This window comes from Oreochromis niloticus, linkage group LG18 (assembly GCF_001858045.2).
Source record: "Oreochromis niloticus isolate F11D_XX linkage group LG18, O_niloticus_UMD_NMBU, whole genome shotgun sequence".
In the NCBI taxonomy this organism is placed as follows: Eukaryota; Metazoa; Chordata; class Actinopteri; order Cichliformes; family Cichlidae; genus Oreochromis; species Oreochromis niloticus.
The window spans coordinates 34,466,728-34,606,183 of NC_031982.2; the positions used below are offsets into that span (position 1 = coordinate 34,466,728).

A 139,456-nucleotide genomic window follows, 5' to 3' on the forward strand; every position below is an offset into this window, starting at 1 on the left:
ACAAATCTTATTTATTAATGCATAAATAATTCCTAAACACACATACAATTCTGCAAATGCACTTTATGATTAATATGAAACAACTGGTATCAATAATTATTCTTATTTAAACCTTACTGCCATAAAGGACCATTGAATTAAATATTAATGAGAGATGTCACACCCATGCACACAATACTGATGCAGTAGCCACCACTTCAAATGATGACTTTGAAGTTAAGATGAAAGAACAGGGAGAAAAAAGTGGACAGCAAACTATATTTGATTTCAGTGGATGAATCTAGCTCTACTAACCCTCTCGAGCATGGTGTTTCCCTCAGGCAACAAACCAAATGATATATTTTTGATTAATATATCAACAAGCCCCCCCAAGCTCTCAATAAGTTTGGTGGATTATATTTTTTTTCTCAAAAAAACATTCAAATTCATATCATACAGGGCTAACAGTAACATGAAAGTCTTGGATAGCTGTAGGGAATTCAGGACTATTCAACCTGAGGATAGCAACTGCGTAATAAATAAATACAAATATAAACTGTAGGTCTTGTTGGCAGCTCACCTGTCTCACTTCCAGAAGAATAGATGATATTTTGTCATCAGGTTCTGCCTGATCCTTTCTTATAGTTGGAAATATTCACTCACATATTGATCCTATAAACCTGCAGTTATTTATTGACTTAAACAGCTGGGACAAACAAACTAAGGGCATAATTACACTAGAATTAAACTTATTAAAATTATGATAAGATGTAGATATTACCCCAATTTCTTTTGTAAATATGCAGTACATTTAGGTGTGCGAACCATATATGCAACATAAACCCTAGTTAATTCCCCAGTGTTAGGCTCCATTAACAAGTGAGTCTCTGCAAATCAAGCATGAGAGCTGTGCTTTGCATTCGTCAGTGTTATGGACCAGTGTTGATGCTGAAGTGTGGAATAAGCCTGGCAGCCCGTCACGCAAACTGGCCAAATTTTATTTTGCTTTATTCTTTTCATGCGTGCAGTGATCGGGTCGAAAGTGGACTGGCAGAAGTCGTGTACACACCTTCTTTCAGCTGCATTGACTTGGGAGAGATGCATAGTCTGTGATCGCAGAAGCACAGAAGTCTGAGGAAGCTGGCAGGAACATGGCGGGCTGTTTGTCAGCGTACGCATCAGTGGTCAACTCCATCTCTGGATGGAATTTTTTGTGGATTTTTCTTCCTGTTTGCATTAGCTTTAGTAACTGCATTGTGTGACGTGCCTATCCATTTCCACCAAAGTAACTGTCCATTCTGTTCAGCTATAAAAGTCATCAGTAGCAAATTGGCTGGTGGGTTAAACTCGGATGGGTTTTATTGCAGCAGGTTTTCAATTCTTAAGCAGAAAAACATAACAATGGATCATTTATATGTACTTTCAGCATTTCTGTTTAATCTAGATGTTTGAATTTAATTACATTTTTGCAAGTCCGGAGTTTGTTTTGTCTCCAGAGGATCCTTCTGCTTCCTGAGAAAAAAGGGGGATTAAGTAACTAAGCCGAGCAATTCAGGGAAGTGTATTTTCTGACAAAACTGAGTGATCCTGTCCTCTACAGCTCCAGTCAAAAAAAGTGCACCAAGTTTGACAACACGTCACTTTATCTAAGTAAGTAAAATAAACCTTTATGCTTGCGTCTTACTGCTGGGATAGCAGACACTACGTGTTTAAATGTGGACCCAAGGTTTTCACCTTGCGGCTGTGGTAACTTTACATAACATGTGTCAGGCAGAGGCAGAGGACAAAGTGCAGAACTCTGGCTTTGCAACAAACTCACAGGGGCTGAAGCTTATCGCACATCGATCCTGTTAACATGCTTCCAGCCATGATGGCAACACAGCTACACTGGCTTATTGTAAATGCACTGTACGGATGCAGCTGCGTAAACATGCTTAACCACTATCTGTAATTCATCAGTCCAGTGTGAGACATCCCTTCATCGATTGCGGTTTGATTGCAGCTCTGCAGCTTCGCTCAGAGTCTACTCAACTATAAATCCATCTAAATTCTCATCTTGTTATGGAAGCGAGAGAGAGAAAAAGGCACGGTAGAAGACAGAGGGAGAGGGGGTGTAGGGCAAAAAGACAGGCCAAGCCACTCTGGTGTGGGAGTTGGAAGATTTGAAAATTATCTAATAAGAGAAGGATATGGAGAAAGAAAACAAAAAGGCCAATTTGAGATTGAGAATGTAAGTGCAGTGAAACCGCCAATTTGGCAGTTGGACTTACACAGGGCTCGTGTTGATTTTTGTGTACGTGGGTATACATTTGGAGTGTGAAACCAAAAAACCAGTCAGCCTGTGGGGCTGAATCCATTTGAAATGACCTTGAGTGCCCCCGTAGTCAGCCAGACAGTGTCCTGCACCAACCAGATTCAGCTTCCCTCTTCATATCTGCTAGCTGAGAGAGTAAGAGGTGAGAGAGGAGAAGTAACGGAGAGAGAGAGAGGGAGAGATGGAGTGGGTCTGTCTGTCCAGTGCTTATAAAAGTCCATTATGGTGCGCTTCTATCAGTTTGGGCTCTCCCAGATGGACCCTGGAGTAAATGGACAGCACCAGAGAGCTATAAGCTCAGATTTGATATACGGCTGAGAAATGGCTCTGTGTGCGTGTGTGTGTGTGTGTGTGTGCGTGTGTGATTTTGTGATTGTACGTGTTCAGGAGAGTGTGTGTTTGGTCAGACCGTCCAACAAAAGCGCCAACGATAGCGACCAGCAAACATTTCTGTGCCACTACTATTTGTGCATTTCACTTAGTTAACACAGCTGTTTTACCATATTACAATAAGTCTCCCAGCCACACACACACACACACACACACACACAAACATACACATGCACACAGCCCTCCCAGCAGGCTTAAATCCCGGCTCAGTCTGACAAAGGAGCCTGTGGCTCTAACTGACTCTGGCCCAATCCCCTACCACTGCCTGCTGCTTTGTATGGCTCAAAACTGCTTTACTGCATGACGCTTATTTATCAACTATATTTACTTCTGTTGTGCTGATGTGTGTGCGTGTGTGTCTCCGGGTGTGTACGTGCCACATCCTGGCCTGCATGGTCTTTGCTGTCATATCGCTCGTGTCTCCCTTTAGATGCAGCCAGAATGTCTCTATGCTGGTGGGTGCCCACCGAGGGATGTGAATGGGATTTCAAGTTCTACACGCTACTTTATTAGCACTTTGAGGCTGAGATGAGATAACGGCCTTGGGCAAAGAGGCAGATGAGAATGGTCAAGAGCCACTTTTTTTCTCTTCTTCTTAGCAGTTGGGTTCCAACTAGGCAAGCAAGTCAAGTGGTTATCCTCAAATGACCAGCAAACCATAGACTTCTGGGAAACTTTTCCGCTTCTGCACATCCAAAAGTAGATACCTGCATTTTACGTTTGATTGACATAAGTTTGGCAAAAGAAACATGATAACAGATATTTATTGAAATTTATTGAAATTGTATTAATTTATTGGCATTTGTTAGCGCACAGTCCAAAGCTAATGCCAAAAAAGCTTCAAGGCTAGCTGTGCTGTTAGCTCTGCTAAGCATGTATCATGCTTAGTTTTTCCACACATAAATGCATGAAATGACTAACAGCTTGCTTTAAAAGCAGGCCGGAACTGCAGGAGCTAATGACCCGTGATTATTTGATCTATCTATTTGTTTCAAATTTTAACTATACGATTAGTGATCTGTTCATTGCCGTGTTTTTGCTCCACAGACGACATTAATGCACAGCCATGCTACAAATAAAATATCACGTCTTAACCTGTGCTCCTAACCAATCAGAGGATTATCGACCCAACTAATGACTACAAGTGATACTGCCGGCTATACGTGGGAAACAGGTTCCCCTGACGATGAAGAGACTGCTAAAATTGTTTAGGGGAAATGTAAGGATAAAAGACGATAAGACTATTTCATGAAGTGTGCAATGACGTGTCCATTAAAGTGCAGTTCAGAACATTAAACAATATTGTGTGGTTGTAAAGGTCAGTACTCAGGGTTTATCTATATTGATTTCTGCTTTCTATTGCAGTGGACTGCGCACTGGTGTCCATCTAAATCCTCTTGTGTGCTGCAGACCTGACGTAGAGAGAGAAAGACAAAAGAGAGAGCGAGGTAGAGAGTGAGAGCGAGAGAGAGCGCGATAACAAGAAAGAGAAAAATAGTCCTCCCTGGTCATCAGCAGTTGGGGAAAAAAGTCTTTTTTTGGACACAGTTCACCTGATTCTCTTTATAATCTTTCTGGTTCCTTCACCCGCTCTTTCCCTCCTTTTCTGCTTATACAGTGTTAAGCAGAAAGTTCAATATCACCAATCAGTCATGAGAATGATATAGCGCTAATGGCTCAGTGGTCACGAGCGAGAGATGCCCCCGCTTAATGGTGCCACTCCACCGGATCTGTCAATTCCATGCTTCTAGTTTGTCGTCTATGTGTAGGCATCCATGTGTTATGATCCATGATCATGTGTGATATTTGTTTACAGCCTCTTGAACTCCACTTCACCCTTTTCTCCTCGCCTCTTCCCTATCCATCAGTGAGCCAGCAGATAGTTTGCTATTTGAACTGGGAGTTTTGTGTAGGTAGCATAATTGGGAATTCAAACTTGAATCCGAGAGTTGAGAGAGTGAAATCCGATATTTGTGCTCTTAGCTGTGAGCTGCTGGCAAAATAGTCTTTGTAACTGGTAAAAAAAAAAAAAGAAGAAGAAGAAGCATGCTGATCATACACTGTAAACATTGAGCACATCATTGCAGATCAGTAGGCGTGAAAGGCCCTTTTTATTGAGAATTTTCCATGTTTTTGTGCTTAGGCGCTCAGGTTAGAGGACTCGTTTGCTTGCCTTTTAATTTTGGTTACGGAAGAGTAGGAGGGTCTTTGGAAGTTTTTGTTTATTGTTTTGGTCACCGCTCATCTCCGACAAGCTCACAGGGGGCCAAAGCTCATCTCACATCGATCCTTTAACACGCTTCTAAATTCTGATCTTGTTATAGAACCGAGAGAGAAAAAGGCCACAGACAGAGGAGAGGGGGTGGAGGGCAAAAAGACAGACCGTGAACCTCTGGTGTGGGAGTTGGAAGATTTGAAAATTATCTAGTAAGAGAAAAACATGAAGAAAGAAAAAAAACATGGTCATTTGAAATGTATGTGCAATGAAACAACTCCAGTTTGGCAGTTTGGACGTAAATGGGGCCTTGTGTTGATTTTTGTGTGTGTGAGTTTATGTGCAGATAAACTGCTGTTCAGTATCTTGGACCTGGCTGGCCCTTCCTTTGGTGTGGTGAAGAGTGGGGAGTCCTGAGTAATTTTGTGTGTAGGTTACCTCTTGGGACGTAGCACATGCAAATGCATTCTGGTTGCACAGCGTTGCATTTTGCCAGTTCTTCATTTACATGAAGCTGAAGTGTAGGCTGCTTCAAGCGAAATAGGGATGTTGGGTCTACTACGCTACACCTCCGTTAACTCGTGAAAAACTCTAAAATCTGTTGTCAATGCAAAAGAGAGGCGCAGCAAAATCATAACTTATTTCTTGCATCAAATGTGTTAAGCGTTCTCATAATGTTGAAGGAAGGTTGAAGCAGCACAGTGGTGCGGTGGTTAGCAATGTCGCCTTAAAGCAAGAAGGTCCTGGCTTCAATTCCAGCCTGGGGGCCTTTCTATGTGGAGTTTGCATGTGGGGCTCTCAGGTTTCCTCCCACAGTCCAAAGAGATGCATGGGGTTCGCTTAATTGGTGAGTCTAAGTGAGCGTGAATGGATGTTTGTCTCGATGTGTTAGCCCTGCGACAGATTGGTGATTTCTTCAGGGTGTACTCTGCCTCTTGGCCCATGACAGCTGGGACAGCCACCCACCTCCGGATAAGAATTGGATAAGCAGAAGAAGATGGATGAAGAAAGTTTGTAAGCGAGTCGCTATATTCATTTAGTTTCGAAGTCCGGGAGCAGACAGCCCGCGAGAGGCATGCACCCAATCATAAGAAGAAGGAGAGGGACAGCAACTGTCAACCATCTATCATCACTTTCTAATGGCTTGTCCATCATGTGTCCAGTGCTGGGAAGCACAGCAACACTTTCAGCACCCCAGTGGAAACGCACCACGACTGTCTTGTTCACTCACTGGTTCACAAACTCGGTGACTCCTTCAACTTTGCCATGTGTCATTAAAATTCCATAGTCTCCACCATATCTGCTCACTGTTCTACACACAGTGTTGGGAAGGTTATTTTTAAAATGTATTCCATTACAGATTACAGAATACATGCCCCAAAATGTAGTTTGTAACGTATTCCGTTAAGTTACTCTATGTGAGTAATGTATTGTGAATACTTCGGATTACTTGATATATTGTGATGCTTTTTACAACTACATGAATGTACTATTGCTTTGTGATTTATTACTGTTAATGAAGGCTGCATAACTTCAGTGTACAGTTTCTGTGAAGAACTATACACTCAAGTAAGGTGATAAAGATTTTGAGACCTTACTCTTGTGTACTGCTTCACTGACCTCAAGCACTTATGTGGGCTTAATTTGCTCTGGACCAGGATTTCCTGTTGTTCTCAAACTAACTCTACACACATGCGTAAAGTTCAGTTCAAATAAATCTACACTGTCCAGTTAGTGTTATGCATCGAGGCAGATGATTTGGTTGTTTCCCATTGAAGATTATCATAGACCATTCAGTTTCACTCAGGATTTATACCCTAAAGTCGCACTGATGCATGTGGGATGAGAACATATAGGGATGGGTGGCCTTAACAAACACACCTTCTTAACGCACTTTGTTTAACTTGGCCAATTAATGTTGTAGAGTCTTTACCTTACAATATAAAGCACCTTGAGGTGACTGTTTTTGTCATTTGTCACTATATAAACAAAGCTGAATTGAACTGAATGCAAATATGACGGAAGCTTTCTTACCAAAACCGGTGTCAGGTAGTGTAGACATTTTCTTCAACTCTTGCTGAATCTTTTGTCTCCCAGGCTGCAGTTTCAAGGAATCTAACAATGAGTCAAGCTTGAGCTTGAGAGTCAAACTAAAAGAGCAGTGAAAAAGCTACCGTTTGACGCCATATTTCAGCTAATGAATGCTGCTTGTTTAGGAGGATGACTAATGTTAGTGTAGCGGCGATGATGAGTACAGTCAATAAAGCCCAGGACTGTGGCAAAGCAAGCCATAAATTTCTGGGAGCACGATACGCTCGCTCAAGGTCTCACATTTTCCGTGTAAAATATGACTGTAAAACCTGCAGCTAAGTAAGTGGGCGTCTGTACCACGAGCTGACCCGAGAAAGATTGCGTAATGAGAACTCCTTCAAATCCCTGGGCATGCTGGCGTGTACATCTCTGTTTTGTGCTTGATTGTCAAATCTGATGCAATGCTGAAGTGTGATTTTTGTTTTTTAAGAAATGATTTAATTAGATGAAAATGAAATCTGTTAATTGTCTTATTAAATACTTTCCCGGTGCACCATTTGCTCATTTTGGCTTCTTTTAAAGGCAAATGAACAGACCACACATGTGCACAGCAGTTATTTATTTTACCCACGGCTGTAACCTGCAACAGCGCAGACAGCACGCAAACAGGATTATTACTTTTTTTTCCATTGGTTAAAAAAAAATTGGTCTTTTGTTAAATGATCACATTGAGAACAAAGCAGAAAACGAGCAAACGGGGAAAGAGCTTCTTTTCCCCCGCCAAAGAGTTGATTCTCTAAAAGGCCAAATTAAAGGTCTGGTAGCAATGGGCGTTTGAGCAATCATGGCAGAGCCTCAACACACTTCCCAGGCATTCACACTTGCATGTGTGAGTGTGTGCGTGTGTGCCGGATAGGGAGGATATGCTACGTCTCTGTTCTTTCTTGGGTCAACTGCTTGATGGAGGCTAACGTGAGGAAATTTCACTTTTGCTCTCTGTAATCGAATACGCAGACACACAATCACATTCCGTGTAGATAATGTACCTTAGATACGCCACGTGTGTCAGCTCCTTTTCCATAAATGCAGCTGCTGCAAAAAAGATCCCAAGTGGAGAAAAAAAATAAGATCTGTGAAAGAAAAGATTGTTTCCCCCGCTGAGGGAGTTGATTAAGACTTGCACTGGTGAAACTAAGCCTAAAAATCCATTTGAACCAGACAGAACGGCCTGCACGCATGCCTCCACGTTTCTACCAGCTGAGATGAAACTGACTTAGATATGTTGTGTGATTTCACTAACTCTGAGAGACCGACTTAATGCCATTTCCAGAAATGCTCACCGCTTATGTGAGATGTTCACATATTTGTTAGATCAAGTCCCTCTGGTGCATTTTATATGTGTGTGTGGAGTCTCATCTCCAAGCCAGAACTTTTATTTACTTGGTTTGCTGCGCTGAACCATGAACATTATCAGCATGCATTCAAAAGAAGATATACTTTTTTTTTTTTATTTCATGTTTTCCCCTCCTAATGTTCCCCTCTAATGAGCCAGTCCAAATTTGCTTCCTCCTGATTTTCGGAGATTATACACTAGATTTGACAGTCTGTTATCTGTTACCGCGCGGCGTGTGCTAAAACGTCTCGTCATGTTCTTTAAATTTCCTGCTACAAGCACTAAGCCAAGGAAATGTAGGCGTTTGTACTTTTATTTTGCCAGAGTCGTGTTTTGGATGTACTTAAGCTTTCCTGTATTTTTTTTTACTTTTCCTGAACATAAAAGTGAAATGTGGATGGTGATGAGCGCTTATTTATGACAGCTTTTAAATTCAGGTTTGATTTGCCCATGCAACCCATGGAGCCCTCATATATTTTGAGCTGTACCATGTAATCACAAGGAAGTTAAGTAAGACTAAAATGAAAAAAAAAAAATGTCTGTTATTTTTTTCAGACCCGTATGATGACGACCTGAAGGTGAAGACCCAAAGACCACGATCAGCTGACCAGCCAGGTGTGTTTCAGGCACAAACAGGTGAGTATTATGAGTGTGCAATGGTGTCCAGAGCCTGGAACGAAAGAAGACAACCTGACCTTTACAGGCTGTATGTCCCACTGAAATAGTCAGTTTTCTATAAATACTTATGTAAGGTGTACCTTTTTCTTTTCGGTGAAGAAACCTAGGGCAGCTGCCACCTTTAATCATTCACAGTAGTAATATACCTGTAGCTTTTTTGCCCCCCCCCCCCCACCCCCCCCACCCCACACCCCCTACCCCACACCCCCCTCCCCTATCCCCCTCCGCGTCCATGTGCGCGCGAACGGACCTTGCGCGTGAACGGACTTTGCGCGTGAACGGACTTGCGAGTTCAGAGATCATATGTTTACATGTGTTTAATAGCGTTTTATTTAATGAAACCATTATGTGTTTTAATTAAACTCTTTTTTAAAGGATTGTATAGGTCTCAGAGTTCTGTTATTTAGACATAGATGATTTAATTTAACTAGTTTAGTGGTATTTTTCTTTAGGGCTCTGAAACACACAGAGGCTAATAGTTTTTAAACAGAAAGTTTTTCCACCTTCTAAAAACACATATTCACACACAGCATTTAATTTAACTAGTTTTAGGGGTATTTTGCTTTTTTCTTTAGGGCTCTGAAACACACAGAGGCTAATAGTTTTTAAACAGAAAGTTTTTTCCACCTTCTAAAAACACATATTCACACACAGAGGTTAATAGTTTCAAACAGAAGGCATTCCTTTAGAAATGGGATTCTTAATTCTGCAACATTTAGACAGAGGGGGGTTACAGTTAGACCCCCTACAGTCAGCAGAAGAGGCCATCCTTATCAACAGCATCTCAATTGTACTGCCATAGTTTTCAATACAAACAGTCTCCTTTATCTTATGGCAGAGGTCCGGCTGTGCTAGGTCCATCGGAGCCACTATAGCTTTTATCATGCCATTACACTTTGTACTGACCATCCTCCAAACAGGCATCACCTTTGTTTACACCTTTATCTCTACATCTCAGAGGCCAGCTGAAACCAAGCCCCACACCTATATAAAAATGCCCTAAGCAGCCACACTAACCCTTTACATCGGTCATTGAGAGCATAACACTTTCGTTCATCAGCACGAGCATTTTGCTTTTCTTTACCGCTCTGAAACACACAGAGGCTAATAGTTTTCAAACAGTGTCACAAATAACATGTATTCCTTTAGAAATAAACTATGATACTTCTAAAAACAAACAAACACATATTCTTTCCTCATCACTAGCCAATTCACCATTTTATTTAAATATCTGAATTTTCGGAATAATGATCCAAGCGGGACACAGAGGCTGCTAGTTTAACGCACCAGAATGCAAATATAAATAAATGCATGACTATCCTGAGAGCTAGCTGCAGCGACACCTTTCTTTCAGACGGATGCCTGGATGTGCGTTGGAGCCGACTTTGCTACCCGCACACAGCGTTTCTGACCTACGGGCGCTGCTTATACAACAGAGAAAAGCAACAATACAGCGTGTTTCTCTGCTCCAAGACATCGGCGGGCCTTTCACACGGTAAGCATGTCTGTTATACCCAGCGCATAAATGTCTGTATGTCAGTGCTGATTATACAAACCCTGTTTAAAATGTGACACATATGTTGTCCGAAAACAAATCCTCTAAATTTGCAAAGTTACTGATTTAAAAATATATTTTCGAATTTTTAGTTGCATGTCAAACACACGATAGACTCTTGAGCGTATTTATTTATATAGCTACATTCACAACGGTACAACCATGCTAAATAAAAGATGCCCAAGCACCAAAGCACTCTAATGCAAGCCTCTAAACTACATGTTGATAAGTGCATGAAGTTAACCTCTACAGCTGAAAACAGTTTGTACCCGCACTCTGAGGGTCTACTGAATTGTTTTTAATATTGCGCTTTTTCACGAACTGCAGATGATGAATTCCTCTTTATTGGACATAATGTCCTTAAGCTATTGTTGCTCATACTTACAGAGTTCCCTAGCTACTTCTTTTCTATGTCAGTAAACTTTTCGAAAAGGAAGGCGTTGTAGATTTAAAGAAACATCCTAATTGAAGCAAAGGCAAAAATTGGAATGAATTTTATGTGACTGTTCATAAAGCCAACAACAAGTGAAAATCCAAAACCGACTCCAATGCTTTGTATTAATGATCTCCCCCTCTCTCTCTCTCTCTCTCTCTCTCTCTGGGTGTGTGTGTGTGTGTGTGTGTGTGTGTGTGCGTGTGTGAGTGTGTGTGTGTATGTGTGAGTGTGAGTGTGTGTGCCCTCACAGAAGGAAGGTCACAGCAGGAGCTTTTTCAAACGCGTTTCCAATCATCTTTACAAGAAGTGTAGCTCATACAATGGTATTATTGTATTATTTGCGATACTTTATAAATATGAAACTCTAAAGATTTGGAGTTCATGCAAATTGTGAAACAAGAATCTAAATATTTGTGTCACAGTGATTTCTATAAAAACATGTTGTTTATGGGGATAATGTAACAAATCTTTTGTGGCCCTATTAATGATCACTGGTAATTGAAGAGGAAGCTGAACCCAGGCTCTGGACATTTTCATGACAAGCGACAGCGCAGACATCTGCTAATGAGAGAACACTGTGATATGAAGCATCGTTAAAGTGTCACTTCAGTAATGTTTTTAATAGATGACTTTAAAACACTAAACTCTAATTTCTGTGGTTTATTTTAAGCTTACAGAATATAACATGTGGTAAGACGATGAGTTTTACTTCTCACAGGTCGTGTTATGTGTATCTATTTATCATGTATGCTACTTTGCTCTGTGGACTGTAAAATGTTTCATTGTGTTCATGAAATAAACCAGACTTTCACCGTCTGAATCTTTTACTGTTTTTTCTGCTTTTGTTCACTACAAGTTTGACAAACCTACAGACATCCAGAGTTAACTCACAACAATGTGGAGCAGTCTCAGTGTTTTAGCTGCTTTATACCCTAAACACAACCAACTGAGAGAAACGCCTGTAGTCCTCACTTTGGTCATTTTGAACGTTGAAGGAGATTTGCTCCATAGACACCTTATACTAGTGTTCTATTTAAATTCAGATTCCTTTTATAGTTTGCAGTTTCTTTACTAACACATTTGTAGATAAGTTTATTGCTGAACCACACAGCTAGCAGTCTCACTCACTCTCTAGGTTTTGAAGTTTGTGGTGGTGGTGTGTGTAATGGTTTAGTCTATCAAACCTTACCCTTTTTCTCCCCAGTATCACAACAGTATGACTCCCAAAGTACGGATCAGTAAACAACCAATGATTCTAAAGCCAGAACAGAAAGATACAGTTGGAAGATGCATGATTGCATTTTTATGACGCATAGTAAAACTACCCCCTCTTCTTCTCTGTGTTGTTGTTGTTTCTTGTGTGTGTGTGTGTGTGTGTGTGTGTGTGTGTGTGTGTGCCTTAGAAGTCAAATAATACATTAGCCACACTTAAAAAAACAAAAAACATCTGAATTTCATTTAGAACTGAGATTCTAACTTGTAAGCAGAAATCTTATGCTCAGCCACAAACATGTTTCCCCACTTTCACAATGCTGAGGTGTCAAATCCACAACCCCCAACAAATGGTTTGTTACACGCGGGTGTGAAGGGCATGCTTTACTTACACAGCCTTACACACAGTAGATTTATAAAGTTTTTGGGGACAATGGTTTAGCCATAGATGTAACTACTACTTTTGATAAAACCACTCCACCTGTTTATTTCTTAAGAAATTAAGCTCTTATTTATACATGTCTACACAATAATAGACACCGTGTGCTCTGTGACATTATAGTCTTCTACTTCAGCGTTCATTGGTTTGCATTTAAACTCCCAACCTTTCAGGTTGTTATGAACGACTTATATTTCTAACATTTTGTGATATAAAAGTGAACCATGTGGGTTTTTTTAATTTTCTGTGTGAGGAATGACTTAAGACACAGTTATTTAAACAATTCTAAATGAAAGTGTGATGGTCATAGTACTTTATGTGGGCCAAATATGTTAAGGATAATGTTTATCAATGTAAAATTGCAAAGAACCTTTGAATAGATTATAACATTTTGTAAACAGTTACCTCAGAACCTGTACTGTCAGCCCTATGTATGTAAGGTAAACTTTCCACAGTACTTACACTTAAGTAACTAAACACATAAAGTCACCCTTTACCAATAATCCACTGCTCCTTGAAAAAAGTAGCACAAACAGACAACTGACTCAGCAATGATGAGTGAGCTACCCTGAGGCCGAGACTCAAGCAGAAGAAAATTAAAAGTTTTAGGTTTTTGCGGCTCGAAAATTAAAGAAAGTATGTTTAATAATTCAACAAGACCTACACTTTCAACACACGTACATTCAAATTTTGGATCAGACTAACATCGATGTTGTTCAATAGTTTTTATCCGTTCAAAAAAGTCATTTTACGGCTTTAATGTTTCCAGCTGATAAGGAGAATGAGTGCATTTCATCAAATGGGCGTCCAAAGGCTTTAAACATCCGCTTTGTCTGTAAAGACAGTATCAAACTACAGAGCATTGTTTTACTAAAATTCAACATTTTCAGATGAAAATTTGGCTGCTTTTTCACTGTAACACCCCCTCATGCCATTTTTAGGATATTCTCGGTGATCCCATTTTTATCATATTTATGCTTTTGGGACTGAGGGTATCTAATACGTACGTCGTCACAGTGTATTGTACTACCAACTGTGAGGGCTCTGCTTTTGCTTTGAGCAGACTGTTTTTATTTTGTCTCCTGAGTGTGTGTTTTTCAAACGAGATCCTCCTCCTCAGTTTGATTTTGTTACCACAAACTTTGTGTAAAGTTCACAACAGAGGTAAAGAGATTTAAACACCCCAGTTTGAGGAGGCAGGGGTTGGACCAGCTGCACAGGGCAGGTGAAACAGAGAGTGTCAGGGGAGATGTGCAACAGAAGCAGAGGGAACATTTTACAAGATGATAAATGCCACATTTAGGTGATTAAGGATTTGTTGACAAGATTAAAAGACACGGCAGTCAGAGTTCAACAACATTACAGTTTGATTAAATAAAAAGTTTTAAACTACACAAGGTTCATTTTCTCCTCTGATAGTAATCATATTAAACATGTCAAGAAAGAAAGAGTACAAAGAAAAATAGTAAATGTGTGTCTAATTCAACTCTTCCTGTGAACCTTATATGGTGAACCTTATATGGCGATGGCCAGAGGGGCCGATGGCGCGATATGGCAGCCAAGCCTCTGTCAGCCTCCCCAGGGCATCTGTGGCTACAACAGTAGCTTGCCGCCACCTGTGTGTGAATGTGAGACTGAATGAATAGTGGCATTGTAAAGCAATTTGGGTGCCTTGAAAAGCGCTATATGAAACCCAATCCATTATTATTATTATTATCATCCCTTAATATGTTCGGTGTTACAAACTTGAAGAATCAGAGAAAAGATCATCAGACATTAATCTAATCACTTTTCAGCCTTCATTCATTCATATTGAAAAGTTGGAAATCTTCCCTGCTAGACCATAGTGTAGCGTTTAACACCGTTGGCCATAACATTTTATTACTGCTATTATTAAATGGAGAGGCCTCTTCACACACTGAGGTTAATTATGAAGCTCCACAGGCTTCTGTGCAAAGACCAGTTCTGTTTACATTATACGTGCTTTAGAAGACATAGCGTACATTTTCACTGCTATGCATATGATACCCACTTTTATTGGTTAAACTGCCGGGATGTCTTAGACACATAATGAGCTTTAATTTCTGCTTCTAAGTTCAGATAAAACTGAGGTTATCGTAACGGGGAGTAAAAATCTTAGAAACACTGGCTAACAAAATCCTTACTCTGGACGGCATTGCCTCGAGTAGTCTGTTGTAGTCATTTGACGCATTATAAGTAAAATTGAAACATACAATCCCATAGCACCACATCAACATTTATTTATATACAAAAATAAAATGCTTTTTTACAGAAAAGAATTGTAACTTCATATTTTATCAACGATTACGCGGGTACATAGGGTAAGTCCTCATCATTATCCCATAGCGGTTCCGGTAATCTCTCAGGACCTTGGAAGGGTGGCCATGCCCAGTCTACCTCATCAATGTCGGGAGAGTCGCCGAAATACAAAAAATCTTCCTCGTTGTCAGTGTCCATAGTCCACAGTTGTGGTGGTGAAGGGGTGGGCTCCACTCTGATACTGGTGAATACGGTGCGTCTTCACTCCAATCTTCAAATGCAGGGTTGGTGGATGGCTCTTCAGAGAGTAAAGATTGCCCAGCATCCCTGATAGTACCAAGTACCAAGTATGTACCAGGTTCAGCCACTTTGATGGTTGATTGAACAGAAGGGCTGGAAGATGCCATTTTCATGGAGAATTTCAAGCCCAACAGATGAAAATTAGCGCTCTTTTCCAAAGCTGCAACTGCTAGAGAGACAAGGTGGCCAACTCTACGGTTTTTGAAAATTGTTGCCACTCCTACCCACACCCTTTAAGATCAACCCACTTCCAGATCACGCCCCCTCCCGTTATTTTAAAAAGAACACCGCCGTCTCAATCCTTCAAACCTTTTTAGCTCAAAAACAGAGAGAAGGATGGCCTCTACAGCCCTGCGCCACACTGAGGAGGAGGAAAGTTCTGCGGCCGAGGGCACGATAGTACCCGACACGCCCGGTTACTATCGCCCCTTGGAGAAGCAGCCGCAGCAAGCCGATGAGCTTGACGGTTGGGCATCTTCTTTTTTCATCGATACCGTGAAAACCGCGGTGTATCATCTAGTAAACCTAGTAATCAACAGGTACCTCACTGACGAATGCAACGGCTGTAAGTCCGATCAACCCCGCCAGAAACAACACGAGTGTGTGCAAGTCTTGGAGGATGACTTTTACGCTGAAAATTATCACAGCATCAGAAAAAGACTCCTCACCCCACGTTTCATTCCATCTATTCAACGGCTTCTGATTGCTCGCAACATCAAAATGGACGACGTCAAAGTCCGCATGGTGGCGGAAACTCTCTTGCACGAACTGAAATCGGAAAGGAAAGTCTTTGACGCCATAGCCGAGGCATACACCAATCTGGTAGGGTTGGACATGGTGAAAATCAGACAGTTACGGCTGGTCGCAGAGTGTTACAAAGGAGGCTGCTAATGCTTTCTCTGAAAGACTGATTTTTCTTTCTTAAAACGTGTAACCTGCATTTTACCAAACAATGTATCCAACATTTAGTGCATTTTTAAAACATGTACCCGCGTAATCGTTGATAAAATATGAAGTTACAATTCTTTTCTGTAAAAAAGCATTTTTATTTTTGTATATAAATAAAATGTTGATGTGGTGCTATGGGATTGTATGTTTCAATTTTACTTATAATGCGTCAAATGACTACAACAGACTACTCGAGGCAATGCCGTCCAGAGTAAGGATTTTGTTAGCCAGTGTTTCTAAGATTTTTACTCCCCGTTACGATAACCTCAGTTTTATCTGAACTTAGAAGCAGAAAATTAAAGCTCATTATGTGTCTAAGACATCCCGGCAGTTTAACCAATAAAAGTGGGTATCATATGCATAGCAGTGAAAATGTACGCTATGTCTTCTAAAGCACGTATAATGTAAACAGAACTGGTCTTTGCACAGAAGCCTGTGGAGCTTCATAATTAACCTCAGTGTGTGAAGAGGCCTCTCCATTTAATAATAGCAGTAATAAAATGTTATGGCCAACGGTGTTAAACGCTACACTATGGTCTAGCAGGGAAGATTTCCAACTTTTCAATATGAATGAATGAAGGCTGAAAAGTGATTAGATTAATGTCTGATGATCTTTTCTCTGATTCTTCAAGTTTGTAACACCGAACATATTAAGGGATGATAATAATAATAATAATGGATTGGGTTTCATATAGCGCTTTTCAAGGCACCCAAATTGCTTTACAATGCCACTATTCATTCAGTCTCACATTCACACACAGGTGGCGGCAAGCTACTGTTGTAGCCACAGATGCCCTGGGGAGGCTGACAGAGGCTTGGCTGCCATATCGCGCCATCGGCCCCTCTGGCCATCGCCATATAAGGTTCACCATATAAGGTTCACAGGAAGAGTTGAATTAGACACACATTTACTATTTTTCTTTGTACTCTTTCTTTCTTGACATGTTTAATATGATTACTATCAGAGGAGAAAATGAACCTTGTGTAGTTTAAAACTTTTTATTTAATCAAACTGTAATGTTGTTGAACTCTGACTGCCGTGTCTTTTAATCTTGTCAACAAATCCTTAATCACCTAAATGTGGCATTTATCATCTTGTAAAATGTTCCCTCTGCTTCTGTTGCACATCTCCCCTGACACTCTCTGTTTCACCTGCCCTGTGCAGCTGGTCCAACCCCTGCCTCCTCAAACTGGGGTGTTTAAATCTCTTTACCTCTGTTGTGAACTTTACACAAAGTTTGTGGTAACAAAATCAAACTGAGGAGGAGGATCTCGTTTGAAAAACACACACTCACGAGACAAAATAAAAACAGTCTGCTCAAAGCAAAAGCAGAGCCCTCACAGTTGGTAGTACAATACACTGTGACGACGTACGTATTAGATACCCTCAGTCCCAAAAGCATAAATATGATAAAAATGGGATCACCGAGAATATCCTAAAAATGGCATTGAGGGGGTGTTACAGTGAAAAAAGCAGCCAAATTTCATCTGAAAATGTTGAATTTTAGTAAAAACAATGCTCTGTAGTTTGATACTGTCTTTACAGACAAAGCGGATGTTTAAAGCCTTTGGACGCCCATTTGATGAAATGCACTCATTCTCCTTATCAGCTGGAAACATTAAAGCCGTAAAATGACTTTTTTGAACGGATAAAAACTATTGAACAACATCGATGTTAGTCTGATCCAAAATTTGAATGTACGTGTGTTGAAAGTGTAGGTCTTGTTGAATTATTAAACATACTTTCTTTAATTTTTCGAGCCGCAAAAACCTAAAACTTTTAATTTTCTTCTGCTTGAGTCTCGGCCTCAGGGTAGCTCAACTCATCATTGCTGAGTCAGTTGTCTGTTTGTGCTACTTTTTCAAGGAGCAGTGGATTATTGGTAAAGGGTGACTTTATGTGTTTAGTTACTTAAGTGTAAGTACTGTGGAAAGTTTCACCTTACATACATAGGGCTGACAGTACAGGTTCTGAGGTAACTGTTTACAAAATGTTATAATCTATTCAAAGGTTCTTTGCAATTTTACATTGATAAACATTATCCTTAACATATTTGGCCCAGCATAAAGTACTATGACCATCACACTTTCATTTAGAATTGTTTAAATAACTTGTGTCTTAAGTCATTCCGTCACACAGAAAATTAAAAAAACCCACATGGTTCACTTTTATATCACAAAATGTTAGAAATATAAGTCGTTCATAACAACCTGAAAGGCTGGGAGTTTAAAATGCAAACCAATGAACGCTGAAGTAGAAGACTATAATGTCACAGAGCACACGGTGTCTATTATTGTGTAGACATGTATAAATGAGAGCTTAATAAAGATGCTTAATTTCTTAAGAAATAAACAGGTGGAGTGGTCTTTATCAAAAGTAGAAGTTACATCTGTGGCTAAACCATCGTCCCCAAAAACTTTATAAATCTACTGTGTGTAAGGCTGTGTAAGTAAAGCTTGCCCTTCACACCCGCGTGTAACAAACCATTTGTTGGGGGTTGTGGATTTGACACCTCAGCATTGTGAAAGTGGGGAAACACGTTTGTGGCTGAGCATAAGATTTCTGCTTACAACTTAGAATCTCAGTTCTAAATGAAATTCAGTTGTTTTTTGTTTTTTTAAGTGTGGCTAATGTATTATTTGACTTCTAAGGCACACACACACACACACACACACACACACACACACACACACACGAGAACAACAACAACACAGAGAAGAAGAGGGGGTAGTTTTACTATGCGTCATAAAAATGCAATCATGCATCTTCCAACTGTATCTTTCTGTTCTGGCTTTAGAATCATTGATTGTTTACTGATCCGTACTTTGGGAGTCATACTGTTGTGATACTGGGGAGAAAAAGGTAAGGTTTGATAGACTAAACCATTACACACACACAAACTTCAAAACCTAGAGAGTGAGTGAGACTGCTAGCTGTGTGGTTCAGCAATAAACTTATCTACAAATGTGTTAGTAAAGAAACTGCAAACTATAAAAGGAATCTGGATTTAAATAGAACACTAGTGTAAGGTGTCTATGGAACAAATCTCCTTCAACGTTCAAAATGACCAAAGTGAGGACTACAAGCGTTTCTCTCAGTTGGTTGTGTTTAGGGAAAAAGCAGCTAAATACACTGAGACTGCTCCACATTGTTAGTGAGTTAACTCTGGATGTCTGTAGGTTTGTCAAACTTGGAGTGAACAAAAGCAGAAAAAACAGTAAAAGATTCAGACGGTGAAAGTCTGGTTTATTTTATGAACACAATGAAACATTTTACAGTCCACAGAGCAAAGTAGCATACATGATAAATAGATACACATAACACGACCTGTGAGAAGTAAAACTCGTCGTCTTAACACATGTTATATTCTGTAAACTTAAAATAAAGCCCCAGAAATTAGAGTTTAGTGTTTTAAAGACATCTATTAAAAACATTACTGAAGTGACACTTTAACGATGCTTCATATCACAGTGTTCTCTCATTAGTAGATGTCTGCGCTGACGCTTGTCATGAAGATGTCCGGAGCCTGGGTTCAAGCTTCCTCTTCAATCACCATTGATCATTAATAGGGCCACAAAAGATTTGTTACATTATCCCCATAAACAACATGTTTTTATAGAAATCACTGTGACACAAATATTTAGATTCTTGTTTCACAATTTGCATGAACTCCAAATCTTTAGAGTTTCATATTTATAAAGTATCGCAAATAATACAATAATACCATTGTATGAGCTACACTTCTTGTAAAGATGATTGGAAACGCGTTTGAAAAAGCTCCTGCTGTGACCTTCCTTCTGTGAGGGCACACACACTCACACTCACACATACACACACACACTCACACACGCACACACACACACACACACACACACACACACACACCCAGAGAGAGAGAGAGAGAGAGAGAGAGAGGGGGAGATCATTAATACAAAGCATTGGAGTCGGTTTTGGATTTTCACTTGTTGTTGGCTTTATGAACAGTCACATAAAATTCATTCCAATTTTTTGCCTTTGCTTCAATTAGGATGTTTCTTTAAATCTACAACGCCTTCCTTTTCGAAAAGTTTACTGACATAGAAAAGAAGTAGCTAGGGAACTCTGTAAGTATGAGCAACAATAGCTTAAGGACATTATGTCCAATAAAGAGGAATTCATCATCTGCAGTTCGTGAAAAAGCGCAATATTAAAAACAATTCAGTAGACCCTCAGAGTGCGGATACAAACTGTTTTCAGCTGTAGAGGTTAACTTCATGCACTTATCAACATGTAGTTTAGAGGCTTGCATTAGAGTGCTTTGGTGCTTGGGCATCTTTTATTTAGCATGGTTGTACCGTTGTGAATGTAGCTATATAAATAAATACGCTCAAGAGTCTATCGTGTGTTTGACATGCAACTAAAAATTCGAAAATATATTTTTAAATCAGTAACTTTGCAAATTTAGAGGATTTGTTTTCGGACAACATATGTGTCACATTTTAAACAGGGTTTGTATAATCAGCACTGACATACAGACATTTATGCGCTGGGTATAACAGACATGCTTACCGTGTGAAAGGCCCGCCGATGTCTTGGAGCAGAGAAACACGCTGTATTGTTGCTTTTCTCTGTTGTATAAGCAGCGCCCGTAGGTCAGAAACGCTGTGTGCGGGTAGCAAAGTCGGCTCCAACGCACATCCAGGCATCCGTCTGAAAGAAAGGTGTCGCTGCAGCTAGCTCTCAGGATAGTCATGCATTTATTTATATTTGCATTCTGGTGCGTTAAACTAGCAGCCTCTGTGTCCCGCTTGGATCATTATTCCGAAAATTCAGATATTTAAATAAAATGGTGAATTGGCTAGTGATGAGGAAAGAATATGTGTTTGTTTGTTTTTAGAAGTATCATAGTTTATTTCTAAAGGAATACATGTTATTTGTGACACTGTTTGAAAACTATTAGCCTCTGTGTGTTTCAGAGCGGTAAAGAAAAGCAAAATGCTCGTGCTGATGAACGAAAGTGTTATGCTCTCAATGACCGATGTAAAGGGTTAGTGTGGCTGCTTAGGGCATTTTTATATAGGTGTGGGGCTTGGTTTCAGCTGGCCTCTGAGATGTAGAGATAAAGGTGTAAACAAAGGTGATGCCTGTTTGGAGGATGGTCAGTACAAAGTGTAATGGCATGATAAAAGCTATAGTGGCTCCGATGGACCTAGCACAGCCGGACCTCTGCCATAAGATAAAGGAGACTGTTTGTATTGAAAACTATGGCAGTACAATTGAGATGCTGTTGATAAGGATGGCCTCTTCTGCTGACTGTAGGGGGTCTAACTGTAACCCCACTCTGTCTAGCTGATGCAGAATTAAGAATCCCATTTCTAAAGGAATGCCTTCTGTTTGAAACTATTAACCTCTGTGTGTGAATATGTGTTTTTAGAAGGTGGAAAAAACTTTCTGTTTAAAAACTATTAGCCTCTGTGTGTTTCAGAGCCCTAAAGAAAAAAGCAAAATACCCCTAAAACTAGTTAAATTAAATGCTGTGTGTGAATATGTGTTTTTAGAAGGTGGAAAAAAAACTTTCTGTTTGAAACTATTACACCCCTGTGTGTTTCAGACCCCTAAAGAAAAAAGAAAAATACCCCTAAAACTAGTTAAATTAAATGCTGCGTGTGAATATGTGTTTTTAGAAGGTGGAAAAACTTTCTGTTTAAAAACTATTAGCCTCTGTGTGTGTTTCAGAGCCCTAAAGAAAAATACCCCTAAACTAGTTAAATTAAATCATCTATGTCTAAATAACAGAACTCTGAGACCTATACAATCCTTTAAAAAAGAGTTTAATTAAAACACATAATGGTTTCATTAAATAAAACGCTATTAAACACATGTAAACATACGATCTCTGAACTCGCAAGTCCGTTCGCGCGCACATGCACGCGCAAGGTCCGTTCGCGCGCACATGGACGCGGAGGGGGATAGGGGAGGGGGTGTGGGGGTAGGGGTGGGGTGTGGGGGTGTGGGGTGGGGTGGGGAGGGGGGGGGGGGGGGGGGGGGGGCAAAAAAGCTGTAGGTATATTACTACTTCTGTGACTAACAGTCCACTATGTATCTTGCCATCCATCTTATTAACAAAAATATTGTCAAAGTGGCACGATCCATCATTATTCTGCTCGGCTTTAGAATCAATGGATGGAACCCAAAACTAAACATTGTATCAATAAATTCTGAAGTCTTATTATGGTCGTTTGCCTTCAATAGATCAATGTTAAAATCACCACAAAAAAAAGTCACCTTCTCTTTGTGTTTTTCTAATATTACAGAAATTTCTTTGGTAAACTGATCTATACAGGATGCAGGTGTACGATAAATGCAGCTAACTAATATGTTTTTAGATCTTTCAACCTGAATTTCAATGGTTAAACATTCCATCAAGTTATCAATCACAGCGGTCATATTGTTAACACCTTTACATTTAAGATACGAAATAACAAACATAGCAACACCTCCTCCTCTTCTACTCTTCCTTTTTTGCCAAAACATTTCATAGCCCTCTAGTCCATCCTGCAGTTCTCTGTCATCATTCAACCATGTTTCTGAAATTGCTACCACTGCAAACTTATTTTGGAATTGATCGAGATACTCTTTGATTTTAGAAAAATTTCTGTAAAGACTCCATCTGTTAAAGCGGATTAATGAAAAACCTTTTATCTTGGGATCCAACTCTTCCCCATTATAATATTCACACGTCATATCAACATTCTGATAGAGGTGGATATCTGGATCAATACTATTGTCCAACTCATAAAATTTATAATCATGAGATCCAAAATATTCCATTTTTTTCTTTCTTTTTGTTCACACATTTACATGCATAGTTATTTTTCTCACACTTATCAGATATTGTTCATATCACAGTCAGCAACACAATTCTTTTCCACACTTAACTCTGTTTCTTTTGTTTAAATCTCTCAAGATCTGCAATGTCTCTGACAACAATTACTTTAGCTTGTTCTGGTGTCCCATTAGGTCTTATGAATACCTTACAGTTCCTCGTCCAGGTATCTTGGATGTGCCTTTCCTTCTTCAATAGTCTTGCCTGTCGTGCAATTTCAGCATTTCTCTTGGTGAGATGCTCATTCACATATATGCCGGTTCCCTTTAACTTTTTTCCCATCTTTAACAGTTCAACTTTATATTTCCTGTTCACAAATGGTAAATGGCCTGTATTTATATAGCGCTTTATTAGTCCCTAAGGACCCCAAAGCGCTTTACATATCCAGTCATCCACCCATTCACACACTGGTGATGGCAGCTACATTGTAGCCACAGCCACCCTGGGGCGCACTGACAGAGGCGAGGCTGCCGGACACTGGCGCCACCGGGCCCTCTGACCACCACCAGTAGGCAACGGGTGAAGTGTCTTGCCCAAGGACACAACGACCGAGAGACTGTCCAAGCCGGGGCTCGAACCGGCAACCTTCCGATTACAAGGCGAACTCCCAACTCTTGAGCCACGATCACCCACAATCATAGTATGATAGTTGGCATCTTGGTATGTTTTTGTGGAATAGTATGACGTGCAGCTATGTTTTTGCTATCCAAAAGAATGTCTGTCTTTGAAAAACTGAATAACTTGCTGCTCAAGCAAATCCTTTTCAGCTCTTGGTGCATCTTCCCCCTCCTTGTCACCTGCTGCTCCGTGCATAGGTGTAGTGGTTTGTCTTCAGTCCAGAAATAATCACATCTTCCATTCTTGTATACTGCTCCAAATCTTCAACTCTTTTTTCCAGCTCTTCAATCTTCTTATCTTTTTCCTTAATCACAATCTTCAGTTGTCTTACTTCAATTAAGTCCAGTAGTCCTGCTTGCTGTTTCACCACCCTACTCAATTCTTCTGACATGAAGTTAAGAGACTTCTTAACTTCTTCAATATCTTCTGTTAGCCTCTTAGATACTGTCATTATATTAATGCTGCTATCCTGTATATATTGTACTTACTATTGTTTGTTTTAATGTACCTTTTATATTTTACATTTATATTTATTATTGTATTTTTGCACCAAGGGAGTGGCACTCCAATTTCGTTGTACCCTGTACAATGACAATAAAGGCTATTCTATTCTATTCTATTCTATTCTATTCTATTCTATTCTATTCTAGTTGTCATGTTTCTTGATCACCAATTTAAATTCTTAGAAGACAAAATGAATTCCAGGCTCCAGGTAATCCAATAAGCCAGGTGTTACTTGTAGAGCACATGTGATGAAAAAAAGGACCCTAAACTTCAAAATTTGTGGAAATACACACACAAAATGAAGCAGAACTTCTTTGTGAAGATACAAGTCTTAACCAATCTTTTGGATGTTAAGTTCTTTTCGTGATGTTTGTTGGATTGCTAAGAGTAACAAACACAGTTTTCCCAATCAGCAGCCATCTTGGATTTTCATGTGCCTAATCAGACAAAACTAAAGCGTGTCAAAGGTCCACGCAGTCGCACGATTCGGTTTGACGCGATCTCCTCCAAGATTGCGCTGTGCGAGTGCGCCCCCTCCTGGTCATGTCCCACACCTCCTCACATCAGCTCCGGTCGTTGGGTCCAGCACAGAGAAGGTCGTGGCACTGACATCCACCGGTAACAAACAATGAGATGAGTCCAAAACCTGCAAGTCATAATGTTAGCACTGCCGTAATCACCTGAACTCATCATCACACCTGCTCATACCGACGCCCTGTGTCCTTCAGAGCAGTGCATGCTGGGATGCAGAGAGACATTCAGACTAAACACTTTCCATCCATTCAGAGAATGTGACATCACTTCCTGTTGATTAATGCCTGCCCTTTCTAACAGGAAGTGTTCTGCTCCAGTCTGCACTGTACAGGCTGAATGACACAGTCCTGGGCGGGGTCAGAGGCAGGAAGTGGACCGACGTGGTTCAGGAGACTTCCTGGGTCACGTGACACACCTGTCCAACCTCAGGTGCAACCCCGCTGACCCCAAGGACCAGCTGGTGTCAGCCTGCTAATGTGAGGTCCTTCCTGCATCACTGTGACTCCTCCCCTTCAGAGCTTTCAGCACCACCTGGATCAGTTCCAGCTGCAGGTGTCTGACCTGGACTGGCGGCTGGTGTCTGTGCTTAGCCACGGCCCAGAGGACTGCGGGGAGCCGCTGTCCGCAGTAAAGGACTACTCCAGTCTGATCCAGTTCAGTCCAGTCTGATCTGGTTCTGTGTTGCAGCTGGTGAACATGTTTGGTTTTGTCCTGGACTGCCCCCTGATCCAGCATCACCTGCGCCCTCACCTGGTGCGGCTGGTGAAGCTGGTTCTGATGGATCTGGATCAGACCGAGCTGCTGTTCTACCGTCAGAGGAAGGAGGCGGAGACGTTTGGCAGAGTCAGCCCGACCGCCGCTGCCCGACTCAGCTGGACTCAGCAGCTCCACCTCCAAGCCCAGGGCATGTCCTGTTCAGGTGTGCTAACTCAGGTGAGTCCTGGCTGGTCCAGCAGAGGTCTGAGAAGCTCATGGACCTTCTGTAGGACTTCAAAGACACTGTGAGGTCAGAGTGGAGCTGTGAGCTGGATTCAGACGCCGAATTCATCCTCAAACATCCTCACTGAGCTCGAGCTCAGCTGCAGCCTCAAGGTGAGTCAGACCCAGACCGTGCACACCTGTCTGCTGGCCTCTGACTGGCTGGTACTGAAGCTGGGGTCTGAAGTCAGGTGCACCAGGGGGACCTCTCACCTCACCTGTGTGTATAGATGCACACAGAAGCTCCAAAACTCTGAAGCTGCAGGTGTAGGGGGGGGAGTTGAAGTGACATGTGACTTGGTCCTGTTTCAGGTGGTGCGTGGCATCCTGCAGGCGGAGCTTCCTCTGATGCAGGACCAGCTGCACCGCCTGAACCTGACCCTGTTAGAGCTGCAGAGGAACACCTGGAGCGTCACAGGTGACATATCATATCACATGATATCATAGCCACAAAAACATGGTGGAGCGGGTGCATTATTACACCTGTGTGTGTGTGTCCAGGTGTGCAGCTGCAGGTAGAGCTGCTGTTGGACATCCACTCTAGTGTGATGGAGGCCAGAGACAACATGGAAGCCATCGCACACCTCACACAGGTAAGTTTCAACCCTCGGCCTGGACTCTGCCATCATTTCACCTGTCGTCAGGTGTGTGTGTCTTTACAGGGGTGGGTGACAAGAGCTCCTCAGGTTAACTCAGGTGACACAGCACCTGTAGGAGGGGCTTTAGGGCCAGCTTCTGAAGCGCCTTTGTTACCTGTCCCCAGGTGAACAGCAGTCTGTACAGAGCAGACGCCTCCTCCCAGTCCTGGATCAGGTACTTGGACTATGTCGACCGCTGCAGGACGGGTTATTCCAGCTGCTGCGCTGAGCGCTGGGCTTCCTGTCTGATGGCACAAACCCACAGGTAGACTCACCTGGCGGCACTGGGGCTACATTGTTTGCAGTCAGTTCAGTCTGCAGCTTCAGGAAACAGGAAGTGTATTTGAAGGAAGGGTCAGGGGGCCGTCACACCTCATGAGCGCCATCATCAGCGATGGTTACACCGCAGCAAGTCCGCCGCTCAGGATCTCTGTGAGTCACCATGGCAACTTCCAGGTGACCTGATATCACTCTCGCATGCACACCTGTTCTCTCACTTGTCTCTCCCTTTCTGCGCGGCTCACCTGTACTTGCCTCTGCAGGTGTCTCTGCAGCAGAATCCAGAGCTCTCTGTGCTGGAACAGGAGGTGATCACATGACACAGGTGAAAGAAGAGGCGGAGCTTCTGAAGGCGGGGCTCGACACATATTCTCAGCTATGGTGGAGCAACAGAAGGTTGGTGTTTCAGGAGTTCTTTACATACGGCCGACAGCTGGGACCCAAGGAGCCGAAGCCCACTGTGACTCCACCCACCCTGAAGGCCTTCCGGAGACAGGCAAAGGCTCACCTGTCCAGACCTGTTCATTGGCCAGGTGTACAGCCGTGCGTGTCTGTTTCAAATCAAGGCACTGGACAGACTCAGCACACAGGTGAGTCACCTGGAGACTCTCTGCTGTCCATCATCTGCTCACAGGAAGTGAACCCGATTCATTCTGAAGCGCCACATCACACGAATGTAAACGTCTTCTCAGCGTCCAATGATGTCACTAACAGACACGCGCGTCTGAGCCTGCGGCAGGTGTGACTGAAGCAGAACACGCCCCCTAACAGACGAGTCAGTCCGCCAAACCTTTCAAAGTAAAAGCCTGGTCTGTGTGTTTGGTGGCAGTCTGCAGCAGGCAGCTGAGCGAAGGTTCCTCGTCTTCCTCACCCCTCCCCCTCACAGAGACCGTCCTGCTGCTGGAAGCTGCAGACGTGCAGCTGCAGCCCAACATCTGGCTGCACAGCTGAAGGTGAGCTTGTTTGTGTCCATCAGGTAAACAATCTACAGAAAGTCATTCAGGAGAGGAAGAAAGAGCCTCCATCAGCTCATATTGATGGGGTGACATCACTGTTATTGATATCTGATCAGTTACCCTGTAAACTGTAGAGGTCATGTGATCAGCTGTATCCATGGTGTGTCCGTGTGTTTCAGTGTTGATGCGCACACTTGGCCTTCCAGAACTCCACCTGCAGACCTGCTGCTTACCTGTGCAGGTGTTTGATGTTATTGTTGCTGTCTCAGGTGAAAGTGACCCGAGGTCGAGCCAATCAAAGTAAAAGGCCCGTGTTCATCTGTGTGTGCGGCTCTGTGACGAAGGTGAACGTTGAAGCTCGGGCACACCAGGCGCTGGTCAGGTACGATCTCACCTGTGTGCGGTGCTCAGATGAGCGAGCTCCAGCGTATATTTGAACTCTGACCTATGAAGCTGTGGCGTCAGCGTCAAGTGTCACAGCTGCAGCTGTTTCACGGAGGTTTTCACAGATAGGAGTGTGTGATAAGGAGAAAGTTCAGTCCACTGAATAAATCGTTTGGTCCAGAGTACCAGGATCATCATCTTTGATGTTAGTTTATTTTTAAGTCCTTTTCAGGCCGTGGACGTCTGCGGCTTTCAAACCTTCATTTTTACCATCTTTGATCAAACAGGCGTTTTTCATGCAATGAGGCTGATGCGTTTGTTCATTTGTCTGGAATGGCAGCATGTCAGGAAGATACATCTGGATAAACTTTCCATATTTGTTGGATAAATTCTGCCCACGATGGATCGATCTCTTTGAAGCCACGAGCTCAGTTTGGCCTCGTTTCCTTCAGTTTGTTCTCCACATTCAACCACTGATTTAGTTTTTGTTCCTTTGTGAGATTCCCAAATATCTCATTTTGGAGTTAACAGGAATGTTACAAACATCTTTTTCTGGTGCATCAGGTACAGCAAGGACTTCACATATTCTAACATTTAATGTTAAACCAGATGATGATAATAATAATGATAATAGTAGTAGTGCAGATGCCTGGACAGCAATTTTTCAATAGTTAGTGGATCTTGGAGTTTATCTTTTAAATGTTGCTGTGTCATCTGCTGACTTGTGATAATATCTGTGGCTAAAACATTTAATTTCTTTATGTTATTGAACTTTTGAAGATGAATCGCCAACATCTTGGTGACCAATATGAAGCCATATGGAGAAAGAGGAATTCCAGCATTAGCTTTAAAGCTAGGGCTGGGACCATCGGGTACAATGACACAACTGCTAATAATGTGGTACAAACACAAATCACGTTTCTGAATTTAACTCCAAAAGCAAAGTGTTCAAGGACTTTATCAAGGCTGAGTCGAAGGCTTTGTAACAATCCATCGTCTTTATCAGCTTTCTGTATCCAGCACCGCTCTTCTGTCACTGTGAACCGATCCTCCTGTGAAGAAACCTGTGTTTCTGAAATGAGACATGACAGAACTATCTAAAGACGAGCAGTGAAGACATTTGGAGTTTCTTAGGGTCCTCGTTGGGCTTTGGAATTGAGGCGATAAGTCTGGGTCTCATTGTGGGCGGCAGAGTGGAAGTCTGAAACATTCCTGCCAATACTCGATGTAAAAGGCCATTGACATGTTCCCAGAAACGTTTGTAGAAATCTCGTGCCCGGCCTCTGTTAGAAGGACGTCCGATCACTGCATCAGCTTCTGTGGTTGTTATTTGATCTTCACACGTGTCTCTGAAGTCTACTGTAGGAACACGATCGGCCACATGCTTGAAGAAGAAATCAGTCAAGAATCTCGAGCTGTGCAGGTGGCGTTCCTACACCACCAACCATCAGCTGTTTGGACCGGTGCACAGGAACACGTTGTTCTCCTCCTCCTCCTAACTCCAGACCTGATGAGCTCTGTAACTCATCAAGTTTCATACTTTGTGTCTGTCATTGTGAGTGGGCTCAGGTTTATTACAACAATTGGTGTATTTTATATTTTAGAAACGCGCATCTTCACTGCTGTTATTTCTTCACTTATTGATCTCTGGCTGACGTTTTTGACAGTAAATTCAAGTTGGAGCTGAATTTCTAATATTTGCTTGTAGGTTTGATAATGACCTGATAACCTGATGGTCAGTCAGAGTTGGTCTTCCTGCTCCTTACTTTGGGCCACACTGCGCACCTCTCCGTCTTCTTCGACATGTTGTATTTGAGAAGTTCGTGCCGCTTACGTGATCTCGACAACTTTGACAGTTTGGAGGTTCTTTCGTAGTCGTCTCCTCGCGACTTTGGTTCAAGTCGTCAGGATCTTGATTTACGGAGCCGTGACCTGTGAACATGTCAAAGCAGCAGCTCTGACCAATCACATTACAGAAACAGTCTGAGGTCGTCACATGACTTCTTTCATTCTGAGCTTTTTGTATCCAACTTTATTTTGTAACATTACACACTTCCTGCTACACAGAGGGTCAAAGGTCAAACATAAGAGCCCATAAAATCTTCACCCTGGAAATGGACTCCATTATCAGCTGATCCTGGATGGTTAGAGAGTGCTTAGCAACAACCTGTCGCTAGGGAAAAATCTGTACTCCCCAACGCTGACCGCCCAGCCAATCAGGTGATGCCAACCAGCCATGTGACTGCAGCAGCTCCACCCTCAGAATCACCTGTACAGGTGTGACACACACACTCAGACACCACGGGATAAATTAAAGGTTTAATAGATTTTCTCCAAAAGCTGAAACTCTCTCTCTCTCTCTCTCACACACACACACACACACACACACACACACACACACACAGACAGGTGAGGCAGACAGGTGTGTCTGTGCCTCCCACAGAAATCAAAGAGGCACGCTGATGATGAAGATAAACGTGTGATCTAATGATAAGAGTCTCTGTCCTCACTGCGTCTCCATGGCAACAGAAACAAACAATAACTGCAGGTAGCGTCTCTTCCCGCTGCCGGCCCATGGGAGGCTAGCGGCGGTAGACGCCAAAGGCCACCAGGCTGAGGAGGATGGTGACCCCGACCAGCGAGGCGGTGGCGGGGGCGGTGAAGAACTGGCGATACTGGATCTGACAGTACCACAGCACGGAGAGCATGAGCACGAGCAGCGGGACCATCAGGCTGCCCACGTTCAGCGCCACGCGCACCTGGTCTCCCGCCCGCTGGCCCCCTGCCGCCCCCCGCGCCGCGTGCTGCGAGATGTGGCAGTGCAGCACGCAGTTATGGGCGAGGTTCAGCGAGGCGAGCGTCCGCGCGTCGTCCTGCAGCAGCTGGCCCTGATAGATGAGACGCACCTGATGCTCCTGCCCCGCAAAGTAGGTCCTGCAGGGTCAGAGGTCAGAGGTCAGCAAACGGGTCCGGGGGCACAGCCGGGAGGAGGAGCTTCAGGTTTGCCGAAACTCCTCCTCTACTATGCAGTAGTGTAGTGTATGGAGTATTACATGCAGCACTCGTACCTCTTAATGTACCCGACGGTGTCCTGTGGTTGGACCTGCGCCGTCCTCTCTGTGTCGTTGAGGAACTTGAGTCTGACCACCATGTTCCGCTGAGACACCGCGGCCTCTCCGTCTCCTCCTCTGCGCCTCACCCCGTCTCCTCCCACCTGTCCATCCTCCAGTGTGGTGGGAGCCTCTGTCAGGAAGCTGTCGTTCACAGAGGAGGAAGGTGAGGACGAGGACATGGAGAAGGTGGAGGGTGAGGATGGTGGGTAGGGGGACGAGGAGGTGGCGGTGGATGAAAAGGGCGTGTCCTGCTGGGTTTGCCCGGGCCTCTGTAAAGGGGAGGAGCCTGTGAACAGGTGTTCAGGGGGCTCGGATGTGCGGGTGGAGATCCAGGCGAGCAGCAGAACTGTCAGCAGCAGCAGAGTGGCGAACAGCAACGTCACCTCATCGCCGACACCTTCGATCAGCGCCATCGCCGCCAAGGTCAGCACAGCTCACACACCTGTAGGGAGAGGGCAGAGCTTAGCTTCAGGTATATACACACACTTCTTGTTTACCTGAGAACCCCTCACCTGTCCTTTCACTCCAGCATGACTGAAGCTTTTTATGAAATAGGGAAAGAAAGAAAACGCCCCTTTAGGGGCAGGTGTCCCACAGACGGAGCTCCAACGTCACACGACAGTATCGCAGTACTGTGTGGTGATAAATACAATACTGTGAGAGTACTACGAGCAGGTGAGCTCCTCTCTCAGGTCGATAGAGTTACTTCCTAACTCATAGCGAGCTGACGGCTCAGACACACGAGGGAAACCAACGTCCGAACATCTGCAGGACACCTGTAGCTGCCGGAAGCTGAACCTCACAGTGTCGCCTGATGGGAGGTTATCGACGGCTCCCAAACTGGATCCATGTAATCGCCATCAGACGACATCGGACAGGTACGGCGGGTTTTAGTAAAATCACCTTATCTCATTTGATAAAACACAAACTGATCAGCTGTGAGGTCGTGACCTGCAGATGCAGATCATCTGTACGTTTGTCAGAATATGGTAACGATAAAATCCCAGTAAACCTCAAAGTTCCGCCTCTACGTTACACCTGGGCCCAGTAAAGTCCAATCAGAGCAAGCGTCCTGTCCCCGCTCTACACACACACGCACACACACACACACACACGCACACACACACACACACACACACACACACACGCACACGCACACGCACACGCACGCGCACACACACACACACACACACACACCACAGGGTGACCTCTGGGACTCTATCTTGGGGAAACACACTCAGAGGTAAAAGCTCCCCTGGCGGATCGCACGTCACTTCCTGCGTGGCTGTCCAACCAGCGGGATGAAAAGCCCTTACACTTGTCCCCATACAACGCTAACTTCCGGTTTCCTGTGTGCCGTCAGCAGGTATCGATCCATGATTGATCCGGTTGTTAATCAAGTGTATTTTTGACGCCCTCTGCTCAGGTATTTGCTCACCTCTTTCCGCGGCCTCGTCACGTCACCAGTTGTTGGTCGCGTTTCACCGGAAGATCCGGGCATTTGAGCCACCCGGGCTCACCTGGATCAGCTCCGCCAGTCCCGCTAAAGTCCGCGCTAACAGCTACCCGCTGCGCTAAGATACGCGCTAACAGCTCCCGCTCCCAGGGAGCCTCTGACCCACAGTCTGAGTCTGCGCAGAGGCGCGAGGAGAGAGGAGACGACGGTCACTCACGTTCAGTCCAGGAGCTTCATGTCCTCCGCGTTAGCCTGCAGGCTAACAGCTGCATCACTTCCTGCTGCCGCTTCTTCTACTGCTGTGCTCCGCGGCGGACCCAGCGGAGGCTTCTTCTTCTCTATATTGCTTATTGGCGGTTGGCAAACAGCAAAATGGTGCATTACCGCCACCCACTGGTGTGGAGTGTGAACTGAATGTCAAAAATGAATCAAATCCTCCCAAACAAACGAGTCTGCCTTAAAAAACAAAATATGACCTGATCACTTCTCCAGTTCTTACGAAATAAATCAGCCAAGTCCAGTTTCACTTTCATCTCACCGAGCATCATATTTCTGACAATGCACTAAAACATGTCCTATTGTTTCTTCTTCTCTGTTGCAGTCACACTCCCCTGTGCAGTGCTTTCTCATTAAAAACAATGTGCTATTCAAACCAGCATGCCCAAATCTGAGTCAGGATATAGCTGTCTCCTCTCTCCTGTTCCTGTGCTTCTCGTTTCTCCTGTTTTTTCTTTGGTTTCGTAAAACCATCGCCCCCCCAGTGGAGGTTGCGCATGCGTACACCTGCTGGTCGCGATTACCGTAGCGTCTCCTTATGACGTAACCAGACAAAAGAAACAAGCAGAGTGTAACAGTTTCAAATGGTACAGAACAAAAAGTAAAGAAGAAGAAACGTGTTCGAGATCAGATCCAAATAAAGTTTTTAATAAATGAAACAAAACGAAAAGTGACATATTAGACTAAAGCCCTCTGTAACAGCAGATCAGACAGCAGAAGAAGAAAGGGGACCATAATAAATCATTACTGCAGGTTTACAGCTTCCAACAGAGAGTGTGGATTATGTGTACTCGTGGCCAGGAACGACCAGGAACGACAGCTGACACACAGGAAGTCTGACTGGTGCTCAACCGAGCCAGATTATCCAATCAGCATCACCTGTGTGAAGCTGGTGTGTGACAGCCTGAGGTACTGAGAAGGAACCCTGACCATGACCTGCTGCGACTTTTCAAAATAAGAGCATGAAGCTGTTGGTGATTAAGCTTTAGGAGTGCCTGTGTGTGTTTGTGTGTGAGCAGACCAGCAGATTTTACAGCATGAGGTTCACTTCACCCACAGAAACATGTTCAAACACTCTAAATACAAACATATATTAAAATGCATGAATATAATGCACTCATTTTATTTACAGTCACTTTATTAGGTGCACCTGTTCAACTCAGATATCTGACCAGCCAATCACAGGGTAGCAGCAAAGTGATGAAGAGGAGCTGCTGAGGTTCAAATGAAGCGTCAGAATGATGATTTAGGAGACTGGTGTGTCCAGACCCCAGTGAGCGTTTCAGGAGGAGGTGTACCTAATAAAGTGGCTGTGAGTGTAAATTCTGCACAAAGTCCTGTGAAATATGTGAGTTTCAACTTTGTGGGTCCGCTCAATCAATCAGTTGATCGGTCAGTGAACCGATCGATCATCTGCAGTGTTTCCTCTTCAGCATGTTGGGGCTCTGACAGCTGCAGAAACCTGATCAGCTGATTGGTGGCTCATCCTGGGGTGTCCACGTGCACAGCCTGACCTTTCATTGTTAGAGAAGCTGCTGCACGCGCTGTTAGTCTGGATGATGTCATTACCCCAACACTTTCCCTTTAACGTGCTGAACATCCGGGCAGCAGGGGGCAGCAGTGGCGCTCAGGGGCCACTGGCTGTGTTTGTGAGGGCTCCGAAGTCCACCAGAACCCGGACCCCAGCTCAGACCTCTGAGGGTCCCACAGGTGAGGCCCAGTGCACCTGTCCTCACCTCAGGTGGCAGGGTCCTCCGAGTTTACTCCAGAATTAAAGTCACAAGAACTCAAAATAAAGGCTGTTTTTATTCTAAATAACAAACTTTATTAGGACAAACAGCAGAAACACCTCACCCCACCTGCGGCAGGTGCGGAGTCAGATGATGACCTCACTGATCACGGGGACTCCGCTGCTCTTAGCGGGCTCCTCTGCCGCCTCTCAGCCCCCGATCAGCATCGCGCCGGGCGGTGGAGGGAGCCCCTTCGGCTTCCTCCCAGAGCATCCGCTGTGCTCCGCGGGCCCCCGGCCGCATCTCTGCCGGCGGTCCCCGGGCCTCCCGCCTGTTCAGCATCTGGACCCAGAGAGGGCTCGGAGTACGCAGTCGCAGTTGGGTTTGAGTGAAAACGGCGTAAATGTAAAATAGCGTCCGTTAAAGAGTGCGTGTGCGGCGGCTCCAGCGGGGCTGGCTGCCGCTGTGGCCGCTGTCTCTGGTTTCATCCTCCGCCTTTGTCCTCATGTTTTCCCCCGGAGTTCCTCCCCCTGCGGCGCTGGGCGGAGTTTCATACCGGACTAGACGCTCCTTTTGTCGGATTCGTTTCGACCTGACTCCCCGGGGTTTACGGCTGAAAAAACCACACTTCCACGGTCCCGAAAGCAGCCGAACCGGCACGGTGCCGTGCAGTATCACCCCGGCTTTCTGTCCGAACCAGCAGGTAAACGCCAGGTTCCGATTTTAAACGCATTTCTGGGTTTTTCGGCTCGCTCGTCCCCGAGTCGCCACAACATTCATGGCGGCTTTGCAGCGGAGGCTTGTGGGGCAGCTGCAGCCCGTCCCGCCCGCACAAAGCTCTGGTTCTGCGGGTAAAGGGTTCGGGGGGCTCGGGGGTTCTGGTGATCCTGCACCGCGGGTAGACTCGACCTCGACCTTTTTACGTGTCATCATTTTGTCGGATTAAAGCCCTTAAACGCTCCACGTGTGCCGTCCGGAGACTTTCGCTCGGATCTTTTATCCGGTTTCATCCGGTTTGTTCCGGTTTGGTCTCCGCGTCGCTCCGACACGTTTCACCGGGAAACCTTCGCGCTCGGTTCTGCGGTTCGTGCCAGCGGAAGCTACGTGCTGACTCCTGCCGGAGGATGGACGCCATTACCGGGCAGCTGGAAGCTGGCGGCCCGGAGACCTTACCGGGCCCGAGCCCAGCTCCCCGGCCGTCCGGACCCAGAACCCGGGGACCGTCTGCAGAACGGCACCGGGACCTGTGTGTGTGAGAGATCAGCTCCTGTCTGAGAATCGATCATCAGCAATGTCACCAAACACACTGTTTCCGGTTACCTCTGTGGTTACACTGGTGTGGTGATGTCACGTGAGTTTAATGCTCAGCCAGGTGAGAACAGTTGAGGTGCACGTCAGTGTGAGGTCATTCAAACAATGGCTGTGGTGCACACAGGTGGGCACCCTCACAGTGAAGCTGCTGCAAGTGAAACATTCTGATTGGCTATTCTGTGCCCCGTAGCTGCTGCTGTGACTGTGAGTGGGTGTGCACTCTGATCACACCTGTGCAGGTAGCTACAGACCCCTCAATCATCATTTTTGTCCAGTGGCGAAGGATCAAAATTCGCCATGGTGCCACAGACACGTGAACTCCGAAGCACAGCTGCATCTTCAGATGAATCTGACTAAAGGTGAAGGTGCCCAGGTGTGGGGGCGTGGCTTTAGGAACGACCCAAAGTTCATACACAGAGCTCAGTGTGCATTGACGTTTCTATCACTGAAGGTGGCGCTCTGGAGCCTTTCTGCACGTGGAGCATCCTCACTGCGTGTGCAGAATCTCGTTTCTGAGCACGCTCAGATTGATTTCTGTAAATGAAAAGAAGCCTTCAGGAAGTTCACACACTGTTGGGCCGCCATGGTGTGAGCTGCAAGCTGATTGGGCAGTGAGAGGATGAAGGTGTTAAAGTGTGGTGATGGCCAGCTGTCATCCTCTATAAATACACCTGGTACATTCTACACAGTAACAGGTGATGTCACTGACCTTCAACGTGTCACTGTTAGCCTACAGTGGGGCAGCAGGGATCAGGTGACGTGTCAGGTGATCAGGCGACATATTCTGCTCAGTGACTCACGCTCCACTTACTTCTAGCTTCTCACAGGAGAGTGACCTGCCACTGAAAGCAGCCAGCCTCCTCTGAGCTATGGAGAGCCAAACGTGCCAAAACGCTGCGCAGGTCAGCAGGGGGCGCCGTAAAAACATGGTCACATTAAATCCAGCCCCCTTTGGTCCTGCAGCCTTTCTCACCTGACATTGATTTAAAACACCTACATGCTGCTACTGCGCGCTGATTGGTCCTTCAGTGATTTATGACAGGGCGTCCTCTGTCACGGCGCCCGTTTCCAGCAGTCGGGCTGGTTTCACTCGGCTAAAGGATGAGCTCGAGAGCGCCCCCTGTGGAGCCGGAACAGCGCATTGGATCAGGTGTTGTTGGACTCGGTGCTGCCCCACACAGGCAGAAACAGGAAGTACACGAGCCGAGCCGTACTGATGGTCACGTGAGCACTTCCTGCTGCAGTAAACCTGTTTGATTTTGTGTTTCAGAGGGAGGGGCGGAGCCTCCTCCGTCGGTCACTGCAGGATGAACGGCAGCAGCAGCGTCTCCACGGCTCAGAGCACCAGGGTCAAGACTGAACCAGGTAAGTGCCGACCTGCTGTTAGCGCCTGTCAGGTGTTCAGGTACTCGCCTGTCAGTTCATGTAGGCCTGCGTGAACTCTGCTAAAGCAGCGTCCACACAGGAAGTGGCTGGCAGCGACTGCAGGAAGTTGATGACACTTGGAATGAGCGTGAAAGTGCTTCCAGTGAGCGCTCAGATGTGACGGGGGGGGGCAGACCTTGGGTTTGCCTGAAGCTGCATGTTTGCATCTTTACGCCCGTGTGCACCTTCGTCCTCACAGACGACTATTTTGGCAATTTTAGTGAAAACGTACCTGAACATGTTTTTGTGTAACGTTCGGCCGCGGGGCACACGCCCTCACCGGCCCCGCCCTGACCGCTGTCTCCCTGCTCAGATGACTGGAGTAAGGAGGACTGTCTGACTCTGCTGGAGAGGATTCGCACCCTGTTGCCTGACGGAGACGCCATGAAGTATAAAACCACCGAGTCGCACTTTGACTGGGAGAAAGTTTGTTTTGGCGGCTTCACCGGCGAGATGTGTCGCCAGAAGTGGCAGAAAGTCTCGTCTGAGGTACGCTGGCCAAAGGCCACGCCTCTGAGCCGTCGCCGTGTTCATTTAAAGCTCTTCGGTTTAAGGTGTGTCTGAAAGTTCAGCTGACCTGAGTCTGTGTTTCAGGTCAGGAAGTACCGAACGATGACGGAGCTCATCGTGGACGCCATCGAGTTTGTGAAAAACCCATATAAAGGCAAGAAACTGAAGGTGAGGCCCCCTAGAGCCAGAACCTGCTGGGACATGTGCTGGTTCAGACAGACAGACCTGTGACCTCTGACCTCTCTCGTGTGCAGACTCACCCAGATTTCCCGAAGAAGCCTCTGACGCCATACTTTCGCTTCTTCATGGAGAAACGAGCCAAATACGCCAAAATCCATCCAGAGATGAGCAACCTGGACCTCACCAAGATCCTGTCCAAGAAGTACAAGGAGCTGCCCGACAAGAAGAAGGTGCGCTTAGCCGCAGAACCCGAGGTCGCACTTGTGTCCGTGTTCGAGTCCCGAAACACCAAACGCATGTTTGTTTGTCCTCCCGCAGCAAAAGTACATCACAGAGTTCCAGCGTGAGAAAGAAGATTTCGAGAAGAACATGGCTCGATTCAAGTGAGTTCTACTTCCGGTCACATGTAGCAGTGTCAGTCACGGTGTTGGCGCACACATGGCTAATGTCAGCTGATCGCAGGGAGGAGCACCCCGAGCTGATCGAGGAGAGGAAGAAGTCGGACCTGCCGGAGAAACCCAAAACCCCCCAACAGCTGTGGTACAACCACGAGAAGAAGACCTACATGAAGCTGCACCCCGAGGTATGCGCTCAGCACACGCCTGCTACCTGCTAAACACACAAATGCATGTCTTTGTGCCATCGGTGCAGCCGCAGCAGCTCTGCACTGGTTCAATCAGAGGGCTCGACCGCTCTGCGTAAACCACCGTGCAGCAGGTAAAACAAGCAAATGTGTTTCTAAAGGAGATGTCGTTGTGCCATATGTGAAGCAGCCGTCAATGACCGATGACATGCACAGGTGCAGACTTTTAGATGGGCGGAGCGACGGAATCATGCACGCATTCGCACGTTTAGGATTCACACGTTATGTTTGGAGGGAATATTTGACCTTCTTTATTTCCAGTGTTAATATAGATACTGTTTGATTATCCTTGGGTCGAGTGTGTAAAGATAAACACAGAGTGGAGAAAGCAGCCACTGAAACCATCGTGGGGGTTTTAAATCACATGTTTGTCTTTTCTGAGCGGAGGCCACTGCCTTTCTCTGCTCGGAGTTTGAGTAAATGAGTCGCTGCCGTTCAAACAGCGCTATGATCGTTTGCGTTGACTGCTTCTCTTAGCTTCACAGACTGATTCAGGTGCACATAAACACATCGCTGTTGTAAAAACGACCGGCGAAAGGCTCGGTCGATCGGCGATGGTCGATATATTCAACCTTAGGTAACACATCCAACCCACACGCACGAGACATCAAACCGCACGTCCATGAATGAAGTTTTGTGTGATGATGAGAAAAGAGCGCATGAAGACAGGCAGGTGCACAGAGACATGCAGCTTCCTGCCGCTCCGTGCACATCAGCTGGTTCGGTCCCAACAGGAAGGTGAGTCATCACCATAGAAACGTCATGACAGCTGAAACCATCACGTGCTCCTCTCAAGGTTTCAGACAGAGGAGTTCTCCAAGAGTCTTTCAGAGATGGCCCAGCCAATCAGCTGAGCCAAATCCACCTGAAACTCTATGGAAAGACGAAAAGGTCAGAGTTCATAGATGGGCCAGAATCACGCCTGAGCCGTGCAGGCAGCTCGTTTGTCCCTGCAGGAGGCGTCCTGCTCGCAATCGCACAAAACTTCATTTCTGCTTCTCGGCGCTCTGATTTCTCTGCACGTGTTGTCACGGACGTCTGCGGAGAGTTTCACGGCGGTAGCTCATAGACCTGCTGCCGGGTCGAGGCCCGGGGCGTTGTCAGGACCCGTCTCGACGTCCTCACAACTGTGTTTCTGTTTCAGGTGAGTCAGAAGGAGCTGAAGGAGGCTCTGAGGAGACAGTGGTCCCAGCTGTCCGACAAGAGGAGACTGAAGTGGATCAGCAAGGCGCTGGAGCTCCAGAAAGATTACGAGGTACCAGAGAGACGGGAAGCAGGCGCTTAGGCCTCAGCGTTTCACCTGAACCATCGTCACGACACGAGTCCTGGAAGCGAGCCGACACCAGCTCCGGTGTTTGTAACAGCTTCTGGGACGTGTGGGCGATGTGATGATGATCTGGGCTGAAACCGAGAGTAAAGTCTCACGGCTGCACTTCCTGTTTCAGGACAGCATGAGGGTCTACCTGGAAGCTCATCCAGACGTAAACTCGGACGATCATGTCCGCTCCGTCCTCACCAAAGCCGAGAGACAGCTGAAAGACAAGTTCGACGGACGGCCGACCAAACCTCCCCCGTGAGTCTCCGCTGGCATGTTCACGCTAACCCTGCTGCAGTTACAGCCGAGAGGTCGCGTTCCTCAGAAGTTCACTTATGTCCAATTTTTCTTATTTTTAGAAGCTTTGACAAAATAAGACGACATTTATTATTTTATTGGGATGATTTAGACTGAGATTAAAGCTGGAGGATTTCATTACTGTAGAAGAAGAAAGCTCATGTTTGCTGTTACAGTGAAACTGACGCTGAATGAACAGCATTTGTTTGAATAAATGAAATGTTCATCACAGCGTCCTCACAGGCGCGTCCTGTCCTCTCACTTCTGATTGGTTCAGGTGTTATCTAGTCACAGTGTGCATCAGACTCAGCTCACTTTCTGTGGCTCACATCCAAAGCTGTGTAAACGCTACATGTTGGTCAGAGTGACGCCTTCTGTGTCTTTGTCTTATTATCTCACACAGCACAATTCACAGTATAACCAATAAACCGGTTTTGAGAGAAGTCACCTGACCTCCTGACGCCACCTGACGTCAGGTTTGGTCAGGTGAGGTGTATTTTACAGCCACGGTTCCATAAACAATGGGACACAAAAAACAAAAACTCTTCAGTGATTTGTTGATGTCATAAAAATAGTATCTTCCTCACAGTAGAGCAGAGACTCGCTCGTCTGCATTCACTGCATGTGACCTTGAGTATAACATCGCGGTCAGGTTTAGGAGTGTTTGTGGGAATTTGTGACCGTTGTTCCAGAAGAGCATCATGAGGTCAGATGTTGGAGTCCTGTCCTGTGGGGCTGAGGTCAGGACTCTGTGCAGGCCAGTCCAGTTCTTCCACACCAAACTGGCTCGTCCAGGTCTTTAGGACCTGCAGTGGTGTGGGAACAGGAAGGGCCTTTGACTGGACCTAAGGGGCGGAGCCTGACTCCGTCGTCCTGGCAACCACCAAACCCAGACTCACCGTACTGCGCTTTGTCTCGGGTTTGCAGTAACGGGTACTCGCCGTACTGCGTTTTGACTCTGTTTTGCAGTAACGGGTACTCGCTGTACTGTGCGGAGCTGATGGTGAACATGAAGGACGTGCCGAGCACGGAGCGCATGGTGCTGTGCAGCAAACAGTGGAAGATGATGACGCAGAAGGAGAAGGACATGTTCCAGAAACGCTGCGAGCAGGTGAGTGACGGCACCGCTCTGACCTCTGACCTCTGACCTCTCTCTAATCTCAACTTTGTCTCCACAGAAAAAGAAGCAGTATGACATCGACCTGCAGCGCTTCCTGGAGGTAAGACCTCAGAGCGCCTTGAAGAGCGAGAGGAAACGCCCACAGACGGGACAGAGATGGGCGGAGCTGTATTTACACTTTCACCTTCTTAATTGGATTAAACCGGATTGGGGGGGGGTCTAGCTGTGAAAGCGGAGGCTGATTGGCTAACTAGCTAGCTAGAAACTACCAGTTTCATACTACAGATGGTCCTCAGGCACGTTGTAATTGGCTGATTGGCTGTCATGTTTGATCCTGTCCAATGAGGCTCCAGAGCTGCTGCTTAAACTACAGGAAACAGGAAGTAATCTCTGCTTCTTTCTCAGAGTCTTCCAGAGGAGGAACGAGACAGAGTCATGACTGAGGAGAAAATGGGCGGGGCCAAATTGGGTGCAGGCGTGGCCTCAAGCCCCCACAGAGCCAAGTCTCCATCAGTCAAGGTGCGCCTGGCTCTTCTTCTACTGCCTGTTTATTGGGCGCTAATTCTGAACGTCGGTGATGTAACTAACCTGCCGAGCCGGTGCCGTCTGCGACATCACCGGAAACTGTCTGAACACATTTTTTTGTTGTTTAAATAGGAGCGGTGTCGAGAGGCGGAGTCTGAGCCGTGGGTTGCCGCTGGACTGCCGAAAGAAAGACGGGACGGGAAAAAGACGGCAGCAGCAAAGCTTCCAGAGACGCCAAAGACGGCGGCGGAGATGTGGCAGCACAGCGTGATTGGCGACTACCTGGCTAAGTACAGAGTAAGGAGCGCGTGCAGTAAACAGCAGGTAAAAACTCTCCGTACCGTCACTGAGTGTCATGTGACACAACCCACAGAGTGACCGCAGGAAGGCCCAGGCGGCGATGGACACGGCGTGGAACTCGATGGAGAAGAAGGAGAAGATTCCGTGGATCAAGAAGGCGGCAGAAGACCAGAAACGTTACGAGGTTTGGCTCTGATATCCGCCGCCAAACAGGAAGTTTTTTTTCCCCCCTTTCTTTTTAGAGAAAAATGTATCCAAAGAAGAAACAAAGTAACGCGGACAGCACTGCTAACGTACCACGTTACTTTAGCTGTTAGCTCACAGTGTCCTCAATTCAATTCAGTTCAGTTGTATTTATACAGCACCAAATCACAACAAAGGCCCCCCAAGGTGCTTTATACTGTAAGGTAGTCCCTACAATCATACACACACAGAAAAACCCAACAATCAGATGTTTGGTGTAATTGCCGTGGGTTCCTCGCCACGGTAATTATACCCTCCTCCTCTCGTTGTTACAGGGACCGCTGTTCCTCCTCCTGTACCTTCCAGCTCCCTGTCACTGGTTTCCAGTTGCAGTCAGTGCAGCAGCAAGCATGTGAACAACAGCTGCTTGTTGACATGACTCCTGTTTGGTTATGGCTCCTCCCTCTTTGCGCCCTTAGTTAGTGCCCTTCCTCTCTTTGTGTCTGGCTCCTCCCCCTGCTGTGTTTTGTTGTACTGACTGTGGTGTCCTGCAGAGGGAGCTGTTGGAGATGAGGACTCCAGTGGCGGGTCAGCGGAAGCCCAAGTTTGACGGCGAGCCGAAGAAGCCTCCAGTGTGAGTCTGTGCCCCCGATTCAAAAACCTTTATTGAAACGTTGGCGGTCAGCCGCGGTGTCACGGTCGCCTCGCTCTGGGCGCTGCTGTCTCTGTCCAATAGGAGCGGCTACCAGATGTTCTCCCAGGAGCTGCTGACCAATGGCGAGCTGAACCACTTCAGCCTGAAGGAGCGGATGGTGGAGATCGGGAAACGCTGGCAGAAGCTGAGCCAGAGCCAGAAGGACAAGTACAAGAAGCTGGTGGAGGAGCAGCAGGTGGAGTACAAGGCGGAGCTGGAGGCCTGGGTCAAGGTGAGGTGCGATGACTCTGCCTCCGCTGACAAACGAATGAAATATTAGTAAAAGGTTTGAAGTTTGTCGCCCCCTGCTGGTCGTTAACATGCCCGTTTCCCTCCTCAGTCTCTGTCTCCTCAGGACCGCGCCGTCTACAAGGAGATCTCGTCTTCGGTGAGTCCCTCACGCCGCCTCACCTGTGCGTGCGTCACCTGGACGGCAGCGCTAACCTTTGTTTGTTTGTTTAGAAACGTCGCAGCACCGCCAAAGTTCGAAGCAGCCCCGTAGCTAAAGTCCGCGTGACTGCGAAGGGGAAGGCGGGAAGTTCAAGAGCTGCGACACCTGGTGTGGCAGTGAGCAAGAGGGCGATGGCGTACCGAGCCAAGGTAACAACAGCTACTTAGTCAGAAAGGTGGGGGGGGGGCTAGGTTTCACGTGGCGTTTGGGCTGGTCAGCCCCAATGAGGTGGTGAACGACGTCTGTCCGTCTCCCAGCAGGACATGTCTGACTCAGACGACGAGGAGAAGAGCGAGTCGTCGGACTCTGACGAAGACGACGAGACGTCAGGAAGCACAGACAGCGACGACGACGAGGTCAGTCATGTGTTCATGGAGACATGAGTGAACGCCGACTGTGACCACGGTGTTCATCACCAGTCCAGCACAGAGACAATATCCTGTTTTATTTTGAAAGCACATTTTTATATAAATAATAATGATACATGACCTTGTGGGCGGGGCCCTTTCCATCGGCCCGCCCTTTCATGTGTTGCAGGATATAGAACTTCCTGTTTTGTGACCACTTGCTGTTGTTTCTCAGAACGACGATGACGAAGACGACGACGACGAAGACCAGAGCTCCTCGGAGGAATCCAGTGACTCGGACACAGACTAGCTTCACCCTTTCCTCCTCATTGGAGAGGACAGGCTGTGCAGGCCACACCTCCTCACAGACCAATCATCCTGGCAGACCAATGAGAGGATGTTATGCGGCACCGGCCCCTCCCGCCTTCCTCTGAAGAGGGCGGAGCCTTTTGTTACCCGTGTTTGTTTTTTATCGAGTGCGTGTTGGTTTTTAGCAGATGGGCGGAGCAAAGCTCAGGTGGGCTCTCAAGTGTCCTTTTGACAAAATGGTGAAGGCAGGGCAGGGGGCAGGGTTTGTACAGTTTGGCAGGTGGGGGCGCAGTGAGCAGCAGTTCAGGGTTCAGCCACCCACCTGAAATTATTAATAAATGCACTTTTCTCATCTCTGGTGTCGTTTTGTCATGTGACCACAAGATGACCTTTGACCCCCGTCAGTCAGTAAGGACACAGTTTGCATTCATCTCAGCTTTAATAGATTTATAGAATATAAACAAACATCTGTCCATCACCTCACACACAAATAAATAATCTGACCTTTGACCCGAACACTAAGCACTGTCCTTCAGACCTTTGGCACGCTACAGTTCCCATCAGCCCCTGCTCTGTGACCCCCACCCCCCATTTATAAAACAGTCCCGCACATGCATCGCTGTTACCAAAGTTACCACATCTTATAAAAGGGACTGCCCTCCCCATCCAGAAAAAAAACAAGCGAGATCATCCACATGGCGACCAATGAGGTCACAGAACATAGTCCCATTGTCCTCAGTGCTGATAGTCACATGATCATGGATGCCCCCAGGTGAGACGAGACTGCTCAGAAAACAGCAGCATCCTGTCAGCTGACCAATAATCGATCTGATGGTGTTTGTATTGATTAACTGACCTGTTTATTGATAAGGAATCAGTTCTTAAACGCTATGAAAAATGAACAGAGTTTGGTTGGAACTCCTTCTTGTGCAGCTCTTCCGCCTGCTCCAACAGGATGTCACCAGGTAACCACCGACCTCTGACATCAGGCAGGACACACGCACGCTCTGGTGGGACGTCATAGCGTGATGTCCAGCAGCTTCTTGTGCAGGTACTGCTTCACCTCCTCAATGCCATTCAGCTTCTCCAACTCGTGGTACGGCAGCTGAAGAGACAGGAAACAACACGTCACATGACCGTGATGGGAGGAGCTTACAGAACAAGCGTTAAACCCTATCACATTTACAAAAACAGACATTTTATCTCGGAGGAAGCCAGAAGTTTAAACCAACCAATCACAGAGCAGCTCAAACTATCTGGCCAATCAAGGCGGCTGCACACAAACGGGTTCCGGTTCCCTGGCCTATTTTGATGGTATTTGGCGGCAGTGGACGGGGCCAAATGAAAATCAGGATTTATGAAGTTTAATGGCATTAGCCAGCTAGATGAGTCCACTCTGACTGAGGGATTGATGACGTCCAAACGTTCAGCTGGTCTGTCTCTTTGGACACGAGTGAAGACAAAACTAAACCGCAGTGAAGTTTGTGTGGTTACTGAAGCTGGACCGGTTGCTACGTGCTGGTTAGCTACAGAGCTATGGGTAACGCCCCGTCTAAACAAAACGATGACACAAAGGCCAAACTGCAACTTTATTTACATAAACTCATTCACAATGAATCCTTCAGTCATTTTTGTTTTAAACAAACAGCTGTTTCTAACGTTTGTCACTGCACTGCTTCAGTCGTCTGTAACACTTCTTCAAACGAGCAACAAGTTAAACAAACGTGAATTTTGACAAACATGGAAACAAAGTTCAGTCTTATAAAAAAGAAATCCAGAAACTTGTGAACAGAGATGGAAAATATATTATTTAGTTTAATACTGTTCAGTCTTATTGGCTGCAGTCAGTGAGCATGTTTTTGACTGCAGAGCTGCGGCCCACTGCGGGGGAGCAGGACACACCTGAGCAGCATCCCCAATCACGCCTCGCCGGCTTAAAACAGAATAAACTGGGTCCTGTGGTTGATGTGTATAGGCTGTAGCTGAAACGCTGCAGCCGCGTGCAAGTCGACAGCTGCAATAAAGAAGCGTACTGAAAACGTGGGCGGGTCTGTCATGCATTGTTTACAGTGGTGCCCAAACGCAGGACTGGGGCACAGCAGACCCGCCCACATGTTTTCAGTACGCTTCTTTATTGCAGTGGTCGACTCACATGCGGCTGTTTCAGTGTGAGCAGATTCTTTATCAGGATTTCAGTTTGGGGAAGCCATGTGGGACTGTCATCAGGTAAAGTGAACAGAATCACAGCACACCGTGACACTCTGTGTGGTGACGTATCCACACAGAGTCACGGGTAAATGCAAACTCTACCAGCCTGATGGCAGGCAGCCGTTCTGTGCACAGTGTCAGAGACTTATCGAACGTTTGCAGATCATTTCTGATTTCCCACACAGCAGGAAGCTGTGACAAGATGCACCTTTATTAGTCCCACACGTGGGAAACTTTTTGGTCACAGCACAAAGTGGACTCCATATAATCAGACCGACGGCAGACCGATATCAGACCAATGGCAAAAACAACGGCAGACCGACAGACTGTCAGACAGACGGCAGACCGATATCAGACCGACAGAACGATGGCAAATCGCTGTCAGACTGACATCAGACTGACGGCAGATCGATATCAGAACGACATCAGATGGACGGCAGAGACCAATATCAGACTGACAGACCCACGGCAGAACTATGTCAGACCCACGGCAGAACTATGTCAGACCCACGGCAGACCGATATCAGACCCACGGCAGACCGATATCAGACCCACTGCAAAGCAATGGCAGACCGACATCAGACCGACGGCTGGCTTCAGTGACGGCGTTGGTATGTTTGATCACATCATTCTGGAGCAAAACACTGCTGTGACAGAACTTTGTGTGTCCGGATAAAACAGGCACTTATACTTCAGCTCTGATCTGCTTCAATCAGCAGTTGAAAGATGCTAAATGTGGCTAATTGAAATTACTGGAACACTAAGCAGAAAATAGCATTAATATCGTAAGGTGTTGCCTTTATCTTTTTTTCCTCTCTACAATTTTTTCTTTAACGTCACTGTTTGCGGGATGGTAAAACCGACTCACCTGCAGGATGACATATCCCAGTAACCTCAGGTGGCGGTCTCTCATGGCACGGGAGCCCACCAGGACGTCAGAATTGTGGCAGTAGTGCCACTTATCATTGACGGACATGATGACCCTGCAGAGAGCACAGCAGGCCGGCGTTAGTGGCAGGCAGGCACTCCTGATTCTGCACAGGCTCGGGGTTTGACTTACCTCCGGATCTGCCTCTGGTCTGCGGGGAGGCCGTCGGGGTCTGGCTGCTCAGGGGGGTGGAGCGGTGGTGGCGACAGGGGCGGTCTGTCAGCCCCCTCGGCATACGTCACTCCTTTGTAGAATCCCCCAAGCTCGTGGTCCGGCCTCTGGGCCCCTGTGCCACCCTCGTCTTCCAGGATCTTCCCAATGGAAAACTGGAACAGAGAGTCCGGGGCGCCGGCCCCTGCAGGCAGCTGGGTGGTGGGCGGGGCCAGCCCGTCCGAGGGCGGGCTGCTGAGGGTGGAGCTATCCTGACTCTCCAGCGAGTGCTCTTTGGCCAGGCTTGAGTAGTACTCCCCTGCCGGGACGTAGTACGGCCCGTAGTCCACCGTGCTGCCATTGGTCCCCGCCCGTGGGTGGCCCGGGTGGGGCGCGGCACCCGGCGTGCTGCGGATGTGGTGGGGCAGGAAGGCCCGCGGTTCCATTGCCCCGCCCATCCCCTCACCAACCTGACACGAGTGCTCCGTGCCCTCCTCCATCGCCACAAACGGAGAGAACTTCTGGAAGTCAGAGGTAACTGCAGCAACCGCTGCATCAGCAGGCTTAGACGCCACGACAACACAGGACGGAGGAACGACAGTCAGAGAAAGGCCGGCTCCTGTGCGGATGGGAAGAACCCGCCCGGAAATGTCCATCCACAACAGGAAGTCTGGAGAAAAGAGTAATCAGATTACAGGTAGCAACACAACAGTAACATGACAGTAACAGTAACTGTGAACATGTAGCTGACGTCTCCGCCCCTCTGTGACCCAGCTCCGAACACACACATGCGTTTGACCTTTGAACCACGCGGGGCATACGCACGTGAAGGCTGCTTGTCCAACATGTAACTTTCTGTTTAAGCAAACAGGAAGTAGACCACAGCTGAAGGTCAGCGGTAGGGCTGCACGATTTTGCATAAAATGAGAATCAGGATTTTTTTGCTTAGAATTGAGATCACGATTCTCTCACGATTTTCTTTTCCAGTATAAATATTTATTGCACTTATTAACTGCACATCAACTTCGTAACAGTTGAGACTGAACATAAAAACAATAAATGTCTCACATTTTGTTGTTGCCGCAAAATGTTGTACTGCTTGTAATTCCGTCTCCACCGTTGCTCGACACTGCGTGTATAGAGCAGGTAGTGCAACGTTTGAAAAATAGCTGTGGGACGGCACTGTGTAGCGTTTGTCTAGGGTGTTGATCATTTTCCTAAATCCCTCGTTTCACAGTGTTGATGGGAGCCATATCTTTAGCCAGGTGATAAGTGATCGCCTCCGTAATTTCTTTGTGCCTGCGGGACTTCGACGGCTATGGGGAAGCGCTGTATAAGGTTCCTGTTATTGATGTTTGGGTGGTTGACCGGGACGGATTTTCTCCTGTCACTTTCTTGGCCTTTACAGCTTCGTCATCTCTCACGTGCTCTCCGTTGTTGTTTCCCTGCCAGCTGGCTTCGGTATTACGTGGTATAAGGCTCCGCCCTTGTCATTTGTTGAGCAGGAAGAGTGAGCGCTTGTTTTCATGCAGATTATGTCCCGGATCAAAATGCGGTACAATCGTCATCTTTTTTTTTTTTTTTTTGTCATTTGGAAATGAGATCGCATATAAGTATGAATTGAGATCGCAATTTTCTAACGATTAATTGTGCAGCCCTAGTCAGCGGCGTCTAATGAAACGCTTTAACTTTTGCCAACAGCATCGGAAATACAGGAGGAGCTTCTCAGTTACTTTGAAAGGAAGCAGCTCTCTGATTGGCTGTTCAAGCAGAACACATGTGGGCGGAGCATGAGTGAAGCCATGCCGAACCAAACCAACCAGCCAAACGCTGCACGTCTTCAACAGGACTAAAACCCAAATCTGAGCGGCGAGACGATGGTCGCCATGTTTTACAGCTTGCTGATCTGAGCCACGCCCCCCCCAGAACACGCTGCATGCAGCGGAGCAGCTGTTTTAAAATCGTTAGAGCTCCAAATATCCAGGTGAGAGGTTGTGTGTGCAGGTGTGTCCTACCTGTGTAGTATCCCGGGGGGAGGACCTCATCCTGTTTGTAGTTCTGTTCTCCAACCAGCTGCCGCAGAGCCTCAGCCACCAGACCTTTATAACTGACAGAGAACAGACCAATCAGAGCTCAGCTGCTGTCTGGGGTTAATATTCTGGTCACTTTGGTGTTGAGCGCACCTTTCGGTGCCTTCTAATTCTGATGAGTTTGAGCTGAACTGACCTCGGCCTGGTGAGGTGGACGCTAACCGACTCTGTTTACATTAACCAAGAGGGTCAGTGTTCAGGTGTGCAGTGTTACCTGTACTTGCGGTTGACCTCATCAGCGGTGAGGGCGTGGTCAAACATCAGAACCTTGTGTGCGTCCTGCAGTCGCGGCCCTGTGTAGTCGCGGTACTCCAGCTCGACAGCAGCGTCCAACAGAGACAAGTATCGCCTGACGATGAGAGCATAGGGGCTGTCTGCGGGGAAAGCAGCACACTGGTCACACTGGTTACACTGGCTATCCTGGTACTGGTAATCAGTCAATGGCTAGAACAGGATCAATATTATGAGTCACAAACCAGTCACAGTGGACGGTGTGACCAGTCGATAGGGAATCGACCAGTAGTCCAGGTCCTTGGACTCATTAGTCCACCTGCCTATTGGTTCTTGCACTCTCACTACGATCAGCTGATTTCAGTCGTTGTGACGGAGGAAAACGGTGGCACAGTCTCCAGGATGGATATGGACGCTAATTTTATTTTTACTGCACAAAAGGACCAGAGTGGGACGGCAAAGTGGAGACAGCTCCAGGACAGAAACAACTGCATCACGCTGCTAATGCAACTTCAGCTCTTTGCACAGGCACCTGCACAGACAGCATGCTAATGCTAAGCTAGTCAGACAGCATGCTAACTCAGAGTGACGTTAAAGCTGAGTGTATGCAGACTCCAGCCCAGCAGCCAGAGCCTGAACTTCAGCAGTCAGGCTGCAGCCTTTACCTGTTCATCTTTCTACAGTAGAATCACCATGACGACCGCTTTAAAGCCTCTTTTTGTGCGGGTGTCCTCAGTAGGATAGAGTTTGTGTTGTTTGTGTAGCCTCAGGTTTATGTTGTTAAATAAGGATGATGATGGTGTGTTTCACATCATTTTACAGAGAAACATCAAAGTAACGTAACGAGTAGGATAACGAACGCCTTTATCCTGGGAGTAACTAAGTAACGTACTGCATTACTTTAAGGAAAAGTGTAGTCTGAGTAATAACTTTTTAAATATTCCCATCCCGACCGGTCAGACGGAAAGTCGGGTTCATGTTGGCCGTACTCACTGGTGACGTTGCTGATAAAGGCGGAGGAGAAGACCCGGTGGAGGACCAGGCCGGGGAAATGTCCGAGCTGGAACAGAGACATGAGGATGTTGACCGTGGCGAGCGGCGAGCTGAGCGCCTTCAGCTCCACCACCTCTTCCAGCCGGGAGAAGAACTGCTGCTCATTGGACGGACGGTAGCTCATCCGGCTGAACGGGAACACGAGCTTCTGGATCACCTGAGGTCAAACACAAACACACCTGCAGTCCTGTGCGCAGCTGTCAAGGTCACATGACCGCCAGACCGGCCTCACCTTACTGTCCAGGTATTCCGCCTTCTTCACCAGAAAGTCGGCGATGGTGTCGAGCAGGCGGGTTTCTCTCAGCCGATGGCGGGCGATGTATTTGGCGATCAGCGCCATCGTGTAGGGCGTGATGCTGTCCACCTTCTTTGGTAACTCCTCTGTTGGAGAGAAACAGGTCACTAGTTAAGGTGAGTCAGCAGAGACGGAGTCACCTGAACAGCTGAGACAGCAATGGCCGCGTGTTCGATGGCGAGGGATGAGGGTGAAGCGACCCACCTGCCAGGCTGCTGATGAACCTCTCCTGTCTGTTCTGGTAGAACAGGTGAGAGCTGAAGATCAGCTCCAGACTCTTGTTACTCGCCTCACGGGCACACGCCGCCAGCATCTCGTCCAGCAGCGCCATCTCCTGGTCTCGAACCCCGCTCACACTCGCCAGCGTGTGTTTGACCAGACGCAGGATCTTCCTGAGGACAGACGCACACGTGCAGTTAACCGCTACTACCGACGCCAACATCACAAACCTCAGCACGGGTATAAGACACAACAACCCAGGTAATGCGCGTTCTCACCTGTTGGCGAGCAGCTGTTCAGGGTTAGGCGTGCCGTTGTTAGCGGCAGCGGCTTCCTGTGGTTGCATCGACCGCCATTTGAGCCTGTAGTAGGAGAGCAGCAGGAAAAGCGTCTGCGGGTGGCGCTCTCGCTCCAGGTTTTTCTCTAGGCCGGCGAGGCAGGCCTCAGTGAGTGGGTGCTGGCTGCCCGGGTGGAGCTTCATGCTGGAGCTGAACACCATCGACACGTCCTTCTGGTTGAACTGGTTCAGCCGGGTCTGAGACTCCGCCTCCAGCACCTGCACCACCTCAGAGTCGCTGGGCAGACCTGTGAGGGGTCAGATAAAGGTGAGTGGCGTAGCTGCGGGCGATAGCGGGTGTGCGTCTGAGCGTCACGCGGCGACTCACCGAGCGCAGCGACGGCGTACAGGCAGTTCACGATGCTGAAGTTGTCGAACTTGCCGCAGTCGCTGACGATGGCGTTGCAGAGCGTCCGGAAGTCCTGATGCTCCAGGATCTGTCGGCCGTCGACCTGCACTCCAGAGGCCTCGCCGTCGGTCTCACTGCCACTGGCGCGGGTGGGGGGTGTGGCCTGCAGCAGCTGTCCGATCTTCTGCAGGGCGACGGGGTAGTGGTTGTGGGAGATCTTGGCGGGGTTCTGGGTGACCCAGCGCAGCACCTCGTCGGGCCGCCGCGAGCGCTCGATCAGCCGCTTCATGGTGAAGAACGTGTCGTAGCTCATCTTCTCGTGGATGAAGTTCCATGTCTTCTTCTTGCTAGTTGTGGCGCCTCCTGCGGGCCCACCGCCCCCGTATGCATGGAAGGCGCCGTGGTGCTGGAAATGGGGGGGCAGTGGGGGCGGGGCCAGGTGGTGGGGCTGCGGGTGGGGTGATAGTGGTGGTGGAAATGTGCTCCTCGGTGGGCGTCGGGGCGACCCTGGTACAGCGGAAAGGCAGGGGGAGGCGGGGCTGCATGGGGTGGTGGGGGTGAGGCACCTCGAGTACAGATAGTCCTGGCCTCCGCCCCTGTTTTACCCCGCCCCCTCCACCTCCCCCGCCCCCTCCTCCCCTGCGGTGCCGTACAGGCGGGCGGTATACATGACGACAGACTGAGCAGCAGGGCGGGGGAGGCAGGGAGGGAGGTGGCGAGCTCGGCTCAGGAGGCGCCACCCAGTGGACGAACGCAGCATAGTCCAACAGCCAGACCACCTGCAGACATCGGCGCAGCGCACCTGCAGAGACACACAGGTACAAATAAGCAGCAGGTCGCGCCTGATGGGCAGAGCAAATTCTGACAGAGATCCTAAAAATGCACATTCTGTCCTGACAAGGCCCCGCCCCCTCCCCACATCAGGCAGGTCCTAAAGTTGCATCATAGGTGAAGCTGCATAAACAAAAAAAAAAAAGAGTCTCTTCCTGTCTGACAACTGATCTAAGCCCCGCCCCACTGCGCCATGTATACCCCTAAACCTGGTTACATCAACATCTGACAAGCGCATCTCATCAGACACGCACGCACACACACCTGAGAAGCAGGATTTCTGGCTGAGCAAAGCGAGGTGTTCACTGCCCGTCAGTTCTGCGGTCAGATGGGGGCAGTGTGCGAAGTCTCAGCTTCAGCCGCTCTGCTCGTGCTGTTGTTGAGTTCTAACACCCAAAGAGCTGAAGTGAACCCGAGTGTTAAAAACAATAACTTTAATTTTTGATCTCCCATTCCACGCCATCGTTCCCTGTTCTCTTCCAGCCCACTTGTCACCCAAACATTCGCTAGTCGCACATGTCCATCTGCTTCCAGTGTGTTAAAGCCAATAAACTGCCCAGCTCTTGTCGGGAGACCCAGGGTTACCGGTGCGTGTGTGAGTATGAGGTGGCACACCTGTGATGTGAGTGTCAACGTGCACAAACCGCCCGTTTCAAACCATGTTTGGAGTCTTTCAGAACTAAGCTGAGGAAATGGTGAGCTTGTAGTTACTGACTATCACCACCAGGTGGCATCTTCTCACTCCCTCTCTCTCTCACACACACACACACACACACACACACACACACACACACACACACAGAGGAACACAGAACCATTTAGTATATTGTATGTTTGTTGGCATGGAGACCTGACGTGAAAATCGTGTTACTGTCCTACAGTAGAACTCACCTGTCCAGGTAACGTCTGGACAGGTGAGTCACCACTAGGTGCTCTCATCACACCCACACAGAGACCCTGAACCTGCCCAGCAGGGGCACCTGGTGAACCCTCCCCTGATCACCTGACAGTCAATGAGCTGCTCGCAGACCACGCCCCCCAGCTGTCCTCCTCCTGTCACCTGAAGTCACTTGCTAACATTAGCATTTAACATCCCGCATTGCCCATTAACCCCAAATCTGCTAAAGTGCCCGTGGGGTCACAGCAACGTCATAAAAATATGATGTCATGCTTTAAACAGCCTTCAGGGATGGAAAGTAGGCAAGCTGCCGGACAGCTGGCAAAGCTAGCCGGCTGACCCCACTAAAAGCCGGAGCTAGCGGCGGATAGCATCAGTTCATCAAACCTGCAGGAGCAACTACGCTAATTGCTGCTGCTTGCTAATCCGGGGAGAGCAGGCTAGCTATAAACTAAGCTAAGCTAAGCTAAGATACTGTAGCTTCCGTCTGCAGGGCTGTTAGCATGCTACTCTCTACTAGCCGCTGTTAGCCCGCCGGGAAGCGGGGGACTCGCCGGGTTGTACGCAGGTCACGGCGCGCGCTCCCCAACCGATGGACGCGTGACAGTGCGGGAGAGTTTACCTCATCGCTCAGAAAGGCCGCAGCTCTGCTCCTGAAGGTCCTGAGGCCGCAGAGAGTGCGGGATCAGCGGGGAGACAGTCCGCGGTCAGCCGCTCCGATCCTCCGCACAGCCCGGGGACGCCATCCTGCTCTACCCGGCATGCACCTGGAGGAGAGACCGACAGCGCCCCCGGCGGCTGGAGCCGGGAGCGGCTCTGTGTGATTTTATTGTTTTTAAATATATTCATGTTGTAACCGCATCAGCTGAAGACTTTTACTGCATGTTAATAATCTATTAATAGGGCGTAGTCCGTGTGCCCAATAATAAGCGACCTTTAAAAGTGATCCCCCTTGTGTAGGTGGATCACTCAGAGGTCAGCGCTTCTGCTGGCCTGGATTCATGTGTTTGAGTTCGATGTCTTGTGATCTGCAGCCCTGAGCAGAAATGTGAGCGTGAAGGGAGCAGCAGTTTATGATTAATGTTCAGTCACACTGGAAAGTTTGAAATAAAAGAGTTTCTGATTAGGAATCTGACACTAACTCATCAGCATGTTTAAGAGGGTTTGACCCATGTGTGAGTGTCTGGGTGTGTTGTGTCACAGTTTGTTTAACTAGGAGCTGTTTCATGATCTCTTTGTTTGTTTTTATGACATAAAATTATATTTGCGCACAGAAAAATGCAGAAAATATTTAATCCTGCACAGCTGCTGTGGAGATCCTACTCTGTGCTTCTTCTAAAAGGTTGTTTGCGGCTCCTTAGCGGCCGGCAGGGGGCGCCAGAGGGTGGAGTCAGCAACAAGGCAGCAGACAAAGAAGAGCTGCAGGTAAACATGTCGGCGCACTGCTGTCACGGAGCAGCTCGGGTGAACTTGAAACGCGTTTAGTTCGGCTCGGATCAGCGTGAAAGAGCCGGAGGATGGCTCACCGCTACCTGCGGCTGTCGGCGGGCTGCCGCGGCCTTTCCGCCTGCTGCCGCCCTCCGGAGCTCCGGCCAGGCTGGTAGGTGCACGATGGGGCTAACATGCTAAGAGGCTAATCCCGCAGTCCCGAGCCCAGAGCCGGCAGGAGGCCGAACTCTGGGACGAGGCTGCGCGGAGGCCGCGGGACCCTCAGTGGCAGCTGGCTGCAAGTTTACGATAAACAAACAGGAAGTGCACTGATACCAGCTATAGACAGGTGTACACAGGTACATGGTACACCTGCGTTAAAGTGGCGGTTCACTTCTTATCTCTTTGTCTCCATGGTAACTGATGCTGGAGAAGTTAGAGGGTATGATATCAGCACCCTCTGACCAATCGGATCAACGGGGAATAGTCCTGGATCCCTCGGATCTTTGTAAGCGGACAGTAGTCGAGGCAGAACACCTGCACAGGTACAACCGCCTGAGACTTCTTCGGAGAAAACGCTTATGGCAACTCAGACTCACACGACTAACCAATCAGGTGACTGTGTGAATATTCGCATAACAATGTAAGCGGTGGCTACGAACACCCCGAGCTGAGGAGTATCAGTTGCCTCCAAAGAGCTTTGAGAAGAGGAGCAACGGGCTCCATCACAGTCACCATGGTTACTACACCTGTGGTGTCTCAGGAGACCTGATTACGATGGCGTTCATTAGGTGTTGGCTTTAACTTCCTGTGTTGTGTAGAGGCAGCTAATGGAGCTGCTGGGCGCTCAGATTCATCGCTACAGAAGCTGCTGTTTACGGAGACGTACCTGGGAACAGCAGCCTGAAGCCGGATGAGTGTTTTTAATGTGTTTCAAAGCAATGTTCTCTGAACAGTCATTAAAATCAGCTGACAGGAAGTCTCCTATTCCTCCATGCAAAGCTCGGTGTAGTCAAAGATCCTGCCCGCTGTGAGGTCATCACACAGCAAACAAGCAGCGAGAAATGTTTGTCAGGTTAGCCAACAGAATGTATTAACATCCTGGAGTGCACCAAAGAGACAAAGGTGAACTCAGGTGTGTCAGTTTGAGGCTGTTTTACCTGAAACTGGTGAAACATGACGCAGGTTAGACCACTGTGCCGCCACATACAGACGAGAAGGGGTTGCGAACTTCCTGTCAAACATTAGGCACACCGTGATCGAACCATGATATCAGCGCCTTCAGCACTATGTAGTCTGATCTGGTGACCTGTCTGTTCACTCAGGTAACATCTTCAACCACAGCACAGGTGCAGAGTGGGCGGGGCCTGCTGACTGACCTGCTGGGAGCCTACAGGAGGCTGAGCTCTAAACCTCCAAAAGGTACCGGCTAATCAAATTTAGACCCGCCCTCGTGTGGCCTTCCTGTTCTACGGGGGTGTTGTAACCACTGAGCTGTTTCTATAGCGCCCCCTGCTGAGTTTAACAGGAAGTGGAATGGCTCTGGTAGATCAGCTGTGATGCCCTCATCTGTGTGTGATGTCACTTCCTGTACAATCTGTTTTCTTTCTTCAGGTTTTGAGAAATATTTTCCAGACAGTCAGAAAACGCAGAAACACTCCGAAGCTGAAGCTGCAGCCAAAGGTAGAAACCTGACATCTGCTGCTCTCTGCTGACCTCTACTGACCTCTCCTGCTCTCTGCTGACCTCTACTGACCTCTCCTGCTCTCTACTGACCTCTACTGACCTCTCCTGCTCTCTCCTGCTCTCTACTGACCTCTACTGACCTCTCCTGCTCTCTACTGAAATCTACTGAAATCTACTGACCTCTACCAGAGATTAATAATAACTGCAGAGAGGTGTATAAACACATAGTGAGTGAAGAATAAACACCCAATGCATCCTGGATATCCCCCAGCAGCCTAAGGGAGGATTCAGGGTCACCTGATCCAGCCCTATATGCTTTAGCAAAAAGGAAAGTTTGAATCTTAAAAGTAGAGCTTGTGTCTGTCTCCTGAATGTCTGACCTCTGTTTTTGTTCACCCGACGCTCCGTCAGGTGGATGTGTTGATGTTTGTTGCTGTTTGAGTCCCAGATAATTTTTTGTTGTCAGAATCCAAACCCGCTAACTCACAGAGAGCATCGGGGAGGTCAACAGGAGGAGGGGGAGGAGCAGGTGGCAGCGGCGGCGGGGGAAAGCGAGGAGGTCGTAAGGATGAGTCGCACTGGTACAGCCGTCTGCAGAAGGTCATTCTCTCCTCCTGTGACCTCTTACCTGTCCAGGTGTAGGTGAGCTCTGGTCTCAGCTGCTGTCTGTTTCAGGGGGAGGTGCCCTGGGACGATAAGGAGTTCCGGATGTACTTCCTGAGCGGGGTGGCGTTCTGGACCACCGTCACTTACTACTTCTTCCTGAGGGACGGAGGACGCGAGGTCACTTGGAAAGACTTTGTCAACAACTACCTGTCCAAAGGCGTGGTGAGGACGGCCGCTGGGCCTCTTAGTTCAGGATGATGTCGTCAGACGGTCTGAAAGTAAAGTGAGCGTGACTCTGCGGCAGGTGAAAAACAGCCATGTTTTGAATAGTCGCACTTTCCCGTCGCCACGCCGGTGTGTTTCTTTATGTTATCCTGCATGAACTCTGTCACACAGACATGAAAAACCAATCAGGTTAAAGCTGGTTACAGTGGTTCTTCAAACCAAGTTTAAAAAGTTTGGACCTGATGATGTAAAAACAGGAAGCTGACCACTGCTGTGCATCTCCGTCAGGTGGATCGGTTGGAGGTGGTGAACAAGCGCTACGTGAAGGTGGTTTTCTCTGCAGGGAAAACACCGGTGGACGGGGTGAGTGTGTTTCTGTCGGCAGAGCAGGGTTCTAGGCGCCACACTCGGTTCTGAGCGGGTTCTCGTGTGTGTCTCGCAGCAGTACGTCTGGTTCAACATCGGCAGCGTGGACACGTTCGAGAGGAACCTGGAGACGGCGCAGTACGAGCTCGGCATCGAGGGCGAGAACAGGCTGCCCGTGGTCTACTCCACCGAGAGCGACGGGTACGAGCGCGACCTCCGGCCTCAGCTCCAACCCAGGCCTACGCCTCTAACCATGCCTGTCTCCCTCTTCTAGCACGTTCCTACTGAGCATGCTCCCCACCGTGCTCATCATCGGCTTCCTACTCTTCATGCTGCGGCGAGGCCCGGCGGGGGCGGGACGTCCTGGCCGGGGATGGGCGGGCTGTTCAGCGTCAGCGAGACGACGGCGAAGATTCTGAAAGATGAAATCGACGTGAAGTTCAAAGACGTGGCGGGCTGCGAGGAAGCCAAGCTGGAGATCATGGAGTTCGTGAACTTCCTGAAGAACCCCAAACAGTACCAGGACCTCGGCGCCAAGATCCCCAAGGTGAGAGTTGAAGGGGGTGGGGCTATGACACAGGTCAGAGGGTCAGTGCCGCCATTCAGCCGAAGATAAAACTGTGAGGTGTGGGTGGGGCTTGGGTGGGGCCTGTAGGGTCGCCACTGATGGCGTTTATTTTGATGTCTGTGAGCAGGGCGCCATCTTGACCGGTCCTCCCGGCACCGGAAAAACGCTTCTCGCCAAAGCAACGGCGGGCGAGGCAAATGTGCCCTTCATCACCGTCAACGGCTCCGAGTTCCTGGAGATGTTTGTGGGTGTCGGCCCTGCCAGGGTGAGTGTGTTTTACTAACTGTGGTTACCTTACTTCCTGTTTGCCAGAGCGCACTCGCCAACGTGCTGTAAATCATGTGGGTCTGTTGGGGGAGGAGTCTGGCTTTGGTGCTGATGTCATTTCTTTCCCAGGTGAGAGATCTTTTCGTCATGGCGAGGAAGAACGCCCCCTGCATCCTCTTCATTGATGAGATCGACGCTGTGGGGCGCAAAAGGGGGCGGGGCAACTTTGGCGGTCAGAGCGAGCAGGAGAACACGCTGAACCAGCTGCTGGTAGAGATGGACGGTGGGTGGAGTTAAACTCAGCTTTGTAATGATGAAGACATGGCGATCACTCACTCCTTTCTGCGCCGCAGGCTTCAACACCGCCACCAACGTGGTGGTCCTCGCGGGAACCAACAGACCTGACATCCTGGACCCGGCGCTGATGAGACCCGGCCGCTTTGACAGACAGATCTACATCGGTGAGTCAGAGCACCAGGCGAGCCGTGTATGTCTTCCGTATGAGCTCGTGTGAGGTCACAATCAGGTGATATCCTTCTCCTCTAAGGCCCTCCTGACATCAAAGGTCGGGCGTCCATCTTTAAAGTCCACCTGCGGCCCCTGAAGCTTGAGCCTGACATGGACAAAGACTCTCTGGCCAGGAAGATGGCTGCTCTCACACCTGGATTCTCAGGTAAGCGCTGCTGAATGACGTTTCAGGCTTTGTGCACCTGCTTGGTCCCAGACACACCTTTGTCCTCCCTGCTCTCCTCCAATCAGGTGCCGACATCGCCAATGTTTGTAACGAGGCGGCTCTGATCGCCGCTCGCCACCTTTCAGATGCTATCAGCCAGAAGCACTTCGAGCAGGCCATCGAGAGGGTCATCGGAGGTGAGTGCGAGAGTTCGAATGTTGGAGCGCGGCGTTGGCTGCAGGATGATTTCATCAAGCGTCTCTTCCTGTCTGAAGGCCTGGAGAAAAAGACTCAGGTCCTGCAGCCGGAGGAGAAGAAGACGGTGGCGTATCATGAGGCCGGGCACGCCGTAGCCGGATGGTTCCTGGAGCATGCCGATCCGCTGCTGAAGGTGACTCGATCGCCACGGTGCTGTGAATCTGAATGGGGTCTGGTGCAGACACATCAGTTTGTGTTGTGACCTGCACAGGTGTCCATCATCCCCAGAGGGAAGGGTCTGGGCTACGCACAGTACCTCCCCAAAGAGCAGTACCTGTACACAAAGGAGCAGCTGCTGGACCGCATGTGCATGACTCTGGGGGGCCGAGTCTCGGAGGAGATCTTCTTCGGCCGGATCACCACGGGCGCTCAGGACGACCTGCGAAAGGTGACGCAAAGCGCCTACGCCCAGGTGAGCCGTCCATACAGGCGTTTTCTCTCTGCACACCGCCGACGCCGTCATCGGAGTGATTAGTAACGTTCTTCTTCATCAGCTGTTTATTTTGAGTGGCTTCTCTGTTTGGGGCTTTCATGTTAAAAGCACAGCAGCAGAGAGCTCTGATCCCCATCAGCTCCAGAAGTCTTTTTAAGGCTCTGTGTAGTTTGGGCTCAGTGCACCAATCAGAGCGAGCCTCTCAGGTTTAACTTTAGAAACACCTGAGAAAGAGTCGCCAGCGTTTTGATCCACAGTCTAATCATAAGCCAGAGTCTTAAAGCTCAATCATCTGTTCATCTGGATGTTTCATCATCAACAAGTGACTTCTTCAGTCTCAGCTTTCTGCAGGTTTCAGCCTTATAAACAGAACATCTGCACAACGACTGACACCAGCACCACTGATGGAACAATGGGCATTTACATGAACTGTGACTCGAAGAGGGGGCCTAATCTTTCACCATCCTACAACGCTGTGATTGCAGCCATTCCCCAACTCTCTGTGAATGGTACTCATGGACATTGATCAGTGGTCGTGACAGTTTGCATATTAATGATCATAAACTGACCTGACAACCCATTGGTCGTCAGGTGTCAGTCGTTATGCAGATGTCCAATAAGACTGAAACCTGCAGTCAGCTGAGACTGAAGGAGTCACCCGATGATGATGAAACGTCCAGATGAACAGAATCAACCTTTTGGGATTATTTCCAGAGGCTCAACAGCTTCAGGCTGTGGGAGGCAGGTGTGATACCTGAGAGGTGTTGCAGGTGTTAGCCTTCACTGTAAGTCTCAGGATGACGTTAGACTGATTTGAAGAACGAGAACCTTTAAAGCCGAGTTCGGGGAGACATGAACCTCAAAGCTTTGGCTCTTTGATGAGCTCCAGTCGTGTTTTTGTTTGTCCAGGTTTTGGAAATGAAGTTGTCCCCGTCTGTCCGTGGTGTCGGTTCCTGTGGGGGTTCTGCTCGGTCTGACCTCCTCCTGCTCTCTTGTGTTCTCCTGCAGATCGTTCAGTTTGGGATGAACCCGAAGGTAGGCCAGGTGTCCTTCGACCTGCCGCGCCAGGGCGAGATGGTTCTGGAGAAGCCGTACAGCGAGGCCACGGCCCGCCTCATTGATACCGAGGTCAGAACCCTGATCAGCGAAGCGTACCAGAGAACCCAGCAGCTCCTCAATGACAAGAAGGCCGAGGTAGAGAAGGTAGGCTCAGAACAACAAGCCCCTCAGAAAGCCACTGAGTCACGAGTCAGGTCTCCAGAACATTCCGTGTACCTTCAGGCTCTGGGCGGTTCTGGTTCAGTTCTGCGGAGCAGGGTCCTGCATGTTTCTGCCCGTGATCATTCTGTGCTCACCTGTCCTCTGTGGCGTTGGCAGGTGGCGCAGCGGCTACTGGAGAAGGAGGTTCTGGATAAGAACGACATGGTGGAGCTGCTCGGCAAACGGCCCTTCGCAGAGAAGTCGACTTACGAGGAGTTTGTGGAAGGAACCGGCGGCGAGGACGAGGACACGACGCTGCCCGAGGGTCTGAAGGACTGGAACCAGGAGAGGAGGCCGGAGCGGGAGGAGAGCCCGGACGAGCAGGTGGCCCGGCAGATCTCCGGAGGAATGCCCTTCTAGAAGCTCCTCCAGGTTCTGTCCTGCTGCTGGAGAGCCTTCTGAAGTCTCCTGATGAACTTCGGCAGGGCCAGGGTGGAACCTGAAGACCTAAAGAACGTTTCCTGTGTAGAACATCACGTATTTATTGATCCGAGACTATCGACGGCGTTCCGCTCCATCCATGAAATCACTCATCATCACCATGGTAACGTGCTGCTGGAGGCTGCTCAGAGATCAGATATTGATTAGTTGATCGTTGTTGCTAGCATGCTGTTTCATAATGTGTGTAAATGTGTTTGACATGTTTAAATAAAGTCAGAGAAACTGATCGATCACCAATCAATGCTCTGTTTGATCAATAACACACATTTCCTGTAAACACACACACACACAGAGGAAGTAAACGAGACTGAACTGTGTGTGTGCACAGATCTGTTCAATAACAGGCTAATCTGTATAGATGTAAGATAATCAATAATGATTATTGATCAAGGAGAAAAACAATGAGTGTTCTCTACGTATGGTTTCTCTAACAGTCTGATTTTTTGATCTGCCTGGACGTCTTTCCACAATAGTCACGTGGGGAGAGTTCATGATTAGCGGCGTGAGGGCCACAGGGCGGTAATGGTTCAGGCTGCTGACGGAGACTTCTTCAGGGCTGGGACGATTGTGGCTGATTGTAGACAGGATGGAGGGCTGCCTGATCTGGTGAAGATGAGGGTAAGCTGGTGGGCACACGCTCTCAGCACCGTGCCAGGTACTCCATCTGGACCGGCCGCCTTCACTGCTAGGAACACCTATCTGACATCGTCCTCCGTGACAGTGAGGAACCAGGTGAGGATGAGGATGGGACCAGTGTTCTCTCCCCTGGTGGGACGTGCTGATAGAATATGGGAGTACAGTCTTCATGTCGGCCTAGGTAAATGGTAAATGGCCTGTATTTGTATAGCGCTTTACTAGTCCCCTCTAAACATGAGATTTGGTATGTCCTGGACCGGAGAGCAAAGCTACACACTTCAGGCTCAAAGTTACTTGCCGAGTGGAAAAGAGCTTTCATGGTCACACGGCGAGTGGATGATGCTGACTATGAGGTGGTGCGGACAGGATGTCTTTAACAAAGTAACAATGTGATCAAAGCTTTGGAAACATTTGGTTCTACCATCAAAGAAACGCGACATTTAAAGGATGGCTGCCTTATGCCACTGTGGCCAGTCGACTGGTGTCCCACTAATTAAAACTCTTTGATTGTTGTGTGCTAAAGGTAATAAAGTCCCAGCGACCTGCCCTGTGGCCTTTACATCATAGTGCCTTTGGTGAGGTTCGTGACTCATACCAAAGAACTTCAGAGAGATGCCCACATTTGCTTCTGTCTCTGGGACCAAATGTGTTTGTGTGGTGGTAGGTAACCAAGCTCTGAGCTGTTTCACAGCTGTTGAGACGATGTGTTTAGAGCCGGCCTGGTTTTTCACCCACTGAGTCTGGTTTGTACGAAGCACAGCGCATCCTACCGCCTACTGGTGTTGGCCAGAGGGGCCGATGGCGCGATATGGCAGCCTCGCCTCTGTCAGTCTGCCCCAGGGCAGCTGTGGCTACAACAGTAGCTTGCCTCCACCAGTGTGTGAATGTGAGAGTGAATGAATAATGGCATTGTAAAGCGCTTTGGGTGCCTTGAAAAGCGCTGTATGAAATCCAATCCATTATTATCCTGCCTTTTTATTACACAGTGTGTTCAACTTCCATTTAACATTACTGCTTTTATTCAACGTATCCCTATCCTTACATCAGACTGTAAAGCCCCGAGGGTTTTTGGCTCAGACTCCAGTGTGGTGATATTTTCATTGGCTGTCTTCTTCTTAAAGGAAGCAAAGGAACTGATCCTTTAGCTTCTTCACCCCTTTTCAGCAAAATTTTCATTTTTTTCAGCACAAATTCCAGCTTTTTTGGCTGTTTTCAGAAAAAAGAACTCTTCAGCAGAAACTCTGCTGATTCACCTCTTTTCTGCAAAATTTTCAGCCTTTTCACCTCTTATCAGCACAATTCTCAGCAGCTTCTGCTCATTTCAGCAGAATTGTCCGTCTCTCCACCTCTTCTTTGTAAGAATGACTTTGGCTCAGGGAAATGGATAGTTGCCTTGAGACCAGGAGGGCCAGGTTCGAATCCTGCTCAGGGTGACATTTTTTTTTCACCACCATACAACTTTTTGCAACTTTTCATCTTTTTCAGCTTTTCAGCAGACAGCTTCAGCGTTAAGGCATCCACACAGCATTTTCGCAGGAAATGCAAATTTTTCTAGTTACATTATTCAGTCCCTTAACGTTCCAGCCGGCTATTTTTAGATCCATCCATCTATCCATGTGGCAATGTGGGAATTACACTTAGTGCACCACCTCACATGTACAAACATTTGAGAGAGTGGTGTGGTGTAGAGATAAACAAACCTACACAATCCTGTTGGACTTCTTTATGTGGAGAATTTAAATGGAACCAAATTTGGCTTTATGGAGGGAAAGTTTGCTTAAGTAACAAAGTTAGTGGAGTTTCATTTAAAATACTTCATCATATGGACACTGGAGAGGTTTAAGCTTGATAGGAACTATTCTTGTTGTTTGTGTCACTTCCACACTGAAGCTGTTTGTCACCTGTTGTATCCGTGTATATATGCCAGAATCTTTCAGAATCATGGTCATTATTACAGACAGACAAATAAACCAAAAAATCAACATTAACGTGTGTTTTGAAGGGAAAGATTTAATTCACTACCTACTTCCTCCAACCTCTGCTGCTCCTGGGAAAAATTCCTATTCATACAAAATGATGGACAGACTGCAAAGCCAATATTAAACACTTCTGTCAACTTTTGCAATACAGCACCACAGTTAAAGACCTCGAAAACAAAAAAGGAAATTATAACAAATTACATTTTGGATTTCATTCTATTATTTTATTTTATTATTTTTATTATTATTATTGTGTTCTTGTATTCCGCCATCGTCATTACCCGTCATGCATCTCTGGCACTCTTCTGTAGTTAGATGTTGGTTAATTGTTAATAAAGTTCTGGGAAAAAACGGTTGCTGCTTCCGGTTTCAGCTCCTGAAGTTGTCGTTTGTTCAAACCACTCTTCTGTCAGAGGAAGTGACGTCAGGCGGAGCCGCGGTGCGGACTGCGGGGACTCCGAGCACAGAACCATCCGAACCGAAGCGAGCGGAGAGCGGGGAGAGCAGCAGGGAGAGCAGCGCGGGAGCGGCGGAGCGCAGCGCGGGAGCAGCTGTATGGCGGCGGCCGTTTCTGCGGTACGATCCGAAATGTGCCTGGAGGGAAACACGAAGCTAAGCTAATGCTAACAGCAGGGACCCTCGGCGCGTGCTCCGTAACACACTCGGTTCGACACCACAGACTCACCGGAACCGACCGCAGAGATCGATTAATCGATCAGCCGCTGATCGGTTCTCTGTGATCAACGTTGTGCGCGCGGCTCAGCTACGCTAACTGTTAGCACGGAAGTTCTGGACGGTTCTGCTAGCTGCTGATGCTAAGCTAACACCCTAGGAGGGTTAAGGTGCCAACTTGCCGTCCGCGGTGGTCGTTACTTGTACTAAGAAGGTGGTTCACTTCTCACCTGAGTGTATCACTGTGGGAACTGATCATCACCTGTAGACAGGTGAAGTTCCAGATTAGAGATGAACACGTGAACATACGGGTGTGTTATTCTAAAGATGCTGATGATCCTGGAACAGCAGAGCTGTTTGTACCTGCTCACCTGAGATCAGGTGAACTGAGTGTCCTAAAATAATCAAAACCACAAACGAGGAAAATGCGGCACACGAACCAACACCGCGGTCCCCGAGTTTGACAGAACGCCACAGACCGAGCAGCACCGTTGCCTCGACGACCTCCTCCTCTGTTTCCACTGCTACTGTTTGATGTACGCTACGCTGATCCAGGTCACCTGTGAGAGCACTCTGAACAGAACATGATCGATCAGTCAATCAGGTTGCTAGTGTGGTTGGAGCTGAGTGTGAGAGTCTCTGTGGTTGTTCAGCCTGACCTCACCTGCACAGGTGAAGGTCTCACCTATGTGGCTGAACTCATAAGGATGATGATAAAGTTTGTGTGCAGCATGAAAGAAACAATAAAAACACACGCAGAAGAAGAGTCATTAAGTGGAGGTTTGTTTAGCTCTGTGAGTGGGGGCGGGGCATCAGCTGTGTCTGAGGTGATGTCACAGACTGATGGGTATGGGTGAAGTTCAGGATGCGGTGCAGCATCTGACAGCGTGAAGAGAACAGCTGTGATTGATCGTCTGTGTGATTGGTCGCTGATCAGTCAGTATTGATCTCTGACAGGGAGGGCCGGCTCTCATCATGGAGAATGGACAGAGCACCACCACCAAGCTGGGGCTGCCACCACTCACCCCCAACCAGGCGGAGGCGCTGCAGAAGGTCTGTACACACACACACACACACACACACACGAGCTGTGTCCCAATTCAGGAGCTGTGTCCCAAAACGTCGGCTGCATCCTCCGGAGGCCGCATTTGAAGGCCGATTACGTCACAGCCAGGCGACGAAGGCTGTCCCAATTCGTTGACTCCTTCAAATGCGGCCGACAAATGCGTCCTTCATTTCCCCGAATTTGAAGGACGGGTTGGGTGTGTCCTTCGTGGCCCACCATATCCCAGAATTAAAAATGTAATTGTTTGCCTTTTTTCGGTGCTTTATTTGTTTCGGAGTAAATCGGGTTGGCTGAGATCAAAGTTATTAGATTATTAGATTAAATAAAACTTTATTAATCCATCGGGCGGGTTCCTCCGGGATTTTCACACAGCTGAATAAACGTCAAACAGAAAACTGATTAAACAGAAGTGTGAGACGGTCGAGAATTTACGCCAGTGTCCTGTTATATTTTAGATAGCAAGGAGCAGACGGCCGAGTTTATTAAACTCCACCGACACAGCGGTGACGCACATCTGAAGCCTAGACCGTCAAATTTCACAGCCTCGCACTTCCGGCCTTCTCGGTCTTCGAAGGACCCGGCCCACGTAGACCGCGAAGGCCGGGCCCTCCGAAGGATGCAGCCGACGTTTTGGGACACAGCTAGGGTATGCACGCTTGAAGTACGCGCACTACGCGTACTACGTACGGTGCGTACTATGAGTACGGGAAGTGCGGAAGTGAGAGGCTTGTGAAATGGGACGGAATAGCCTTTGTCGTGCTGCTCAGGTTGCCTAGCAACCATGATACTAACCGCGAGAAACGTTTCAAACAGCTTTGTTTGACAGAAATGAAGGAGAAAAACGTTTTGTTGGTCATTCATTTTTGTCATGACATCACTTTGATTAGTTGAGACCACAGGACTGTAAAACATGATAGTTGGGCTTCATTTCTGTACTGAACAGTCATTTCAAGATTAGTTAGTAAATAATAATTAGCTAATGTTGTTCATGAGACTAAAGTCATCTCACTGTGGTAATGTTAATATAATATGGACAATATTATAGTATTGTCAGATTATACATATATATATATATATATATATATACACATAATGTATGAGCTTGAACTCTGGGTCAAAGATTCAAGTAGCAGTTATTTATATTTCCTATCACCTTAAATCTTCACTCAAAGACACTCAAGTATCTCTGACAGTGTATATACAGATGTATTATATATAAGAGACAAATATTGTTCCTTCAGTATGTTGGCATTACTAAATTTGGCTCAATGCTTACATATATGTGTAAAAAGCAAATGTACGAGCTGTGATAACTGTTTCTGATAGAATGAAGATCAGACTGATATATGAAATATTCCTTTATTGGGTGAGAAAATCAGACCATGTCATAACTGCTTTAAGTCATACAGAATAGATATCAGAGCCTTAAACAGGCTGACTTCTGCTAAATGGGTCAAACTGGGCAGAAAGTCTACAAACACATAACATCCTTATAGAATATGATGTAACACTATAGATCAACTTAGCTCAGAATATATAAAGCATATAAACAATTACAGCAATATGATGCAACAAACACAGCAGTGCTACTAATCCAAAATACTCAAAGCTTCATAGAACTGAAACAAACATTTATTTTTAGCTCCATTCTGCTGCTGATACATACTTTAGGTTTCTGAATATTAAACTTGTTGCTGCCTTTCATAGTGTGTAACTTGAAGGCCCTGAGTACTTTCTCCCACACTGAAAACACTGGGATGATAACATTATTTGAACATTACCTAATAAGACTGATTCAGGACAGACAATTAGTTATGTTAAACTTTCCTAGCAGTCCTTCACAAACAGGGAACAGTCTGTCTATTCTCTCCATCTGTCAGCTGCTGCTGGCTCTTCCTCCTCCTCTTCCTCACACACTGCTGAGTTTGTCCTGGTGGATCATCAGGGGTGCAAAGCCTCACAGATGATGTGCAGCAGTGGGTCCCTCAGTCTGTCCTCACTCTGGACACTTGCAGTTGTCACACATGGAAATCAAATGTGTGATAAGCTGCAGGATTCAAACACAAGTGTAACTTATAAATACATGTTCATACTTTTATTCCACAATCAGAGAGAGAGTGCAGGACAGACGTCGTCGCGTGGCGGTGACATAATCGCACTTAAAATGCGTACTTCAAGCGTGCAGACCCTGAATTGGGACACAGCCATGGTGTATACACATGCCGTTGTGACTGGCGAGCTGTGATTGGGTGTTTGTGTACAGGCGAAGAAGTACGCAATGGAGCAGAGCATCAAGAGCGTCCTCGTCAAGCAGACTCTGGCTCAGCAGCAGCAGATCACCAACCTGCAGGTATCCTCACAGGTGTACTCAGGGGGCGGGACGTCAGAGGGAACAGTATAGGTAACGGCAGTCATATGGTGGGAGTCAGACCCGCTCACTCAGGTGAGCTGAAGCATTAATCAATCAGCCGCTGAGGGAAGTTGGGTATTGATTATTAGTTTTGGATTAATAGAAATAATATCTGATTTTCTCAGTGCACTCGAACGCACCATCAGGTCAGGTCGGATTAAAGGAACAGACCCATCAGAGTTCCAGCTCAGCAGAACTGCAGTGATCACATGACTGAGTCACCACGCTCACCCACCATGTTTCTGTCTGTAGTTTCCACCCTTCTAGATCTGCCCCCTCCTTCATTGCATCATGGAGCCCGTCATGGTGTCAGAAAATATTTTATTGATACAAAACTTTCACAGAAAGGCAAAAAAAGACTAACAAAGATCAAACACACATAAGGAACGTGATGCAAATGAAACCTTGATTTAAACTTTATTTAAACATCTAATCTGGCAGTTGTGTTGCACTGAGTCAGCAGACACACGCGCTTTCTCTCCATTGGTCTCACGTGTCGCTCAAACGTCACATCAGCGCGACAAATCTGGTGACGTGGTTACAGAATGATGGCCTGCTGCGGCAGGTCAAAACCAAGCCCCGCCCACAGCCGTCCCCGGTTCTCGCCTCCCGTGGCGTCACCGCTCTGACGAACACTTCTGCTGACTTGTGTTTTTTGTCTGCACCGGGTGCAGACTTGGCTCCGCCCCCGTGCTCCGTCACGCTGAACCGTTTCTCTCCTGTGTGTCTCAGATGGCGTCTCTGACGATGGGTTTGGGCGACGCTTTGTCTCCTCTGCAGTCGGTGAGTTACGGCGTGCAGCGCCTCATCGCTGAGCGGCGAGCTGCCGGCTCATTCTTCTTCTCTGCTGTATATGTGTGTTCAGGTGGCGGCTCAGCGGCAGAGAGCGCTCGCCATCATGTGTCGCGTGTACGTTGGATCCATTTACTACGAACTTGGAGAGGACACCATCAGGCAGGCCTTTGCCCCCTTTGGACCAATCAAAAGCATCGACATGTCCTGGGACTCTGTGACCATGAAGCACAAGGTCACACACACACATAAAACACACACACACCACACTCTCGGGTGGGCGGGTCTAACCGTTGCCGTGGCACCTGCAGGGCTTCGCCTTCGTGGAATACGAGATGCCTGAAGCTGCGCAGCTCGCACTGGAGCAGATGAACTCGGTCGTCCTCGGAGGACGGAACATCAAGGTGAGTCTGGCTAACGATGAAGTCCCGCCTCCTCAGACTCTGAGCCCGGGTTTTGAGTTTCCCTCCTCGCTGTCTCGCAGGTCGGGAGGCCCAGCAACATCGGCCAGGCTCAGCCGATCATCGACCAGCTGGCGGAGGAAGCGCGCGCCTTCAACAGGATCTATGTGGCGTCGGTGCACCCTGACCTCTCCGATGATGACATCAAGAGTGTGTTCGAGGCCTTTGGAAAGATCAAGTCGTGCATGCTGGCCCGCGAGCCGACCACGGGCCGGCACAAAGGCTACGGCTTCATCGGTGAGCGGCCGATCAGCTCCGCCGCAGCGTGAAAGCTTTAACAGGGAGGACGCAGAGGGGTGTGGACCCGCTCAGGTGCACCCAGGGTCAGTGACCCACCCCCTGCGGTTCTCATGTTTGGATTCACCAATCTGTTTCCATAGCAACTCAGCCTGATGGGTCGACTTCATTTTAAGGGTTTGTTAGGCTCTGTTAGCCCTGTCAGCTGACGGGGAGCCCAGGGGTTACACCTGTCAGCTGACGGGGAGCCCAGGTTTTACACCTGAACGCCTGGGCTCCCCGTCAGCTGACAGACAGCTCTGTTCAGGGTGGGGCTCTGTGTGATGTACGCGGGACTTCTGACGGCGGTCTGCTCGTTTCCTGTGTGCAGAGTACGAGAAGGCTCAGTCGGCCCAGGACGCCGTCGCCTCCATGAACCTGTTCGACCTGGGCGGTCAGTACCTGCGCGTGGGCAAGGCCGTGACTCCGCCCATGCCCCTTCTCACACCAACGACGTCTGGTGGACTGCCCACTGCTGCCGCCATGGCTGCTGCTGTCGCCACCGCAAAGATCACAGCTCAGGTAACTCAGGAAGCTCCGCCCCCCAGAGACGAGACACAGGAACATGCTCTAAGAAGTGTAGTACATGCAGTACTGAAGTTTTTCTGTACTGCATGTATGTGTATGTGCACAGAAGCAGTGGTATGTAGTATTTCCCGTAGTAAAGTGGAGCGCAGGTGGAGGAAAACTCATCTAAATGTTCACCTCCTCCATCTAAAGGACCTTTTAGCTTCTTTTAATAATGCTATCAGAGATGCGAGGGCTGCCTATTTCTCACACTTGGTTACAAAGAGCAGAGGTAATCCTAAGGTGCTATTCAACACCATTAGTGACATTGTTACTCCTGCTCTTCCCGCGGCCCCTATTTCATCTAATGAGAGCTGTGAAAATGTTCTTTCTTTTCTGCTTGTAAAGATTGATAACATAAGAATGAATTTTTCACATTCAGCACCTGTTATCTCAATCTCTACCCCATCTCGGCTCATCATCTTGGATACTTTCTCTCCTGTTTCACTACCTGAGCTGGTAAAACTAGTGAATTCAGTGAAAGCATCCTCTTGTTCTCTTGACATTGTACCTGCATCTTTATTCAAAAATGTCTTCCAGTCTATTGATCCATCTGTGCTCACTCTAATCAACTCCTCACTGGCGTCTGGTATAGTTCCGGTTTATTTTAAAAATGCTGCTATTCTCCCCCTTTTAAAAAAACCTCAACTAGACCCCTCTCTTTGGAGCAGCTACAGACCAATCTCTAAATTACCGTTAATTGCTAAGCTTCTAGAAAAGGTTGTGGCTAAGCAGCTCATGGCAGCTCTAGATAAACATGGCATTTGCGATAAGTTTCAGTCCAGTTTTCGTCGATTTCACTCCACGGAGACAGCTCTTCTTAGGGTCTCTAGTGATATTTTGATGAGTAATGATGCAGGAAAATGCTCTGTTCTACTCATGTTGGACCTCACGTCGGCTTTTGACACAGTTGACCATCACATCCTCCTTGAAAGGCTTAAACACTCGGTTGGTGCATCTGGAACTGCCTTACATTTGTTCTCCTCTTATCTCCATCACCGATCCTTTTTTGTGGTGGTCTCCGATTTTAGGTCATCCTCTACCTCCCTTACTTGTGGTGTCCCTCAGGGTTCGGTTTTGGGGCCTTTATTGTTTTTAATATATCTTCTCCCCCTCCAGCATATAATGGGCTCTTTTGAGGAAATTTCTTATCACTGTTATGCTGATGATATTCAGTCGTACTTTTCTTTTAAGCTTCAGCTTCTGAATGATTGCTTAGATTCGATCAAATGTTGGATGGCTGCAAATTTCCTCCAACTCAACGAGGGGAAAACCGAAGTCCTCGTATGTGCTCCGGACAGATTTGTATCGCAGATAGTGAAAGCCCTTGGTCCTCTCTCACTCTGTGTTAATCCTCTATCAGGAATTTAGGTGTCACTTTTGACTCGAGTCTCACATTAGATGGTCATGTGAATTCTCTGGTTCGGTCTTGTTTTTATCATTTAAGAAATGTGGCTAAGCTAAGCCCGATTTTATCTCGCTCTGAACTGGAGATTGCTATACATGCATTTATTTCCTCACACTTGGATTATTGTAACTCGCTGTTTGTGTCTAAGCAAAGGTTCTCTGGATCGTCTGCAGGTTGTGAAAAACGCTGCAGCTAGGCTTTTGACTAAATCCTCCAAGTAGTCTCATGTGACACCGTTGCTATGTCAGCTACACTGGCTTCCTGTTAAATATAGAGTCCATTTTAAGATCCTGGTCTCGACTTACAGAGCTGTGAATGGACTGGCACCAGCCTACATCTCTGATCTGCTACAGCCCGATGTCCCCAGCAGGTCCCTGAGGTCATCTGATCTGGGCTTACTTGCTATAAAAAATACTAAGTGGAGAACTAAGGGTGATGGAGCTTTTGCCACTGTGGCCTCTGGGTTGTGGAACTCTCTCCCCCAAACATTAAGAACTGTGGACTCAGGAGTTGTTTTTAAAAAACAACTCAAAACTCACATTTATAAACCTGCTTTTGGTTAATTTTTGCCAGTTTTATATTGTCTGTTTTACCTTTTTATTATTTGTTATCTTATGTGAAGCACTTTGTGACTCTGTCTAGAAAGGTGCAATATAAATAAAATTTTATTTATTTATTATTTAGTACAGGATTGTAGTATTTGAGACAGGTGTACTGATGATGTTCTGTGGCGCGTTCAGGAGGCGGTGGGAGCATCGGTGCTTGGAGCTCTGGCCGGACCGGCGCTCCTGTCCCAGCAGCTCGGAGGCCTCCCTCAGGCTGTCATGGCCCACCAGGCTCCAGGTGTCATCACAGGTAGGAACACCTGAGCCCTGTCCACACACATACACATACACACACACACACACACACAGGCTCCACCCACACGACATCTCATCTTGAGTTTGGGGCAGTCTGCTCCGCCCACACGTCTCACCGCTCTTTATTTTGAAAGCAGGCTCATTCAAAAATGCTAACCAATCAAAGGTGCTCCAACAGGTATCACTTCCTGCTTCCTGTTTCAGGTGTGACCCCAGTGAGACCTGGCGTGCCTCAGGTGGGCTTGGTGAACCCTGTGCTGGCCACGCCGCCAACACAGACGGTTTCCTTTGGTGCTGATCCAAAGAAGAAAGAGGAGGAGGAGCGTCAGCAGGAGGTGCAGCAGGACGGCGCCATGGAGCCGCTGAGCGAGCAGGAGCACATGAGCATCAGCGGCAGCAGCGCCCGACACATGGTGATGAGGAAGCTGCTGCGCAAGCAGGAGGTACGCTTCAGTCCCGCCCACCCCTAACGGCGAATCGCTGGTTCTCTTGGTCGTGACCTGTCGTGTCTCCTTTCAGTCCACCGTCATGGTTTTGAGGAACATGGTCGGCCCCGACGACATCGATGACGACCTCGAGGGCGAGGTCACCGAGGAATGCGGGAAGTTCGGCCAGGTGAAGCGAGTCATTATCTATCAGGAGCGTCAGGGCGAGGAGGACGACGCCGAAGTCATCGTCAAGATCTTTGTGGAGTTCTCAGAAGCCGCCGAGATGAACCGAGCCATCCAGGCACTGAACCACCGCTGGTTCGGCGGCAGGAAGGTGGTCGCCGAGGTTTATGACCAGGAACGGTTCGACAACGGGGACCTGTCGGCATAGAGCACGCTCGTCGGGGAGCGTAGCATAGCGGGCTCTTTCTAACCTGTCTGTTTTTCATCGGTGTTTGTCTCCAGGGAAACGTCTCCGCGTCCTCTGCTCCAGTGTTTCTGTGCAGGGTCAAAGGACGAACCAGCTGCTTCTCATGTTTCAGCTGCTCGCTGCCTCGCCGTTTCTTACAGCCACTGCTTTCCTAACATGATATCCTTCGTTTCCATGGTAACAGAAACGGGACACAGAGGGCGTAAGGTAAAATGTACCATGAGCTCTGTGCTAATGTTTAGAGCTCATCTGATTTACATGGTCTGATATCAATTTGTCAGTAGTTTCAATTGAGTGATGTCACGCTCTACTCCACCCACTGTAGACGGTGCCTGTGGAGCCGCCCTGCTGGACAAACTGTGTAATGATGAGTTTCATTTACTGAATTTTTTTTTAAAAACGGATTTTGGATTGGCGCGATTAGAAACGTTGTCGATCGCGTTCTACTAACTGCCACGACCATTCTACTTAGAACGCTGGGCAGGGCAGCGGCGCCAACGCCCTGAGAGCGAGGCGTAAAGATGAGGCCGTGACGCTTTGGTTTGAAACACACAAAAAATCACCAGCAGGAAGGAAAAACTGGACCTGACGTCCAGGAACCAGGATCCACAGATCAGTAAGTCGATCAGTAACTTCCTGTCTGGGTTCTGACCCAGTTACACGGCCGCGGTGCCTTCAGGGACCTTCTGTACAATGGTGAGCCGGCCGGAGCTGAAACATGAAGCAACTGTGGACCAGATGTGACGTCACCTGTGTTCTTCCAGATGTTCAGCCTTTTGTTCGCAGCCTCACAACAGAAACACCTGGAGTCTAACAAACTGACTAAACCTGAACGCACCACAGCATCATCCACTCTCAGGCCGTCTCCCGCTTGTCCCAAGGAGTCACATGATCCTGGTCTCTGAGCGACTTTGAGCCTCAGAGGCAGTGCTGCGTTCAGGTGCTCTTCAGGGTTTGAAGGTCAAACACCGAAACTTGTGAATAAAACTTCTTTTTTTTCTGCTGTTTTGTTTGTGTGAAGCTGCTCTCTGATTGGTCGGCAGTTTGAGTACAAAAATCTGTTTGATAATAAAAGAAAATAGAAAGCAGACGAGGTGTTTGAGTACAGGAAGTAATCAGCTGTCTACTGAACGTTCAGGAAACACCTGAGCTCACCTTCATTCACTCTGGAGGAAGAATCATGGGCACGGCCAAAGCCTGCATTCTGTCTGAAGGCCACCAGGGGGCAATAGCTGTGGTAAGGCAGCTTTCTGACCTTTGACCTGTGTAAAAATATCCTGCTGAGGTTGTGGGCTCAGTTTTAGGTCACACTGGATTTCAAAGTGGTGAAGCTGCATGCTCATTGGCTAATGGCCAGGAACCTGCTCACTCCAACCACTCGACAGGTTGCAGTCCAGGGCGTTAGTCAGTGAGCATGTGGGTTCACAATCAGGCCCGCCCCTCCTTGCCACCTTCAGGTTTTTGCAGCCAAAGTGGCGACCGTGGAAGCACCCATCATCAGGTGACATCCCTGAGGCCAGACTGTATAAGAGACTGTAACATTACTTGCTGCCATGTTTGTTTCCGGTGGTGACCATATTTGGAGGACAGGGTGGAGTTGTCAGCCAGTTGTCTACTAGCTAGCTAGCTTAGCATACACATACACCTTATCAGTAACATCCAATCAGAATCCTTACATGGTCACAGCAGCAATCTTATTGGTCAGATAATGTCATCAAACACAGTTCAGAGGTCTAGCTCAGAGACTCCAGTTAGCTGAGGTGAAATCTAGCACCTACAGCGAGTTTTGTCACCATCTACCTGTCAGTCAGAGGCCACACCCCTATCAATGCAAACAGGTGAGTTAAAAATGTGTTCTTCTCCCTTCTGTTGAATCCAGTCATTGTTGCAGTTATGAAGGGGAAATTATCTACAAAGGCCAAAACATTTGAATTTTAACACAGGAGTCTATGAGGACTGACTCAGTGCTCCCTCTGCTGAATGCTGGAGGAACTGCAGGCTCGGATGGTTTCAGCGGGCTCAAGATCGGTTTGTTAGTTTACTCTCTGATGTGTTCAGGCTGTTTATCTCTCAGCCAATCAGCTTTCACTAAATAACTACGCTGTTGTGCTCCCAATCACGGCTGCAGGTCACCAATCATAAAGTCATTATTCATGACATCATATCAGATGTCACTGCAGTCACGTGAGCTCATCTGATGCTCCTCAGGGCCAACACCTGATACATTCATTAAATCCTGACAAAAACAAACATTAAGGCCTAATAAATGAGCAATCACTCATCAATAACTACAAATGAAAGGCTTTAGAAGCTTTTATTTTGAAGTTTAATCTCAGCAGAAGTGCTCCCTCTTATTGTGAAAGCGGCTTTGACGCTGGGTACGGCGGCTCGCAGGGTCCAGTCCGCGCGCTCCCGCTGACGATGGGCGACGTCCTGTGCGAAGAGCTCGAGGATTTGGTCCACTTCTCAGTGCACGACCTGCCGGCACGAGGTTTTGTCGTCATGGAGGAGATCCGACGTCAGGGGAAACTCTGTGACGTCACGCTCAAGGTGAGCGAGGCGGCGTGTGAGGCTGACATTAGCCTCCAAGCTAGCAAAGTGAGCTAAGGCATGCTAACAAGCTAACGCGGATTATCAGATAGTGACGTCATGGGCTGACCTGTGAACTGCCTGGGAGCCCCACAGGCAAGGCGGCGAAGCGGCTTCCGGTTAGAGCGGTCAGCTCTTAACACCGGGGCTGGAGGTCAGGTGTGTGATCCACCTGGGGAAAGGTAGAGGTTGTGTGACGTGCGCAGGTGAGCTCAGGCAGCACAGAAGGGGCGGAGCCTTTTAGCAGCGTTCTGGCGTGTGCAGGTGAGCAGACACGTGATTGCTCTTTGTTCCAAACATGTCCGCCAGGTGAGGGAGGGGCGGGACCTTAACTCTAACCCCTACAGCAGGAAGAAGCTCTCGGTGGCTCCACCCCTCCCCATCAGGGCCTGGCTCTATGGTAGCAGTTAACAGAGCTGGGTGCTCATTGTCAGCATCACATGATCCAGGTGTGCTTCTGAGCTGTTCAGAGGTGTTCAGGTGCGACTGAGAAACATTTTCACCTGTGCTGCGTCCTGTGCCTGCAGCTCAGCATTGATCCTCTTAACGGCTCAGTAGGCAAGGTGCTGAGTCTGCAGCTCAGGTGAACCCACGTCAGAGGCAGCTGTTTTCCAGAACTAATGGTGTCCTCCGGATAAAGCAGCACATCCTCACCTGTCCACTTTCAGGTGACCTGCAGAAGTTTATAGGAAGTCAGACCGATTCAATGATGCAGGCAGACTTGGCTGGTTGGATGAAGGACTTTGATTGGTTGCGCGTTAAGCTGAAGCTAGTGGAAACATCATCGATGGCGCCAGCTGGTCAGCTGACAGAGTTAAGCTGAACCCTGAAATCTACTTCCTGTTGAAACGCTTGTGTTTCAGAGGGTGAAGGAACGCAGCTTTACCTTCATGTAATGATGTCTGCCGTCATCATCTTGTTGTTTTACCTGATAAGTGAGGGGTGGGGCTTAATGTGAAGCCATAGTCTTATTGGCTGTCTAGCGAGGAGTGGTTCTGTGAATGTTTAAGGGCAGTAAATCCAACACTTCCTGTGACACATCCCTCAGATGTAGCTGTTTTCAGTTTTTTATTGTCGTCATAGCAACAGGTGAGTCACAGGTGAGTCTGTTAATCAGCGTGTCTGTCTGCAGGTTGGGGATCACAAGTTCAGCGCTCACCGGATCGTGTTGGCGGCCTCCATCCCGTACTTCCACGCCATGTTCACCAACGACATGGTGGAGTGTAAACAGGATGAGATCCTGATGCAGGGCATGGACCCCAGGTACGCTCACACCTGTACAGATGTCTGAGAGCAGAATTGTAACTGGCTTGTGACCTCGGCAGAGGTGGGACAACCTCAGTAACATCAATGTCTCACTGTTTTCCACTAAAAGCTTCCAAATGTTGCTTTAACACGGACTCGGCCTGATATCAGCTGTGGTGACGGTCATGATTACAGTTAGCTTGAATTTAACTTTTTAACAGTGTTTCCTGAAAACCCTCTGCTGTCTGATCATTTCCTGATAACATTTACATTTACAATAATTGATTACACAGCAGTGGAGAGTAGACTTTATCACAGTAGATGTCTTTCTGAAAGTGCTGTAACTAAGTTTAAGAATATAATCCACCCACTGTTATCATCTTCAATGCCCTGTACCAACATAGAGCAGAGCAGCTATCTGAACGCTACTCCAACAGAGGTCGATTATCTTGTTAATAATTTTACCTCCTCACTACGTACGACTCTGGATACTGTAGCTCCTGTGAAAACTAAGGCCTCAAATCAGAAGTACCTGACTCCGTGGTATAATTCTCAAACACGTAGCCTAAAGCAGATAACTCGTAAGCTGGAGAGGAAATGGCGTGTCACAAATTTAGAGGATCATCATTTAGCCTGGAGAAATAGTTTGCTGCTTTATAAGAAAGCCCTCCGCAAAGCCAGAACATCTTACTATTCGTCACTGATTGAAGAAAATAAGAACAACCCCAGGTTTCTCTTCAGCACTGTAGCCAGGCTGACAAACAGTCAGAGCTCTACTGAGCCAACCATCCCTTTAACGTTAACTAGTAATGACTTCATGAACTTCTTCACAAATAAAATTCTTATCATTAGAGAAAAAATTACCAATAATCATCCCACAGATGTAATATTATCTACAGCTACTTTTAGTACCATCGATGTTAAGTTAGACTCTTTTTCTCCAATTGATCTTTCTGAGTTAACTTCAATAATTACTTCCTCCAAACCATCAACGTGTCTTTTAGACCCCATTCCTACAAAACTGCTCAAAGAAGTCCTGCCATTAATTAATTCTTCGATCTTAAATATGATCAACCTATCTCTAATAATCGGCTATGTACCACAGGCCTTCAAGCTGGCCGTAGTTAAACCTTTACTCAAAAAGCATCTCTAGACCCAGCTGTCTTAGCTAATTATAGGCCAATCTCCAACCTTCCTTTCATATCAAACATCCTTGAAAGAGTAGTTGTCAAACAGCTAACAGATCATCTGCAGAGGAATGGCTTATTTGAAGAGTTTCAGTCAGGTTTCAGAGCTCATCACAGCACAGAAACAGCTTTAGTGAAGGTTGCAAATGATCTTCTTATGGCCTCTGACAGTGGACTCATCTCTGTGCTTGTCCTGCTAGACCTCAGTGCAGCGTTCGATACTGTTGACCATAATATCCTATTAGAGCGATTAGAACATGCTGTAGGTATTACAGGTACTGCACTGCAGTGGTTTGTATCATATCTATCTAATAGACTCCAATTTGTTCATGTAAATGGAGAGTCCTCTTCACACACTGAGGTCAATTATGGTGTTCCACAGGGTTCAGTGCTAGGACCAATTCTATTTACATTATACATGCTTCCCTTAGGCAACATCATTAGAAGACATAGCATAAATTTTCACTGCTATGCAGATGACACGCAGCTCTATCTATCCATGAAGCCAGGTAACACACACCAATTAGTTAAACTGCAGGAATGTCTTAAAGACATAAAGACCTGGATGGCCGCTAACTTTCTGCTTCTTAATTCAGATAAAACTGAGGTTATTGTACTCGGCCCTGAAAATCTTAGAAATATGGTATCTAAGCAGATTCTTACTCTGGATGGCATTACCTTGGCCTCCAGTAATGCTGTGAGGAACCTTGGCATGTTTTACTTCCAGGCTGGACTACTGTAATTCATTATTATCAGGATGTCCTAAAAACTCACTGAAAAGCATTCAGTTTTCAGGCCCCATCTCATCTTAATGACCTTGTAGTACCATATCACCCTATTAGAGCACTTCGCTCTCACACTGCAGGCCTACTTGTTGTTCCTAGAGTATTTAAAAGTAGAATGGGAGGCAGAGCCTTCAGTTTTCAGGCCCCTCTTCTGTGGAACCAGCTTCCAGTTTGGATTCGGGAGACAGACACTATCTCTACTTTCAAGATTAGGCTTCAAACTTTCCTTTTTGCTAAAGCATATAGTTAGGGCTGGACCAGGTGACCCTGGATCCTCCCTTAGTTATGCTGCAATAGGTATAGGCTGCCGGGGATTCCCATGATGCACTGGGTGTTTCTTCTTCACTCACTATAGCTGTGTCCCAAAACGTGGGCTGCATCCTTCGGAGGCCGCATTTGAAGGCCGATTACGTCACAGCCAGGCGACGAAGGCTGTCCCAATTCATCGACTCCTTCAAATGCGTCCTTCATTTCCCCGAATTTGAAGGATGGGTCGGGTGTGTCCTTCGTGGCCCACCATATCCCAGAGTTCATAGCGCGGCCCAGCCAATTTCATTTTCCAACAATGGCGGCCGCTACTAAGTTTTAATATTACTCTTATTAATCTTTCTGGGTCACAAAATAAACTTTTAACATATTTCCAGGCGAGAAAGTAGCTGTGTAAACTTCAAATATCTGCTTGGTTTATCAAGACATCGCATATTTGCAAAAGTGCTCCAACGTTTTCGGAGACGTCTGTTACCCACCCACTCGATAGCAAGCCGGGGGGTTCAATGGTCACTCGAGACGGCGAGAGCAGCGGACTCCCGGCTTCATCGTTTTCAGACCCCCGCTCTTTCGCTACTCAGATTAAACTTGATATATAAGTCACTCGGATAACTTAAAAATTGTTTGGCTTTTTTCTGTGTTTTATTTGTTCCGGAGTAAATCGGTTTGGCTGAGATCAATGTTATTAGATTAAATAAATCTTTATTAATCCATCGGGTGGGTTCCTCCTTGGTCAAACAGAAAACTGATTAAACAGAAGTGTGAGACGGTCGAGAATTTATGCCAGTATCCTGTTATATTTTAGATAGCAAGGAGCAGACGGCCGAGTTTATTAAACTCCACCGAGACAGCGGTGACGCAAATCTGAAGCCTAGACCGTCCAATTTCACAGCCTTGCACTTCCGGCCTTCTCGGTCTTCGAAGGACCCGGCCCACGTAGACCGCGAAGGCCGGGTCCTCTGAAGGATGCAGCCGACGTTTTGGGACACAGCTTATGTGTTAATAGACCTCTCTGCACTGAGTCACACTTGTTATTAACCTCTGTCTCTCTTCCACAGCATGTCTTTATCCTGTTTTCCTTCTTTCACCCCAACCGGTCGCAGCAGATGGCCCCGCCCTTCCCTGAGCCTGGTTCTGTCGGAGGTTTCTTCCTGTTAAAAGGGAGTTTTTCCTTCCCACTGTCGGCTCATAGGGGGTCATATGATTGTTGGGTTTTTCTCTGTATGTATTATTGTAGGGTCCTTACAATATAAAGCACCTTGGGGCAACTGTATAAATAAAAACAGAACATGAAGCACAGACGTCACTCACTGATCAGTGAGTGACGCAGACAGAACGCTGTGCTGCATGTTTTTTCCGCTGAGCTGTAACGTACGTTCGCTCTGTCAGCGACTCAGGATGGAGGTCTGTCATGTTCGTTGCATTCCTGCAGTATTTTAATTGATTTAACAAAATGTCAATAACTGTGTGACCATAGTAACTATAGTAACCACTGCGTGTGTGTTGCAGCGCTCTGGAGGCTCTGATAAACTTCGCGTACAGCGGACACGTCGCCATCGACCAGCAGAATGTGCAGTCTCTCCTGATTGGCTCGAGCTTTCTGCAGCTTCAGAACGTCAAAGACGCCTGCTGCTCCTTCCTGCAGGAGAGGTCAGTCCCACCCCGCCGCACACGCTCAGATCGCACACTCCTCCGTCCCCAGGAGCTTATGTTTAGGCGTGCTAACGGCACGTTTGCTTGCAGGTTGCACCCGAAGAACTGCCTCGGCGTGCGTCAGTTCGCCGAGACGATGATGTGCACGACGCTGTACGACTCAGCAAACAGCTTCCTGCACCAGCACTTTGTGGAGGTGTCACTGTCTGAGGAGTTCCTGGGCCTCAGGACGGAGGAGGTGCTGGAGCTCGTCGGCTGTGACGAACTCAACGTGAAGGCCGAGGAGCAGGTGAGTTGCCTCACCTGAGGGCAGTGGCGTGAAGCGGCGATGCTAAGCCAGAATTCTTTTTCTGTGGTCTCTACCTGCCCGACCTTCATGGAAGCATCAGAGAACAGCTGTGACTTCATCATAGTCACTCACACATGGTCACAGCTCAGCTGTGCAGGTAGAGGACATCGGGGGAGACGGTGACCTTTGACCCGAGTGACAGGAAGAAAGCAGTCAGGAGAGAGGAAACCAAATTAAAAAAACAGAAACCAAAAATGAAAGCAGGCTGCTAAGCCCCGCCCTCGCAGAGTGACACTGGAGGGGCGAGCTTCAGGAACAGGTGATCGGGTCACAGCTGTCAGGTGTCCTTCAGAAAGGTAAACCTCAGTGGTATTTCAGTAACTCGAGTGTGATGGACCTGACCGAGCCGTTGGCGAGCTTTAGCGGTTTACCTGTCACAGGTGTGCCACATACCAAGGCTCACCTTTTGAGTCACAGCGTGAAAAATGAGCTCTTGTATTAAACGCGTTGTCTTCATGCTCCCACTGTGCTCCTCGTGTGGTACCTGTGCAGGTGTTCGAGGCGGTGCTGGCGTGGGTCCATCACGACCAGGACCGCAGGGAGACGCTGCTGCCCGAGCTGCTGTCAAAGGTGCGACTTCCTCTGTGTCGACCCGAGTTCCTGTCGGATCGCGTCCAGCAGGATGAGCTCATACGCTGCTGCCACAAGTGCAGGTGAGACGCAGCGAGGCCTCGGCTTCACATCATACCTGTGTGATCATTTCTGGGCAGGGTTCATGTCTAGCTGTGTTTCCTGTCAGGGATTTGGTGGATGAAGCCAAGGATTTCCACCTGATGCCGGAGCGCCGCCCTCACCTGCCCACCTTTAAAACCAGGCAGAGGTGCTGTACGTCCATCACAGGGCTCATCTACGCGGTGGGAGGCCTCAACAGCTCAGGTACGCCGCTCACCTGAGGCAGCATGTCTGCACGCTCCGTGGAGCTGACAGACTCTTCTTCTCCCGCAGGTGACTCCTTAAATGTTGTCGAGGTGTTCGATCCAATTGGAAACTTCTGGGAGCGCTGTCAGCCAATGAGGACAGCTCGCAGCAGGGTGGGTGTGGCCGTCGTTAATGGGCTACTGTATGCCATTGGGGGATACGACGGCCAATCGCGGCTCAGCACGGTGGAGGTTTACAACCCCGAGACGGACAGCTGGACGCGCGTGTCGAGCATGAACAGCCAGCGCAGGTCAGTACGCTGCTCGATCCACTGATCGATACACTGATCAATAAACCCTGCTGATGTAATGAGCTGTGTTGTCATCCTCAGCGCCATGGGAACGGTTGTGATTGATGGGCGGATCTTCGTGTGCGGCGGCTACGATGGAAAGTCGTCTCTCAACTCGGTGGAGTGCTACTCCCCGGAAGCAGACAGGTGAGGAGTCATTCCACCTTAAATCCTTCAATTCTGTGTAACCCGAGCATTACGGCTAACAGCGCCGCGTGATGAGTGAGGGCTGTGTGGGTCATGTCACCCGCTGCTGCGTCAGTAGGAGTGGGTTTAAAAGTAAAATTGAATCAGTTTTAAATGTATTTTGAGTCTCAGCTTAAAGCTCACAAAACGATTTCAACAACAGCAAACACCAGGTACACGCCTTCCACACAAAGACGTAAACACAGAGCGTGGATCGTTCACAGACGGGGCTGAAAGTCGACACCTGAAAGATTCTGCAGGTTTCATCACTCTGAGCTAAACTGACTGAACCAGCAGCCAAAGAAGATCCAAAGTACACTTCAAACATCCTCATTCATCCCCTCTGACTATGGCTGTGTCCCAATTCAGGGTCTGCACGCTTGAAGTACGCACACTACGCGTACTACGTACGGTGCGTACTACAAGTACGAGAAGTGCGGAAGTGAGAGGCTTGTGAAATGGGACGGTCTAGCCTTCGTCGCGCTGTTCAGGTTGCCTAGCAACCATGATACTAACCGCGAGAAACGTTTCAAACAGCTTTGTTTGACAGAAATGAAGGAGAAAAATGTTTTGTTGGTCATTCATTTTTGTCATGACATCACTTTGATTAGTTGAGACCACAGGACTGTAAAACATGATAGTTGGGCTTCATTTCTGTACTGAACAGTCATTTCAAGATTAGTTAGTAAATAATAATTAGCTAATGTTGTTCATGAGACTAAAGTCATCTCACTGTGGTAATGTTAATATAATATGGACAATATTATAGTATTGTCAGATTATACATATATATATATACATATATATATATATATATATATATATACACATAATATATGAGCTTGAACTCTGGGTCAAAGATTCAAGTAGCAGTTATTTATATTTCCTATCACCTTAAATCTTCACTCAAAGACACTCAAGTATCTCTGACAGTGTATATACAGATGTATTATATATAAGAGACAAATATTGTTCCTTCAGTATGTTGGCATTACTAAATTTGGCTCAATGCTTACATATATGTGTAAAAAGCAAATGTACGAGCTGTGATAACTGTTTCTGATAGAATGAAGATCAGACTGATATATGAAATATTCCTTTATTGGGTGAGAAAATCAGAGCATGTCATAACTGCTTTAAGTCATACAGAATAGATATCAGAGCCTTAAACAGGCTGACTTCTGCTAAATGGGTCAAACTGGGCAGAAAGTCTACAAACACATAACATCCTTATAGAATATGATGTAACACTATAGATCAACTTAGCTCAGAATATATAAAGCATATAAACAATTACAGCAATATGATGCAACAAACACAGCAGTGCTACTAATCCAAAATACTCAAAGCTTCATAGAACTGAAACAAACATTTATTTTTAGCTCCATCCTGCTGCTGATACATACTTTAGGTTTCTGAATATTAAACTTGTTGCTGCCTTTCATAGTGTGTAACTTGAAGGCCCTGAGTACTTTCTCCCACACTGAAAACACTGGGATGATCACATTATTTGAACATTACCTAATAAGACTGATTCAGGACAGACAATTAGTGATGTTAAACTTTCCTAGCAGTCCTTCACAAACAGGGAACAGTCTGTCAGTCTAACATTAACAGTGCAGTGAATCCTGCTTGTGCCGTCATATTCAGGACTGCAAACCGAGCAGCATCACTGACTTTCAGCTTGTTGTGTTTGTGGATATATGACTGACTTTAATTATCCAGAAAATCATCACATTCTCTGTAAGATTAAGGTCGACTATATATATATTTAGAAGTAGAGGCTTTAAAACCAAGTTACCGCTGAAAGTACAAACATCACTAATGTCACATAACTTTGCCGACATGTGGCCAACAGTAATGTTTTAATGTTCTTAAACATTCGCACATAAATAAGTGACATCATATTCAGTACTTACTTCTGACAGTTCACTCTTCGGCCGCTCCCTTCTGCCGTATTTTGCGGCAAAATTATCCACACCCACCACCGCGTGGCCAGGAAGCGTGCACCGGACCACGCTTGATATTTGGGGAAATCGATGGCGCATTTGGAGTATGCATTTGAAGTACACTTTGAATTGGGACAGCCGTCGTCGCATGGCGGTGACGTAATCGCACTTGAAATGCGTACTTCAAGCGTGCAGACCCTGAATTAGGACACAGCCTTTGGCTCTTACTTCCTGCACAGCTCCCTCTCTCTCAGTGTCCTCACAGACCAGTTTACCATCAATGCTCTGCTATTATCACGCACACACAGGTGAGGGAGGCTGCGAGGTTGTTTTCCTGCACAGATCATCGCGCCGCATTGGTTCTGTCACGAGTTAGCTAACACAAACGAATGTGAGTCTGTTAGCAGCGACCGACCTGGTGACGCCGCATTCTGACCTCAGACGAGATGGCGGACACGCAAAAGAATGAAGACGACACGAGAAAGCCGTCCTGGCTCACCTTGAGGATGCTCAGATCTCAGCTCAGGTCGGCGTCCTCGTTAACATGGCGGTGCTTATGTTACTGTTCTCTGCAGGTGGACTGTGGTGACAGAGATGAGCGCGAGCCGCAGCGCCGCGGGCGTGACGGTTTTTGATGGCCGGATCGTTGTCTCGGGCGGCCATGACGGTCTGCAGATCTTCAACACAGTGAGTTTTAGGGCGGAGCCTAAAACTGAGGGGTGGGAACATTACCTGCATGTTACCTGTAGTTTTACATGATGTCTGTTTATCGCTGTGTTTTTGCTCCGCCCCTGCAGGTGGAGTACTACAACCACCACACTAACCGCTGGCACCCGGCGGCACCGATGCTGAACAAGCGATGCCGTCATGGGGCGGCGGCGCTCGGCAGCCACATGTACGTGGCGGGGGGGTATGATGGCTCGGGGTTCCTGAGCGGCGCCGAGGTGTTCAGCTCAGCATCTGGACAGTGGAGCCTCCTGGTGGCCATGAACACGCGGCGCAGCCGGGTGTCCCTGGTGTCCACGTCGGGGCGTCTGTACGCCGTAGGCGGGTACGACGGACAATCCAATCTCAGCTCCGTGGAGATGTACAACCCCGACACCAACCGCTGGTCCTTCATGGCCCCCATGGTGTGCCACGAGGGGGGCGTAGGCGTGGGCTGCATCCCCTTGCAGCCCGCCTAAACCACCGATCACAGCCAGAGGACTCGTGATTTACTGACGGCGGCAGGCGGGAGCGCACCCCGCGGCGGCGTCCCTGCAGCTCTATCGGTACGATGGCTGTGCTCAGGCTTGCAAAGTGACGCCGCACCTGCGGGATCATGGGAAAAACTGTAGAGCTAGCAGCAGAGGCTAGCTGCTAACATTATTCTGTTAGCGTGTGTGGAACGATTGATTACTGATTATTGATTACTGATTTCATACTGGATGGACACAAGCAACAGGAAGTGACTTCCTCCCAAACAAACCAAGCTCCTGACTTGGACAGGAAGTCCTTCCTGAACAGTTTCCCGAATTGTTTGTTGATCAGCTGTAATCGATGGGAGCGATCGATACAAAACGCCAGCAACATATGAACCCCGCCCCCTGCAGGCTGCACAGGAAGCTTGTTTGAGGAACGTGTGGCGCCCCCGGAGATATTAATAAGCTCATGGTCACGTGACAAAACATGGTTCTCCAGCTTTCCACAGGAAGTGATGTCATGTAGCGTGCAGTCTTTAGCGTTTCGCTCGCTGCGATGCACAGGCGGGCTGCAGATACCTGCTGCCGCTCGGCAGATGCATCCGCGGCAACCGAAACACTCCTCAAAGTGTCACCTGATACGGCAGTAACCAATGAGGGTCCGTGTGGTGGTTGCCCTGCCCCTCCAGCGCGATTGGCTGGATGGGGTTTGGCATCATTTGCGCCAGCCGTGGTGGACACGCCCCCTCACTTATCGACATCTGCATTTGCGTCAGCGGATAAGCGACGGAGCACGCTCAGTAGACAGACGTGTGTTAAACAGCATGTAGGCGGAGCTTAGCGCACTCCGGGGGCATTGCACTGTGATGGGCCGCAGCCTGCAGAGAGCGGTCCAGTCGATCGTGTCATTGATCTCTGTGCTTAAAATCCGTCAGTCACTGTTTACTTCCTGCTGATCTCTGATTGGACGCTCAGCCTCATCATCAGTGGGTTTTATTTGTATTGATTAACTTATGATTGATTTGTTTTGTTGTGAATCAATAAAGAGAAAAGTTTGGTTAATAAATTTTATTTCTGTCTCTTTGTTTCTGACAATAATCAGTTATTGATTACGACGTCTGAGCAATCAATTAGCACAACTTTGTATTTTTGGGCATGTTTGCTTTTGGACAGGAAGGGGCGGAGACCAGGAAATGACTCAATGCGGATTCGGACCTGTTGCCCTCTCAGTGACCTGCAGTGGCACCATTGTCAGAGCTCGTTGAGTTTTAAATAGTTGATTATTTTCTCTGAATCAGTTATTGATCCTCAACGAAGGTTTATTCTCAGGCGGGGGGATGGGTGGAGTCATGTCCTCGTTATCAGGAACCTTCTACAGAAACTTTGTTTCGTCTTGGTTCTTACTGGGGGACTCGGCGAGGCCGTCAGCCATCGCTGCACCCCTGTGAGGCATCACCCTCACATAGAACAACAGGCGCCACCAGGATGAGCTGAGATGTGCTCACTCCTGCGCCAAGTTGGCGTCGATGCTTCGGAGCTGTGAGCACCGTGCGCCGGCTGGAGGGTGGCAGCTCTGAATAAAGTGAAGGTCGTTCTGTGACACGCTAACGTCATTCTCACACCTTTATTTTAGTTTGAAAGAAACAAGGAGCACCTGAACACACCGTCACATTCACTTTTATTAACACAGAGCAACACGTCTCAGGTCCAGTCGGGCTCAGGCGGATCCTCAGGTGTTCTCGGCAGGTTCACCTGAAGACCGTTACAACACATCACGTCCACACCGAGCAGCTGAAACGCACACTGCACTTCCAGCATCCTCCACACCTGCACAGGTAGACTGGGTCAGCCCGCTCAGGTTCTCCTCTGGGGTCACTGTGCTGCAGGTCCTGGAGATCCTGGAGGGTCGCTCCTGGAGTCTGGAGCAGCAGCTCCCTCGGGCTCTGAGTGGAGACCTGAACATCTGGACAGGTAAGTGTTTGTGTTAGTTTGACCCAGAATCTCCTTTAACAGTCAGACTTAGTCTCTAATTCATATTTCGTGATGCTCGCAGTGACGACATCCTTCATCAGCTGAATCTAGAAACGTCTACATCAATCCCAAAGTGCGGCCCCACCCACTGCAGGTGGGCTGAAGAAATAACAGAAATTCCTGTGAGAATTTATGAACACTGACACAAATATATATGTGTTTTCTACAAACTGTGGCAGGAGGCTGTTATGCTGTGACATCATTGCTGTGACCTCTGACCTCTGCTCAGTGTTGAGGTATGAACCCTCATTTTAATAAAATTTCAGGGAAATCCATCACAGGCTCCCGTAAATGCTTGGTCACATGACCGAAAGTACGAGGCCCCCCCCCCCCCCCCCCCCCCACACACACACACACGCACGCATGCACGCAGACACACGTGCACACGCGCGCACCTCTAATATGCACACACATAAAAAATATCTTTGTATCTAAGAAGACAAAAAGATGTGACTGCTGAGAGGATTCTGATTGGATGTTACTGATTAGCAGGTGTGTGTGCGGTGACTGATGACCAGGTTTGCTAGCACTCTGGTAACATCTGTGTTCTGTGTCGACGACTCACAGCGTCTCGAATCGGTTCTCCTCGCCATCCAGGATGCCGTGGTACAAGCTGATCTCCTGCTCTAGCCGTTGCTTGTTGCTCAGCAACGTGTCGTAGTCGCGGCGCTGCTGTTCGATTTCACCGCGTATGTCGGCTAGCTCCGCCTCCAGCTTGGCCACCACTGAGCCGAGATTCTGGAGCTCCATGTCGTGCCAGTGGCGGGCGTCACTCAGCGAGTTCTCCAGACCCCGTTTCTGCGGAGAGTGTATTTAACCGCTTAGTGGGAACTCGATCAGGTTATTGATCGCTTATTGATCTGTGCAGCTCGCCGTGCGGCAGCTTCCTCGCCATGTGCCTCACCAGGGCTCTGATAGACTCGGTCTCTGCCTGCAGACTCTGGATCTTACAGCCGGTGTCGCTGCACTCAGCCTTCAGCGCCTCCACCTGTTCCTCCTCTGGACTCAGCTTGCTGCTCACGCACAGTGCCTCCTGCAGGACACACACAGCCACAGGTCAGACACGCCCACACACACACACACCTTGGCACACCTGTGCAGGTGAGAGGACCTTACTTTACAGTCGAGGTAGCTGTCAGTCTCAGCCCTGCTCTTCTCCATCACTTTCTCCCAGTGGCTCCTGATGTAGGCCAAGATCTGGTCCAGACTGGTTTCTATGGGCGCGTCGGGCTCGTCCACATCACGTCCCGCCATCTGACTGTACAGGGTCCGCACGTCCTGTTCAGAGAGGAAGTAGTGAGCTCACATGACCTTAGCCGGCTAAAGGGAGATCACACCTGTCACACATGCTCATGGCTCTACTCTGACTCTACTGTGTCTGTGCTGTCACTCTTCTGACTCTACTCTGACTCTACTGTGTCTGTGCTGTCACTCTTCTGGCTCTACTCTGACTCTACTGTGTCTGTGCTGTCACTGTTCTGGCTCTACTCTGACTCTACTGTGTCTGTGCTGTCACTCTTCTGGCTCTACTCTGACTCTACTGTGTCTGTGCTGTCACTCTTCTGACTCTACTCTGACTCTACTGTGTCTGTGCTGTCACTCTTCTGACTCTACTCTGACTCTACTGTGTCTGTGCTGTCACTCTTCTGGCTCTACTCTGACTCTACTGTGTCTGTGCTGTCACTGTTCTGGCTCTACTCTGACTCTACTGTGTCTGTGCTGTCACTCTTCTGGCTCTACTCTGACTCTACTGTGTCTGTGCTGTCACTCTTCTGACTCTACTCTGACTCTACTGTGTCTGTGCTGTCACTCTTCTGGCTCTACTCTGACTCTACTGTGTCTGTGCTGTCACTCTTCTGGCTCTACTCTGACTCTACTGTGTCTGTGCTGTCACTCTTCTGGCTCTACTCTGACTCTACTGTTTCTGTGCTGTCACTCTTCTGGCTCTACTCTGACTCTACTGTGTCTGTGCTGTCACTCTTCTGGCTCTACTCTGACTCTACTGTGTCTGTGCTGTCACTCTTCTGGCTCTACTCTGACTCTACTGTGTCTGTGCTGTCACTCTTCTGGCTCTACTCTGACTCTACTGTGTCTGTGCTGTCACTCTTCTGGCTCTACTCTGTGGCTACTGTCACTCTTCTTATTCTACTTTTTTTACTAAGGAAAAAAGCTTAAATTCTGAGTTTTAGTTTTTCAGCCTGTCTCTGAATGGTGACATCACCTGCTGCCTCATCTTAAATTGGGAGATTTTTGAACAGTTTGGTGGGACCTGCTCGTGGTTGTGCTCCAGGCTGCGGAGCTCCGCCCTCATGTTCTCCATCTGCTCCTCAAGCTCCGCCTTTGTCAGGTTTGCCTCATCAATCACTTTGTACAGCGAGCTGATCTCCTCCTCCACTGCCCGACGGAACGGCTGCTCGTTCTCGAACCTGCAGGGGGAGCCGCAGTCACTATGCCTGCGGCTGATGGTCCTGGTTCCTGAGCAGAACTAGGACCACCAGCTGCAGGACAACATGGAGGAGAGACTCACAGGGCAGGAGGCTGGTTATTGATCACCAGAAGCTCCATGTTTGGGTTGTTTTTTTAGATAAAGTCTATGATCAGTGCTTAAAAATAATGAATAATGTGGTTAGCAGCCACACGAGGGCACCATGTGATCACTTAAGACCAAAATAAACCATCACTTCACATTCACGCTGCCGTTTACTGACAGAAGGTCTGTCACTGATCACTGTCACATTTCAGCTCACTGCTGATCACAGTGTGAGTTTGACCTCTGACCTGTCCTTGAAGTCCTCAGCGTTGGCCTGCACGTTCTCTGTCTGCAGCATCAGCCGGGCGTTGTCCAGGATGGCTTCACTGACCTGCACAGAGTGTGGGAAAACAGAGCTGAGAGTGGCTGCAGCCAGCAGGGGGCATCGACATCTCTACACATTACCTTTATTTAAACACAAGGTGTGTAATGGCCCTGCAGCCTAACCTGTTCTCAGGTGGTCCAATAAAAACAGCAGCAAGACTCAAAGACAGAATAATTAATGTAAAAATAAAGTTTCTGTTCTCACACCTCAGAACATGTTTATCTGTGGAGAAATCAGCTGACGTAATGTGGCTGCTCATGCACACTTTTTAGGTTCACTTTTTTGCGTCAGGTGACTTTTGTGTTTTAGGACTTTTCAGGTGAGGCACGTGGAGGTGAGTTTGACTGTACGCGTCACAGTCACCACGATCTAAGAAAGGAGAGGGCTGAGTTGACCTTTGACCTTAGAGAGCAGCATGCCGATAAGATGAAGGACGGTGTGGAGATGGAGCCAGGTGTTTAGACCCTCCCCCCTCACCTGTCTGTAGACCTCCTCCCACTCCCTCCTGAGGGGTCCCCAGGCTCCAGCGCTCGAGGCCTTGCGGTCCAGGCAGAGGCGGATCTGCTCCTCCAGCTGTTGGTTCAGCTGTTCCAGCGCTCTCACTTTGTCGCGGTATTCCGTCAAACAGCTGTTCAGTCCCGCTGCCGCCGCACCGCTCCCCACTGCTCGCTCGCTGCCTCGGGGCAGCACCGGTGTTGTGCTGCTCCTCATCCCCTGCAGGAACACGCTGCTGATGCCCAGAGCTCGCCGTGACACCCGTGTCCCCAGGCCAGAGGGAACACTCGCTGGTGGGGTGGAGCCTACGAAGACGCCGCGAGGGGCGGAGGTGCCCGCCGACCCCATTCTCCCGCAGGAGGCAGAGGGCGGCCGCTCGGCGGCCGTCTGTCCGAGGAAGGATGAGCGGCGTCGGGGCAGAGGCATGATGATCAGCAGCTGCCAGTGTCAAACCGCTCAGACCTGCTTGCTACCGGGATTTATGGGAGGATGGCGTTCTGGAAACATAGCCGCCTTTGTTCAGCCAGCGTTTGTGTTCGGAGCTTTTGTTGAAACAAAGAGTCTGAAAGAGCTGAGGCAGCAGAGCGAGTACGCGGGGGGGCAGGAAGGGTCCTGAAGCCTGGCTGGGTCACATGACCTACCTACACACACACCGTTTATAAACAGAGAGCAGATGAGGGTTACATCATCACTGCTGTTTCAGATCACTAATCAATAAAGAATATCTGCTGTTAAACAGCTGAAGAACTCTTTAAATAAAGTTTAGTAGAAACAGCTGTGATGAATAAACTTCCCATTTTTGTAGCCCAGATGAGAAAACAACACATTTACACCAATGATAAAGAAAGAGAGTATTTATTCTCTTTGTCAACATCAACAGAGCATCATATTTCCTATGACCATTGAATGCACCTCTCAGTTCACCCCACGTGAGGGCACCTAACTCAGCGACCAATCAGAGCCTACGCAGGCCGCATTGACCCTGTCAGCCAGGAAGTGAGGTGAAAGTGCATGGTGCTCCCGAGTTTTTTTCTTATCTCAGCAAGAGGAGTGGAGGCATCTGCTACTTAAACCGAGAAATCCACGGACGAAAGAGAGGAAAAACTCAGAATTGAGAGGAGGGAAAGCAAGCATACTTACCTGCTGGAAGTCCGGAGTCGAGTGCCTGGATGAAGGAGAGAAGCAACGTCAGCTAACCACTCACCTTTCATCCGGAGAGCTGCTGCAATTCCAACACCAGTGTGTGTTGGGCTTTTGTGAAACAGAGCAACGGTCAGGTTTTTGGAGAGGACAGAAAAGTCCGAGGACCAGGACAAAATTCCGGTCATGATAGATGGCGAGCCAACCACTTTGAGGACGATCCACCCCAAAGAAGATACACACCCACACACTCATACATTCCAATTACACTCACAAGGACCTTTGAAATTGGCTGTTGCCAACTTAACTCTAAATTCTTAAAGGGCCCCAACAAGTACTTTTATTTTGTTTAAGTGTGCACACTATTTATTTTATTTTATACTTTTTCCTGTACAAATTGGACAATACCTGTTATACCTTGTAACAATACAAGAGTGGCTACTCAAAAGTTAACATTGTGTCCAGGTCATTATTGCTGCTCAATACTTTGGCTCCATATGAATTTGGTGTCTTCTGATACTGGCCAGGGCCTCATTACGAGCCCAAGTAATTATTGTGCCGTAATTCACCTTTATACCTTAAAGTTGGTTACATTTTGATAAACAGACTTGTTCTTCATGTTTAATCAACCAAGTTTCCTGGGAAAACCCTCAAAACATGACACACGAGCACAAAAATGAAGGCAATGCCATTATTCATGAAGGTAATAAAGTTTAATCCGCATGTTTAAATAAAGTTTAATCAGCATGTTGAAATAAAGTTTCAGCAGCTGTAAAGGGTCTGTGTGCAGGCGGATGGAGGGGAGGATCCAAATGCGAAACTCGGAGGCAGACGTGAACTCAGAATACACAGCTTTATTGCTGGAGAAGCTGAAACTAAACTAAACTGAGGATACAGAAATAAACTAAGCAAGCAGACAGGCAGACGGAACACACAGATAACGTGAGGGTGAACAGACATTAACGACGCGACAGTGAGCACAGGAAAACACAGGGCTTAAATACACTGAGGCAGTAATCAAGGGATGAGAGACAGGAGGGAAACACACCTGGGGAAAATCACAACTGACGAGGCAGGGGAAACGTAAACTGAACATACTCACGTAAGACAAGGACCTTCAGAATAAAACAGGAAACTAACAGACACAGGACCAGACAAGACACCATGGACAGACAGAGGGACATACGGGCAGAGAAGACTAAGCACAAGCAAAACTAAACATGAGGGCAAGATAACAAAACCTAAACCAGAAATAATAACCATCATCATCATCATCATCATCATCATCAGATAGCTACAGAATCAGAACATAATTATAATCAAAACAGTATCACAAAGAAACAGCATATAACTAATAATCCCGAGAAAAACCATACACATAAGAATTAATCCCTCACCAAGAATAAGACATATTTATAATCACAATCAAAGCACCAGAGGATAAGGAACAATCCATAATGCAGAAAATAAACTAAAACATAAGAAACTCAAAATGCTGGGTCGAACCGACCCAGGACCGTGACAGCAGCATGTTTAAATAAAGTTTCACCAGCATGTTTAAATAAAGTTTAATTCGCATGTTGAAAGAAAGTTTCAGCAGCATGTTTAAATAAAGTTTAATCCGCATGTTTAAATAAAGTTTCAGCAGCATGTTTAAATAAAGTTTAATCCGCATGTTTAAATAAAGTTTCAGCAGCATGTTTAAATAAACTTTCAGCGCATGTTTAAATAAAGTTTAATCAGCATGTTTAAATAAAGTTTCAGCAGCATGTTTAAATAAAGTTTAATCCGCATGTTTAAATAAAGTTTCAGCAGCATGTTTAAATAAAGTTTAATCCGCATGTTTAAATAAAGTTTCAGCAGCATGTTTAAATAAAGTTTAATCCGCATGTTTAAATAAAGTTTCAGCGCATGTTTAAATAAAGTTTAATCAGCATGTTTAAATAAAGTTTCAGCAGCATGTTTAAATAAAGTTTAATCCGCATGTTTAAATAAAGTTTCAGCAGCATGTTTAAATAAAGTTTAATCCGCATGTTTAAATAAAGTTTCAGCAGCATGTTTAAATAAAGTTTAATCCGCATGTTTAAATAAAGTTTCACCAGCATGTTTAAATAAAGTTTAATCCGCATGTTTAAATAAAGTTTCAGCAGCATGTTTAAATAAAGTTTAATCCGCATGTTTAAATAAAGTTTCAGCAGCATGTTTAAATAAAGTTTAATCAGCATGTTTAAATAAAGTTTAATCCGCATGTTTAAATAAAGTTTCAGCAGCATGTTTAAATAAAGTTTCAGCAGCATGTTTAAATAAAGTTTAATCCGCATGTTTAAATAAAGTTTCAGCAGCATGTTTAAATAAAGTTTCAGCAGCATGTTTAAATAAAGTTTAATCCGCATGTTGAAAGAAAGTTTCATCAGCATGTTTAAATAAAGTTTAATCTGCATGTTGAAAGAAAGTTTCAGCAGCATGGTTTCCTGTTTGAAGCCAGATGTTGTCGTGGTGTAGTCGGGTTCCTAAAGCTCCAGGTGTTTTAGTGGGCGGAGCTCAGGGTGAACTGAGGCAGACGCGTTCAGGTCTGAAAGGCAGCGGCTGCTTCTGAACCTGCAGATGTGCTTCAGCATTAAGGCCTTCACAGGTGTTCCAGTTACACCTGCATGTGCGCCAATCCCTGTACACTGCTCCTGATTGGTCAAACTGTAGCTTCCTCTCAGCCTCAATCCACCCTAACCTCAGAGAAGGTGGAGGTGTTCCTGAGTTCATGCAGTGGTTTGCAGCTCTGAGGGTTCAACCTCTCTGCTGTGCTCCTGTAGAGGACGCAGTCACTGGTTCTTCATCACTGTTTTATCCTCACAGTCTCTCACAGAGACCTGAACCCTTCACATCTGCTCACTGGCTGGCAGATGTTGGCCCAGCTGTTTTTAGCTTTGTGTAATCTTCGAGTGTTTGTCGCCGCTTCAGACGCCTCTGCAGTGGGACCCGATTATTTGCTGGTTCAGGCTGTTACCATGGCAGCAAACACAGAGCTGTTTGTCTGCGTGGAAACACCTGGGCTGTCTGTTCAGATTTAGTCAGATTGTTTGTGCTGAATCTCAGCAGGAAGTGCTTTGCGGTTGGCAGGAAGTGGTGAATGCCAACGCAGCAGTTGAAAGTTTCCCAGCTGCTGAAAGATGTGTTGGAGTTCTGAGGGTAAAAGCCCGTCTCATCCACCAGCTTCACCCTGTAAAGCAGACCCAGTCATCACTTTTAGCTTCCAAACACCTTGAATCTGAACCCTGGTTTCTGGTCTCCAGATTCCAGATTCCAACCATGAATCCCTTTAGAAACCTGCTGCAGCGCCATCCTCCAAATGTTTCAGGACAAATGTCTGCTCCCATCGTTTAGATCCACCATGGACAGAAAGCTGCGTTTGTGGATCACGGTGTCGTACCTGGGAACATCACCTGAAGCTGGAGGAACACGTGTTTGCAGTGTGAGTGAAGATTCAGATGCTCTGGATGGATTTAAAGAAGCTTTTGGAGATCAAACTCAGCCCCGACCTCCGAACTGTGCTCGACTTATTACGACAGCAGGGAGCCGCAGGAACACCTGCGACGGTCAGGTGGGACAAGCCTTAAACCACAGTGAGTCATCATCAGTCAAAGATCCAGGTCATAGGACAGTAGTTTCCAGTGGTTGACTCTGTCTGATACTGGTTCTGAGCACGCTCAGATCTGCATCTGTAAAGAACGTCAAAGATAAAAAGTCGGCGGTGGCGCCACTGAGCCAAGCACAGCAGAGCGCTGTCAGTTGTTAAAGGAAGCACCGCATGTACGTGACGCTCGGGTGAACTGGTCCTCTCAGCTGTTTACAGCACCTGGCCACTCAAAGCTCAGGTAACTGTGCCCCTCATGGCCCAGAGGTCATGTTTCCATGACCCAGATGTCACAAAGCACCTGACACCTGGCCCACGGGAGGCGCAGCTGTGACCACAGGACGTCAGGCACACCCAACTGTGGCCCAGAGCTGCAGATGTGGGCCACATGTTGGCCAGATGTTCAGCGGGGGCAGTGCAGATGTGTGTGTGTCCTCTCTGTGGTCACAGTGAGGACACAGACACACTGACTGTGTTAGCGTGCACGTGTTGCGTGTGTGGGCCACATGACTAACGAGTGATATGAGGCGGCAGTTTCTTGGTTCAAAGCCCTCTGACCGGTGTGATGGGTGGAGCTTAGCACTTCCTCTGTGAGGGTGGCTGGCTGTTTTTCTTCTGGGATTAACACCTCAGCTCGCAGCTGGAACAGGCCTGACCTTTGCGTTTGAGTGCTGTGGCGTGCCAGTCAGCGAGCCTTTCTAATTTTCACTTCTCTGTCTGTCACATTTTGTTTTTGTCCCAGTGACCCATGAGAACATGACACCACACAGACCTGAGGTCAGCTTCCTGTTTCTCAGCCTCCCATCACTGAGCCTCGGAGAGGATGTGATGAAATGATTTTGAGGTTAGAGAAAAGAGACATGTCGCAATCCCCGCTGTAAAAACAAGAGTAAAATCAGACAATGGCGTCTCACAGATGTCTTGTCTGTTTTCTCAGACGCATTCATCTGCAGAGCCCTGAAACAGAATTGGTCCTAGCACTGAACCCTGTGGAACTCCATAATTGACCTTAGTGTATGAAGAGGACTCTCCACTTACATGTACAAACTGGAGTCTATTAGATAGATATGATACAAACCACTGCAGCGCAGTACCTGTAATACCTACAGCATGTTCTAATCGCTCTAATAGGATATTATGGGCAACAGTATCAAACGCAGCACTGAGGTCTAGCAGGACAAGCACAGAGATGAGTCCACTGTCAGAGGCCATAAGAAGATCATTTGTAACCTTCACTAAAGCTGTTTCTGTGCTGTGATGAGCTCTGAAACCTGACTGAAACTCTTCAAATAAGCCATTCCTCTGCAGATGATCTGTTAGCTGTTTGACAACTACTCTTTCAAGGATGTTTGATATGAAAGGAAGGTTGGAGATTGGCCTATAATTAGCTAAGACAGCTGGGTCTAGAGATGCTTTTTAAGTAAAGGTTTAACTACAGCCAGCTTGAAGGCCTGTGGTACATAGCCGATTATTAGAGATAGGTTGATCATATTTAAGATTGAAGAATTAATTAATGGCAGGACTTCTTTGAGCAGTTTTGTAGGAATGGGGTCTAAAAGACACGTTGATGGTTTGGAGGAAGTAATTATTGAAGTTAACTCAGAAAGATCAATTGGAGAAAAAGAGTCTAAATGAACATCAATGGTACTAAGAGTAGCTGTGTGTGTTGTACTTGTTCACTGCTGTGTGTGCAGTGAAGCTGCTGAGGTGTGTTTGCAGAACAAAGATCATAAACAGGATGAGAGAAGGAAGGATGTGAAGAAAAGAGTGCGACAGCGTTTGATCAACTTCCCCGTTTTTCTCTCGCACTTTATTTTCATAACTCAGAAAACCAAAACATTTACATTGGTGTGACGCACACGCACACACACACACACACACACACACACACACACACAGGGTTATATACAGCATCAGTCACATTTCAGCTTTGGCTCAGTTTCTGTTCAAACGCAGTGAGGAGACAGGTCCCATCTTTGATACAGCAGCTAAAACGTCACATTTAAAAACAGCTTCATGTTTACTGTACAAGCAAGCCCTGAAAAGTCCTGGAAACACCTGGAAAAGTCCTGGAATTGGCTCAGAAATGATGTGGAGGCTTTACATTCTCATTACAAAGGTTTCTATTTGTTTTCCCCAAAACTGTGAAAGCTGTAACCAGCAGGCGCGCCCAGCCTCCACCTGTCCTGTGCTCTGAGGTGAAGGTGTTCTCAGATGAGCGGGCTCTGACTCTCTGTGGGTGGATGTTAGGGTGAAGCAGCATACGTGTTGAATCAAAGCTTCTTAAAAACTCTTCCTGCGATTGAGGCGTCTTCCGTTGGCGAGGTCTGCTGTTGCAGCTGCCCTGGCACAAACAGGAAGTTGCGCGATGACGGTTTCTACAGCGACAGCGCCTGCGAGGTTTCGCTGTCAGACATCACCGAGGCTCGGGTGGAGCTCAGCGGGCTCCTGCTGGACTTGGTGGACAGCTGAATCTTGGTGATGGGCGGCACGCAGCGGCAGCAGCGCAGCAGGTGCACCACGTCACGGCGGAACCGCGAGCCCACGAAGACGTAGAGGAAGGGGTTGAGGCAGGCGTGCATGTAGGCAAGACTCTTCAGCACCTGCCCCGCCTTGTCGAAGTCCTTCAGCTGATCGCAGTTCGTGATGGTGATGTTGGAGGCCTGCACCGCCTCCATCACCAGCACGCTGTTGTAAGGCAGCTGTGACACAACGAACGCCACCACCACCGCCAGGATCACACGCATGGCCTTGTGCTTCTGGAAGCCCTGGGTCTTGAGCAGTGTGGCGACGATGATGCTGTAACAGAAGGCCATGACGATGAAGGGCAGGCAGAAGCCCATGCTCACCTGCAGGGACAGCACCAGGATCTTGGTGCTGTTCCCAAGGTGGGGCGGGAACACCATACGGCAGTAGTCCTGCGATTCCACCTTTGCGGGGGCAGCGAATACCAGCTCGGGCGTGGCAAGGAGCAACGCAAGCAGCCACACCCCCGCACACACCAACCGGCTGCAGCGCAGGCGCTCCACCTGCGAATTGTGCGCCTTGGTGGTCTGCACAATGGCGATGTAGCGGTCCACGCTGATGCAGGTAAGCAGCAGCATGCTGCTAAACAGGTTCACCTTGTAGAGGGCGGAGTTTATTTTGCAGAGGGAGGTGCCGAAGATCCAGCTGTGCGACGCCTCGGCCGCCCACAGCGGCAGCGTAACCAGGAACAGCAGGTCAGCCACGGCCAGGTTCAGCAGGTACACGTCGGTCATCGTCTTCAGCCGGCGCCGGAAGTTCAGGTAGATCCACACCACGGCCAGGTTCCCGGCTCCGCCCACCAGGGCGATCATCCAGAAGAGCGGTGGCTCGTAGTGACTCCTGAACATCCGCACCGACTCCCGGTCGCACAGCAAGTCGTCTCCGTAGTCCCCTGAGTAGTCATAATTGTCAGAGGTGGCCGAGGAACTGAAAGCAGATGGTTCCTGATGGAAAGAGACACCACACCTGAGCACACCTGAGCTCTCTGCTGATACATCCTTGGATAAATCAGTAAATAATCAGGGTTCGTTACCTCTGTGATCATTGTTGTGATGATGTCATCCATGGAGGTCACATTCATGCTGAAAAGGTTGTCCATCTACAAACACAGGTGTTCAGGTTAGAAAAGGTGAAACGAGTTTCACACAAACAAAACCTCCAAAACGAGGAAACAAAATAAAATTAAAAAAAGCTAAAGCCGCCTGGCCCCGCCCCTCCTATGCTTGCTGGTCACACGGCTTTGGTAGTTTGTGGCATGTTGTTGCTGTTGACTCATGTCTGTGTTGCTTCACTCTCTGCACGTTGTTTTTAGTCAGAGTAGGACAAAGGACATATTTTTACTCTCTTTGAAGTACTTTTACTCTGTTACTCTGAGATAAATACTATATTGTACTTTTAAATAGTACTACTGAGCCCTGATCCTACACTATAAAAGTACTCCCGTACAATAGCTTTACCAAAATAAAAGCCTTGGGGTGAAGTGTTGTGTAACCGTCAAACTCACACACATTAAAGAATTCGTTTCTTTAAATGAAGCTGAGGATTAAAGCGGATCATGTGCTCGTCATCATCGTGGCTCAAACACTGAAAACTCGACTGTTTGAATGTTTCAGGCATAAAAACGAATCCTCGAGTTTGACCACATTCAAGTTTAAGCTCTTCACCTCACATAGGTCTGCTCATAGAGCACCTTCACTTTGAGTATTTGGGTCATTTAAGACTGTGGTATTAATACTTTTACTGAACACAGAGTACTTTAATTCTGCAGACGTGTCTGTGTGTCACAAATCTCCTCCATGTCTTAACCTCCTAGGACCTGGCGTCCACATACGTCTGCACTTACGAGGACATTACACTGCCACTGTTCTATCGAAATGTAAACTGAATGTCCTCATATGTGGATCTCATTTTTTCCCAGAAACAAAAACCAGGTAAGAAAAAAAATCTGGTAATTCTATGTTTTACATTCATCAGGTCACAATCAGCCCAAATAGCAAAGAGAAATTAAAAATGCCATGAAAGAGTTCGGGTCTTAGGAGGCAGTAAAAATTCTGCAGTACAAGCAGTTATTTATCATCGTGTTCCTGTTAGAACCACTGAAACCAGAAACATCATCCGAAATCTCAGAGTTTGTGGTGATGCGATCTGAGATCTGCTCACAACTAGACTATTATGGGATGGTTAATGATGAAGTGAAAAACATCTTTACACTGCGCTCAGAAATCAAAGTCTGCAGCTCGCCACTTTCCCCACGAAACAAAGACCAGACACAGACAGACAGACAGGCGTGGACTCACCGTCAGGCGTCTCCTCGTCTCTGGTGCGTCTTGCTGTTTGGCGCTTTTTTCACTCTGAGTCCGTTAGACCACAAAAGTGACGTATGAAAGCAGAAGTTACATCAGCTGTCAGAGGATTGGCTACGACTTCACAACTAGTAGACAGCGAGCACGAACGCATGAACATCACCAAAAGCCCCTGAATGTTAAACCCCCTGAATCCAACGATCCTGAATCCAACGATCCTGAATCCAAACCCTTGTGAATAACATAACAAATATTTACTTTACAGCTGGTTAGAGTTGTGCCAACTCTGTTATTGGCTGATATTTCAATGTATGTTTGAATAAATCAATAAATTCACAGCAACATGTAAGGAGATGACTTCTGCACAGCACTGTGGTACAAAGGAGGCCTTTGTAGGTGCTGAGCTGTTTTGAAGGGTTTGGGAGAGTTTAAAGGATTATGAAAAGCGAGAAGCTCGGACACCACAAAGAGGAAGTCGGGGAAAATCAGCTGGGAGCTCCTAAGAACAGAAAACAGAAGCAGCGTCACACATCGGGACTCGCCCGGGCTCACATGGTGAAACCAGCCTGAGAAGTTACCCAGAATGCAGTTTGTGACGTTTCCTCAGGTTTCTGCTGCTCTGCGTCACAGACACAAAGCTGCTGCAGGTTATTCTCACAGATCCGCCAGGCTGTGAAACTGATCTGGCTGCAGTTTGACTTGTATTGTACAGCTGACTCTTTCTACCTGAGCACTCAAAGACGACATTCACAGGTGGCAGCTTCGCACCATTGGCTCCTCAGCCAAGCACCCAGCGTCTGTGGTTCCTCTCGTCCTGAGCAGGATTACTATTGCAACAACGCGTCATCGGACGACGGTCTGAATCCAGCTCACGTTCGCTATGAGGGGGTGAACACTTGGTGAATCTGGCTTCACAACGTTAGGAAGAGCCAACATCGAAGACTCAAAAGCGACGTCGCTACGAACGCTTGGCCGCCACAGGCCTTTCTGACACCTGGTTACAATCCCCAAAGTCACATTTAGCTCACTGGGATGAGCAGGCGACCGTATGCCGCATGGCTGAGTGGCCAGCCTGGGTGTGAATCCAACCCGCGGCCCTTTGCCGCATCTCGTCCCTCTGCTTTCCTGTCACTCTTCACTGTGGCCTTCAAAATAAAGCCGTAAAAAGGCCAAAACAAATATTTAAAAAAAAAAAACAAATTCACAAAGCTCTGCTGGACTGATGAGGTGCTGAACACACTGAAGAAGTGATGACATTTGGCTCTGGGTCTGTGCACCTGGAGGGGGGCACACTTATTCCCAGAATGAGTGTAAGTGTTTGGTGGGGGTCAGATTTGTTGGGCTTTGTATGAAGTCATGCTGCCACACTGAACCAAAACTACACACATTCAAATCGTTTCTTGTTTCAAGCATCACTCTCACTGCCTGTTTGCTTACCACTGTATCCATGACAACAAACATTCCCTAATATCAGACACAAACCACAACTTTCTCGCTCTGACCTAAACGTCCCCCCTACCCCCCTCGCTCCAGGCCAACACGGTGCCACTCACGTCTGCAGTGAGAAGTGTAGTACCAGCTGGAGTGGTAGTAGTACTGAGGTATCTGTGGTCACACACACTGAACATGTTGTTCTTCTCTGCTTATCTCTACTTCCTGTTTAAGGTGACAAACACAGACTGGCAGCAGTTTCCGTGACTTGTGAGGACATTACCTTAAAGGGCTCCTGCACACCTTCAGCCTGTGAAAGCACAAAACCAGGACACAGTTCACATCATGTCACTTGTGCACAACACGTGCTTCATACTGACAGGTAACAACCCCCAGTACAGAGAGATGACCCCAACATCCACACCGCCCCCCAGCAATCAGTGAGGCGGAAGAACTCCCTCTAAAAGGAACCAGGATTAGGGAGGGACTGAGCCTGATTTACTGGGAATCCCCCGGCAGCCTACGTCTATTGCAGCATAACTAAGGGAGGATTCAGGGTCACCTGGTCCAGCCCTAACTATATGCTTTAGCAAAAAGGAAAGTTTGAAGCCTAATCTTGAAAGTAGAGATAGTGTCTGTCTCCTGAATCCAAACTGGAAGCTGGTTCCACAGAAGAGGGGCCTGAAAACTGAAGGCTCTGCCTCCCATTCTACTTTTAAATACTCTAGGAACAACAAGTAGGCCTGCAGTGTGAGAGCGAAGTGCTCTAATAGGGTGATATGGTACTACAAGGTCATTAAGATAAGATGAGGCCTGATTATTTAAGACCTTGTATGTGAGGAGCAGGATTTTGAATTCTGGATTTAACAGGAAGCCAATGAAGGGAAGCCAAAACAGGAGAAATCTGCTCTCTCTTTCTAGTCCCTGTCAGGACTCTTGCTGCAGCATTTTGGATCAGCTGAAGGCTTTTCAGGGAGTTTTTAGGACTTCCTGATAATAAAGAATTACAGTAGTCCAGCCTGGAAGTAATAAATGCATGAACTAGTTTTTCAGCATCACTCTGAGACAGGATATTTCTAGCTTTAGAGATGTTGCACAAATGGAAGAAAGCAGTCTTACATATTTGTTTAATATGTGCATTGAAGGACATGTCCTGGTCAAAAATGACTCCAAGGTTCCTCACAGTGTTACTGGAGGCCAAGGTAATGCTATCCAGAGTAAGAATCTGGTTAGATACCATATTTCTAAGATTTTCAGGGCCGAGTACAATAACCTCAGTTTTATCTGAATTAAGAAGCAGAAAGTTAGCGGCCATCCAGGTCTTTATGTCTTTAAGACATTCCTGTTGTTTATGGATGAACCCTCTTGATTATGTGACAGAGAGTGAAACACTCTGAGGACCACCAACGTGGGCAAACACGTGTGTCTGTGTCTGTGAGTGTGCGGTCACAGCTTGTCATGCAACACTGCACAGTGTGAACTTGCTGTCACGCTATGCGGCTGATTCCTGTTTCACTGACGTCTGTCAAACACTTCCTGTAAGACAGGAAAAAACAGCCAGGTCACGTGACCTGATTTTCTCCTCATTCCTCTTCTGCTGTTAACGCATGTGGTTACCATAGAGACATGTGAACCCCCCCCCCAAGCATCATCTGATATAAAATCAAATAAATCTTATAAAGATACATGCTGGAGTTAAAAGTCAGATTTAAACTAAACAAACAAAACATTTGGAGCTTTTATTGTGAAAGAGTGAACTGAAGTTAATCTCATGTAATCTGATAATCTGAACAGTGTGACGTCTGACAGATTTTGTGTAATCCTGAAGACAGGGAGCCGGGTTGGTTCGTGCTCTGTCCGTTTTAAGCCTGAGCTCTGTGCTGTCATTTTTAAAGCCTCCTCTGGGGGCAGCAGAGCGGCCGGCGGGCTCCGAGGAGCTGAATAAGCCGTAGAAGAAGAAATAGGAGCGGATGTAAACAAAGAGGAGCAGGTGAGTTTCAGTGAGACGCTCCGCAGTCTCACCTGGGAGCTCATTTATTGATCTGTTAGTGACGTATCGATCCGTTCCTGCTCTGAAACACTGTTAGCCGTTAGCCTGCTAGCCTTCTCCGCGTCTTTGCGCTTCCCGCGCGAGCCTAAGTAAAGCGGACAGCGAACGAGCTCCCTCAGATCAGCCAATCATTCCGCTTAACGTACGTTTCGTCATCAAGCAGAGGGGTTGGTACTCTAAGTACTCAGAGTAGTCAGAGTACTGGGACTGTGGAATAAAGTAGAATAATGAAGACTGCTGCTGATATCTGGACGGATGTTCGGTTCTGCTCCGCTCTGATTGGTCAGTGTTTGAATTCAGGCGGTTTTTTTGAGATAAATCCTATTTACACTGACTCTGTGTCCCAGCAGGGCCAAAGGACGGACCTCACACCGTGATGTCATGGTGATGTCATAGCGATGTCGTGGGTGAAGCAGCGGTACCGTGACATCAGCCCTGTGACCCTGCAGGTGGTGGGCGGAGCTGTGAGCTCCAGCCTGTACTGTGCTGAGGTGGAGGGCGTGGGGGCGGGGCTAGTGGAGTCCTTTCTGGTGGAGCTTTATCGCTGTAAGCTCTGTCAGTTCACCTGTGGCATCAAAGCCGCCATTAACAGCCACCTGCTGCTCAGGCACCGCCTCAACACCTATCCGGACGGGGCAGAGGCGGGGCTCCAGCAGGGAGCGTCACCCTATCAACTAAAGCAGAGTGACGAAGATGAGGACTTCCTGCTCTACAACATGCTGGACAACCTGAGCCCAGCTACCTGTGACATCAGCAGTGAGGGAGGGCTGCAGGTGGCCCACACCTGTGAGGTGATAACCTCACACAAACACACACAGGACAGAATGATTTTGAGCTTTTATTTTAAAAAGTGAAACAATATGAAGTTATTAGTCAGATGGATATTTATGATTTAGCTTTTCAAATTAAGGTGAAATGTATTTATTTTTTGATTTATTTATCTTATTTTATTCTGAAGGTGTCCTTACACCTGGTAGCCCCGCCTTAATCTTGTGGTTTGTATGCAGGTCACCACGCTCTTTGAGGAAGAAGAGGAGGAAGAGGAGCAGGAGGAGGACTCCTCCATCTTCACTCTGAAGGGGGGCTCTTTATCCTCTCTGGCCGACACCCCCGCCTCCCAGGAGGAGTTGGCGCAGTCCGCCCACCTGATGACCCTTGGGCTGTGTCGGATCTCTGCAGTCAGAGCTCCTCCTCTTCCTTCCTCCTCACCGTCCACACAGCTCACACAACCACATGACAGCAGTGCCAACGACAAAATGAAGGCTCCGCCCCCCAGCCTGCTGTGTCTGCTCTGCCCGTTGACACTGCCGTCGCGGCGGCTGCTTGATGTCCATGTCAGGTCACACCGTGCCAGCGGTGGTTTCGGCTGCGTGCGCTGCAACTGGATGGCCGACAGCTGGGAGGAGGTGGAGCATCATTGGAGGAGCCGCTGTGGCCAGAGGAGGAAAAGAAGGAGGCAGCGGGAAGAGAAGAAGAAGAAAACTGCGATGGCGGTCTGTCACAGGAAGTTCCGAAACAGCACGCTGAGAAGCGCTCCTGAAAAACCACGGAAACGCAGTGAGTGCCCAGCTCTGTACCATCGATAAGTAATCAATAAGACCGCTAACACTGATCAGTTTTCTGCAGATGGATGGAGGAGCCAGCTGATTGGACGTGCAAAGCGGAAGGAGGCGGAGCTTCCTGACAGGTAATAATAACAATAATAATAATAATACATTTTATTTAAAAGCGCCTTTCAAAACACCCAAGGACACTGTACAGCAAATAAAACAGGCATAAAAACAGGAAATAAACATGATAATAAAAGAAAGTTTAATAGCATGGAGAAGTTATATAAGGCTATTTTAAACAGGCGGGTTTTGAGGGTGGACTTAAAAAGAGGGAATGAGGTGATGTTTCTGAGGTCGGGGGGTAGGGAATTCCAAAGTCGAGGAGCAGAGCGACTGAAAGCCCTGAACCCCCTGGTAATGAGACGAAAGGAAGGAAGAGAAAGACAAAGAGAAGAGGAGAATCTGAGGCACCAGGATGGGATGGAGATCTGCACCAAATCAGAGAGGTATGGTGGGGAGAGAGAATGAATAGCCTTAAATGTGTAGAGGAGTATTTTAAAATTAATGCGAAGTTACCCGTTAGCCAGTGAAGCTGCTTCAGGATAGGGGTGATGTGGTGGGCAGAGGGAGTCCTAGTAATAATACGGGCAGCAGAGTTCTGGACACGTTGAAGCTTGTTGATGGATTTTTGTGTAAGACCAAATAAGAGTGAGTTACAGTAGTCGATCCGACAGGTAACAAGACTATGGACGAGGATAGCAGTGGCATGTGGAGTGAAGAAGGGGCGGAGTTGGAAATATGCTGAGCGATTGACATTATTGATGTGAGAGTTAAAGGATAGTGCACTGTCAAGAATGACACCCAAACTTTTCACAGAGGGAGAGATAGAAACCGACAAGTTCTTGATAGTAACAGAAAAACAGTTAGCTCTGGATAGCGATAATTTGGAGCCAACCAGGAGAAGCTCTGATTTGTTGCTGTTGAGTTTGAGAAGGTTGGAGGAAAACCAGGAATTAAGTTCAGCTAAGCAGAGGGTGGTGGAGGGTGGAGGGAGAGCAGAGTCGGGTTTGGTGGACAGGTAAAGCTGGGTGTCGTCGGCATAACACTGAATGGATTTTTACAGAGAATCTGAAACTATTAAAAACAAGTTTGAATGTCTGTCAGCCAATCAGAACACAGCCTGTGTGCGATCTGAGCACTCTACCCTCTACATTGATGGGGAGGAGGTAGAAAGGGTAGAAAGCTTTAAGTTCCTCGGAGTCCACATCTCGGCCGACCTTACCTGGTCCACAAACATCTCCCACCAGGTAGGGAAAGCACAACAAAGGCTGTACTTCCTCAGGAAACTACGTCAGGCCCAATTACCCCAAAGACTGCTAGTAAACTTCTACCGCTCCACCATTGAGAGCCTTCTGACTTACTGCTGCACACTGTGGTTCAACTGCTGCACTGCGGAGGACAAGAGGAAACTGCAGCGGGTGGTGAGGGCAGCAGAGCGGGCAATCGGCACTTCACTAACTCCCCTCAGAGACATTTATACTGGCAGACTTCAGCAGAAAGCCAGCATCATCATCAAAGACCCCACGCACCCTGGACACTCACTTTTTTCCCCCCTTCCCTCTGGTAAACGCTACAGGTCCATCAGGTCGAAGACAAACAGACTCAACAGAAGTTTTTACCCACAGGCTGTCAAACATGCCCTACCTCCTCCCTGATTGGAGGATAACTGCACTGCCAACACTCATGGACATTACACCTTATTTATAAATCGTATTTCTGTTTATACTTCAATGCAAACAACACCCTTACCACTTTAAACTGTATTTATTATAACATTATTTAGTATAGTTCCAACAGCACCCCCCCCCCCCCCCACTCAATGTGCAATATCATCCCCCCGCCACACACTCAATGTGCAATATCACTGATCACACTGCACCTCTCAATGCACCTGCTAGTTAGATGGCATGTATGTGTATGTATATAGATGTAAGTGTGTATGTGGAAATATGTGTGTGTATGCATGTACGGATGCAAATATGTATATATACATATATGTTTGTATGTGCGTGTATGTTTGCAGGTGTATGTATAACTTGTACATATCTTTCTTGTGTAAATGTAAATTTGTCATTGTGTAAATACTTACGCTATTGTGTACTTCACACACATGGAGAGATGCCAAACTGCCTTTCACTGTTCTTGTAACAGTGACAATAAAAAGCTATTCTATTCTATTCTATTCTATTCATTTGTTTTCAGGCAGACCAGCAGAGCTCGGGCCGCAACACGGCCGGTCACCATGGAGACCACAAGGAAAACCACAAGGAGGACGAACGGAGACGGCAAGGAGCCGACAGCAGAGAGCGGGAAGCAGACGGGCTTCAGCTGTTCGCTGTGCCACAGGTAACCACGTTACCCATAATCCCTCACTGCACAGGGTAACGTGACCTGCTGATGTCATGGCGTTTCTTCTCTCTGCAGGAAGTTCTCCTCTAAACTGACTCTGAGGCGTCACCTGGGCGTTCATGGGGGAGAGAAACCTTTCACCTGTCCTCACTGCTCCTACAGCAGCCGGCTGAAGGCCTCACTGCTGCAACACCTGAGGACTCACACAGGTAACACACACACACACACACCTGAGGACTCACACAGGTAACACACACACACACACCTGAGGACTCACACAGGTAACACACACACACACCTGAGGACTCACACAGGTAACACACACACACACACACCTGAGGACTCACACAGGTAACACACACACACCTGAGCACTCACACAGGTAACACACACACACACACACCTGAGGACTCACACAGGTAACACACACACACACACACACCTGAGCACTCACACAGGTAACACACACACACACACACCTGAGGACTCACACAGGTAACACACACACACACACACCTGAGGACTCACACAGGTAACACACACACCTGAGCACTCACACAGGTAACACACACACACACACACACCTGAGGACTCACACAGGTAACACACAGAAAGCTGAGAGCCTTTGTCATGTGACTGTCAGATGACGTTGTGTGTTTCGTGTGTGTGATCTCAGGTGAGAAGCCATACAGGTGTGCAGAGTGTCCATATGCGTCCATTGATCGCAGCTCTCTGCTCCGACACTGCAGGACTCACAGCCAGGAGAAACCGTACAGGTGTCAGCACTGTGACTACAGCAGGTAACACACCTGGCGCACACCTGTGCTCCCACAAACTCTGCGGGCTGCTCGAGTATTTCGAATAATAGAAAATTAAATTGAATGTGACTCATAAATCGAAGGGTTTATCTGTGTTTTCACAGATGTTGTTTGCAGTTTGGAAACCAATGAGCCATTCGTCCTGAAACACCTGTGTCAGGATTTATTATTGATCAGCATTGAGACGATGTCTGATCTGATTAATCCGTGGAATAACTGATAGATTACTAAAGTAATCGGTAGCTGCAGCCCTAGAATTGGACCGTGTTGTTGTTGTTTTTCTCGACAGCATCCAGAAGAAGAGTTTGGACCTCCACGCTCGCCGCCATCACACCGGTGAGGCATTCCCATGTCAACAGTGCGACTACTCGAGCCCGGACCGCCAGCTGCTGCTGAGACATGTGCGCAGACACCACGCCCCCTCCCAGCAAGCTGTGTTATCAACATGAGCTGGTGTGACGGGGCTCGGTGACATCATCAGACATGGTGATGATGTCAGAAGTTTTATTTGTGGACTTTTTTAATGAAAATAAAAGCTTAGGAAAAATCATTTCTGTTCTTATTTATTCACTCTCAGACCTTTACTTTGAAAATATGAAGGCCTTAAACACTTTAACTTTGAAAAGGCCTCAATGAGCACATGAGGTGATCATGTGACTGTGACAGTCAGCTGATTATTATTCAGTGAATTCTAGAATACTATTTTTATTGGAAATAATTGACAAATGTGATTGAAGCAGCTGACGTCTCACCTGCTGCTCACCTGGACTCGGTGCTCAGAATTTGAACTGAACAGGTTCTGACTAATAATCAGGAACCAAAAATGTACTGGTTTAACTCTGAACACACGTCAGGGGGACGGATAACATGCATCAGACTTTGCGCTTCAGTAATGATATGTGCAATAAAATATGCATTAGCAAAATCTTTTTTCAAATACAATTTAAAAACAGATTCCACTCCTCATCTGCATTTCCTGTTAGCTCACACATTAGTTCCACTTCCAGCAGTGAAATTCTGCAGGTCAAAACTGCACATAAGATAAACTACATCAATTCAGTTCAGTTTTATTTATACAACGCCAAATCACAGCAACTGTTGCCTCAAGGTGCTTTATATTGTAAGGTAGACCCTACAATAACACATACAGAGAAAAACCCAACAATCATATGACCCCCTATGAGCAAGCACTTTGGTGACAGTGGGAAGGAAAAACTCCCTTTTAACAGGAAGAAACCTCCAGCAGAACCAGGCTCAGGGAGGGGCGGGGCCATCTGCTGCGACTGGTTGGGGTAAGAGAAGGAAGACGGGATAAAGACATGCTGTGGAAGAGAGACAGATTGAATAAAGAAAATGTATATTTATTAAAAAAGTAGAGTAAATACAGATTACTGAAAATGCTGTGTGGCAGAGGTAATGGTATATACATGTACAGTGTGTACAATAACTGTAAATGAACAGTCCCATATATCAGCAGCTTGTAGCTAACTCCGGGATTAGCTAACACATTTAGCATTTCTGTGACTCTTCTGGTCCTTGAAAAAGCTGTGAAATATCCAGGTGGGCTCTGTGATTGGTTACAGAGAATTTGCACTGTTGCTTTTTTTCACATGGGTAATATTTTTTTATTCATTTATTTATTTTGTCAGGAAAAAGGAGAAGCATTCTAAACATCCCGTTTTAAGTCTACGTTTTAGAGACATAAGCGAGGAGCTTTTCACAAATGCGTTTCTATGTATGGTGTCTTCTTGTTTTTCAATCAAACTGTTGCACTGACTTCTTTTTTTAAAAATGTTTTAAAAAAATTTGTAATCATTTTTTAATTTTTTTTTGTATAATTCTAACACTCTTTCCTTTTATGTATTATTTGCATGTATATGTTAAGATAGGTGGGCATTATTTTTTGCTCCCCTCTGTCTTTATCATTAATGGTCTAGTCCAGTATTTACTTGGGCTGTGACTTAACCAATGAACCTATTAACCAATACCAACCTGTTATACGTCAGCTGGTTTAACTATGAAGATGTGTTTGGTTAATTTGATTTTTTTGTGTTTCCTGTCCCTTATTTAAGCACAAATTGTATTATGTGTTACTATGACCCTGCTGAAGGCCACAAGCCGAAACGCGTTGGTCAGTTAATGAAGTTGTTCCTCTTTACTTTTAAGTGTGGCTGGAGTTCCTGCGTTGTTAGTTTCTCATCCTCTCCATGCACCTTGGAAGCAGTGAATTTGTTATTGACCAGATTTCTGGCGTTCTCCACTGATTCCTCTGTTTCACCCCGGTGCTCAGGTTGCTTTCAGCACTTTAAGCCTCTGTTTAGGGTAGGAGGTAAGGTGCCTCCTTGACAGTATTTGTGCTCACCTTCTAATACAGTTGGGTCAGGTATGTTAACTTTGGTACTAAGGCTGTGGCTGCTTTTAAACATGCCACCTCTTTTAAAAACGAGATCTCTGGACCCTTCCATTCACCGAGTTCGACTTTTTTGTCTAGAAGAAGGTTGTTTGTGATCAACTTCATTCTTTCTTAGATGATTTCAGCATCTGTGAGACGTTTCAGTCAGGCTTGTAACACAAGTATGAAATGTGGTTTTTTCTTAACAGTATCTTGTTTCCCACGACGTGTGGATGCTGTGATTCACTGCATCCACACGTCGTTTATCAGTACTGCTTCTGAGCAGTACTGATAAATAAAAGTTGTTCCTTAGCATCATAAATCAGTCCTTTTCCCACTCGCTGTTGTACTTATAAGCTTTTCCTTTCTTGTTAGACGTTCGTTTTGTTTGGTGCAGGTTGTAATTTAAAGGTTTAAAATATCGCTCCATTTTTTAACAGTTCACATGAGTGGTCCACCTTTCTTCTGAAACCCACCGGCAAAACAGCTCCAAAGTCAAAACAAGCATGCAGCGCGCTAAAGAGTCTGTGTTGAACACAGGAGGCACAGCAGGAGTCACAGCAGGGGCCACTGGACCCTGTCTGAAACCACTTGTGATCTTGACATGTTGTCATCTGCTATCAACAGCCTCCCTTTAACTTGTAGTTTTTCAGCTCCTGATGATTTCCTATTCAGTTCAATTCAATTCAATTTTATTTATATAGCGCCAAATCACAACAAACGTCGCCTCAAGGTGCTTCATAGGTACAGAGAAAACCCAACAATCATATGACCCCCTATGAGCAGCACTTTGGCGACAGTGGGAAGGAAAAACTCCCTTTTAACAGGAAGAAACCTCTGGCAGAACCAGGCTCAGGGAGGGGCGGGGCCATCTGCTGTGATTGGTTGGGGTGAGAGAAGGAAGACAGGATAAAGACATGCTGTGGAAGAGAGACAGAGATTAATAACAGATATGATTCGATGCAGAGAGGTCTATTAACACATAGTGAGTGAGAAAGGTGACTGGAAAGGAAAAACTCAATGCATCATGGGAATCCCCGGCAGCCTACGTCTATTGCAGCATAACTAAGGGAGGATTCAGGGTCACCTGGTCCAGCCCTAACTATATGCTTTAGCAAAAAGGAAAGTTTGAAGCCTAATCTTGAAAGTAGAGGTAGTGTCTGTCTCCTGAATCCAAACTGGAAGCTGGTTCCACAGAAGAGGGGCCTGAAAACTGAAGGCTCTGCCTCCCATTCTACTTTTAAATACTCTAGGAACAACAAGTAGGCCTGCAGTGTGAGAGCGAAGTGCTCTAATAGGGTGATATGGTACTACAAGGTCATTAAGATAAGATGAGGCCTGATTATTTAAATGTTTATTTATAAGATTTTAAGTTCAAAGTTACATAACATCACAACAGTCAAAGGACATAAGATTCAAAAACAATAACATTTAAGCACAGAAAAAAAAAAGAAAAACCAGAAAGCAAACACACAACACCACCAACAACAACAAAAAAAAACCCAAACAGGAAAGAAAAAGAAAAAAAAAAAATACACCAGTTAGCCAGTACAAATCAGAAGTTCAAAAGAAACACCAATGTCCAAAGAAGATGATCTTCTGTGTGAGGTTAGACAGGGCAACAGAGAGTTCACAAAGTCCAAAAAATGTGGGAAACAGGTCCAGGAAGGAATCAGGGTCCGGCAGAAGTTCAGTTTCACACAAACACAAAGTGCAGTTAAAAAAGGGTTAAAGTTTATGTTGAAATCCCATTAATATGATTGAGAAAAGGGCCCCAGATTTCGACAAACTTAAAATGGGTGTCAGCCAAACGATAACAAACCTCTTCAATATACAAACAAGCGATCATCTCACGTAGCCAAACCCTGAACAATGGAGGAGAAGGTGATTTCCAGGCTCTAAGAATAAGTCTTTTAGCTACAATCATGCCAAACATTAAGGCTTTCTGAAGAGGACGCCTGAGTCCCAATGAGGCTAGGGAGCAGCCTAGCACTGCAAGTACACCATCCGGCTCTAATTTTAAGTCATAAATCATATTAAATATCAGAAACTCCTGAGTGTGGGGCAAGACCAGAAAAGGTGACCAAGGGTTCCATCCAGCACTCTGCATCTGTCACATAAAGACGAAATAGACGGAAAAATGCTGCATAGCTTTGTTTTAGAAAAATGCAAACGATGAAGTGTGAACTTGAACTGTATAAGTTGTAGTCTGGCATTAACAGAGCATTCTTTAATCTTCTTCAACCCATTGGCCCACAAAGCATCCGATATGTCTACTTCCAAGTCCTTAACCCAAGCATCCTTGATATGGTTCGTAGGTGGTAAGTGTAAAAAGTGTAGTAAATTGGCTGATCAGGTGTTTGGAAGTGGGATTTTTAATCAAATAATTATAAAAGTCACTATGAGCAGGGGGCTTATTCAGATGGGCAAAAGAGTGTTTAACAAAATTCCTAATTTGCAAGTATCTAAATAAATGAGCAGAGGGGAGCATAAATTTCGATTGCAGCTGAGCAAATGAAGCAAAACAATTGTCGATGTAGAGGTCCTTAATAGTGTGAAGACCTAGTGCTGACCAAAGCTTAAACACAGGGTCCATCAAACCAGGTGAAAAAGAAAGGTTTTCAGTTATGGGAGCAAAAATGGATAGGTCTGGAAGGCACAAAGCACCCCTAACTTGCTTTAAGATCCTAAGAGAATGACCTAGGACAAAATCATTACTAAAAAGTTTGGTAGGTATGCTGGGCATAGAAAACAGAATAGCATCAAGTGATGTACCAAAAATTGATTTAGCATTGTGTGCCTCTATAAAAGGCCAAGAAGGACCGCATCCCTTCTGAACAGCAGGAACAGCTGAAACACTGTTACAGAAAACCCATATTCTGGCATTGCAAGCCCAGTATTAGTGCCTGAAAACTGGGAGGCCTAATCCGCCCTCAGAGGAGGGTGTCTGCAAGTGAGCCTTTGAGATTCTATGGGGTTTATTTGCCCAGATGAAAGACAAAATGATAGAGTCGATAGTTTTAATAAAGGATGAGGTGAGAAAGATGAGTATGTTTTGGAGGAGATTAATAAATTTAGGAAGTACAACCATTTTAATAATATTGACACGTCCAATTAAAGAAAGTGGGAGAAGAGTCCATTTATCTACCTTAGCTTTAATACTATCAATGAGGGCCTGAAAGTTCAATTTAAATAGCAGCTTACGGTTTCTGGGAATGTTAATACCTAGGTATTTAAAGTGACTGCTGGTGGTTTTAAAAGGTAAGCTAGAGATGAAGCTGGAGTCGAGACCATCTGCCAGTGGCATAAAAATGGACTTGTCCCAGTTAATTGTGAAACCAGAGAGTTGTCCAAATTTGTTAATGAGATGAAGCAGGGGAGGCAAGGAGAGCCTGGCATCAGACAGTGTTAGAGCCACATCGTCTGCATATAGAGTTATAGTAGATTTGACAGGACCACAGGATATACCTACAATATCAGAGCTGCTTCTAACTGCAATGGCCAGAGGTTCCATAGCTAGAGCAAAGAGCAGTGGAGATAAACAGCAGCCCTGCCTAGTCCCCCGGTGAAGCAGAAACGGATGTGATCTATCAAAATTTGTCAGTACCGATGATCTTGGCCGTGCATAAAGCATACGTACCAAAGTTGTAAAATTACTACCAAAGCCAAATTTCTCAAGTGTAGCAAACAGGTATTTCCACTCAATTTGATCAAAAGCTTGTTGTGCATCTAATGAAATAACAGCTGAATTTGGAGGATTTGTTCCATACAGTACATTCAATAGACGACGGGTATTAGAGAAAGCAAATCTGTCTGGGATAAACCCAGTTTGATCTTGTTGAATTAAAGTGCCCAAAAATTTATTAAGACGTGAAGACAAGAGTTTTGCAATGATTTTTTGATCACAGTTTAATAAACTAAGTGGGCGATATGAAGTCACATTGGTGGGGTCTCTGTCCTTCTTAGGGAGAAGACAAACATGGGCATCATATATGCTATCAGGGAAAGAGCCCCGTGCAATGGAGCAGTTCACCATTCTGAGTAAAAGTGGAGCGATTATATCAATGTGGGCTTTATAAAATTCTATGTTGAACCCATCCGGTCCGCAGGCTTTACCGCTAAGGAAAGAAAGGATAGCAGCTTTGACTTCTGTGATACTAAAGTCAGCTTCGAGCGCAGGTGGCAGACTCTGTGAGGGTTGGAATACTCAGAGAGTTAAGAAAGCTAAAAAGCTCAGAGTCAGTGGCGTTCGATTTAGAAGAGTATAGTTGGCTGAAAAACTCAACAAATCTGTCGTTAATCAGCTTAGGATCAGTAATTAATTCACCGGTAGAAGAGGCAATTTTGTGTATGGTCCGATGGGCTTGCACATCTTTTAATTGTCTGGAAAGTAATTTATGTGGTTTATCTCCCAACTCAAAGTGTCTTTGTTTCAATTTGACGATATCGGTTTCGACTTGGGATCCCAAAATATGATTGTATTCAAGTTTTAGTTTTAGAATAGCATTAGATATGTCCTCAGTATCAGACTGGCGAAGTGCCTCCTCTAATGTTGATAATTCAGACTCAATTTCGGACAGACGATTTAATCTAGTTCTTTTCGAAAATGTTTGAAAGGAGATGATCTTGCCACGCAATACTGCCTTAAATGATTCCCAAAGAGTAGAATCAGAGACCTCACCGTTGTCATTATGTTTTAAGAAATCAGAAATCTCAGTAGAAACATAAGTGGAGAAAGTTTTGTCTGACAGAAGGGTAGAATTGAATTTCCAATTGAAAATTCGAGGCTGTAAATTAAAATCTATTTTCATGGTAAGTGGGGCATGGTCAGAAATCAAGATTTGATGATAAGCAGAGCTAATAATACTGGGTAATAGTCTAGAATCTGTAACAAAGTAATCTATTCTGGTAAAGCTACGATGTACAGGTGAAAAAAAGGAATATTGCCTGTCATCTGGATGCTGAAGCCTCCAAACGTCTACCATGTTGTGTGATTCTACCAGATTGTTCAAAACTGCCGTGGATCTAGTAGTGGGGGCTATTTTTGTAGATCATCTATCCAAAACAGGATCAAAATAGCAGTTAAAATCGCCACCAATTATTATATTCGACATATGTATGACATATGTGTACTGTATTTATTCTTATTTTATTCTAATTTTTCCTTCACAACTTTTGCACTGTCCACTTCCTGCTGTGACAAAACAAATTTCCCACGTGTGGGACTAATAAAGGTTATCTTATCTTATCTTATATTATATTCAGAAATTAGGTCAAATATTTTGGAAAAGAAGTCAGGACAGTCAAAAATAGGGGTGTAGATATTTAGCAAAACCAGTGGAAAAGAGTTAATGGACCCAGAGACCAAAACAAATCTCCCACCCGGATCAGCAACGACGGATCCAAATATAAATGGAGTGGTTTTCCGTATGAGTATAGCAACACCTCTGGCCTTAGATATGAAAGTGGACTGGTAGACCTGCGACACCCAGTTTGCTCTTAAACGTCTCTGTTCATTGAATATGAGTTTCCTGAAGAAAAATGATATCAGATGATAAATGCTTCAAATGTGACATAACCTTCCCACGTTTCAAAGCTCTGCCTAAGCCCTTGCAATTCCAGGATGTAAACGTCAAAGGACATGTTCCTAAACCAGCAGCATTGTTACCCCGCATCTAAATGAGAGATGTTATGACATATGGACTGGTGAAAAATAATACACACGACTGGCATAAAAACAGTTAAAATTAACGACAAGAACACTGAACCCCACCCCACAAAAAGAAAATGGCCGCAAAAAAGAACAAGAACCACTGCGGCCCATCCCAGCATGCATTAAGGGGACTGCTGGGAAGAGGAGCACAAAAAAACAAAGAAGAAAAAGAGAAAAAAACATCCTGCGGATACGGCGGCTCTGCACCAGACTCCATTAATCAAAACAATAGTTACACCCATAAATCGACTGATTGGATAAACAAAAAAGACGCCAACATATAAAATGACTTGTGTATAACCAAAGTTATAATATAAACGTACTCAGTACTTCACGATAGAGAAAAGTTTAGAGACATCGTAGCAAAAAGAAAAAAAAATGATAGAAAACTATCACAAAAGAAACATTAAAAAAATTATTGAACAAATCGCGACTCTCACTATAGGAAGAGAAGAGTGAGAATGTTCAACAATACACCTGCATCAACAGCATGAACAAACATATTACCAGGTCACGATTGCAGTGAGTCCACAAACCGTTCAGCTTCAGCAGGAGACTTGAACGTGTTAGTGATGTTGTTGTGAACTACCCGAAGCTGGGCCGGGTAGCGCAGACTGCACGTAGCTCTGAAAGCGCTAAGCTTTTTCCTGACCGTATTGAAGGCCATCCGCTGCGCAAGGACCTCCGCAATGTAGTCGGGGAAGATGGACAGACTCTCTCCATCGCAGCTCAGCGGTGCACGTTGGCGTGCCAGACGCAGGACATGCCACACGTCTTTCTCGTGGTGCAACTTGGCTATGATAGCCCTCGGTCGCTGGCCAGCCGTTGGTCTCGGTCTAAGGGTACGGTGTGCCCTCTCCACTTTTATCGGCTGAATAAAGTTGTCTTTCCCCAACACATCCAGCAGCAGGGATGATACAAAGTCCGCAGCCTTACCGCCCTCAGCACCTTCCTTCACTCCAACAATCCTAATGTTGGCCCGACGCAAGCACGCCTCCATCTGGCCTAGCTTGTCACGCAGGTTATCGGTGGCCGCCTTTAGGACCTTGCATGTAGCTTCAAGCATACAAACCCGGCCGTCCATTGTGGTAAGCGACTCATTGATAACATCTAGACGCTGTTCGGATGACCGGATATCTGCCTGGAGCTTAGACAGAGTTGACTCAATTGTGTCAAGGCGGGTCTCCATAGAAGTTTTTTAGACTAGTGATAGCTGCTAATATGGCGTCGGTGCTCGCAGAATTTTCAGCTACTGCTTTCTGGCCAAGTGTTGTGTCTTTTTTAGGCGGCATGTCGTCTGCAGCATTTTGGATTAACTGAAGGCTTTTCAGGGCGTTTTTTAGGACATCCTGATAATAAAGAATTACAGTAGTCCAGCCTGGAAGTAATAAATGCATGAACTAGTTTTTCAGCATCACTCTGAGACAGGATATTTCTAATTTAGAGATGTTGCACAAATGGAAGAAAGCAGTCTTACATATTTGTTTAATATGTGCATTGAAGGACATGTCCTGGTCAAAAATGACTCCAAGGTTCCTCACAGCGTTACTGGAGGCCAAGGTAATGCTAGTGATGGGTCCAGCAACACTGACGCACCGGCGCTTGTATCAAGCTCACAGAGTGAAGCCTGTGTCGGTGCGTGCGTCGCTTTAAGAAAAAGTCACGTGATCGATACAGCTACTGTATCGCTCATTGCCAACGCGCCAAACTGTGTTTAAAAGGTACCGCATCCGCATCTGTCAACGGAACGAGTCGCCACCAAAAAAACCACAAAATTACTCTCGCAAAGATAAATAAAAATACACATCTCTCCATAACAAAATGGAGCTCGAAAGAGAAAGAAAAAGAAATGTTTCTGCTGTGTGTGATCATTTTGATCTTTTAACTGCAAATAGTTTGTCTGTCTTTGTTTCAGTGTAATCTATCAGAATAGGAAAAACAGCAATGTGACCTACAGTGTAAATTATTTCATTTTATGCAATGTCGCATCTGTTCTGCGGAGCTTTCTTACACAAACAAAAGCACCTCCTCAGTGTTTAGGCATTACAGAGCCAAACGTGAAAATGAGGCGACAAACACACCGAGAATGAACACAAGTAGGCCTATATTGACACTGAACAGCTTTATCATAATTTTTTTTATTAATATGTGTTTTATTATTTTGAAATCAAGCATCTAGGAAGACTGTTCTGGACCAGGCAGTCCTGAATTTTATTATAAAGGACTGTCAACCCCTTAGTATTGTGGAGAGTGTCGGAGAGAAAAATTCCGAGATCAGAGGATCCTTTAACGTACTGGGGGAATAGGAAGACATCTTATCAGAACCTTTTCCACCTGGCTGTACAGTTTTTGTGTACCCCAGCTTCAGCTATGCCTGTGAGTTTTCCAAAGCTGGGGAAATGGTGTCAAAAAAACAAAAAAACCCAAAACGCAATAGACTGAATGCAAAAACATTGGATAAACTTATTTTTCCGAATAGAAATTTATAATAAACTCTGAGTCAATTACATTTAAATGGGTAATATTATATTCACAATACTTTCATTTAATTTTCACTTAATGTAATTCACAGTATATTTTAAAGATTTCTACAATATTTGCAATGTAAAACATATAAAATGATTCCATGGAAAGTACAATACCTTACAGTGTACAAGTATGACTAGGTCATTGAATCAGTGTCTGTTGTGAGTCTCAAGTAAGTTGCCTGCAATGATATTTAAGGTCCAGCAGGTGTCAGTATGGCGCAAAACAGCAACACTGTGTCGACACAGTATCGATACAGTTTGGAGAATGTGCTGAAACGCTTCACGAGGCCTCATCTACCCATCACTAGGTAATGCCATCCAGAGTAAGAATCTGCTTAGATACCATATTTCTAAGATTTTCAGGGCCGAGTACAATAACCTCAGTTTGATCTGAATTAAGAAGCAGAAAGTTAGCGGCCATCCAGGTCTTTATGTCTTTAAGACATTCCTGCAGTTTAACTAATCGGTGTGTGTTACCTGGCTTCATGGATAGATAGAGCTGCGTGTCATCTGCATAGCAGTGAAAATTTATGCTATGGCTTCTAATGATGCTGCCTAAGGGAAGCATGTATAATGTAAACAGAATTGGACCTAGCACTGAACCCTGTGGAACACCATAATTGACCTTAGTGGGTGAAGAGGACTCTCCATTTACTTGAACAAATTGGAGTCTATTAGATAGATATGATACAAACCACTGCAGTGCAGTACCTGTAATACCTACAGCGTGCTCTAATCGCTCTAATAGGATATTATGGTCGACAGTATCGAACGCTGCACTGAGGTCTAGCAGGACAAGCACAGAGATGAGTCCACTGTCAGAGGCCATAAGAAGATCATTTGTAACCTTCACTAAAGCTGTTTCTGTGCTGTGATGAGCTCTGAAACCTGACTGAAACTCTTCAAATAAGCCATTCCTCTGCAGATGATCAGTTAGCTGTTTGACAACTACTCTTTCAAGGATGTTTGATATGAAAGGAAGGTTGGAGATTGGCCTATAATTAGCTAAGACAGCTGGGTCTAGAGATGCTTTTTAAGTAAAGGTTTAACTACAGCCAGCTTGAAGGCCTGTGGTACATAGCCGATTATTAGAGATAGGTTGATCATATTTAAGATCGAAGCATTAATTAATGGCAGGACTTCTTTGAGCAGTTTTGTAGGAATGGGGTCTAAAAGACACGTTGATGGTTTGGAGGAAGTAATTATTGAAGTTAACTCAGAAAGATCAATTGGAGAAAAAGAGTCTAACTTAACATCAATGGTACTAAAAGTAGCTGTAGATAATATTACATCTGTGGGATGATTATTGGTAATTTTTTCTCTAATAATAAAAGTTTTATTTGTGAAGAAGTTCATGAAGTCATTACTAGTTAACGTTAAAGGGATTGTTGGCTCAGTAGAGCTCTGACTGTCAGCCTGGCTACAGTGCTGAAGAGAAACCTGGGGTTGTTCTTATTTTCTTCAATCAGTGATGAATAGTAAGATGTTCTGGCTTTGCGGAGGGCTTTCTTATAAAGCAGCAAACTATTTCTCCAGGCTAAATGATGATCCTCTAAATTTGTGACACGCCATTTCCTCTCCAGCTTACGAGTTATCTGCTTTAGGCTACGTGTTTGAGAATTATACCACGGAGTCAGGTACTTCTGATTTGAGGCCTTAGTTTTCACAGGAGCTACAGTATCCAGTATCCTATCAAAATACCAACACCTGCTCAAACACCTGTGTCCTGTCTCGCTCAGCACTTTGGTTTACACACACCTTGTGGTTTCTCAAATCTAAGGGGCGCCAACTAAAATGCCTCTTTAAGAAAGAAATGTTTAATAATCACATTCCGTTTTATAAGAACTGTACTGCCTCGGCCAAATCTACATACTATTGTGGTTTAATCTGTTCTCGTGCATGTAACCCAAACTGGACTCTTATAGGTACCTGGGTGTTCACCTGAATAATAAACTGGAATGGAGCCACAACACTGATGCTCTTTACAGGAAGGGTCAGAGCAGACTCTACCTGCTGAGGCAGCTGAGGTCATTTGGAGTACAGGGAGCGCTTTTAAAGACCTTCTATGACTCTGTGGTGGCATCTGTCATTTTTTACAGTGTTGTATGTTGGAGCAGCAGTTTATCGGCAGCTGAGAGGAAGAGGTTGGATAAACTCATCAGGAAGGCCAGCTCTGTTCTGGGATGCACCCTGGACCCAGTGCAGGTGGTGGGAGACAGAAGGACTCTGGCCAAAATAACATCTCTGATGGACAGAGTCTCCCCCATGTATGTAAATGTTGCTGCAGAGCTCCTTCAGTGACAGACTGCTGCATCCTCGATGCATGAAGGAGCGTTTCTGCAGGTCCTTCCTCCCTGCAGCTGTCAGACTGTACAATCAGAACTGCTCCCAACAAACATGGATGTTTACACCAGCGCTGTAATTTGCACTAATCAACCGAACAACTACCCCTGTTATAACTTGCACATTATTTTTCTCAGCTTATATATACACTAACTTATTAGAAGTTACATGTCTACTTTTCAATAAACAGGTACAATCACACAATCTGCACTTTTCTAATTATTCTAAATATTCCTCACTATTTAAACATTTTTCAGTATCGTGCTCTGTTTGCACACTACAACCTTGGTTTGCCACTTATCTGTAATTTAACTTTAATAACTGTACAGTACTGTTTTGGTAACTATTGTCCATGATGCAAGTATGTAAAAATAGTTTCTGTCTATGTCCTGTTCTGTTTGTATATGTGTTTCTTTTGCTGCTGTTACAACCAAATTTCCCCTTGTGGGACAATTAAGGGATTATTCTATTCTATTCTATTCTATTCTATTCTATTCCCACCTCACTGGTCCCTCTTATTACCACCATTATTGACTCTTTCCTCGGTACTGGGACTGCTCCTCCATTATTGAAAGTTCACTTCCTGTGTCTGCCGGTGTTACTCAGATGACACTCAGACTTCCACCCATCCCCTTCTGTGACTGCCTCATGGAGGTTAAATCATGGGTCTCCTCCCATTTTCACAAACTCTGTAGTAATAAAACTAAAGTTTGTCAGCACAGCTTCCACTCTACACAGGTTTTCCATTAATAGTGACAGCTCCTCCATCCTGCCCTCCCCTCAGGTGTCTTCCGCGACAGGTTCATGTTAAACCCATCCACCTACTTCCACTCACACGGTATCAGTCGTGAGCCTTTCCTCACCCCACATGCTGCTGCTATCCTCTACCATGGGCTTGTTGTTCTCGGACTGATTACTGTAATTCCCTTTTCCTTCGTCCCCCTAACAAGTCAAACTCCAGGTCCTGCAGATTTCTGCAGCCTGGATCATAACAGCCTCCAGAGAACACATCACCCTGTTCTTCATCAGCTCCACTGGCTGCCTGTAGATTCCACTTTCTCCTTCAAAACAATGCTTCTCACTGTCATACCTATCCATAAACTGGGGAATCCCTGCTTGTGTGAGTCACTCCACTTTCCTGTTCCCTCTCGTTCCCTTAGGTCTTCGTCCGCTGTTCACCTGATTGTTCCCTCTGCCCGTCTTACCACTATGGGGAACAGAGCCGTTCCCTCTGTTTAAACTGGCTCACTCTCTCTGACATTGACTCCAGTATTGTTGTCTAATGCTGGTTTTTACTATTTGTCTTTTATGCTTGGCACGGTTGGGTTTTAGTAGGGCGCCCACAAATAAAATGTATTGAGATACTGAGATTATGACGTGTCATATGAGTGTCTCGCTGTGAATCTGTGGACAGATCTCTCTTCTTCATGGTTGTGTCTTTGAGCCATTTCAGTGGAAGAACAAACTGACCCACTGAGCTCTGAACACTGAAAAACAAAACCATCAGTTTTTTCCTCCGTCCTTGACTAATGGCATGACTTAATGATTTGGCTGAGTTCTAGGACTTGGACAGGAAACACTGTGACCTATAAACAAATATCTGACCGTGTTTTCATTAAAAGCTCATTAACCTCAGAAATGGCCCACATTAACCTGCAGCAATCAGGTCACATCTGATCCACATGTTCACTTCTTGTCCGAGTGCAGAGAGTTAATGGATCGGTCAACTCGATAATGCGCCGCCATCCATCGATCAGGCCAACATAAAGAGCAGTAGCCTGACCGAGCCGGCACGCAGAGTCAACAAAGAGAGCTCAAGCCCACATCCAACCGATCCGGTCAGCGTTCAGCCATCATCCGACAGAAATCCTACTAATCCTGACACGTACGTCCTGCCGGCATCCAGCTGCCATCGCAATGAGTCACATCCACTCGAGCAGGAAGTCAGCTCTGTGCCCTCTGGGAGGAAACTGCACTGAGCACCATCACCAGGTTAGGATGTCTAAACTGCTCCACCTGCCTGACCACGCCCCCACACAGAGTGCTCATGCTCAGTCTCACCTGTTTCCTACCGTGGATGTCCCTGACCACGCCCACTACATCATTGGCTCAGTCATCCTGTTGGTAGGGGTAACAGGCATGCTGGGAAATGCTCTGGTCATCTACGTGTTCTGTCGCAGTCAGACACTGAGGTCGCCCAGCAACCTGCTAGTGGTTAACTTGGCGGCCGCCGACTTCCTGATGTCCTTGACACAGTCTCCGGTCTTCTTTGTGGCCAGCCTGCACCGCCGCTGGGTGTTTGGGGAGCTGGCCTGCGAGCTGTACGCCTTCTCTGGTGCTCTCTTTGGCATCACCTCCATGATAACGCTGACGGCAATTGCGGTGGACCGTTGCCTGGCTATCACGCGTCCGCTGGCGATGCTGGGCGGGGTGAGTCATCAGAGAGTGTTGGTGGTGGTGGCAGTTGTGTGGCTGTACTCTCTTGGCTGGAGTCTGCCGCCGTTCTTCGGGTGGAGCGCCTATGTCCCTGAGGGCCTGCAGACATCCTGCAGCTGGGACTACATGAGCTTTACAGCTGCTGTACGCACCTACACCCTCCTGCTGTTCTCCTTCGTCTTCTTCATCCCGCTCGCTGTCATCGCTGCGTGCTACTTTGCCATTTTCCGGGCAGTGCAGCAGGCGGGGCGGGAGATGGAGCAGCTGAACTGTGGCGAGGTCAACAAGGCATATGAGCGTCTGTGCAGTGAGTGGCGGATGGCTAAGGTGGCTCTGGGAGTAATCATGCTCTTCATTGTTTCCTGGTCACCATACTCTGTGGTTGCTCTCACTGCCACCGCCGGCTACGCCCACATGCTGACTCCATACATGAACTCGGTGCCAGCCGTCATTGCCAAGGCCTCCGCAATCCACAACCCCATTATCTATGCCATCACACACCCAAAGTACCGCGCTGCCATCAGTCACTATGTCCCTTTTCTTCGCAGCGTGCTACGGCTCCAGGAGAAGGACTTGCGCTCCTCTTTCAGCTCGAGCGCCACTTCGTCTCGCTGTACCACTTTTACCAGCTCGCCAAAAGTTCGACTTAATGCCAGCGTCAGGACCAATGGCCACCAGGCTAAGAACCGCCTATCCTCAGTGTCTGACAGCGAGTCGTGCTGGACGGAGAGCGATGCCAATGGCTCGAGCGGAAGATCAAAGAGGCAGGCATCCTCAGAGGTCACCGCTAACCCCTTGGACTCCGCCCCGCCAAGCCAGCACATGGGCCAGACCGACGCTAGTTCATCTGACGGCGCCGTACTGCAGGCCAAACTTCTGCTGCCTCCTCTGTGATGCTGCTCTCATGGCTCCGCTCTTACTGGTCAAAGGTTTTGATTGGATGGAGAGAAGAAATGAGATCAGGGAGTGATGTGGGCCTTTGAAGGTGATGACATCACCGTGTTGCTCACGGTTACGCAGCTGATTGGAAACTTGAGCTTCATGTGAATATTGATTGATTTTCCTGTGATGTGATCGATTAGGTTTTCTGATTATTTTGTCAATAAAGTTCAGTTCAAACTAAATTTCTTCAGGTTTTTTTTTTTTTACCACAGAAACATTGGAGAACGATGTTCACGTGATGATGTGTGAGGCGTGATGTTTATTCAAGCAAAGCTACAAACTTGTTAAAAAGGGAGTTCTTCCTCCCCACTGTCGCAGAGAGCCGATTGGTGCTTTTCTCTTGACACAAATACATTTAAATTCAGTTTGCCCTGATCTATTGATACCTGTCTCTGTAATGTTTGTAAATAAAGTTTAAACTTCCACTGTTCCATTGCGTTAAATCACAAAGGTAAATCATGTATAATTAAATGAAGTCATTCCATCTCAAATCAACTTGGGTCTTCTGCTCGACCATCTCTGATGTTCATAAAATGTGCTGTGAAATTTTAGCTTCACATATGAAATTTGTTTGAAAAGTGGGCTATCCACCCACTTTTTTTCTCCACACATTGAAATCTGCAGCAGTGTTTGAGCATCAATATCTCCAAAGCTTCTAAACATCAAACCCTGAAATGTTAAAAAAGCCGGATTGGGGTTTTTTTTTTACCTTCAAATGAGACAGGGTGTGTAATGTTCCAAATTATATCCAAAAATAAAAAAATGAAAGCCGCCCTGTAAAGTCCCATTATTAAGCACACACTGATAAAGAATACACTAGTAACAATTTGTGAATGCTATAGAAATTAATTTCACAGTACTGTAAAGCATGAACAGTACTGAACTCTTTAACATGGAATTTTGAGTCAGAACATTAAGAGTATGTTTTCATTTGACGTTCATGCTGCACCACAAAAACAAAAATATCAGCAGATAGTCGCATTCAAATGTGTACTTGTAGTCCAGTTAGCTTCTTGCCCACCTTCTTTAAGCCAATCAGCCTCCACTCTGTGTGGTTTAAATCTGTGCTCGCCGTCAGACTCCCATTAGTGCAACCCACCTGCTCCCCACCTCCACCTCACAGACGCCTCAGAGCTCTGTTTGAGCCTCAGGGTCTTCATCACCACCAGCATAGAGACTATGGCCGTTTCTCAATGCTCAAGTACGCGAGTACGTACTCGCGTTCTCGGTGAGTACGTACTCGCCGAGAACGCACGGGAGTACGTACCCGCCGAGAACGCACGCGATATGTACAATTGGAACACCTGCGTACGTGATGATGTCACAGGTCCGGAGTTTGTACTGCCGTCCCCTCTTAATTTAACTGTGAGTAACATGTTATGAAGCTTAACTGTAATCACAGCCAAACCGGTTTACTCAGGAACAAATAAAACACTGAAATAAACCAAACATTAACATTTAGAAGTGATCTAAGTGACTTATATATCATTTTTAACCTCAGTAGTGAAACCTCTATTAATAAAAATAGTGTACATGTACATACGTGTACATACCTTAATAAAAACAAGCAGGTGAGATGTTAGAACGCTTTTATTTCTATTGTAGTGGACACTCAATACTATAGACAACTGCTGGGGTTTCTTTAACCTGAGTAGTGAGAAGACCGCGAGCGGGGGGGGGGGGGGGGGCAGGGGGAGTTGAAAACGATGTGCCGGGAGTCCTCTGTTGAGTTTTGGACGAAATACATTCTGGGATATTTAGCTGTCCCAAGTCCACACCGATGCATGCTCGATAAAACGGGCGGATCGAGAACACATCCGGGACTTTTTCGCGTTCTCGGCTTGATGCGTACTTTGAATTGGAACAGTACTTGGTCTCCGACTGATGACGTATCACGAGTACACGAGAACGCAAGTACGCACAAGTACGCATATTGAGAAACGCCCTATATATATATGTGTATATATCCTCTTCTGTCCTTCTTTCCTGGCTCCCTCTGGTGCAGTGGTGCCCCCTGCTGGTCTCCCCTGGCCTCCCGCAGCTTTAATGTCAGCTGTGCTGTTGTTGTTCATGTGAAGCAGCTGTGAATAAAGTTTGAGTGGATTGAATGCACACTGCTAATCTTACAGATTAGCAGTGTGCTCTGTGTTAGCAGTTACCAGATTAGCTCTGTGCTGTTAATCCAGCTTCAGCCATTATGGCAGACGGGAGGACCACAGTCCTGCTCTCAGGTACGTCCAAACTTTCTTCCTCTTTATCATCAGCCTCAGAGTGTGAGGAAAGAGCAGCTGGAGACTCGAGGACCTACAGCTGGATTAGAGTCAGATTACTGAGCTGTTAATCTGGAAACAGTCTGAATCTGTTTCTGTTTTCAGCTGAAATCAATTCAATTCAATTTTATTTATCTATATAGCACCAAATCATAACAGCAGTCACCTCAAGGCGCTTTATATTGTAAGGTAGACCCTACAATAATATGATAATACAGAGTCCATGTTTGAAAATCTGCTTCCCTCTGAGCTGGCCCCAAATCATCTGACCACAGATTGATGTTTGTGAGATTAAACTATTAAACTATTCATGCTCCACCTCTGATGGAGTCATGTGACGCAATTTATCAGGTGAACGAAGGCCTGAAATAGAGCGTGATCAGTGGTATTGGGGTCAAATGGCCTGGAAACTAAGTTAATGGACCTTTGTGTGTGTGTGTGTGTGTGTGGTCAGTGCTGATGTTTGCAGCGGCGGCGGCGTTCGTGGAAGAGCTCAATGATTCGTGAGTTCAAACTGAATGTTGAATTTAACTGACGTTAGTTTGATGATCAATAATCACTAATCAGGCTGATTGATCGTGTTTTCAGCTTCATGGAGACAAAAGGAGACGATGAAATCTGGCTCATCAAGGTACAGATGAGTTTACTCTGTGTACTGTGTGTATTTTACTTATTTTTATTTGTACTTATTAACAATAATACTAAATACTACTTGTCTGCAGCAGCTTTCTAAACGTTGTGCTTCACAGAATGCAGCAGCATTAAAACACAACCGAAAACTGATTTATAATCACTGATCAAGAGGTTGTACAGATTGTTTGCCCAGGGTAAAAAATTATGATCAGGATCAAGAACAAAGACTTAATCCAAGTTCAGTTCAAAGAAAATAGAAGTCTGAAGCCACCTGAGCACACCTGCAGATTAACTGACCAAGGGGCAACAGATGCAAGCTAAACAGGTCTGAGGATGGAGCCGAGTGGTGCTCCACACGATAAAGGGCATGTCCGCACTGACTCTGTTTGATATAAGCATGAAAAACACAGGTGACGTTCCGCCTGCATCACAGTCAGGTCCAATAAGAGCAGAGAGATTACCTGATCCTACAGTCGGGTCCAATCAGTGCAGAGAGATTACCTGATCCTACAGTCGGGTCCAATCAGTGCAGAGAGATTGCCTGATCCTACAGTCGGGTCCAATCAGAGCAGAGAGATTACCTGATCCTACAGTCGGGTCCAATCAGTGCAGAGAGATTGCCTGATCCTACAGTCGGGTCCAATCAGTGCAGAGAGATTGCCTGATCCTACAGTCGGGTCCAATCAGTGCAGAGAGATTGCCTGATCCTATAGTCAGGTCCAATAAGAGCAGAGAGATTACCTGATCCTACAGTCGGGTCCAATCAGTGCAGAGAGATTGCCTGATCCTACAGTCGGGTCCAATCAGAGCAGAGAGATTACCTGATCCTACAGTCGGGTCCAATAAGAGCAGAGAGATTACCTGATCCTACAGTCATGTCCAATCAGAGCAGAGAGATTACCTGATCCTACAGTCGGGTCCAATCAGAGCAGAGAGATTACCTGATCCTACAGTTGGGTCCAATCAGTGCAGAGAGATTGGCTGATCCTACAGTCATGTCCAATCAAAGCAGAGAGATTACCTGATCCTACAGTCGGGTCCAATCAGTGCAGAGAGATTGGCTGATCCTACAGTCATGTCCAATCAAAGCAGAGAGATTAGCTGATCCTACAGTCATGTCCAATCAGAGCAGAGAGATTACCTGATCCTACAGTCGGGTCCAATCAGAGCAGAGAGATTACCTGATCCTACAGTCGGGTCCAATCAGTGCAGAGAGATTGGCTGATCCTACAGTCGGGTCCAGTCAGAGCAGAGAGATTGGCTGATCCTACAGTCGGGTCCAATAACAGCAGAGAGATTGGCTGATCCTACAGTCGGGTCCAATCGGTGCAGAGAGATTGGCTGATCCTACAGTCGGGTCCAGTCAGAGCAGAGAGATTACCTGATCCTACAGTCGGGTCCAATAACAGCAGAGAGATTTTGCTTTGTCTCGCTGCAGTTTTACGCCCCCTGGTGTACGTTCTGTAAACAACTGGATCCGGTTTGGCATCAGATCGGATCAGAACTTAGGAGTCTCGGCTCTCCAGTCCACGTCGGCAAATCAGATGCAACTGCCAACACCGGTCAGTCACTGTCAAAATTAAAGCACTGATTTACCAGCAAATTGTTGTCAGTGACTGTCAAAATAAAAGCCCAGAGGTCAGACGTGTTCTCTTTTTCTGAAGGTTTGGCCAAAGAGTTTTGCGTCAGAACTTATCCAGCCATCCTTATGTAAGTCCTCACTGTGACGTCACACACACATCAGATCCACTGATTGAAACTGCAAATCCAAACACCACAAGGTGTTTAATTTTACACCATCAGATGCACCTCAGTCAGGTGGTATAACCGGCAGAGATACACCATGGTCAGGTGTGACAGGTGTGACAGTGATGCAGGCATGTTGCAGATCTTTAACCAGCTGTTTCCTGTTTCCAGGTTAAAGAAGAATATAAAATATAATTATTCAGGAGCGAGAACCAAAGATGGAATAATGGACTTTGCTAATCGGATTGCTGGGTGAGTTTAGACAGCTGACACAAAAAAGGGAAAATGATGTTTAACATGGCGGTGTTATCACAGTGATGTCACAGTGGGAATCTGTCTTATTGCTCAGGCCACTGGTTCGATCACTGAGTAGTCTGCAGCTCTTCCAGCACGCTATGAGCCGCCATGATGTCATGTTTGTTTATGTAGGAGCCACGTCACCGCTAAAAGTACACACACACACACACACACACACACACACACACACACACACACACACACACACACACAACACACACAACACACACACACACAACTGACCTGTGGTGTGTTTCAGGGAAACTACACGTCAGTCGCTGAGCAGCTGATTGTCCACACTTACTTCTTCTCAGCCAGCAGAGACGTCCTACCGAAGGTCAGAAATCTCTGTCGTCTGTTGGTCAAACGTCTCCATCACCTGATGGAGACCCTAACCCTAACCTTATCCACACGCTGAGACAAAACTTTTTAAAACACTTAAAAAATCCCCTCGATGTCCACAAGATGGCAAAATGTGGTGGACATCCAGCAGCAGGTGCAACATTTTCATGAAACGCCAGTGTATTCCTTTAAAAAGACACGTTTATACTCATCATTCCCACCCTGGAGAACATGTCTGTGTCCGAGTCTGTAGTTAATCTGTGTCTTTGTTTCAGGCGGTGTCTCTGTCCACTCTGCCTGCTGTGGTGGTTTTTAAAGATGGGACTTACTTCACCTACAGAGGTGAGTTAATCTTGATGAACGGGCTAACAGAACTCGTTCTTGTGGAATATTAAATAACAGCAAAAAAGCTACAGCACTGCACAAATGTCTTCAGCCACCAAAACCTGTTTGTATTAAAAAAAATTGAAAATCGTGTTGTACAGCTACAAAATGCTTCGCACAGTAATTTCACACAATAAAACACACTTTAGCTCTGAACTGTAAATATTAACTATAAAAACAATGCAATTTTAAAATGAAGACAGCAAAGACAAACAAGAATTGTTTAGTCAGTCCTAACAGTTCTATGTTAATGGGTGGCAGCGGAGGGTTTGGGGGGGGTTAGATGAAATAACACTAATATTTAATATTGTTGATGAGGGAACCGATATAACCCCCTTAGAGAAGCTATCAGAACCAAACACAAGAAGCTCAGTTTAGCAGGACTGAGAACGAAGAAGTCTGAAGATGTCCTGTCCATTAAAGTGTTCACTCAGGTCATCTGGCTTAACAGAAATACAGCGGACTATCACCAGCGTAGCAGAGCTGTGCCAGTGCTGAATCTCACTGTGCACCCAGTTGAAGGACACTGACTGATAACGGAGAATCTGTAGGAGGAGTAATGTCAGCAGGGCAGGAAGAAGTGCAGGTATGTGACAATGAGATCCATCATGGAACTCAGGTTAAACTCGACAGGCTAAAAGGATCCAGGCTTGAACTTTGAACTGATCACAGTCATAAGAAGTTGTGGCAGTAAAAGCAGACTGAGGAGTCCTTTGAAATAAGATGTCCTCACATCTTCTATGGTTGATGTGGTTAGTAACTCCTTCATGTGGAGGTAGTGCACATGGAGCTTTGTGGTTTGTATCTGCCATCAGCTCTTCTGAGAAAACGCTTCTGTTACAAATCAGACCGACGCGGGGGAATTCATGGACTTTTGCATTTGCTGTGTCCATTTACCCTGACTTAAACAAGCTGTGTCCATTTACCCTGACTTAAACAAGCTGTGTCCATTTACCCTGACTTAAACAAGCTGTGTCCATTTACCCTGACTTAAACAAGCTGCTTACTGTCTTTCAGAGGAACGTGACGGGGACCTGAAGTCGTGGATTAACAGAGAACGCTTCCCAAACTTCTCCCAGATCGACAGCTACACTCTGTATGCCATGGGAGAGACAGGTAACACAGAACACCTGAGTGCACTGTGATGTCATCAGGTAGCTTCAACCAGAGCACTGAAGAACTTTGATTTTGGAAACAGACCCATCTGTTCATGGAGTTTCCTGTCAGGAAGCGTTCACCTGAACAATAATGAAACAGGAAGCAGGCGGGTCTGTTTGGGACAAAGCACTGAAATGACTGGATTTCACTCACTGGTTGCTGATTGGCTCAGGTGCAGTGACTCTGCTTCTGTCCTGCAGGTAAGCTGGTGCTGTTGGCATTGGTGGAGGAGAAGCACCTGGGTGAAGAAAGTCTCAGGTAACCCCATCTGCTCTCTCTCTGTACCCTCTGTGCAATATTCTGGCAGTTGTGCAGTTACTATCCCCATTCACCCTTATGTATTCATGATTTTATATTATTGCCCTTGTACACACACCCTCAATATTTCTATAACTCATACACCATGTATATAGTGTACTTATATTGTTTTTTTTTCTTTGTATATTGTTTTCGTTATTTTTGCACCTTTGTGGTCTCGCTTCCTAATTTCGCTGTGCAAGCATCTAAGTACTCATCTGCCAGGTAAAACTTACCTGTGACTGTGCTGTGAAGCATTTCCTGTCGCCTGTTCAGGTATAAGAGTCTGGTGGAAAGTGTGGCTGCAGAGCACAGAGAGAGCTACAGCAGGTCAGACTTTTATTCTGAAAAGTACAGAAAACAGGGAGCGAACTCCGATCTCATTCCTTCTCTACCTTTCTCTCCTATTGGACTCCGCCCACTCTTGTCTGACCCCGCCCCTTCAGGGACATGTATTTCGGCTTCATGGCTGGCTCTGATTACATCAGTGGCCTGGTGATGGGGTGAGTTTTTAACCTCTGACATCAGCTTCACTCCTCTGATTTGACGCCTCTGACTTGTCATTGTTTTCAACAGTGAGATCATCGTGCCCTCATTCATCGTGGTGAATCTGTCTAATGATGGCTACTTCCTGCCCCCTGGCACCGTGCAAACGGAGCACAACCTGCTGGACTTCCTGGATGGCGTACTGAACGGCAGCGTGCAGGTGAGTCAGGTGAGGCTCACCTCCAGACAGGAAGCAGCTGCTGGATTCTGAACATCTGTCTGCTCTTTGCCTTAGGGTCACGGAGGAAACGGCGCCTTTCAACGAGTCAGACGCCTCGTTTACGATACCAGAGTCACGCTGGCAGTAAGTGACATCATCATCATCATCCTGCTTCCTGTTTAATCATTCTGACTATACGTTTCTTGTACACAGCCCATCTTCAGCCACGCGCCGCTGCTTGGCTGCTTTCTGGTCGCCTTTCCACTTACCATTGGCGCCTGCTTCTGCTACCTGTGCTTTAAGGCCCGCCCCGCTGTGGTCAATGAAGACGGCACGCCACTGTTAACGCCTCTGCTGGGAAGCCACAAAAAAACGAGCAAGAAGAAGTCAGACTGACGGCGAGGACTAGCGGGAGGACCTGAGACCAATCCAGATCCACAGCTGACCGAGAAGAAGCCTAGCCGAGGATGTTTTCCTCTGATCTATGACAACTCGACCCGAATCCCACAGTAATCGATTAAAAAGTTCTGTTAAAACAGCTGCGATCAATAAAGCAAAAGCAAAGAAACTATCTATGAAACTTTGTTTCTTTCAGAGTGCAAACACAAACCAGCCTGTGTCCCTCCACGCCACAACGCAGGTACACACAGGAAGTACTCAGTGTTATGTTACAGGTACGCACAGGAAGTACTCAATGTAGGGCTGCCACAAACGATTATTTTGATAGTCGACTAGTCACCGATTATTTTTGCGATTAGTCGACTAATCAGATCATGCATCCATTGAACGTAAAACGTACAGCTTATTGCACCAGCAGCATCTGCTCTTATATAACTATCATTAGCTTACAGCTTTAAGTGTTTAAGGTGCTAACTAAAAATAAAGACAAGATGATAGTTTATTAAATTTAAATGAAATTTGAAGATTGTTTCGGTGGAGTTTAATAAACTCAGCCGTCTGCTCCTTGCTATCTAAAATATAACAGGACACCGGAGTATATTCTTGAGCATCTCACACTTCTGATAATCAGCTGTCTGCTTGACGTTTATTCAGCTGTGTAAAAACTATAACTTTAATCTCAGCCAAACTGATTTACTCAGGAACAAATAAAATACTGAAAAAAGCCAAACAATAACATTTTTAAGTTATCTAAGTGACTTATATATCCTGTTTAACCTGAGTAGTGAAAGACGGCGGTGGGTTTGAAAACGATTTGCCGGGAGTCCGGTGTTCTCACCGGCTCTAGTGAGCCTTGAACCCCGGCTCGCTATCGAGCTGGTGGGTAACAGACGTCTCCGAAAACGTCGGAGCGCTTTTGAAAATATGTGATGTCTTGATAAACTGAGCAGATATTTGAGGTTTACACAGCTACAGTCTCGCCTGAAAATATGTTAAACGTTTATTTTGTGACCCAGAAAGAATAATAAGAGTAACATTAAAGCTAACTAGCAGCCGCCATTGTTGGAAACTGAGCAGGGCCGCGCTATGAATTCTGGGACACTGCTTCTTCTTCTTCGGGGTTTAACGGCAGCTGGCATCCTTGCACATGCAGTGCTGCCATCTTGTGTTTCAGTCCGTTATTACACTCTTAAATCCTACTACTTAATCCTGCGTCTTTGGGATCTTACAAAGCTTCAAACGATGCGTCGACTATTAAATTAGTCGTCGACGATTTTGATAGTCGACATAATCGTGACTAGTCGACTAATCGTGGCAGCCCTAACTCAATGTTACAGTTACAGGTTGGCGGTAAGATGGTGGAGTGGACACGTGTGTTTGTCGCCTCACCTTTACCCGCCCCGAATGTTGTTTTCCTTTGTTGAACACATCCCCAGAACCAGAAGTCTGACATGCTGACCGGGACAAAAGAAGAAAAACCTGGCATAGCCTCTTCCACATGTGAACACGACTACACGGTGGTTGCAGGCAGCAATAGCATGAAAAGGAAGAATCCTCCTTTAACCCTGTCAAAGTCCACAGCTCCTCCCTTGAAGGTTAAGAGCCATGACAAAGATCCGACTCTGGTCTTGTTGAGGCTATACAAAAGTTAACTACTAAGGGTAGGCAGTTTTGGTGAGCAGCTAAGAGAGAATTCAGTTATCACTAAGCTTGTTGAAACGAATGCTGCCGCAAAAGTAAAATTCAAGCACAGGAAAAAGAAGTACCCGGACTCATCAAGTAAAACGATTTGATGCTGAGAGGTCGGTTTTATTAGACTGCAGAACTCGAGAACACCAAACATTTCACACTCTTTTGATCAGCTGAACTCTTCTCCATAGATAACTCCATGATATTAAAGTTATTCCATGTCACTACGCTTCCTGTAAACTGTAATAACTCGTGTTTATTTAGCCTAATGTATAAGACAGAGACAGACTCCACCCTGGGCTGGGAAACCTTGAGCTCAGGTGTTAGATCCTCGGTGCTGCAGGTAAAAACATGAAGGAAACATGAGGCTGCCGTGTTATATCAGGACGTCCCCTGTATGACATCATCCAGGCCAGTGTTCCCCAACCCCCGGGCCATGGACCAGTACCAGTCCGTGAGTCGTTTGGTACCGGGCCGCGAGAGTTGAGGCTCGGGTGTGAAGTTTATGGTTTTCAGGGTTTTTATCGTTACCTCTGTTTCCCCGGGTTTTTTCCCGTGTTGTAGTTGTGTGTCTTATTTTGAAAAAAGAATTTACACGTTACCATAGCGACCAGAGTGTTACGATATTACTTCAGGGAGCAGACATGACACCGTCTTAGCTTCTAGCCATCACTTTTTATTATATCTCCACACCACCCTCCGGTGGCTTCCACATGAACTGCACCTTAAACAACAACTGTTCATTCATATCATGACATCCCCCTTTTTTTTTTTTCAACAACAGGGGCAAACAACAAAGTAACTCACAACACGACTCAAGGCCCATGACCAGTGGAAAAAAGAAAGGGAGAAAAAAAAATGCTTCTTGGCATACACACATTTCTCTCTAGTGAACATATATGTTTTTCTTCCCATGTTTTTTTTTGTTTGTTTGTTTTGTTTTTTTTCAAAACATATACTCAATCTTATTCCTCAATAAGCCTTCTGGGCTTGGAAACAATACATCCACTCGCAGTTTTGGGTGGGGAACTTGGAAACTCTGTGGGAGTGACATTTGTACTTTGCATGTCCATCTCGCTTTGTCCCTGTGTTTTATCACACTCAGTTTGCTGTGTCACATTTTGATTGTCCCTTGACTGCCTTAGAAACTTTCTGTTCCTTCTATATGTCTGTCCATCAGGCATCTGAACGACATAAGATCTTGGATGTTCAGATAAACCTGTCACCTTGGCTGGATTCCATACACCCTGTTGCCACATTCTGACAGTGTCACCAACCTGCAGTTGCTGAAGTGCTCTGGTTCCTTGGTTAAAGTATTCTCTCTGTTTCTGTTGTCTTGTTTCTAACAATTGCTGCACTGTCTTAGTGACCATTTGGGGTTGCAATCTTTGTGATGTCGTTGGAAGTCTTGTCCTTATGCGTCGACCCATTAGCAGCTGGGCTGGTGACGCTCCAATGTCCTCCAACGGTGTACTCCTCAGATTCATTAATGACAGATACAGGTCATTCCCCTCAGCTTTTGCCTTTTTTAACAAGAGTTTCACTGTTTGTACTCCTCTCTCTGCCATTCCGTTTGACTGTGCATGGTGGGGGCTCGTAGTGTTGTGACAAAACTCCCACTCTTTTGCAAAGTCTTGGAATTCACGGGAGCTGAACTGTGGTCCGTTGTCTGAAATCACCGTTTCAGGAATTCCGTGTCTGGCAAATTGTGACTTAAGATGAGTGATAACCGTTGCACTTCTCATGTCTGACTTCAGCCACTCAACCTCAATGAACTTGGAATAGTAATCCACTAAGAGGAGATATTCCTGCTGGTCAAAGGTAAATAGGTCCACACCTATCTTCTGCCAGGGTCTTTCTGGAACACTATGTGGATGCAGTGGCTCTTTGTTCTGTCGTTTCTGGTGAGTACTGCCCACATCACAGCAGTTCACCATCTCTGTGATACTCTGTGACATTCCAGGCCAAAAGAGTACTTCTCTCGCTCTGCATCTGCAGCTTTCAATACCCAAGTGACCCTCGTGAATGCGCTTTAGCATTTCTGCTCTCAGTGCTACAGGAACAATAAGCTGCTCTCCTTTGAACAGAACTCCATCGACTACTGAAATTTGTTCCCTGTAATTCCAATACGCTTGGATTTCTGTTGCAGCCTGGTTTCTTGCTTCTGACCATCCATCCAGAACTGTCTCTGTAAGTTTAGTCAGTGTCACATCATTCCTTGTTTCCTTTCTGAATTCCTCTAGTTTTGCACTTGTCACAGGTAAGTTGGAAATTACCATGTGCACCTGGTCTTCTATATCATTATCAGATGAGCTGGTCACTGGCAAATATGCTCTGGATAATGTGTCCGCGATGTACATTTCGCTTCCTGGCTTGTACTGTACTTGTACCTGATATTTCTGCAGTCTCATTAGGAGTCTCTGTATTCTTGCTGGAGCACTGCTCAATGGCTTTTTCATTATCACTTCTAGTGGTTTGTGATCTGACTCCACGATCACTTCTCTTCCATACACATACTGATGGAAACACTCTGCACCAAACACAATTGCCAACATCTCCTTTTCTATTTGTGCATAACGCTGTTCAGTCTCTGTTAATGAGCGTGATGCATAAGCAACTGGCTTGCCCTCTTGTAGTAAGACAGCACCGAGTCCACTTTTAGAAGCATCGACAGATAGTCTCCAAAAGTTGAATCTGTTCATCTGGACGTAGCGTTTTGTGGGAGAAACGTTTCGTCACTCATCCAAGTGACTTCTTCAGTCTCAGCTGACTGCAGGTTTCCCCAAACCTTATAAACAGTACATTTGCATAATGACTGAAACCAGCCCACTGAAGGAACAATGGGCTGTGAGGTCAGTTCCTTAATCATAATTATGCAAATTCCCATGACCATTGATCAACAACCACTGACCAAAACCCACTGATCAAAGAACACTGATCAATGGCCAACAACAACAACGCTGTGATTGCAGCCATTCCCCAACTCTCTGTGAATGGTACTCATGGCCATTGATGAAGGAATCTGTAACGACCAAAAGGTGTGTTGAATGTACAGAGACGAGAGCTGGCTTCATCCAATTTAAGTTGCCAAAATCCTGAGCTTGCGTCCAGCACAGTGAAGTATTTGGCCTTTGCCAGTCGGCTCGTTATCTCTTCAACTGTTGGCAACTGATAGTGCTCTCTCATGACTGCTGAATTGAGATCACGTGGATCTAGGCAGACTCTCAGTCGTCCAGTAGCCTTTTCCACAATGACGATTGGATTCACCCACTGGGTAGGCTCTTCAATTTTTGTAATCACCTCCATTTTTTCCATTCTGTCCAGCTCGACTTTGAGTTTTTCTCTCAAAGTGACAGGGATTTTTCTCGGTGGATGAACTTTTGGTGACACACTCTCATTAATTTGAATGGTGTGTTCTCCCTCAAGGCAACCTAGGCCCTCAAACACATC

General features: G+C 46.7%; 11 protein-coding genes and 1 long non-coding RNA gene across 27 annotated transcripts; 7 read left to right on the plus strand and 5 right to left on the minus strand.

The window, feature by feature from the left end:
• Positions 1–29,928: 29,928 nt before the first annotated feature.
• On the minus strand, positions 29,929–32,864 carry tmub1 (transmembrane and ubiquitin-like domain containing 1). Of its 2 annotated transcripts, none has more exons than XM_019347869.2 (3): positions 32,714–32,864; positions 30,996–31,482; positions 29,929–30,861 (listed from the first exon to the last, which is right to left on the minus strand). In XM_019347869.2, the coding sequence occupies exons 2-3, from the start codon at positions 31,451–31,453 to the stop codon at positions 30,510–30,512; spliced, it is 810 nt and encodes a 269-aa protein (XP_019203414.1). In that variant the 5' UTR covers positions 31,454–31,482; positions 32,714–32,864; the 3' UTR covers positions 29,929–30,509. The 2 variants fall into 2 exon arrangements, with proteins under 2 accessions (XP_019203414.1, XP_019203413.1); XM_019347868.2 differs by having other exon boundaries at positions 32,479–32,832.
• A 557-nt stretch (positions 32,865–33,421) lies between these two features.
• On the plus strand, positions 33,422–44,464 carry ubtfl (upstream binding transcription factor, like). 3 transcript variants are annotated; one of them, XM_005476872.4, is made up of 20 exons: positions 33,422–35,205; positions 37,084–37,178; positions 37,552–37,727; positions 37,833–37,916; positions 38,003–38,158; positions 38,247–38,311; positions 38,391–38,511; positions 39,716–39,826; positions 40,017–40,144; positions 41,111–41,294; positions 41,362–41,403; positions 41,709–41,822; positions 41,961–42,125; positions 42,202–42,312; positions 42,866–42,945; positions 43,048–43,237; positions 43,346–43,393; positions 43,468–43,605; positions 43,717–43,812; positions 44,039–44,464. In XM_005476872.4, the coding sequence occupies exons 2-20, from the start codon at positions 37,121–37,123 to the stop codon at positions 44,111–44,113; spliced, it is 2,142 nt and encodes a 713-aa protein (XP_005476929.1). In that variant the 5' UTR covers positions 33,422–35,205; positions 37,084–37,120; the 3' UTR covers positions 44,114–44,464. The 3 variants fall into 3 exon arrangements, with proteins under 3 accessions (XP_005476929.1, XP_005476928.1, XP_005476930.1); XM_005476871.4 differs by having other exon boundaries at positions 33,424–35,205; positions 43,714–43,812; XM_005476873.4 differs by having other exon boundaries at positions 33,426–35,205; positions 41,153–41,294; positions 43,714–43,812.
• A 68-nt stretch (positions 44,465–44,532) lies between these two features.
• fastk (Fas-activated serine/threonine kinase) lies at positions 44,533–52,573 on the minus strand (the record flags this gene model as incomplete). Its single annotated transcript, XM_019347867.1, has 10 exons — positions 44,533–45,217; positions 47,189–47,303; positions 47,381–48,068; positions 49,414–49,505; positions 49,703–49,862; positions 50,713–50,929; positions 51,005–51,153; positions 51,272–51,459; positions 51,565–51,871; positions 51,952–52,573. Coding segments are annotated over 10 exons (2,625 nt in total), but the record flags the coding sequence as incomplete, so codon positions are not given.
• Positions 52,574–52,716: 143 nt separating this feature from the next.
• On the minus strand, positions 52,717–56,431 carry LOC112842821 (uncharacterized). 2 transcript variants are annotated; one of them, XR_003214826.1, is made up of 3 exons: positions 56,290–56,431; positions 54,324–54,499; positions 52,717–52,774 (listed from the first exon to the last, which is right to left on the minus strand). It is a non-coding gene; the product is annotated as an uncharacterized LOC112842821 (long non-coding RNA). The 2 variants fall into 2 exon arrangements; XR_003214825.1 differs by lacking the exon at positions 56,290–56,431 and having other exon boundaries at positions 54,324–54,826.
• On the plus strand, positions 54,965–62,149 carry afg3l2 (AFG3-like AAA ATPase 2). The gene is given in 18 exon segments (XM_005476876.3): positions 54,965–55,126; positions 56,455–56,551; positions 56,744–56,812; positions 57,282–57,415; positions 57,491–57,643; positions 57,935–58,009; positions 58,089–58,213; positions 58,287–58,378; positions 58,381–58,559; positions 58,708–58,845; positions 58,977–59,130; positions 59,201–59,308; positions 59,395–59,520; positions 59,607–59,717; positions 59,796–59,911; positions 59,990–60,190; positions 61,220–61,414; positions 61,589–62,149. Coding segments are annotated over 18 exon segments (2,463 nt in total). The 5' UTR covers positions 54,965–54,979; the 3' UTR covers positions 61,832–62,149.
• A 2,723-nt stretch (positions 62,150–64,872) lies between these two features.
• puf60a (poly-U binding splicing factor a) lies at positions 64,873–74,901 on the plus strand. Its single transcript, XM_005476878.4, has 11 exons — positions 64,873–65,103; positions 66,157–66,252; positions 68,529–68,615; positions 69,408–69,458; positions 69,541–69,702; positions 69,779–69,871; positions 69,952–70,165; positions 70,536–70,726; positions 72,920–73,034; positions 73,244–73,482; positions 73,559–74,901. The coding sequence occupies exons 1-11, from the start codon at positions 65,083–65,085 to the stop codon at positions 73,856–73,858; spliced, it is 1,569 nt and encodes a 522-aa protein (XP_005476935.1). The 5' UTR covers positions 64,873–65,082; the 3' UTR covers positions 73,859–74,901.
• A 111-nt stretch (positions 74,902–75,012) lies between these two features.
• klhl18 (kelch-like family member 18) lies at positions 75,013–87,302 on the plus strand. Of its 6 annotated transcripts, none has more exons than XM_019348072.2 (10): positions 75,013–75,134; positions 77,619–77,749; positions 81,480–81,620; positions 81,714–81,912; positions 82,465–82,625; positions 82,712–82,848; positions 82,918–83,140; positions 83,222–83,326; positions 85,890–86,001; positions 86,112–87,302. In XM_019348072.2, exons 1-10 carry the CDS (start codon positions 75,078–75,080, stop codon positions 86,496–86,498), a joined length of 1,653 nt encoding a protein of 550 aa, XP_019203617.1. In that variant the 5' UTR covers positions 75,013–75,077; the 3' UTR covers positions 86,499–87,302. The 6 variants fall into 6 exon arrangements, with proteins under 6 accessions (XP_019203617.1, XP_003458164.1, XP_005476939.1 ...); XM_003458116.5 differs by lacking the exon at positions 75,013–75,134 and adding an exon at positions 76,209–76,447; XM_005476882.4 differs by lacking the exon at positions 75,013–75,134 and adding an exon at positions 76,477–76,750.
• Positions 87,227–93,533, minus strand: bfsp2 (beaded filament structural protein 2, phakinin). 2 transcript variants are annotated; one of them, XM_003458132.5, is made up of 8 exons: positions 93,081–93,533; positions 91,859–92,517; positions 91,305–91,387; positions 90,796–90,952; positions 89,643–89,804; positions 89,431–89,559; positions 89,092–89,324; positions 87,227–88,458 (listed from the first exon to the last, which is right to left on the minus strand). In XM_003458132.5, the coding sequence occupies exons 2-8, from the start codon at positions 92,300–92,302 to the stop codon at positions 88,368–88,370; spliced, it is 1,299 nt and encodes a 432-aa protein (XP_003458180.2). In that variant the 5' UTR covers positions 92,303–92,517; positions 93,081–93,533; the 3' UTR covers positions 87,227–88,367. The 2 variants fall into 2 exon arrangements, with proteins under 2 accessions (XP_003458180.2, XP_019203619.1); XM_019348074.2 differs by having other exon boundaries at positions 93,017–93,533.
• A 4,889-nt stretch (positions 93,534–98,422) lies between these two features.
• ccr9a (chemokine (C-C motif) receptor 9a) lies at positions 98,423–101,591 on the minus strand. The gene is made up of 3 exons (XM_019348351.2): positions 101,468–101,591; positions 100,204–100,269; positions 98,423–100,114 (listed from the first exon to the last, which is right to left on the minus strand). The coding sequence occupies exons 2-3, from the start codon at positions 100,267–100,269 to the stop codon at positions 99,023–99,025; spliced, it is 1,158 nt and encodes a 385-aa protein (XP_019203896.1). The 5' UTR covers positions 101,468–101,591; the 3' UTR covers positions 98,423–99,022.
• Positions 101,592–104,673: 3,082 nt separating this feature from the next.
• Positions 104,674–110,281, plus strand: si:dkey-154p10.3 (zinc finger protein 567). 4 transcript variants are annotated; one of them, XM_005476884.4, is made up of 8 exons: positions 104,674–104,894; positions 105,302–105,745; positions 105,962–106,511; positions 106,581–106,641; positions 108,767–108,910; positions 108,989–109,122; positions 109,590–109,713; positions 110,021–110,281. In XM_005476884.4, the coding sequence occupies exons 2-8, from the start codon at positions 105,353–105,355 to the stop codon at positions 110,178–110,180; spliced, it is 1,566 nt and encodes a 521-aa protein (XP_005476941.1). In that variant the 5' UTR covers positions 104,674–104,894; positions 105,302–105,352; the 3' UTR covers positions 110,181–110,281. The 4 variants fall into 4 exon arrangements, with proteins under 4 accessions (XP_005476941.1, XP_003458178.1, XP_005476942.1 ...); XM_003458130.5 differs by having other exon boundaries at positions 105,305–105,745; XM_005476885.4 differs by lacking the exon at positions 104,674–104,894 and adding an exon at positions 105,097–105,236 and having other exon boundaries at positions 105,305–105,745.
• Positions 110,282–124,502: 14,221 nt separating this feature from the next.
• opn4.1 (opsin 4.1) lies at positions 124,503–126,267 on the plus strand. Its single transcript, XM_003458129.3, has one exon. The coding sequence runs from the start codon at positions 124,625–124,627 to the stop codon at positions 126,035–126,037; it is 1,413 nt and encodes a 470-aa protein (XP_003458177.1). The 5' UTR covers positions 124,503–124,624; the 3' UTR covers positions 126,038–126,267.
• Positions 126,268–128,138: 1,871 nt separating this feature from the next.
• On the plus strand, positions 128,139–134,491 carry LOC100690340 (protein disulfide-isomerase TMX3). 3 transcript variants are annotated; one of them, XM_005476887.4, is made up of 16 exons: positions 128,139–128,316; positions 128,810–128,858; positions 128,944–128,986; positions 130,427–130,550; positions 130,653–130,698; positions 130,906–130,986; positions 131,084–131,183; positions 131,291–131,368; positions 131,649–131,715; positions 132,775–132,873; positions 133,116–133,173; positions 133,489–133,542; positions 133,659–133,715; positions 133,789–133,918; positions 133,994–134,062; positions 134,222–134,491. In XM_005476887.4, exons 1-16 carry the CDS (start codon positions 128,283–128,285, stop codon positions 134,312–134,314), a joined length of 1,182 nt encoding a protein of 393 aa, XP_005476944.1. In that variant the 5' UTR covers positions 128,139–128,282; the 3' UTR covers positions 134,315–134,491. The 3 variants fall into 3 exon arrangements, with proteins under 3 accessions (XP_005476944.1, XP_005476943.1, XP_003458176.1); XM_005476886.4 differs by having other exon boundaries at positions 128,142–128,316; positions 131,084–131,159; positions 134,132–134,491; XM_003458128.5 differs by having other exon boundaries at positions 128,146–128,316; positions 134,132–134,491.
• The last annotated feature ends 4,965 nt before the right edge of the window (positions 134,492–139,456 follow it).

Bases quoted from the DNA above. Each gene is read 5' to 3' on its own strand.
- klhl18 (XM_003458116.5), top strand. From the start codon at position 76,319: ATGGGCGACGTCCTGTGCGAAGAGCTCGAGGATTTGGTCCACTTCTCA. The intron at 77,750-81,479 runs GTACGCTCACAC...TGTGTGTTGCAG, and splicing joins ATGCAGGGCATGGACCCCAG to CGCTCTGGAGGCTCTGATAA. The intron at 82,849-82,917 runs GTACGCCGCTCA...CTTCTCCCGCAG, and splicing joins GGGAGGCCTCAACAGCTCAG to GTGACTCCTTAAATGTTGTC.
- ubtfl (XM_005476871.4), top strand. From the start codon at position 37,121: ATGAACGGCAGCAGCAGCGTCTCCACGGCTCAGAGCACCAGGGTCAAG. The intron at 41,295-41,361 runs GTGAGTGACGGC...TTGTCTCCACAG, and splicing joins TCCAGAAACGCTGCGAGCAG to AAAAAGAAGCAGTATGACAT. The intron at 42,126-42,201 runs GTAAGGAGCGCG...CACAACCCACAG, and splicing joins ACTACCTGGCTAAGTACAGA to AGTGACCGCAGGAAGGCCCA.
- bfsp2 (XM_003458132.5), bottom strand. From the start codon at position 92,302: ATGCCTCTGCCCCGACGCCGCTCATCCTTCCTCGGACAGACGGCCGCC. The intron at 90,953-91,304 runs GTCAGAGGTCAA...CTCCCCCTGCAG, and splicing joins GCTGAGGACTTCAAGGACAG to GTTCGAGAACGAGCAGCCGT. The intron at 88,459-89,091 runs GTGAGTCGTCGA...TTACCTGTCCAG, and splicing joins GAGAACCGATTCGAGACGCT to ATGTTCAGGTCTCCACTCAG.
- LOC100690340 (XM_003458128.5), top strand. From the start codon at position 128,283: ATGGCAGACGGGAGGACCACAGTCCTGCTCTCAG. The intron at 133,716-133,788 runs GTGAGTTTTTAA...TGTTTTCAACAG, and splicing joins ATCAGTGGCCTGGTGATGGG to TGAGATCATCGTGCCCTCAT. The intron at 134,063-134,131 runs GTAAGTGACATC...TCTTGTACACAG, and splicing joins ATACCAGAGTCACGCTGGCA to CCCATCTTCAGCCACGCGCC.
- opn4.1 (XM_003458129.3), top strand. From the start codon at position 124,625: ATGAGTCACATCCACTCGAGCAGGAAGTCAGCTCTGTGCCCTCTGGGA.
- tmub1 (XM_019347869.2), bottom strand. From the start codon at position 31,453: ATGGCGCTGATCGAAGGTGTCGGCGATGAGGTGACGTTGCTGTTCGCC. The intron at 30,862-30,995 runs GTACGAGTGCTG...CTGACCCTGCAG, and splicing joins ACCGTCGGGTACATTAAGAG to GACCTACTTTGCGGGGCAGG.
- ccr9a (XM_019348351.2), bottom strand. From the start codon at position 100,269: ATGGACAACCTTTTCAGCATGAATGTGACCTCCATGGATGACATCATC. The intron at 100,115-100,203 runs GTAACGAACCCT...TCTTTCCATCAG, and splicing joins TCACAACAATGATCACAGAG to GAACCATCTGCTTTCAGTTC.
- si:dkey-154p10.3 (XM_005476884.4), top strand. From the start codon at position 105,353: ATGTCGTGGGTGAAGCAGCGGTACCGTGACATCAGCCCTGTGACCCTG. The intron at 105,746-105,961 runs GTGATAACCTCA...GTTTGTATGCAG, and splicing joins AGGTGGCCCACACCTGTGAG to GTCACCACGCTCTTTGAGGA. The intron at 108,911-108,988 runs GTAACCACGTTA...TTCTCTCTGCAG, and splicing joins AGCTGTTCGCTGTGCCACAG to GAAGTTCTCCTCTAAACTGA.
- puf60a (XM_005476878.4), top strand. From the start codon at position 65,083: ATGGCGGCGGCCGTTTCTGCG. The intron at 65,104-66,156 runs GTACGATCCGAA...GATCTCTGACAG, and splicing joins TGGCGGCGGCCGTTTCTGCG to GGAGGGCCGGCTCTCATCAT. The intron at 68,616-69,407 runs GTATCCTCACAG...TGTGTGTCTCAG, and splicing joins AGCAGATCACCAACCTGCAG to ATGGCGTCTCTGACGATGGG.